The sequence below is a fragment of the Phascolarctos cinereus genome, unplaced genomic scaffold, assembly GCF_003287225.1.
Source record: "Phascolarctos cinereus isolate Bilbo 61053 unplaced genomic scaffold, phaCin_HiC Scaffold_2;HRSCAF=192, whole genome shotgun sequence".
NCBI lineage: Eukaryota > Metazoa > Chordata > Mammalia > Diprotodontia > Phascolarctidae > Phascolarctos > Phascolarctos cinereus.
In genome coordinates this window covers 114,653,605-114,782,850 of record NW_027555625.1, presented here as the reverse complement: position 1 = coordinate 114,782,850, position 129,246 = coordinate 114,653,605, and the positions used below count along the sequence as shown (strand labels likewise).

At 41.1% G+C, this 129,246-nt stretch overlaps 1 protein-coding gene and 1 long non-coding RNA gene across 3 annotated transcripts; both read right to left on the bottom strand.

Moving 5' to 3' along the window:
- Positions 1 to 20,394: 20,394 nt before the first annotated feature.
- LOC110207683 (uncharacterized) lies at positions 20,395 to 55,102 on the bottom strand. The gene is made up of 3 exons (XR_013484571.1): positions 51,652 to 55,102; positions 22,602 to 22,858; positions 20,395 to 22,498 (listed from the first exon to the last, which is right to left on the bottom strand). It is a non-coding gene; the product is annotated as an uncharacterized LOC110207683 (long non-coding RNA).
- Positions 55,103 to 55,614: 512 nt separating this feature from the next.
- On the bottom strand, positions 55,615 to 120,325 carry SLC1A4 (solute carrier family 1 member 4). 2 transcript variants are annotated; one of them, XM_020985437.2, is made up of 8 exons: positions 120,056 to 120,325; positions 75,777 to 75,819; positions 73,714 to 73,776; positions 69,026 to 69,201; positions 65,357 to 65,590; positions 62,779 to 62,973; positions 59,752 to 59,886; positions 55,615 to 56,066 (listed from the first exon to the last, which is right to left on the bottom strand). In XM_020985437.2, the coding sequence occupies exons 4-8, from the start codon at positions 69,163 to 69,165 to the stop codon at positions 55,832 to 55,834; spliced, it is 939 nt and encodes a 312-aa protein (XP_020841096.1). In that variant the 5' UTR covers positions 69,166 to 69,201; positions 73,714 to 73,776; positions 75,777 to 75,819; positions 120,056 to 120,325; the 3' UTR covers positions 55,615 to 55,831. The 2 variants fall into 2 exon arrangements, with proteins under 2 accessions (XP_020841096.1, XP_020841094.1); XM_020985435.2 differs by lacking the exon at positions 120,056 to 120,325 and adding an exon at positions 92,693 to 93,495.
- Positions 120,326 to 129,246: the final 8,921 nt, after the last annotated feature.

Sequence of the window (129,246 nt, the reverse complement as noted above, 5' to 3'; positions counted from 1 at the left end):
GGGGAGCGGTGAATGGGGAAGGAGAAGGGGTAAGAAAGGAGGAAGAGAGGGAAGGCGGAAGAGAGAGGAAACGACCTAAAATGAGATTAAAGACTGCAATTCTCACCATTTCAGTTATTCAGTTATCCATCTATCCATCCATCCATCAATCTTTACCAAGCCCCCTAGGATGAAGCGCAGGCCCTGGAGTCAGAACAGACCTGAATTCAAATCCAGATTCAGACACTTCTGTCTGTTGCCCAGACTGAGTCATTTAACCTCTGGCTGCCTCAGTTTCCTCATCTGCAAAATGGGGTAATGATAATGATTAGTACCCTCTTCCCAGGGTCGTTGTGGAGAACTAATGATACAATATTTGTAAAGTGCTTTGCAAATCTTAAAGCACTACTTAAATGCTATTATTTTTCTTGGTACTTTGAGGTGTGACCCAAATTCATTAAAAAAAAAAAAGGTCTTTGGTCTTTGTGCAGTTTTAGGGTCTTTGTGCAGTTTTAAGCTATCAGCTACAAAAACTATAAGCTGTAAGCTATAAAAGGTCTTTGTGCAGTTTTAAGTTGCTAAATCTTTTTTTGAGGGGTAGGGCAGAATTTTAAAAAATTGTTGTTAAAGACACCTTTACAAAAGTTCTATATAATGCCTCATCTCAATGTGGAGATGGGCCTTGGTTCTTAAAGACTACTCAAGTGAAACTTAAGACTTTTTTTTGGTAAGGCAATGGGGTTAAGTGACTTGCCCAGGGTCACACAGTATTAGTGTCAAGTGTCTGAGGTCTATTTTGAACTCAGATCCTCCTAATTCTAAGGCCTAAGCTCTATCCACTGTGCCACCTAGCTTCCCTGAAACACAAGAATTTTTAAAAAGAAAAATTTATTTCCAATTCCAAAATTTCTCCCTCTCTTCACCCTCCCCTTCCTACAGAGGTTTCAAGAAATAGGATACCCACACACATATGAAGTCATGCAAAACATTTCCACGTTAGCATGGGGGGGGGGAAGCAAGAAAAATAGAGTAAAAAAAATGCTTTAATCTGCACTCAGAGTCCATTAGTTCTCACTTTGGAGGTGGATACCATTTTTTATCATGATTTCTTTGGAATTGTCATGGATCATTGTCTTGATCAGAATAGCTAAGTATTTCAAAGTTGATAGTCCTTGGGGGCAGCTAGGTGGCACAGTGGATAGAGCACTGGCCCTGAATTCAGGAGTACCTGGCTATGTGATCATGGGCAAGTCACTTAACCCCATTGCCTAGCAAAAAAAAAAGTTGATCGTCCTTACAATATCACAGTTGCTGTATACAATGTTCTCCCGCTTCTGCTCGCTTCACTGGCAAAGTGATTTTTTTTTTAAACCTAGGTGGATCCATATCACTCCTCTACTAAATAAACTGCAGTGACTACCTAGCTCCACCAAGGTATATCCTTTGTTTCACACTCAAATACCTCCAAAAGCTAGCTCCTTCCTACCTTCCCAGTCTTATTGCACCTTCATCTCCCCCACATACTCTGATCCAGTGACACTGATCTCCATGTTGTTCCAGGAACACTCATCTCTCAGTTCCAGTCCTTTTTTGTCCCTTTGGAATATTCTCCCTTCTGATGTCCACCTCTTGTCTTCCTTCATTTGTTGTTCACTCATTTCAGCTGTGTCCAGTGACCCCAGTTGGGTTTTTCTTAGCAAAGATACTGGAGTGGTTTGGCTTCCTTCAAGTCCCTACTAAAATCCTATGTTCTTGGAAGCCTCTCCCAATTCCTCTGTATTTCCAGTGGGTGGCCTCTGTTGATTATTTCCTTTTTATTCCAATGTAGTTTGTTTACTTGTTCTCTCCCCCATTAGATTATGAGCTCCTCCAGAGGAGAGACAGTCTTTTGCTTTTCTTTGTATCCCCAACATTTAGCACAGTGACTGGCACGTAATAGGTACTTTTAAAAATGAATATTGGCTGACACATTCCAGGAGTAAACTACCTGAGTGTGCAGTAATCCTCCTCTTAGACGTTTTATTGTTGCCGTGCTTGTAACATTCAGATATTCTATTTGGCCAATGGGAAATCCACAGCCAGCTTTTCATCATGTCTTCTGCTTGATTGACCAGGGCCTCACATCACATTCCTGATGTTTATATAGTGTTTTATACATTTTATCTCATTTCAACATCACAACAATTCTGTGAGGTCAGTACTATGGGCTAATTACTATTCCCATGATAATCATTTAGATTATCATACATGATAATGCCATGCCTATGGTCACACAGTTAATTAGCGTCAGAGGAAGGATTTGAACCCAGGTTTCCTAACCTCTAAATTTAACACTAGCTATAGGCATTACTGCCTTTTATTCTAACAGAGTTGTAATAAAAATATTCAACAAGGATAAATTGAATTGTTAACAAATGGGTAATACCCAAAATGTTTGAAATACCAAGTGGGTGTTGCCATAGCATCCGAGAAAACTATGAGACCTCAGCTCCACTACAGCCCCATGAAGCCTTCTGCCCAGCAATCACTGCTCTGTGTAATGCCTGGCCTTAAATTCTTTTTTTGTGAGGCAATGGGGGTTAAGTGACTTGCCCAGGGTCACACAGCTAGTAAGTGTCAAGTGTCTGAGGCTGCATTTGAATTCAGAGTCTCTCGACTCCAAGGCCAGAGCTCTATCCACTGCGCCACCTAGTGGCCCTCCCAGCTTTAGCTTCTGACTAGTCTGAAGCTGACGGGGGCATCAGAAATAGGTAAACTGTAGTCCACACTTGCTATGCAGGAACCCTCAATCAAGGACCACTAGAGAAAGATACCATCTGCCAGGATGTGAGAGCTCACACCTTGTAATGCTATTCTTTTACACTTTTAAAAACATTTTAATTGTAACTAGTTTTAATTAGTATATATTTTCATTTTATTGTTCTCTTTGTTTACATAGTTGTAGCCATTGTATTATTGTTTTCTTGGTTCTGCTTACTTTATTCTGATGGAGTGGGGAAAGTGTTGCTAGAGAGACCAGCCAGCAGGGTATTACTACTAGTCTAGAAGCAACATAAGGAGAGACTTCACCAGGATGGTAGCAGTATTACAGGAGAGAATGGGGTACATACAAGAGCTGTTATGAAGATAGTATGGGTAGGACTTGATAAATGATTGAATAGGGGGTGAGAGATGTAGAAGTCAAGGATTAGCACCTAAGTTGCCAGTCCAGGTGACCAGAATGACGGGAGTACTCTTGACAATAATAGGGAAGTTAGGAAGAGAAGAGACTTTGGGAAGAAAGATGAGTTCAGTTTTTAAGATTATCCAGTTCTAGATGTCCAAGAGGCAGTTGGAAATGCCAGGACTGAAGGTTGAGAGATAGGTTAAGACTGTATAAATAGACCTGAAAATCATTTACATAGAAATAACAATTGAATCCTTGACAGTTGATGAGATCACTAAGTGAAATAATATAGAAGGAGAGGGTTGGGGACCATGACAGAACCCTGGGGGACACCTATGGTTGGTGGGTGTGATCTGGATGAAGGTGTAGCAAAGGAGACTGAAAAGGAACAATCTGACAGTGAGGGGGAGAACCAGGAGAGAGCAGTGCCATGGAAACCTAGATGAAAGAGAGTATCAAGGGGCAGAGGGGAATCAAGGATGTCACAAAGAGATCAAGAAGGATAAGGACTGAGGTACCACCTCACACCTGTCAGATTGGCCAACATGGCAGAAAAGGAAAATGACAAATGTGGGAGGGGGAGTGGGGATATGGGTACACTAATGCACTATTAGTGGAGCTGAAACATTCTGGAGAGCAATTTGGAACATTGTCCAAAAAACTATAAAACTGCATACCCTTTGACCCAGCAATACTACCACAATTGTTTCTGTTTTGGCCAGAAACCCTGAGGGTCTTCTCCTCCGAGATCTATTTTTTTTTTAAAGAAGCCATTCTTTACCTCATTACTAAGCCTTAATCACTGAATGGGCATTGCCTCACTCAAACTGATAGACTTGTTGGGGCAGCTAGGTGGCACAGTGGCTAAAGCACAAGGCCTGGAGTCAAGAAGACCTGAGTTCAAATCTGGCCTCAGATACTTGATGTTTACTAGACGGGTGACCCTGGGCAAGTCACTTAACCCCTATTGCTTCACCAAAAAACCAAAAATAAAAAAAAACCTGAGACCTGTTAAAGACCTTAGCTTGAAAAGGCCAAGGTCCCCCACTGCATCCTGGGCCATCTCCAGTTGTCCTGATCCATATCTGTCCACTAGACCCAGGTGGCTCTGGAGGAGAAAGTAAGGCTTGGTGACTTTGCACAGCCCTCCCTCACTTAAATCCAATTCACTTGCATGTCATGGCATCACCTTCCTAATGTCATGGTCTTCTTTCAGAATGAATGACAAACAGCAACCATTGTTGCTATACCTATATCCCAAAAAGATCAAAGAAAAAAGGGAAAGGACCCATATGAATAAAAATATTTATAGCAGCTCTTTATGTATGGTGGCAAAGAATTGGAAACTGAGGGTTTTCCAGTACCTTCGAAGAGTTTGGGAGAAATCTGCATCAGAGTTCAAAGTTTTTTCAATATCATAGTCCTTGGAGGGTAGTAACTAGGTAACCAGAATGGATTGAGGCACTTAAGTGGGGTGGTGGTGGTAGTGGGGTGTTTGATGACCATTCAGAACTCATACCATATTGTATGTCCAAGATTTAAATGAATAAAGCATTTATTAAGCACTTTCTGTGTGCAAAGCACTGCATTAAGTGCTGGAGATACAAAAAGATGAGTAAGACAGTCCCTGCCCTCAACAAGCTCAGATGGGCGTGATAACACATAGGGAAGGTTGCAGCTGTCAATCAAATGGAAAAGTCCCATGATTCCCAAGGATGCAGCAGCAAAGCAAATGCCTCTTTTTAAATGTCATTCCCACTGATAAAGTGATATCAGTTTCTGACATTGAATCATTTGATGATGCCAAGGACTTTGGTGGCAAGAATTTTCCTTTCTGGGTCTCTAGTAGCTGTGGCTATAGAACCCATAGGAGCAAGTGTCAGGGGATGCTTCCTACAACGATGGTTGAGGTTACTGGGCTGTAAGCGTAGCTATCCCCAACAGTCCTGGGCTGCCTCCATCAGAGGGGAAAACATGTCAAGGTGGTGATTGTGATTTGACTTACTTCCCTCATGCTGCCTCTCCCTCAGGGTGCCTTGCTGCTTTAACTTGCCTGACCCGTATGTGGTCATTGGTTGGCATTCAGTGGAAATGGCTGATCCCTTCTCTTCAGGAGTTCCCTGGATGATGGCTGCGAGGGTTGGGACGGAAGCAGGTCTGATGGTCTAGGAGGTCGAATGAGGGGACATTCCCCCCAGAAGCCCCACCCAGCCACCCAGAGCTCCTAGACCTATCTGCCTATTAGTGGCGTTTGCTCAGCAGTTACTTCTGGTGGTGATAAGGAAGGTGGGTCCCCTCTCTACAATGGTTTCTCCCTTCAAGGAAGATGGCAGCAGGGTTGGGCTGGAAGTAGGTCTGGTAGTTTTACAGGTACTTCTGTTTCTAGCACTATCGGAATCAGGGTCCTGGGGTGTCTACCTCGGGGTCCTAAGGAAAGTGGTCATCAAGGTGGTGGTGGTGATTTGACTTGCTTGGCTCACGCTGCCTCTTGTCTCTCCTTCAAGATGCCCAGCTAGACTGGCTTGCCTGACCTATATGTGGCCATTGGTTGGCAATTGGTGGGGATGGCTGGCCCCTTCTCTTCAGGAGTTCCCTGGATGATGGCTGCGAGGGTTGGGACGGAAGCAGGTCTGATGGTCTAGGAGGTCGAATGAGGGGACATTCCCCCCAGAAGCCCCACCCAGCCACCCAGAGCTCCTAGACCTATCTGCCTATTAGTGGCGTTTGCTCAGCAGTTACTTCTGGTGGTGATAAGGAAGGTGGGTCCCCTCTCTACAATGGTTTCTCCCTTCAAGGAAGATGGCAGCAGGGTTGGGCTGGAAGTAGGTCTGGTAGTTTTACAGGTACTTCTGTTTCTAGTACTATCGGAATCAGGGTCCTGGGGTGTCTACCTCGGGGTCCTAAGGAAAGTGGTCATCAAGGTGGTGATGGTGATTTGACTTGCTTGGCTCACGCTGCCTCTTGTCTCTCCTTCAAGATGCCCAGCTAGACTGGCTTGCCTGACCTATACGTGGCCATTGGTTGGCGATTGGTGGGGATGGCTGGCCCCTTCTCCACAAGAATTTCTTTCTTGGATGATGAAGTGAAAAGGGTGCTGGATGTGAAAGCAGAGGACCTAGGTTCAAATTCTGCCTCTACTCCTATGACTTTGATTAAGTTACTTAACCTATATGAGTCTCAGTTTCTTCATCCAAAGAATGAGGAGGTTAGATTCAATGAACTCTCCTAGGGTAACTGTCCCTTCTAAATCGATTCTCCCAGGACCCTTTAGTTTCAGGAATCTTCTTTCAATACCTCCATTCTCAGCCTCTCTTTTGCCAGGTAATATGTGGGGCATGCAAGAATGCATCATAGAAAATGCTGTCCATATCCAGAGAAAGAACTGTGGAGTCTGAATACAGATTGAAGCATACTATTTTTCTCTTTTTTTTTCTTTCTCGTGATTTTTCCCATTTGTTTTGATTCTTCTTTCCCAACATGACTAATGTGGAAATATGTTTAATATGATTGTACATGTATAGCCTATATCAGATTGCATGCTGTCTTGGGGAGGGGGAAGGGGAAGGAGGGGGAAAAATTTGGAACTCAAAATCTCGTAAAAGTGAATACTGAATGCTAAAAATAAACAATTTTTAAAAAAAAAAATAATGCATCATAGACACCCCCTCAGCAAACTAAACATTGAAATGGGGATGAGGAGACTCTATTTATAGGATCAAAGGAAGTGCAACTGGATCTCATAGGTTCCCAAAGTGGGCGATATCGCCCCCTGGGAGTGGTAGGATGATCCAGAGGGGCAGTACTAGCCTCCGGTGCAATTGGGGGGCATTGAATAAAAATAAGGGGGTGGTGGAAGCATAAGGAAAGAGGAGAAGAAAATTTTGAAAAATCGTTCATACATATTTTGTCTGTTGTATAACAGAGTTAAAGTCATAGTAATTACAGTATCTTCCAAATAAACACACAAAATTCATGTTATAGCCAATCAGTGGTCAAGTCTGCCAACAGGTCTTAACAAGCAAGTGTTGGCAGGCTAGCCTGTCAAGCATTGTCTCACAGTCCAGCACACATTGGCAGGAATATGTGCATGTAGTTCTGTTTACTATATATGATTCTATACAGTTACGTGACACAATATTGCATCATCAATGTTTCAATTCAGGAAAAAACCTATAAATTTACAATAAATTATTAAATTTAAGATATGTCATTTTATATTTTTTGAACTGATGCAAATTGAAAAAAAAAAACCAACCTGTTAACAGGTTAAAGAATTTCCAGGGGGGGCACTGAATAATTTTTTTTTTGGAAAGGGGGTGGTAGGCCAAATAAGTTTGAGGACCTCTGATCTAGTCCATCAGCCTCATTTTACAGATGAGGAAATTGAGACTTAGAGAGGTTAAGCAACTCAGTTATTGTTACTCTATGGGCAATAAGTACCAAAAGTAAGATCTTTACCTACTTCAAGTGTTCTTTCCACTATATATCACTACCTCTTATTTTCTTTCTTTCTTTTTTTCTTTTTTTTCTTTTTCTTTTTTGTTTTTTGGTAAGGCAATCAGAGTTAAGTGACTTGCCCAGGACTTGCTAGTAGGTGTCAAGTGTCTGAGGCTGGATTCTAACTCAGGTCCTCCTGACTCCAAGGCTAGAGCTCTGTCCACTGCACCAGCTAGTTGCCCCGCTACCTCTTATTTTCAGCTCTCACTTTCAAACCAAAGACTTGGAATGGGGACACAGGGAAATAGGCAAAAAAAATTTTTATATCTGAGGAGGGGACTACCCAGAAAGGAATGCTTAGGAGTATAATGATGCATTTCCTTGGACTCTGCTTGTGAATGGACAGAAGGTAGGGACTGACCAGAGATCCTCCAAATCTCTAAGTATATCCAGTCCTAGGGCAATGGAGTCAGAAAGGGCGAACCCTAAGAGCAACACACACACATACAGATTCACATAAATACACACAGATAATACCCAGAGATACCCAGATAAACACTCATACCTAGCAAGGGATTGGACAAGGAGGCTGTGATACTGGTTCTGCTACTAACTAGCTAAGTGATCTTGGGCAAGTCACATCTACCTTTGGGCTCCTATCATGAGTCAGTAACCTCTAAGGACCCTTTCATCTCTGATGTTCTATGATTTTATGTGTTAGGCATGTAAGAACTGATTGACATCCCGGGACTCATAGTTTAGAGGGACAAGCATTCCATCTTAGCTCTAACAATGTCTTGGAACTGTCCCTATCTTTCAGACAGAAGGCAGACTGGAGTTACGCCCAGGAGTTCTTAAAGGTACACACAGCCTTGGATTCATGAACTGAGAGGAAGAAATGGGGAGCAGGAGAAGCAGCAGCAGAGTTGCGGATATGGTGCCTGAGTCAGAAAGAATCAATGGCATAGGACTTGGGTGGGGAACCTGCAGCCTTGAGGCCACATTGGCCTCACCCACCCCTGGCACAGGAGCACTAGGCAAAAGGCAAGCCAATAGGAGAAAGTAAAAAGAGGGCTGAGTTGCAGCAAAGAAGGAAAACTCAATGTTCCTCAATGGAAAAGATTGTTAGGTGCCTATAGACATTTTAAAAAGAAGATTAATGGTGAAGCTACGGATTGTATCCATCTCTTCAAGGAGGAAAGGAAGAGTCCTTCCCTCCCCACCCCACCCCTAAAAAAAAGTCATCCCTTTCCCAACTTCCTCCCTGGGCTTGTCCAATAATAGACAGTGTAATATACTTTGCTCACATTATACATACACACACACACACACACACACACATAATATATGTATGTATGTATGTATACCTAAGCATTTCCTGTATCCTAATTTTTACCTCAAACATAAAGAGGCTGGCGACTATTAGAGATAAAGATAAAATGTTCATTAGGAGAGAAGACCAAATCTCTGTGTAAACGTTAGAAATTTTCCTAACTGGGGTTTCTAAGCTATTGTGGTTGTAATAAACTTTTTATCAGGTATAAGTGTCATGGGGTCTAGAATATTCCTAGAGTGTCTCTTCCCCAGATTCTAGGAGAGTCGTCATGAGGTGTAATGTAAATGCTTTAGAGAATTGTTGGAGTGTGTGTAGACAGTCTAACTGGTTCCAGGTTGCAGAACTAGAGATGCCTTCAAAAGGCTTTCGTCTCTGACATGCTTTCCAGCTGCTTTCTTTTTAACTGATGACATTTGGTAAGAGATAAGGCTATAATCAGAGAAGCTTTGGGCCTTCTTCCCTGACACATAGCCCCATGAAACATATCTTGGTCCTTTGCTTCTGTATCTGTTCTTTTTCATTTTAGGTGAAGGGATTAGACACTCCAGCTTTGTAAATTTAAAAAAAAAATCAGAATGGTAAGTTTTACAGTGTCCCATTTTTCCCTATTCATGTTCTGCAGCTCATCTCGCATCAATACGCCAAGGACAAGTCAGAAGTGACATTCCAAACCCTGCCCATTCATAGCTGAGATGAGGAATCATCCAGCAGCAGTATCAAATTTCAGATGTGAACTTGGTGACTAATGCTAAGTAAGAATTGAGCTAAGCCTGAGCCCATTATCCCCAAAGGATAAGGTGGGATAAGGGAAAGTATTCCCCTGAGGTGTTTGGAGGAAATGTTTTTAGTTTTGTTCTTTGAAGTAAATATCCCTTTGTAAAAATAGATTGATGTTAAGAGGTTAAATGGAACTAGAGTGTTGTCGCTATTAGCTAGGTGTCTGGGGTCAGGGTGGAGGGTAAGATTTACAACCAATAGGGGCTCAAGCTAATGGCAGTAGGGAAAAGATTTTCCCAAATCTCTCAGAGTACCCCTAGGATCCTGAGAGAAAGATGTAGCCAGCTTGGCTTGCTACGTAAACTCCATAAAAAGGAGAAAGTGACCACCTGGACCTTCCTGTGGGCCATTATACTAGCCCTAGATGAAAAACAGTTGTATCTGATTGTGTCTGATTAAATCTCTTGAGATAAAGAAGGTAGGAAGGAGAGGAGAGTGACCTGAAAAAAAGACAACACTCTTTTTAAAAAAAAAATTATTTAATTAAATTCTATTTTTCTTTTTTTTCTTTTTAACATTTGTCTTTTTTTTTAGAGTTCCAAATACTTCCTCCTTCCCACCCTTTCCCCACCCATTGAGAAATAACATGGCATCAGTTTACACGCAAAACAATATTTTCATAATTAGCCATGTTGAAAAAAAGGAAGAAAAATAAAGTGAAAAAAGTATACTTCAATTTGCACTCAGAATTCATCAGTTCTCTCTCTGGAGGTGGATAGCATTTTTCATGGGTCCTTTGGAATTGTCTTGGATCATTGTTTTGATCAGAGTAGCTAAGTCTTTCATAGTTCACTGTCTTTACAATATTGCTGTTACTGTGTACAATATTCTCCTGGTTCTACTTACTTTGTTTTGCATCAGTTCATGAAAGCTGAAGATCACATTCTAAACTAGCTCCCAAAGGGGAGAGAGGAACTCCTGGGAAAGATTCTACCATGCCACTCTCTAGCAGGAAGGAGGGAGCAGAAAGGCTTGAATACTGGCAAGCCAAATCTACCCTCCACGACAACCTCCATGGTTGCTACATACTGTTGTATGTTAGTGGATGTTTCATGGTACTAATGCAATGATATTGATCCTGGGGTGGGGAGAGATCAAGCGATGGTATAAAATGATGCTGTACTTGCCAAGGGATCACTCTCCACACTGCACCCCCCAAAAACAAAGCCCAGCATCCAGAGCTCTTGGATATTCTGAAGGACTCACAGATCCTGGAGTGACTTAGTTGTAGGCTGGACTGTGTAAAGGAGGTAACAGTAGCTTACAAATTCATTATTTTGAGTTTAGCCTTTTTTTTTTTAATGCAAGCTGACAAATGATGCCCCTGCCTTTGTAGATCCAGATGAGAGCAATATTTGCCTCTAGACCTGAATCTTCTTTTCCTCTGGGAGGCATGGCTCTGGATAGTGGTCTGATAGACAACAAGAAGCCAACAGGTCAAGAAAATATTTCAGTGACTGCACTGTGTATTGCTACCTGATGCTGTGAGGCCTTCCCAGAAGTCCTGCCTGGAAAAGGGAGTTCTTAGAAATTAGGTGGTTTAAAAAAAAAAAGCTGAGACCCTTCATAGAGGAAGAAGGCATCCTGAGCCATGCCAGTATCTTGACCTTTGTCTTGTCACTGGACTTCAGTGACTTAGGAGGAAAGATCAAGGCTGATGATTTTGCACAGCTCTACCTTACTCAAATACAATTCATATGCAAGTCAAGACATCATGCTCATGATATCATTGGTTCTCTTTAAGAAGGAAAGATGACTTACTGTTGAGGGCCAGAGCTGAAGAGTCTAATATGGGATAAGGAATTTAGGCTAGAGCTTGACTCTTTGCTTTTCCTACCCATAAGGGCTTAATTATTCAGAATATTTGGTTCACCAGTTTCCAGTGCCTGGAAGGTGTTAGAATACTCTCCCTTGAACCTTGATGGCAAGCAGGTGTGAACAATTAAGGATGTACATAAGGGCTGGGATTAGTCTCGTAAGAATCATGGGAATGCCTCGGAGATGATTGTTAGCTTTCACTCTATGACCGGGACCCTCAGCATAATAAATGGCTCAATCTTTCACTGACCCACCTGGCCCACATCTCTTCATTGCACACTCCTCCGTTTGATGCAACGCTTAGTTGCGGGCGACAACTTACAACATCACTAATGTGAAAATATGGTTAATAGGAATATATATGTATAGCCTATATTAGATTGCATGCTGTCTTGGGGAGGGAGGTGGGGAGGGAGCGGGAGAAAAATTTAAAACTCAAAAACTTATGGAAATGATTGTTGATAATTCAAAATAAATTAATCAAAATGTGTAAAAAAAAGAAAAAAATTCAGTTTCATTTTATTTTCAGTTCTGAATTCTTTGTCACCCATCTTTCCCTCCCCCCACTAAGAAACGAGGGGAAAACATGAACGTATATAGTGAAGTAAAACAAATTCCCCCTTAAAAATATACCTCCATCCACACTCTGAGTTGATCACCTCTATTTTTGAGGTGGATTGCATATTTCATTAGGAATCCTCTGGAATTGTGGTTAGTCATTGCACTGATCAGATTCCTAAGTCTTTCAGAATTGTTTGTCTTTGCAATATTGTTTTTGTTGTATAAATTGTTCTGACTCTGTTCAGTTTACTCATGCAGGTCTTCCCAGGTTTCTCTGAAACCATCTCCCCCTTCACCATTTCTTATAGCACAATAGTATTCCCTCATGTTAATTTACAAACATAACCTGTTCCTACTCTATCTCATTCTTACAGAGACCCACCACCAGAGCATTTTAATTATACACAGTGCCTCCTCATGTTTGGGCCAGAGCCAAGTCAGCCTGTTGATCTCTATAATATGCCTTGGGATCTCAGACAACAGAGAAAATGTAGAGATTCACAGCCAGCACATCACTTGTCTGAAGGATTTTATTGAGGGAGGTTCATTGCCTAGCAGTGGTATCACTGCAGGGGAACATGGAAAGGGGGAAAAAAATGAAATTCACTGTCAGAAACACTGGGCAAAATCCTGCTATGTAAATTTGGTGTCCAAGAAAAACCTTAAGTGAACAATGGAGAACAACTCCAAATAAACTGAATGGCAGCTTGGGTGATGGGCCAGTTAATGAAGTAGCCCTGGAGAATGATTAGGGAACTATGGAGATGATATGCCACAACCACTACTTCACATAGGGAAGTTAGTCATGCTTTCTGGCCAAAAAAAAAAAAAAAGGACAGAAGTGATAGAAAAATCGGAAGACGCTCTCCTAGAAGGACCATCTACTCATTGTCAATGAACAGATAGCAACAGATGAAGAATCTAGGTCTAGATCTGGAAGAAGATGAAGATGCATGTTGGTGCCCTCTAGGAGATTTGGCCTATTGAGACTGTCCTGGGCTGAGTAAGCTCCATTGAGACAGTGCAGGAGGGCTGAATTCAGGGGTTGCCCCTTTCCTGCCTAATAATCTATACGGCTACCTATAGGACTTGACTCACTATGAACTAGGGGCAGTACCAGACATCCCGCAACATCTATCAATCCAGGAATGGAGCTACAATCCAGGACTGATCTGAGATTGCCAAAGGTATAGAACAGATATCTAAAATCAATCAATCAACAAGCGTTTATTAAGTGCCTACTGTGTGCCAGGCACTGGGAAGAGAAAAACAAGCAAGCAAACAAACAAACAACCAACACAAAAAACAGCCCCTACTCTCATAGGGTTTACAGACTATCTAGTTAGTGGTCAGGCATAGGATGCTTCCAAGATGATGATCAAGGAAATTATGAATGTAGCCAGCAAGTACCCACTGAATGTAACTGTAGTGAGACTCTGGACTCACTCTCCTACATCTCTCTTCTTAGAGTTCTAGGGGACCCCTGAAGGATTGGAGGTGTTTTTCTCTAATTTTATTGGCTTGAGCCCCCATTCTGGTGTCTTCTCCCAATAGAAATCTCCAGTGATTAGCACCCCATTAGCATTTAACCAATTTACATCAATTAGCTCTTTCAAAGGGATATTTGCTGAGAAGACTTAGGGGGGAGAGAAATGGAAACATCCCCCTGACCTAAAGGCACACTCTCCACTATACTGTCTTAGTCCATGGAGAAAGTGGGCTTAAACGTAAAAGTGATTTCTAAAAAGCATTTGTCCCACCAACTTCATTTGCAAATGTCACAGAACTGACTCATCTTTGCTACTGCTGGTTTGTTGTTTAGTGGTGTCTGACTCTTTGCGACCCTATCTGGGGTTTTCTTGGCAAAGATACTAGTGTGGTTTGCCGTTTCCTTCTCAAGCTCTTTACAGATGAGGAAACTGAGGGAAACAAGGTGAAGTAACTTGCTCAAAGTCACAGAGCTAGTAAGTGTCTGAGGTCAGATTTGAACTCAGAGATTCTAAGCCCAGTGCTTAATCCATTGTGCCACCTAGCTGCCCCTAGCTGCTACTGCTGGGCTTGGGTCAAGCAGGTCTCTTCCGGGTTTCAGCTACCACCTAACCAGCGTTCTACCTCCTGCAGATCCTGGCATGGACTCCAATTCCCAGACTTCTGGTGGTCATTATACTTCTCTTTCAAAATTCACAAGATCATAGCCATCTCCAATACTCCCTTACATATAAGTTAGAAGAATAGACCCAACAGCAATGTAAGCAACAGCCAGGCTCTGCACCCTCACAGTAGCAGTTCCAGGGAAGAGATAAAGGCCCAAGGCCCCCTTCCCACTGAAGGCTTATGATAGCTCTTGCCTCCTCACGCAGACACAGCCAGGGAGGAAAGAGAAGGAGGCTCATTTGGGCCAGGTTGTGCCTTTTCCAGTAGGGTTTTTTGTTTGTTTTTTAGTGAGGCAATCAGGGTTAAGTGACTTGCCCAGGGTCACACAGCTAATAAGTGTCAAGTGTCTGTGGCCAGATTTGAACTCAGGTCCTCTTGACTCCAAGGCTGGAGCTCTATCCACTGTGCCTGCTAGCTGCCCCCAGGTTGTGCCTTTTGAATGAACCCCATTCCCAACTCAATAGCTAATCAGAAGTCCATTTTTTCTTTAACTACATTAGAGCTCTGAGCATTCTGTGATGCTCATATGAGGATGACATAGCCATGCATTCTTATAAGGGTGGGGTTTGACCAGTCTCTGTTGCATGTGTAATGATACTTTGCATGTAATGCTAACATGTGCCACTACGAGCTATATATTTGCATGTGCTATGTTTGATTTTCTGTATCCAACTCTGTGATGTGATGTTGCATATATTCTTAGGTGACTTGCATGTGACCTATGTATCTGAGGTGATTTGCATGCGACTTTACTATGTGTAAACTAATGGATGTCGATTATAATACTCAGTATTATTTACTAGAAACTTATTACCAGGAGGAAGATGTAGCAGAGGCTGAATGAGAGGAAGCATCCACTGTGTACTACATAGCGGGCACATGCCTGTCTGATCAGAAACTACATTTCCCACAAACACTGAGCCTAATAAAGCATGTTTGTAGGTAGGTTGAAACATCTATATCTTCTATGTTTATGTAGATACATATTTTTTATTCTGAACTTAACAACTGCTAAAGTGAACATTTCTATACATTTAGTAGAACATAAGAGGATTGCATATACTCTATGGATGTCTCTTATCTAGAGCTTGTTTTTCTTTTTTGTGTCTAATGTATTCAACATGCAATTTTTAAAGCTATCCTGTTTATGATTCCTTCTGTTCTCCTTTGTGCATTAAAAATACTTCGATGACTCTCCTTTCTTTTCATTTCATTTCTCTTTCTTCTTCTTCCTCCTCCTCTTCCTCCCCCTCCTTCTCCTCCTTCTTCTTCTTCTTCTTCCTCTTCCTCCTCCTTCTTTTTTTGGTCAGCTCTATCCCTAGATTCCTCCTCCCTCTCAGTTCTCTTGATCCCCAATTAAGTAAAAAAAAAAAAAGATAAAATCCTCGTAGGCAAAGGAGGCAAAGGAGGAGGGAAAATGCCAAGTCACTTTGCTGGCTGAGTTACAAGGAGAATGTGGGTGAGTAGAGCTGGGGAAGCTGCCATGATCTACCCACGTAGAGGCTACAGAGAACCACTATAGTTGGGAACAAAGTCCAGGAGCTCTGGACCTGTGTAGTGACAAAATACTGCCAATGCTGGGTGGGAGCAAGTGGGAAGAGTGGATTGACTTGATCATCACACAAGCAGAAGAAACTTTATTTAGAAGTACTCTAGATCTATGCCGACTTTGTCCTCCTTTCCTCATTTAGAAACAGGAACTGTGGAAGGATAGAGGATTCTTCCCCAGATTATGCAGCATTTTCTTTGAGGTATAGCTGTTGAGAATACTTCTATTTCTTTGTATTTCCATTTCCATTTCAATCAAATGTTCTTTTTTTTCTGTGCTATTGAGTTCTCTTAGCATAATAGTCATTGAATAGCTAGATCTTGATGACTAGCCATAAGTTGGGCTGCAGAAGCTGGGTGGGGGCTTGAGCCAGGCAAATGCTTTTTGAGAAGCACCTCCTCCTAGGAGGGATGCTCTGACAGCAGATTCACACACAATACATGCCAGGGTGTTGTTTGTTTGTTTGTTTTGCTAGGAGCAAGTATCCTGACCTCTCTGAGCTTTAGTTTCCCTGCCTGTAAAATCAGGATAAGCATTGTATAGTGTCTGCCTTATAGAGCTATTGCCAGTGAGATAATGAGATTTATGTAAAAGACTTTGTAAATTTTAAAGCATGATATAGCAGCCCGTCTTAAACCGTGGACTGCGACCCCATGAGGTCACAAAAGTTTGGCAACAGTAAAAGGTTTCTGAATGTGCAATAACCAAAAATTAATTAAAAACCAAACGTGTAATGAATCCGAGGTGTTTTTGGCAGCGCTTGTTGCATTTCACAACTTCACTGAAGCCTTGGTTCTGAACACAAAGCATGTGCACTTTGCACTGCGCATGCCCTCAGGCCACGTAAAGCCAACCAACATTGCCGAAATTCAGAATATCCTCCATATTTGGAATATTCCATATAATAGGGATAACATATTTTGTATTATACATAGGGATATGTGTTACATTGTATCATAGGGACATATTATACACAGAGATATATTATGTAATAGGGACATGTTATATATTAGGGTATACTATGTATTATATAACAGAGATCCATATCATATATCATAGGGATGTATGGGTGGTCAGGGAGTACTAGTAGCTCTGGTGTGAGGGCTGCCAAGCCCTTTTCAGGGCTGCTCATCCACATTTGGGGTCCACCTGCCACTCAACTCTCACCTGTGGCTCCAAGAAGCTGTAGCTTGTGTAGTGGCCACACCCCAGTAAAACCCTCTCAGCAGATGGGCTAACCCAGGTTGAGGTTAACCGATAGGTCCCCATTGGTGAGTTAGGGGAGTGCCAACCCCAAGCATGTGAAGACTTACAAGGTGAAATAGGCTAATGTGAACAATTTGTTTCAACAGGCCTGTTGAGGGCCAGCTCTGAGGAGTCAGAGGATTCAGGCCAACCCAGGTATTCCCTGTAGATTGTCCTCTATCCAATGGCTATGTGAACTCAGGATGTTGGCTCACCGCTCCTCTGTTCTGTCTCTTGAGAATAGGAGGTCCTTGGAGATTACAAGGAAGCAAGGAAACGGTTTGTTACTTTGGGTGATGTTCCCATGAGAACTATGCTTGCTGTTGCCCTTTGAGATTACAATGTTGCTGTAGTAAAAAGTATATAAACCCTTTCCCTTGGATTAATAATCAGAGTTTGTTTTTTACATCTCCCACCTGGCCCGCATGATTCTTTCTTTTTTCACACTCAGTTGGCATTAGACTATGGCTGTGGACTCAAGTGGCACCCGAAAAGGGACCTGAAAGAGGGGCTTCCCCTGGCAGAGTGGCCCTGGACAAGGTGGGCTGTTTGGCTAACAGCCCTAGAAAAGGAGCTCCGGTCGTCAAGAAAGGATGGCTAACAAGGTAGGGTGATAATTTTCCACATATAGTTTCATTCACCAGGTTTAGTGGGGATTAGAGACACAGATCGGCATGTGTGTTTTACTTTCACTTTGAATTGAAGTGCCTTGTGATATTCAGTTCACAGTGAAGGTGAAATTACCTGGGCTGAATAAATGTATAGGAAAATATAACTAGTTAAGATGGGACAGAGTTCATCGACTGAAAAGAGAGATAGGGAATATTATTTGAAAGTGTTAAAATCATTAGTAAGAGACAGGGGATTGTTGATCACTTCTGAACAGTTGGTTGAATTCTTAGATTCAGTCGAACAACGCTGTCCTTGGTTCCCTAAGGAAGGGACAAAGATGTAGAAAAATGGATCAAATTCAGTTTAAAAATGGAGAGCAACACCTTCAAGCTTTTTTTCCTCTCATTTGGTTAAAGTGTGTTCTCCCTGGAAAAAACTTATTCTCCAAAACCTTAAGGAAAATTTTGCCCAGTTTCCATAACATCTGGAAGACCATAAAAAGAAAATAAAAATAAAAATAAATATTATTTGATTTGTGCAAGGAATTTCTAACAAACCCCTCTGAGCTTTTGGACTTTCCCAGTCATTATCATGTTATCTGTTCTGTGTGTGTCCGTGTGGTATGAGTGAGCATGTGTGTGTGTAATCTGAAACCTTTTGCAGTCAAGTAGCTGGAATGTGGCTTTCTTTCTCTCTCTCTCTTCCCGCCTTGACAACAGCAGCCTCAGAGGAGCGCGTGGTTGGAAAGATAAGAAAAGCAAAGTTGTTGGAAAATTTTCTCTTCCTCTCTTCCGCATTCAGCTTTGGCCGGGTTGTAGCGCCCAACTTGGCTGGGGCTGGGATGCGGGAGAGAGTACGAGAAAAAGGAAAGGAGGGTGAATTTTCTCCCCTCAAATCAAAAAGAAAAGTTTTTATGTATCAGAACACAAACAAAGGTAATTTGGGGGCTGCATTGAGGGTGGCAGCTTGTTGGGATGGCTGGGTTCAGTGGCTACCAAGGAAATGAAATGTAATGTTCAGAATTTATTACACTGTTTGGCACTAAGGTAAATTGGGAAAATTTAAGGATCTGAAATTTGTTACCTCAGTTTATCTCACATGATTGGAAGGTACCTAACACAGTGCCTGGTAGAGGGCAAACACTGTAAATGTTAACTACTGTTATTAGTTCCTTAATTAGATGTGACCAGTATGCAATGTCAATGGTGAAGAGATGCCTGATTTTCTGTGTAAGGAAATCTGGAAATACATTCAACAGAGTTGGAGTCACCAGACTGATAATGTGTTTGTTTCAAGTTTTAAAAATCTAGTATTGTTTCAAATTGGTAAACTTTTGTATTGTTATGTCAAGCAGTTTTTCATAATTTGGATGTTATTACAATATGAACCTAAAGAAACTAAAGGACAGTGGGGAAATTGTGTAAAATCAGTTATATTACTTTGTCAGCCCTGCTAACCCTGTCTTATAATGTTTTATAACTGCCATTTAGAAAACTAGGTATTTCCACCTTTACCCGTAATTAAAGAAGGGGTTATAGCTAAAACAATTTGACTATCACTTATGAAAGTTATAAGATTGTTAATTAAGTTATTTGAAGTTACTGTTTTAATGTTAAAAACTAGAATTTTTAATTACTTATGAGTGAAAAGGAGGGGCACAAGGCAATTCTCTTTACTCTGTAAACTTGCCAAGGTCCCTAGAAACCATCTATGTGGGCAAGGTCATCTGCCCTGAGAAAAGAACTTGTTTGCATTATAGAGTTCCTAAACAATTAATTTGGCTTACTGAGAAGTTACAACTTTATGTACAATAGATAGAAATGATTTCAAATAATTGGCTTTTACACCAGAACAAGTTTAAATTTGAGAAAAAAGGATGTTAAGTGAAATCTCTTATATATGTGAGTCCTACTAAATCTTTAGTACTTATTACAACTCCATGAGAATAAAATTGACTGTATCTGGCATTAAGTCATGATTAGTGAAACTTGCTGTTTGCAGTAAAAGACTCTTAGGACTATAACTAATTTTGTTTTGAGTTTGAATTTGGGTATAGTTGTCTCCATTAAATCATCATTTGGCGTTTCCCTGTTGTGTTCCTTTAAGAAGGAATGTTTCCCACCATGTGCCAAAATTTTGTTCATAACACTATCAAACCTGTTAGGCAGAGATATTCCCAGACAAAAATAATTCATTATATGAATAATATATTTTGCAGTTGTTCTACTACTAGTGAACTCTCCTTATTAATGCCTGAGCTTTAACAAGCCCTTCAGTCTCATAGATTTGTAATTCCCCCTGAAAAGGTACAAAAGAAATCATCCTGTTGGCATGTTGTTTCATAGTCTGCAATTAGACCCCCAAAATATTACAAATCAGGCAAGATTCCTTAAAAACTCTTAATAATTTTCAAAAAAATTCTTAAAGATATTAATTATCTTTAGCCTGCCTAGTAGATCACCACTAATCAATTATTTAATCTTTTTACCACCCTCAGCACCTCACCAAGAATATTTACACCTCAAACAAAAGATGAATTTAAACTAGTAGAATAAAAGATAGTTGAAACCCAATTAATTCCCCTTAATTTGTGGGGGTGCGATATTTTATATCAAATGGGAGCTGTTATTTTCTTCTCCCCCCCCCCATCCATAAAGCTGATAAAATACAATAGAAATCTGATAAACCTGTTTGGGTGGAACAGTGGCTTTTGACAAAGGAGAAGCTTTTTGCGTTAACACAATTAGTCGAACAACAACTTTTACAAGGCTGCCACTTAACTTTTTATTAAGCTTTTATTGAGCCTTTTATTAACTATATTCTGCCAATACAACAACCTTAATTGTAGAGAGGATAACATTTTGTGACTATTTTGGAAAAAATGGAACTCCTGCAGTATTAGAAACATAGTATAAAAAATAGTATAATTTTTTTTGAAAAGACTGTTCCAAATGTATCACTTTTATTAACCCTCCTTCTTTTGCCATTAATCCCAGAGGCTTTTCTCCCAAACATATTTGACAAATGGATGTAACTTATATGCTTTCTTTTGAAAAGCTTTCTTATATTCATGTTATAATCGATACTTTTCTTCTTTCATTTTTGCCACTTTACAAACAAGTAGAACAATTAAACATGTAATCAATCATATTTTACAAGCCTTCAAAGTTAAGGGTGTACTTAAACAAATTAAAACAGATAATGCTCCTGCTTACATTACCAAAACATTTTCTTCCTTTTATGCTTTTTATAACATTTCTCTGATTGCAGGCACTTTATATAATTAAAAACAAAGATATTAAAACTATTGTTAAAAAAAAAAGGGGGGCATCTGGGCTATTACCCCTCATTGACAATTGGCTATTAATTTTAAAAATATTAACAAAGATGGGTACACTCCAGCTGAAAAACATCTTAAGAAAAATAAACATCCAGAGGCCTGGATCCATTACTAACGAGGGGACGAGGGCATGCTTGTGTTTTTTCAGAAAACTTTGGTAAACCTGTCTGGATACCGGAGAAAAATGTCAAAGCATGTACCACAACTCACAACTCCAATGCAAAGTATGAGGATTTGGGGAAAGCACAGAAGGAGCTGATCTACAGATGAGTCACCTTCCCATATGGGGTCAAGTGAAAGCTCCCTCTCATCGAGTGATGAAAGACTCTTGAACTTGTAATTGTAGCAATAGTAGCTTTACTTTCTGCTCAAGTGTGTAATGTGGAGAGTGCTTGCCATTGGACTTGTTTTCCTTTTCCACCCTGGTTGCAATCCCTCACATATATGGGCAAATTGGGAACTATATATACTAATAACACCGGTGTATTCAGAAGCCAAGAATATCCCTTTCTCCAGGACAGAGCCAATGTTACAAGTACCCTCAGATCTCTAGCATCCAGGACACCTATGTTTTTCAGAATTTAGCAGCAATATTGAACCCTGTCTTTTTCTTGTTACGTCATTTTTTAAAAATACCAGTTTGTCTAATGGATATGTAAATTTTACTCAATCTAATACTACTTTTGAATAGAATGTTACTTGTGTCAATTGTACTCTCAAACAATGTATTGATAATAATGAATATATTGTACTTTTGGTAGAACAATCATCATTTGCTATTTTCCCTACTAATGTCTCACATGAATAGTTCAAGAACTTTGGTTAACATGCTCCTCAAACTATTACTTCCTCCTTAAGTCAATCAAAACAATTTATTGGTTTCCTTGTTACTGGTTTAATCATTGTTGCTTCTCTTATTGTATCTACTACTGTTTCATCTATTGTGCTACAATCTGAAATTTAAACCTCACACTTTGTAAATGACTTAGCAAAAAAAACCATAAGCTTAGCACTTAAAACACAAGAAGCTATTGGTAGAGATATATTATATAAAGTCAATTTATTAGAGCGATCAGTATTGTGTTTAGGAGATGAATTAGAAACCTTGAAAGCAAGGTTGCTATTGCAATGTGATTATAGATATTGATATATTTACGTTACCCTGCTACCCTATAATGTTTCAGATCCTAATATTTCATGGGTTAAGATGTGTGCTTGCCTACCGGGGGCCTGGCACTATTCTAATATTACCCTCAATATTAATACTCTTCATGATATTACTTCCAACATTGAAAATAGTCCCCGTTTTGGGATTTACCCCAATAAAGTAGCTAATATTATCCTGTTGCTCCAACTTAATTTAACAAACAAAAAAAGGGGGAAATATTGAGGGCCAGTCTGTGGAGTCAGAAGATTCAGGCCAGCCCAGGTTTTCCCTGTAGATTGTCCTCTATCCAATGGCTATGTGAACTCAGGATGTTGGCTCACCACTCCTCTGTTCTGTCTCTTGAGAACAGGATGACCCTGGAGATTACAAGGAAGCGAGGAAACGGTTTGTTACTTTGGGTGATATTCCCATGAGAAATATACTTGTTGTTACTTTGGGTGAAGATAGATAAACCCTTACCCTCAGATTAATAAATGGAGTTTGTTCTTCACATCTCCCCCCTGGCCCATGTGATTCTTTCTCTCCTCACACTCAATCGGCATTAGATTAGACCATGGCCACGGACGTAGGCGCCCACGGCTTGGGCTATTGGCAGAAGCAGGCACTGTGGAGTGCTTAGAGATTGGTCAGATATTGAAGATTCTAAGGTCATCCACTGCATCCTGGGCCATCACCAGTTGTCTTAACTTTTGTCTTGTCACTGGACTTTCATGACTCTGGAAGAGAGAGTGAGCTGATAACTTTGTTTAACTCTGCCTCGTTTAAATCCAATTTATGCCTGAGTCAAAAGACATCACCCATATCATTTTGCTATTATACTATTTCATTGTTTTACTGTTCAACTATTTTATTATTTTACTATATTACTATTTTACCTACTATTTACCTGTGGCAACAGGCAAATGATGAAACAGCAGGTGTGGAAACACCGAGAGATGTAGTCACCACCCTGTACAAGGGAGGCTTAAGCCATAGGATTGTCTTCTCACTGGACTGAAGCAGTAATAGGATTTGGCAGCCTCCTGGGTGTCTCTGGAGCCTTTTTGAAGGACCTCACTGCTTACCTCCTGGCATGAGGAATGGGCTAAAAATGGTGCCCTAAATGTTGTCTGTTTCACCTAACCTTGGCCTATCCTACCCTGCAGTTGAAGGTACGCACACAAATATACAAAAACTTTTGCAAAGATGATTCTACTCACCTCTGGTTCATGAAATGTATACATACTTATAGACAACACAAAATCCAGTAGACATGAAAGATGAATAGCTCTTGCTGCAAGAGAACTCTGCAAGTATCACATTCAAATGGCAACCCTGAGTGAAGCAAGGCTGGCAAATGAAGGCCGACTTACTGAAGTCAAAGCTGGATACTTTTTTCTGGAGTGGCTGCAGTGAAGAGGTGCTCCATGAAGCTGGTGTAGGTTTTGCAACCAAATCTAATCTAGTCAACAAGCTTGAATGCTTCCCCAAAGGAATAAATGACAGGCTCGTGGCTATGTAATTGCCCCTTGAAGAAAAGTGCCATGCCACCATCATCAGTGCATATGCTCCCACCATGATGAACTCTGTTTATGTCAAAGAAAAATTTTATAAAGACTCTCATTATCCATGTGCCAAAAGTGGACAAGCATATAATTACGGGTGACTTTAATGCAAGAGTAGGCACAGACTATCAGATGTGTCAGGGGAGTCCTTGGGAGGAATGGAATCAGAAATATCAACAGTCACTTACTACTGAAGACTTATGCATCTTATGACTTTCTCATCATCAACAATGTCTACTGTTTACCAAAATGCAATAAAACTTCTTGGATGCATCCTCGTAGCAAACATTGGCACTCAACAGACTGTCATTGTAAGGAAAAGAGACAGACAGGATGTGAGTGTAATGATTGAGATATGTGGTGCAGAGTGCTGTACTGATCATAGACTTATCCTCTCCAAGCTCAGCATTCTCATTCAACAAAAGCAGTGACCCCAAGGCAAGATGACTATCAGGAGACTCAACATCAACAGGTTAGAGTCTTTCTCTGTGGGTGAACAATTTCTTTCTGACTTGGAGGGAAAGCTGAGTCATCACACGATTGGCAACAGTGGAGCAGAAAAAGAGTGGGCAGTTTTCAGAGATTTTTGTGTAGAGCACTGCATTTACTCATCTTGGCCAGAACACTTGCAAACATCAGGATTAATTTGATGAAAATGATGGGGAAATTCAGAAGCTTTTAAATGAAAATTCAGAACTCTGTAGGGTTTACCAGCAAGATAATTCAACCCTTTCTAAGAAGGCAGTGTTTAACTCCATCAGAAGCAAAGTGCAAGCAAAGCTTAGAGAGATGCAGGATTCTTGGCTCTGTAAGAGGGCAGATGAGATTCAGTTTTATGCTGATAGTAACAATCCAAGTGCTTCTATGATGTCCTGAAGGCTATTTACAGACTGAAGACCTTTGGTGCATCTCAACTATGCTAGTGAGATGGGCTGAACACTTCCATAGTGTTCTCAACAGACTGTCATCAACCAATGCTGAAGCCATTGACCATATACCTCAGGTTGAAGTAGATCCATACTCTTTTGCATATCAGCGTCAGAGGCAGCATTGAGTGCACAGTCATCCAGGAATAAAAGTCAGGCATCCCTCCACTTTAGTCTTGGCTTGTGGCCTTTTCAAGTTAAGTAATTCACTGCCATTGTGGTAGTTATTCTTTTTTTCTAAATTTTCTTTATACTATTTTAATTTTTCCAATTACAGGTAAAGATAGTTTTCAGCATTCATTTTTTTAATAAGATTTTGAGTTCCAAATTTATCTCCCTCTCTCCCCTCACTCCTCTCCAAGATGGCAAGAAAACTGACATGTACAATCATGTTAAACATATTTCCACATTAGTCATGTTGTGAAAGAAGAATCAGAACAAAAGGGAAAAATCACAAGAAAGAAAAAAAATGAAACAAAGTGAAAATAGTATGCTTCGATCTTCATTCAGACTCCATAGTTCTTTCTCTGGATGTGGATAGCATTTTCCATCATGAGTCTTTCGGAATTGTCTTGGATCATTGTATTGCTGAGAAGAGCTAAGTCATTCATAGTTGATGATCATACAATGTTGCTGTTACTGTGTACAACAATCTCCTGGTTATGCTCACTTCACTCAACATCAGTTCATGTAAATCTTTCTAGTTTTTTTCTGAAATCTGCCTGCTCTTCATTTCTTATAGCACAATAGTATCCCATTTACCTTCATATACCACAGCTTGTTCAGCCATTCCCCAATGATGGACATTCCCTCAATTTCCAATTCTTTGCCACCACAGAAGAGCTGCTTTAAATGTTTTTGTACAAGTAGGTGCTTTTTTCCTTTTTTATGATCTCTTTGGGATACAGACTTAGTAGTAGTATTGCTGGATCAAAGAGTATGTACAGTTTTATAGCCCTTTGAGCATAGCTCCAAGCTGCTGTCCAAAATGAGTTCACAACTCCACCAACAATGTATTAGTGTCCTAATTTTTCTACATCTTCTCCAACATTTATAATTTTCCTTTTCTGTTATACTAGCCAATCTCATAGGTGTGAGGTAGTACCTCAGAATAAAACATTTTCTTAGATCAGATTAATCCACTTACTTGGATCCATTTAACCCACTTGATTAGATTTTTTTTTTCATCATTACATCAAAGTCAATTTATACCCACCCCCTTTATGTATACCCCTTTAACGTGGTGCAATAACATACAGTTCTCAAGGGTTATAAGTGTCATCTTTCCTTGTAGGAATGTAAACAGTTTGCCCTTATTAATAACATGTTGTTTCTTTCTGTCCCATTTACCTTTTCATGTCTCTCTTGAGTCTTGTATTTGAAGATCAAATTTTCTGTTGAGCTCTAGTCTTTTTATCAGGAAGGTTTGGAAGTCCTCTATTTCGGTGAATATCCATCCATCTCCTCCCCTGAAAGATCATGCTCATTTTCCCTGGGTGTGGTAGTTGTTCTTGATGCCATCTTAATTCTCATTGAAGGTGTCTGACAACATCACTGAAAACATGATGCTAAAAAGCATGGGAGCAAGCACACAGCCCTGCTTCACTCCGTTGGTGATGGGAAAGTGTTGAAATGGAATCAGCAGCAGGAGCTTTGCCATACAAGAGGAGCTTAATGGCGTTCAGAACCTCTTTTTCCGTTGAAAGTTTGGTTAGAGAAGGTCAATGTAGAGTGTGTCTGATTATGGTAGATCAGACCAATACAAGCTCACAAAGCTCTACCATAGATTGGGCACAAATAGTCCATATGAACGTTTGGAATGGAAATATCGCTAAATTTTCACATTTCTTTTGAGCTACTTCAATTCTGCATCTTCAATTCTGGGTGTGTGGCATAAACCAAGGTAAGCCATTGACCCATTTATTGACAGCTATATGTGTCACAGGGGCAGCTAGGTTGTGTACTGGATAGCTGGCTGGACCTGGAGTCAGGAAGACCTGGGTTCAAATCTGGCCTCAGTCACTTACTAGCTGTGTGACCCTGGGCAAAGCATTTAACCCTGTTTGCCTCAGTTTCCTCATCTGCAAAATGGGCTGGAGAAGGAAATGGCAAGCCATTCCAGTATCTTTGTCAAGAAAACCCCAAAAGGCATCATAAAAAGTCAGACATGACTGAAAACGACTAAATAACAACAACAAGAAATGATGAACGTAAAGAATTTAGAGGAATGTGGAAAGATTTGTATGAACTAATGCAGAGGGAAGTAAGCAGGACCAAGATGACATTAAATACAATGACTACAATAAGGTAAATCTTGGTCCTGGAGAGCATGTAATAAAAGGCACATCCCTCCTTTTGGCAGAAAAGTGGGGACCTACAGGCACTGAATGATGAATACATGGGTACTATATTGGTTGGTTTTACTTAATTTTCTTTTGTTACAAGGGAGGGCTCAATAGTGAGAAGTGGCATTTATCAAGACATGCTTGTGATAAAACCTTTTAAGAGAAAAGGATGATGTCTTTTGAAAATGTAAATTTTATTACTTTAGAAATGAAAGCACAGGCTTTTACTGCTAAGGAGTATTTTTAGTTGGCATATATTTCTTCTCTACAGTGAATAAAACTGCTAATGAGATGAGCTACAATTAATTCGACAAACTGTTTCTTGCTCAAATTGGCAATTTTGCTGGCTGCTTGAGTTCACTTTTTTCCTGAGGAAGAAATATATGCTTGAACTCTTACATCATGGGCAGTAACTCAAATGATTCTATTTTTCCTGTATTTGGATAGAAAATACATTTCCTGGAAACAGGTAGCTCAGTCACCATTTGTCCAGCATGATGAGTTCTCTTACTCTGCCCTTCAAGGAAAAAGGAAATCTGGGACAGGTTATACAAGGAATTTCTATTTCAGTCCATTAGAAGTACAGCTTTAGTTTTCCTCAAGCCAAAACAACATTGTGACTTTGGGGAGCATTAATAATAGTTGTCATGTAAATGAAAGATTATTACAGCAAAGAGGGCAACCGGCTGTGTTCTCTCCCCACTGTGGACCCAATAAAAGGAAATGGCTTTAAATTATGACAGAAGAGGAACTTAAGTGGATTTAGCTGAAATTTAATCATGAGGTGAGAGTGTAATGACTGAGGGTTAACTCCAGGGGACAGTAGCAGACCGAAGTCCTTTGCTAGGTAAATGAGTGAATAAATGAATGAATAAATGAATGAATGAACGAATGAAGCATTTATTAAGTGCTTACTATGTCCAAACCCCTGGAAGTTCTGGGAATGCAAAAAGAAAAGTAAGGCAGCCCCTGCTTTCAAGAAGCTCACTTTCTAATGGGGTAGGTTACACATATGGAAGATTTCAGGTTCAAGTTAGATGGAAGGTCCCATGGTCCTCAGGGTGCGGCAACAAAGCAGATGATAATGACTCTTCTTTAATGTCATTTTCATTGACCAAACCATATCAGTTTTTGATTTTGAACCAGTGCCAAAGACTGAAGTGACAAGAGTTTTATTTTCTGGTTACCAATATCTATAGAACCTGCAGGGGCAGGTGCCAGGTTGCTTCTTCATAAGGGTTGCTTCCCAGGATGATGGCTGTGGGCACTGGGCTAGAAGCATTGATATTTCCAAGATTCTCCAGTTCAGGGTCCTGGACTACTCCACTCGGGTCCTGCTGGTCAAAATGGTGGTGGTTTGACTTGTCTGGCACATGCAGAGGAGATGCCCTGCTCCTTCAGCTAGACTGGCTTGCCTGCCCTGTGGGTGACAGTTAGTTGGTAGACAAAGTGTAGGAAAAAAAAAGACTCAACGAGGCAGAGGAGAATTTAGTCCTGAACCAGGAGATTGGAGGGTGAAAGAAAGTGACTGAGGAGAAAGGAAGAAGGACCATTGAACACTTGGAACTGAGTTATAGAGATGAAGCTCTTCTTGCAGAGTGGGAGGTTGGATCCACAGAGATCTACTCATGCACAGTTGCTTATCCACCAAAGAATGATGATGTAGGTCCCACAGGAGCCATCGAGTGAGAGATTATTGAGCAAAGGTCAGAAAAAGAGCTGAATAATGGTCGTTGGTGACTTCTTGCTGAGACACACAAATATTGGTGAGATTAGTATGTATTCAGGCCCTGATGGAGAACCTCCCCAGACTTATCCAACTTAATGGTTATTACTCACTTCTGGTAAGGCACAGGGGCACAAATAATACTGCTGGAAGGAATAGGAAAGCATTGCCAAGAATTTTGACATCTTAAACAAAAAACTGAAGGCCTGGGGAACACAGGTGGTTTTTGGTTTTTGGTGTGTTTTTTTTTTTTAGAACTTCTGCTTGTTGAAAGCAAGGACTTCAGAAGAAAAAGGCAGATCTGGTAAGTGAACTGCAGGTTAAGAAGGGAACATCTGGATTTTTGAACCACATTCTAAAATATAGGAATGATGAGCTCTTGGACAACAATGGAGTTACTCAGCAAGAGAGCTGGTAACAATATATTTTCCTCTAGTCTTTTGAATCTAATTGAAAGGGCTTTAAACTGAAAAAGAAGGGGAAAGTAACAAATTGTCTAGGTGTTTCTACTAACCTAGATACTATAGATAGTAGTTTTAATATAAGAAGAAAAACAGGATCATAGATTTAGAGCTGGAAGGGACCGTAGAGGCCATCAAGTCCAACCTGCTCATTTTTCAGATGGGGAAGCTGAGGCACAGGGAGGTTAAGTGATTCGACTAGGGTCACACAACTAGTAAATGCCTGAGGTATGATTTGAACCTAAGTGTTTCTGATCCCAAGTCCAGTACTCTATGTAGTATTCCATGTTCCCTCTCCTAGCCGCAGATATGCCCAGAAATTCACAGGACACAATATCCAAAAAGGAACTGGCATTAAAGCCTGAGTCCTACAATCTTTAGACAAATGTACACAGCATCGATGTCAAAGCGAGATAAACTAGAGATCCTAATGCAGAAGTAAATTTGACCTCATAGGTGTCATTGAAACTTGGTAAAATGGTAACCATGACTACTATCTGGAAGAGTAAACTTCACCCAGGGCAGCTGGAAATCAGGAAGACTCATCTTTCTGAGTTCAAATCTGGCCTCAGACCCTTGGCAAGTCACTTAACCCTGTTTGCCTCAGTTCTTCATCTGTAAAATGAGCTGGAGAAGGAAATGGCAAACCCCTCCAGTTCTTTGTCAAGCAAATCCCAAAGGAAGAGTCAGACACAACTGAAAAACAATCAAAAAAACAGCAACAACATACTTCATCCAAAGGAAACAGAGCCAGCAAGGGGGAACCCCAAGCAAGAACCTAAGCTCAAGAACCTCAGGATTTGGAAAGTATCTCAGATATCACCTATTCTTGTTTATATCTGAACAAGAATCCCCTCTATAGCATATCAGACCAGAGAGCCTCACAATTTTAATCAGAAGACCAAAGTAAGGGGCAGCTTGCTATATTCCAAGGCAATGCAGTCCAACTCTAAATAACTAAAATTATCAGGAAGCTTTTCTTTATATCAAACTGTGTTGGGCCAGGATATCGATACAGACCCCAGGGCAGGTTGAGTTAATACCCCACCCTCAGGGCTGTCATGGAGCCAGCACACTGGGAACACTGGGAAACAGACCTAAGTCACAGTCTGCATTAACTTTGCCCCTAGTTGTGAAAACCAGCCGTGGGCCCTTTGGCCAGGCAATATATCAAGGGTAACTCTATGCTTTGAGCAGGAAGCTCCTAAGACCCCACAGAACCTCCACTGGGCTTCTACCAGGGGGTCAAAAAGTATGTTTTTAGTAAATTTATTGCTTATCTAAGCCCTCAGGCTCTGAGTAGTCCATTGCTTTGGATGTGGAACCTCTCTGGAAACAAAATCTGAATAAGCCTCTTTGCAGCTTCTACCTGTTCCTCTTAGATCTGCCTTTGGGAGCCAGGCAGAAGAGGGATAATCCCCCTTTCTTGTAACAGTCCCCTTTGAGTCTCTTCTGGGCTATATCTCCAATTCTTTCAGCCAGCATCCTCAGGGCATGACTTGGTGGGCCTTCATCATCCAGGTTGCTCTCATCTGGATGCTGTCCAGCTTAGCAGAGTTTATAAAATGTGGTGCCTAGAGCTGAAAGTAACTGTCTGGGTGATCTGACCAGAGCAGAGAAGAGTCCATCGTGACCATTAGCTATTTTTGTTATTTGTCCTTTGTTCTTGAAGAGGATCATGATATCAGGGAGGTGATGCCATCACATGTGAGTGAAAAGGATTTAACTGAGAGAGGGCTGTGCAAAGCCACCAGTCTCACTTTCTCCTCTGGAGCCATCTGGGTCCAGTGGCAAGATATAGATCAGGACAACTGGAGATGACCCTGGATGCAGTGGGAGACCTTTGTCTTTTTAAGCTAAGGTCTTTAACAGGTCTCAGTTTGACTAAGGCAATGTCCATTCAGTGATTAAGGCTAGGTAAGAAATTTGGTGGAGAACGACCTCTTTTACCTAGTTTAAAAAAAATCAATCTGGGAGGGGAAGACCTTCAGAATTTCTGGCCAAAATGGAAACAATTTTTATTTACATTCACTCTGAGTCAATAGGGCCCAAACCATGACCTATTGTTGGCCAATCAGTGAGAGCCAGAGTGATTTGGGTTTAAGGCATGGTTCATGCCTTAAATGACCACTAGCACCTTCATCCTGGATACTATGCCTCTTTTAACGCAGCTTAGGACTGCATTAACTTTGTTTTGGTGAAATGGACTCACCTGTTGTCACTGCCACTAGCATATAAAATGCCTTGTGGGTAGAGATTGCTTCTTTTATTGTATTTGTTCTTTTTTTTAGGCAATTGGGGTTAAGTGACTTGCCCAGGGTCACACAGCTAGTAAGTGTCAAGTGTTTGGTCTGAGGTGGGATTTGAACTCAGGTCCTCCTGACTTCAGGGCTGGTGCTCTATCCACTGGGCCACCTAGCTGCCCCTTTTATTGTATTTGTAACTTTAGTGCCTATCACAATGACTGGCAAATAGTAGGTGCTTAATCAGTTCTCGTCAATTGATTGTTTGACATTACACCATTGACTCATGTTGAACTTTAAGTCATTGAAACCGTCACCAACTGTCATGTGAAGAAGTCCAGGAACCAAATCCTACCTTCTGCAAGAAGCCTTACCTGGTCTTTTCTCTCTCCTCAGCTAATTTCTTCCTTCTGAGATCACCTTCTATCTATTCAGCATGTATTAAGTTATTTATATTTTCACTCTCAATAAACTATAAGTTCTTCTAGGAAAGGGATAGAGTTTTTACCTCTCTTTGTACACCCAGCACAATGCCTGGCACACAGTATAAACTTAATAAATACTTATTGATTGACAAGCAACCAATAGGGTGTTTTTTTTTAAACTCTATTGGAGAAAATAGGAAGACCAAAGGAGTAATAGAACCATTTCTCAGGTGGATGGGATAATGTATAATAACAACCCAAAAGCAGGAGAAGACAGAACTACTTAACTCATTTTATATCTGTTCTCCTCATTACGAAGAAGAATATTTGGACTTGAAAGGAAAAGACAATATTGACCAATAGGGAGGTGAAACTAACCATAAGAAGAGAGCTAATAATAATTTTTTCCAAAAGCACCTAGCTGCCTTTGCCGAGCTCCAGAAGTTCCTACCCTGGGATGAACTGACTGCTGGGATTGCTGAATCTGTCACGGATCATCGAAAGATGGTTGAAAATGACAGAGGTGCTACATGCAGTAGATTAAAGAAAAGCCAGCCCCATCCTGCCTTTCCAAAGAGAGAAGATGGTAGAGTGTGCAAGCAATTGGGTAGCAAGCTTGACTTTGGCTCCTAACAATAACAAACACTTTTGTTACTTTCTAGAAGAAGAACCAGTGATCATGAAGAACCATCGTGGTCCCATCAAGCGTAGGTCATGCCTCCAAACAGGAGCTGCCTTGATTGGTTCCTTCACATTTTAGAGGATGAAATGATCATTAAGACAAGTTGAGAACCCATAAGTAGCATTTGTTTTGACACAGCAAGAGTTTTGGCTGCTGTCTTGGACACTCAAAATATCTCATTACTAGTATATCATGCTTTAGTGCAAGACTTGTGATCTATTTCCTTCTTTTTTCATCTATTTCCTCTTTCTGTCCATATGGTCCGTAGTACATTCTGCTGACAAGATTGCTTCTGCCTCTGTCTCTTTTGATCTTCATACATATGGTCCCCACCCTGCAACCCCTTCTGTCTCCTGGATTTCCTCAAAAATGAGCATAGCCTCTTAACATTTTTTAATTAATTTTTTTAAAGCATAAAGGTTTTTATTTTTTTTTTAGTTCCAAATTCTCCCCCTGACACACCCAATGAGAAAGCAAGAAAAATAAAACCTATTACAAATATGTAGAGTCATGCAAAACAATTTCTGTAATGGCTACCATAACTTCTTAATTACTCTGTGTCCACTTTGACCCATTCTGTTCTTTCTGAATACAACATACCCTTTAAAAGCTGTTCTCCAAGGGGCAGCTAGGTGGCACAGTGGATACAGCACGGGCCCTGAAGTCAGGAGGACCTGAGTTCAAATCTAGCCTCAGACCAAACACTTGACACTTACTAGCTGTGGGCAAGCCATTTAACCCCAATTGCCTTCAAAAAAAAAAAAGCTGTTTTCCAAACCTGAGTCTTATCTCCCCAAATCTTGGAGATATTGGGAAGTCAAATGTGCTTCCTCACACTAGGATTTCTGGTTCACCTTCTTGCCATTCAAATGTTAAAGTTTGTGTATTAGTATCTAAGGCCATGAGTTTTATGTTTTTTAAAATGTGTTTGGTTCAGTTTTATCAAAATGTATGGCATATTTAAGGTTTTATTTATTATTTTGGATGTTTATTTAGACTAGATTTATTTTTTAAAATAAATGTTTATTAATGTCTACACTGTCATAGTTGTCCCAAGCATCCTTCCCTGTTCCCCTCCCAGAGAACCATCACAAATGGCATTTTTTGAGAGGAAAATAATCAGGATAACTGATCAATGCCTTGAAAATGTCTGAAAACTTATGTAATGGGTAATACCTGTGGACCTTCTACCTCCACAAAGGGTGGGTTGGAAATATCTTCCCATTTCTATTTAAAGTCCTACTTGAAATTTGTAATTTTGTTACATTCACTTTTGATTTTTTTGGGTGTGTGTGTGTGAAGTTCTTTCCATTTGTGTTGTAGTTATTATGTTTAGACTAGATTTAGAATTAGGAGAGACGGTATGTTAAATCCCACCTCATTTACTAGCTGTGTGACAAGATGTAGATTGCCTAACTAATGTTCTTTGAGCATTAGTTTCCTCATCTGTAACACTGGAGTAAGAATAGCATGGATTCTAACCATACAGAGACATTATGAGGATGGAATGAAATAATATATATTAGTGGCGCGTAAGTGGTACCTAGCGGCTACAGCTCTGAGCCTGGAGTTAGGAAGACCTGAGTTCAAATCTGTCTCCAGACTCATACTAACAATTCATGTATATATGACTGTTAATTGTTTACATATTTTAGATATTAAATATAATTTGATACAGAGATTTTTTTTTCCATTTGACAATTTCCCTTCTTATTCTAGGGTGTTCATTTTGTTTGTACAGAAGCTTTTCAGTTTCATGCTATCAAAATAATCTAACTTATTTTCTGTAATTGCCTCTATTCCTTGGTTTAGTTAAGAATATATCTCCTACCCATAGTTGTGAGCAGTAAATGATCTGCTTCTATTAGAAGTTTTTTACAGTAAGTTTTTTTTTAATCTTAAGGTCACGTTTCTATATAGAAGATATTTTGGAATACGGTATAATGAATGTATTAGTCTAAGTCTAATTTCTGCCAGATTGCTTTCCAGTGTTCCCAGCAGTTTTTATTAGATGTGGACTACTTTCCTAAGTCATTTATGTTTTCCAGTTTATCAAACACTGGGTTATGGAGTTTCGTTGCTCCTGATTCTCCCTTGGCTAATTCCATCAATTTACTTCTCTCTTTTTTTTTTTTTTTGTTGTTTTGTGTGTCTGTGGTGAGGCAACTGGGGACTTGCCCAGAGTCACACAGCTAAGTGAGTGTTATGTGTCTGAGGCCAGATTTGAACTCAGGTCCTCCTGACTCCAGGGCCAGTGCTCTATTCGCTGTGCCACCTAGCTGCCCCTTACCTCTCTATTTTTTAACCAAACCCAGGTAATTTTGATGACTGCTGCTTTATAATACAGTTTGAGGTCTGGAAGCCTAGTAGCTGATTAAGCCTTGTTCACTTGATTCCTTCAGAACCTAGCATTGTGCGTGGGATTTATAGAAGGCTCTTCATGAATGTATATTAAATGAACTATATGTTGAGTGATTGAATGAATTTTTCTGCCAGCCCTGAAACTCAACTCAGCTCTATGATTTAAATTCTCCTGGTGCATTTACATAGGAGGTTGCTTTCGTTGAAGCTTATAGAAATTTGTTTCATTCATATGTAATGAACTACAAAGAATATTCTTTTTTTCTCATTATTTTACAATTATATGTCACATGTATATAATGTTTTGAATTTTTCAAAGTGTTCTACATGCATTACCTCATTAGAGCTATAGGAAAACTCAGAAATAGGTGTATGTGATTTCTTCTTCTGAACTCTTGCACTACTTTCTGGCCCAGATCATGCTGTATTGATCTTATATTGCCTCTGATTCTAGTCCTTTGCTTGTTCTGTTTTTTTTTCCTCTAGCTTGGTTCTGTAAGGGGGAAGGATACCAGTTGAGACAGCCAGAAAGGCTCAGTGTATATGTATATCTAGCACACTGGAGAAGGAAATGGCAAACCACTCCAGGATCTTGGCCAAAAAAGTCCCTTGGACGGTATGGTCCACAGGATCACAAAGAGTTGGACATGACTGAACAACAAACATATAGCACAAGGACTTGAAGTCAGGAAGGTCTGGATTCAAGTCCCACTTCATAATTTACCAACTGTGTGACTCTGGGAAGAGTACTTAACCTTTCTGAGTTTCAGTTTCCTGATTTGTAAAATGGGGAAAATAATAGCACCTACCTCATGGTTGTCCTGAGAATAAAATGACATAAGGTATGTAAATCACTTTGCAGACCTCAAAGTGCCATATAAATGTGGCCTACTGTTATCAAATAATGAGTGGAAAAAAAAGAATATAACTCCCTCACTTTATACTCACACCAGTTATATCTTTGATTTGTGACTTCTAGGTAGTGACTTCTATATGGAGGGCATTCAAGAAGTGGTAATAGAATGGATGGATGGATGGATGGATGGATGAATAAATAAATATAATATCAGAGCTGTTACTGAAAATGCTGCTCTGATCAAGAGATTCCAAACATTTTAGCTCTGAAGATTAATAGTCCATTCTAACTCCATTCCTTGAACTGGATATAGACAAATTCTGACACCATCCTGGCTTAGCTAGTTGCTGCTGTTATAATCTTGGCCTCAAGTTCATCATTTCTTTTTGGCTAGGCAGTGGTATTAAGTGACTTGCCCAGGGTCACACAGAAAGTTGTGTCAAGTATCTGAGGCCTCATTTGAACTCAGGTCCTCCTGACTTCAAGGCTGGAGCTCTATCCACTGTGCCACCTAGCTGCCCCAAGTTCCTCATTTCTACAATGTGAGTATGTGGGTAGATCAAGGATTCTTAATCTGAGGTTGAGACCTTGTTACATACATACATACACACATATTATATACAGTATTTCAATATGATTTGCTTCTTTTCTGATCCTATGTATTTTATTTTATGCATTTAAGAACATTGCTCTGAGAAGGGGTCCATAGGCTTTGCCAAACTTCCCAAGGGGTCCATGATATAAAAAAGATTAGGAACTCTTGGTCAATAATCTCTAAAATTCCTTCCAGTTTTAAATCCTGTGGTTTTCTGATAAAAAGGAAAAGAATAGAAACGAGCACGGACAGATAATACTTCTCCCACATGGCCACGAGGTGGCGTCTTTGCCCCATCAATTGCTTTGCTGATCTCAGATTAAAACAGCTCCTTTTGGCAGGCTATAACGAGCTGCTGGTCCTCTGGCTAGCAAAGTGTTTCTCATCTGAGACTCGTGAAATTAGCAGCCAAACAAATGCTGTAGGATTCCCAGCCAGGGCTGCAATAAGGCTAGGGCTGGCCTGGAGGATTGCATGAATTATTCCTGCTCACACGTTGGTGAAAAGCCTGTTATGGAAGGAAGGCTGTCATTTTTTAATACGAGAGGATAATCTATTAGAAGATAAAAAGAGGCATCTCAGAGAGTGACTACACACACTCAGCAGAAGTAAAGTCAAACTATATTACTTTGTTTTACTTGAGTTTTTTGCTTTTTAATTTTTAAACATTCCTGTCATTTTTCAAAATACCCTCCTCCCCATCATTCCTTTCCTTAACAAAGAATTATAATTATGCAGAAGAAACTAACACTGACCGGGTCTGCTGACTTCTGTTTCGTTATGCGTCTGTTGCCCATGACCTCTCTGTCAAAAGCATGTTTCATCATCAGTACTCTGGCATCATGGCCTTGATCTGAATTCTGATGCCTGTCACTGTTCCTTCCTTGACTTAATTGTAGTCATTTTAAATATTATTCTCTTTTTTTTTTTTCTGATGAGGCAATCGGGGTTAAGCGACTTGCCCAGGGTCACACAGCTAGTCAATATCACGTGTCTGAGGCTAGATTTGAACTCAAGTTCTTCTGACTTCAGGGCAGGTGCTCTATCCACTAAGCCACCTAACTGCCCCCATTTTAAATATTATTCTCAAACAACAACAAAAGTAACAAGCAAAATATAGTCACTATCTAGCTGTTTCTTCCCTCTGCAGCAGTTTGAACAAGTCTTCATAAGTTTTTCTCTGAATTTCTCATTAATTGTCACAGCGTCTTAAGCCATAAGGCAGAGGTATCAAACTCCCTCCCTTATCACCCTAGGGGTGATAAGCATGGTTAAAACTCCTAATACTGCCTGAATCAGATTGAAATATCACTGGGAAATGTTTAGCCAAATAAAAATACAATACGACATAGATAACATTAATCTGTTGTTTTCAGGTTGATATGCTGCAAGGATCCATTTCTATTTGAGTTTGACTCCACTGCCAGAAGGGACCTTCAGTCATCTACTCCAATCCCTCATTTTATAGATGAGGAAATTGAGCCCTGGCGTTGTCTAAGGTCACACTCATAGCATGTGTCTATTTCTTCATAATATTCCATTCCATTAGTATACCATAACTTTTTTAGCTATTCCCTAATCAATGGACTTCTATTTTGTTTTCAATTTTTTTTTTTGGGCTAGGCAATGGGGTTAAGTGACTTACGCAGGGTCACACAGCTAGTAAGTGTTATGTGTCTGAGGCCAGATTTGAACTCAGGTCCTCCTGAATCCAGAGCTGGTGCTCTATCCACTGTGCCACCTAGCTGCCTTTTGTTTTTAATTTTTTGCTACCACAAAATAAACTGCTATAAGCATTTGGATATATACAGAACCTTTACCTTTGTCTTTGACCTACTTGGGATGTGTGCCTTGTAGAAGAACTGATGGGTCAAAAGGTAAGGAAGACAAATTATTCATCTTTGTTTCTCTCATAGCATAGGTGCCTGACCACAGCATAGTAGAAAGAGCATTCGCTCTGGAGTTGGAAGACTTAGGTTCAAATCCTGCCTCTGATAGTTACTGCCTATATGACTGATGGCAAATCATTTATCCTGCTTGTGCCTCGGTTTCCTCATCTGTAAAATGAGGGGGTTAGACGAGATTGCCTCTGAGGCCACTTCTAGCTCTAGATCTCTGATCTAGCACAGGGCCCTACAAATTCAATTCCACAAACATTTATTAAGTACTTACTATGTGCGAGGAATCAGGGATATATGCATGCAAATATAGTAGACAGCCAATAAATGTTTGTTGAATGAATGAATACAAATATATCTTTATGCCAAAGACTCCTTTAAGGTCCTTCAAGTGGAATCAGTCAAGACAGACAGAGCAGGCCCTTTGCAATGAGTGGAAGTTGCAGAAGCAGATCGAGGTTTGATATCATGAAATTTTTCCCAAAATTAGAACTGCCCAATAGTGGGAATGGTTGCCTGGGAAGCAAGTGGGTTTCTCCTCTCTGGAGGTCTGCAAGCAAAGGGAAGATGAACACTTCCTGCACACAAGAAGGGAGTCTTACTCAGGTACAGATTGGAGAAGGTGGTCTTTGATATCTCTTACAACTCTGGCATTTTGTGAGTTTGAGGGAAAGAGAAGGAAAAGAGAAAAGAGGATGAATAATGGTGAGGTGTTCCGGGAGGAGGACGGGGCCATCGAATGCTCTCAGAAGATCATGGGTTTAGAGCCGGGACATACATTGAAGGTCATCAAGTCTAATCCTCTTATTTTACAGAGGCAAAAAGTGGAGGCCATAGAGGCTAAATGACTTGACTGAGGTCACAGGTTCAAACCCAGGCCCTTTTGATTCCAAATCCAGTGCTCTCTTTGCTATACCATGTTGTTCTCCCCCAATTTTTTCCCAGGGTCTTCTTTGCTTTTAGAATGAAAATACTGGGAGAAAGAGGGGTCAGTTGTTCAAGTAAATTTGGGAATTGAGTAACAGGGAGAGATCTATGAGATGTTTCACCTCTGCTGGTATTAAGGAATGCACGTAAATAATTATAGCTGCCTTTGACACTGTTGTCGCCCTCTCTTCCTTGATATTCTTTTCTCTCTCAGTTTTTGAGACACCACTCTGTTCTGGTTCTCCTTCTACCTATCTGTCCACTCCTTCTCTGTCTCCTGTGCTGGAACCACATCTAGATCACGTCCTCTTGCCACAGGTGTCCCACAGGGCTCTGTCCCGGTCCTCTTCTCTTCTCCCTGTATACTTCCTTTGGTGATCTCATCAGCTCCCATGGGTTTGATTACTATCTCTGTGCTGATGATTCTCAAATTAGCCTGTCCTGGCTTAACCTGTCTGCTGGGCTCCAGTCTTATATCTGCACATGCCATTCAAACATGTGGAACTGGATGTCCAGTAGACATCTTAAACTCAGTATATCCAGAACTGAACTCATTATCTTCCCCTAAAGCAGGGGCGGGGAACCTGTGGTTTTGAGGGCACACGTGGCCCTCTAGGTCCTCAAGTGGGACCCTTTGGCTGAATCTAGCTGTCAGAAAACAGATCCTCCACTCATGCCCTAAACCTTCCCTGATTCTTACCTTCCCTATTACTGTAGAAGACAACATCATCCTCCCAGTTCTTTAGGCTCACAATCTAGGTGTCATCCTGGACGCCTCACTATCTGTTACCCCTATATCCAAGTTGTTGCCAAGGCCTGTTGATTTCACCTTTACATCTCTTGAATATGTCCCCTTCTCTCCTCTGATACTGCTACCACTCTAGTGTAGGCCTTTATCACCTCATGCCTAGAGTATTGCAATAGCCTGCCTGCCATGAGTCTCTCCCCATTCCAGTCCATCCTCTATTTAGTAACCAAAGTGATTTTCCTAAAGTGCACCATGTCATTCCCTACTCAATAAACTGTAGTGATTCTCTATTACCTACAGGGTCAGGTACAAAATCCTGTTTAGTATTCAAAGCCCTTTATAACCTAGCCCCCTCCCACCTTTCCAGTTGTCATATACCTCACTCCCCACCACACCCTCTTTGATCCCATGACACTAGCCTTCTGGCAGTTCCACAAACAAGACTCCATCTCTCAGCTCTGGGCTGGAATGTTCTCCCTTCTCCACTTTGCTAACCTCCCTGACTTCCTTTAAGTCCCAACTAAAATCCACTTTCTACAGGAAGTCCTTCTCAACCCTTTTTTGCAAAAAAAAAAAAATTATTTAGCATTTTATTTTTCCCTAATTACATGTAAAAACAATTTTCAACATTTGTTTTAAAAATTTTGAGATTCCCAACCTCTCTCAGTTCTAGTGCCTTTTCTCTTTTAACCATTTCCTATTTATCCTGTTTGTACACTTGTCTGGGTGTCACCTCCCCCATTAGACTGTGAGCCTCTTGGGGGGACCATCTTTTGCCTCTTTTTGTATCCCCAGTATTTGCTTAGCATATAGTAAGCACTTAATAAATGCTTACTGACTGACTGATAGACTGCTTTAAAGTTTACAAAGTGCTGCAGGAAATTCTTCTCCCACTCAGCTCATTCTTTTCGTGTAAGAGGAACCCTTGTCTCCCACGTACATTATTTTAGATAAGATAAAGTAACAGTTTTCTCTCTTGTAGGGCATGCAATGAGAGAGGCATGATTACCCCCTCAAGAGCTGTTTCTTCCTCTTTCTAAAGAATTTATGGATTCCCGGGCAAAACCAAAGACTGGAGACCTTTGGATTATTGATGCAAGTTCTGGTAGACAGGCAGGTTGAGTGATAAAAACGACCTTCTGTCAGTCTGTAATTATCTATATTGAAACCAGGGGAATTCCTTTATAGCCACGTCTAGAACAATGCAACACAGTTGGACAGGCAGAAAGGAGATAAAAGCAAATTTCTTTGCCAAATCTGGAGTTTTGTGTCTAGTTCTCGGCACCAGATTTTAGGAAAGATATTGACAAGCTGGAACAAAGTTGTTTTTTTTTTTAAATTTCAATTCTTTCCTTGAAATATATTTCTAATGGAGGTATTACCAGGAAGATGACACCAATTTATGTTGACAGCCTCTCATCTACTAGCGAGTTTTATTCTTTTTGTTTATTTTTGTCAGTTTAATAGTCAGGATGTGGGCCCTCATAATTAGTTTTAGATCGACTTTCCTTAAGGAAAACAAGGCTGAACATTTTTCAAGTGGCAGCCAGATGTCATAGCGGAGAGTGTTGGACTTGGATTCATAGAAATCCTGAGTTCGAACGCTCCCTCAGCAACTAATTAGTTGTGTGAACCTGGGTAGCCACTTAATGGCTCCCAGTTTCACTTTTTTCATCTGTAAAATGAGGATATTAATAGCACCTACTTCATGGGGTTGTTGTGAGGCTCAAGAGAGATAACATATGGCAAGGGCTTTGTATACCTTAAAATGCTATATAAATGCTGGCTATTATTATTAAGTTATTGAGTTCAAATCTGGCCTCAGGCACTTACTAGCTGTGTGACCTTGGGCAAATCATTTAACCCAATTTGTCTCATTTTCTTCATCTATAAAATGAGCTGGAGAAGGAAATGCCAAACCACTTCACTATCTTTACCAAGAAAACCCCAAATGGGGTCTCAAAAAGTTGGACATGACTGAAATGACTAAACAACAATAATAACAATAATAACAAATTGTTATTAAGTGTTAATTTATCATTTGCATCTCCTTTGTGAATTATCAATTCCATATTCCATGATGTCATCTCTATTGGAGATGAGGCTTTGCCCTTATAAATACTTACAATTTTCCTGAAAATTCTGGAAGCCAGGCTTTTTTATATGATATATTCAATGAAACTATTTCTGCCCCTCTCCCTCAGAACCATTCTATTGTCTTTCTATTTATGTTAGCACCCCTGCCAGGAGCTGCACTGTCACTGGTACTTCCTCTCGAAGGAAGGCTACTGTCTTGCATTCACTAGTGGTTCCATCTCCAAACTCCAAAGAACTATAGCTAGTGAGTGCCAATAACAATGCTCATCTTTCAGAGTCAGCAAGTGGACAAAATTCACTCAGGACAAAGACATCTTCTAAGAAGGCAAAATAAAATAAAAAAGCTACACAACATTCCTAGAGTGGACATTTCAGCAAATATAGAGCTTCAGTGGGGAGGGCCGGCACAAACATAGAATATACTGGGAGTGAGATGAGAAAGTAGGGAACAGATGTGGCTGAAGCAGCTTATGCCCCAGATATTGTAGAGCCCTCATGTCCTTTCTCCCCAGGTGGTGTTTCCACACTGCCTCCCTTTTCTTAAGCAAAGTACCTCTGATGGATGGATGGGCTGCTCATCTGGATCACTGTTCTCTAGTTGCCAAGGCTGGTTTTCTATTGAATCCATAATTTACCCTCTTTTTTACTAGTAGAGGTCATATTCCTTGAAGCTGCTCTGCCCATGACTTTTTGTGTCTATTTATAGAGGGTGCCCTATTTTTATTTATTTATTTTTTTGCTTTTTTTTTGGTGAGGGCATGGGGTTAAGTGACTTGCCTAGGGTCACATGGCTAGTAAGTGTCTGAGGCTGGATTTGAACTCAGGTTCATCCTGACTCCAAGGCCAGAGCTCTATTCACTGTGCCACCTAGCTGCCCCATGGGTACCCTGTTTTTTTTTTTTTAAAAGACTACTTGGGGTGTGGCCTACCCTTGGTTATCCAGTAATAATAATAGCTACCATTTATATAGCAAGATGAATGTGTTATTGTGGGGGTTCTTTTCTAGTTTGGTTTGGATTAGATGACAGCTGAGGTCCCTTCCAACTTGAAAATCTTGCGATTCTGTGATGTACAGAAGAAAATCGGCTCCAACTTCAACAAATTAGGTGTAATTCTTACACTGATATATTTGAAAAAGCAACCTAAGGTAAGAAATCTATCACTTAAAGAATGTCCCTAAGCTAAAGTGTCTTTCCCCATGAAATGGGATAAGTGATCAATAGCTGCATCTGAAATCCTGAGGATAAGAGAATTGCTGTGGAGAGAGCCTTCTGAAGGCAACTTGACCACATAAGAGTAATTTACTTTGAATATATTTTGCCACATACCCTAGAAATGTGCCTCAATTTGTCTTCTCGTTATTTGAAACCTTGGTTTCCCCTACCTGTCTGTACAGATACACAGCTCCAGTCAGTGGGTTAGGTGAGTACTTCTTCCTGAGGTTTAAGGACCCAGACTTAGGCTACCTGGGGCTTTTCAGGTTCCACAGTAACCAAGTCAGGAGGAAGGAACCTTGAACCCAAGGGACTAAAGCCACATTGGCAGATATACCTCCACAAACAAGCCCCCCCACCCCCGTTCTCAAAAGGGACTCTTAAAAAAAAGGGACTCTAAGCTCACATTGACCTGGATTTATCCGGGGGGGAGGGCCTGGCCCCAAAGAAAGGGGCCAGGTGTCTTTTCTTTGGCTCTGCCTCCACTCTGGAGCAAAAAATTCTTGATGAAATCTCTAAAACAAAACTTAGGTGTGCCTACCATCTGGGATTTCCCATAAAGTAGGGATCCTTTCTAGAAAAGGTACAATATGGATATCAGATATACAAAAGCAGATTATTTCCTCCACCACAGAAAATGCTCAAGCTACAAAAGGATGCAAAGGCATTCATGGACAAATACAGACAGCCAACATTCAGGTAGCTCATTATATTCATCACATTTCCCTGGAAGACAAAAGCCTTTCATAGGACTGTGGCTAGTGGAATAGATATTTCACTTTTGCCTCACCTAGAATCTACCCCAGCCTAACAGCTTATGAGGTCCAGAAGTCTTGGCCAGGTAAGATGTGGAGTTCTGGGCTAGGCCTGACTCAGACTAGTCTGGCGGTTTATGTTTAGTATTAGAGTATGGTTTATAGAATGACTAGAGTCTCCTCTTGACTCTCAGTGGCCATTTACCTTAGAGACAACCTCCCCCACGCCCAAATCATAGAGCCCAATCTATGACTATATTATTCTAGCAAAGAGAATGTGCTTCAGCAAGGAGCAAGAACACACGTCCAGTTCCATGTAGTTATCCTTTCTGATAGCATATATCCTGTAACTTCATCAAGTTGATTGAGGGGACACAACTTGACCTCTGCTATACAGAGAGACTCTCCCATATGCTCATGACCTCCCTGAGAAAAATAAGTCACCAAAACCAATTCATAACCACAGCACTGAGGTATGTGTTACTCCTGGGCTTTGCCATTTTAGTACTGTAGTTGAATGGAGTGAGCCATTAATAAAAATATCTCATGGAGAGCTCTTTTCTTGTGAAGCCACATTTCCCAAGAGCTTTCAGAGGAGAAGAGGTATAATGGAGATAGAGTCCTGAGTAGCTCCCTGTCCTTGAAAGTTTGCAGCTAGATCTTTGCATCCTATATTTTTGTGAAAATGTTTCTAGGGGAATGGCTAGTACTGTGCTCAATGCTGAGTTTCATGAAAGATGAATTCTGACTGGCAGGATGGACTGTGGATGCCACTCTTGATATCAACCACATTACCTCCTGGTATTTTTTAGTTCCCCTATGAAAGAGGATTTAAATCCAATTCGACAAAAATATATTCCAAATGTGAGACAGTGTAGTGAGACCATATTTACTGGGCATATCATAGGATCATTGGAAGAGAGGGGAGGGCTCTTAGAGGTCATCTAAGTGGTGTCAAACTCAAGTAGAAACGGGGGCCTCCAAGCTGTACGTAAGGATCCTTGTGGGCCCCATATTGATTTGGAAAACCACACGTTTATATATTTCTTTTTTTTTTTTATTAATACATCAATACATTAAAACTAGATAGGAACTACATTTTGGTCTGGTTTAGGCTGTATTTTGGAGCGTTGTGGACTACATAACCTCTGACCTAATTCAATCCTTTTAGAGGCAGCTAGGTGGCACAGTGGAAGCCTGGAGTCAGGAAAACCTGAGTTTGAAACTGTCCTCAGACCCTGACTAGCTAGATGACCCTAGGCAGGTCACTTAACCTCTGTCTGCCTCAGTTTCCTCAACTGTAAAAGGGATAATACCACCACCTACTTCATATAGCTGTTGTAAAGATATTTGTAAAGTGCTTAACATAGTGCCTGGCACACAGTGGGTACTATATAAATTCCCTTCCCCTTTCATTTTAAGATGAGGAAAGGAAAGGTTAAATTACTTGCTCAGGGCACCCAGATTGTAAGGGCAGAGCTGGGAGATGAGCCTAGTTATTGCTAACTCTGGAGAAAGCTGGTGGCTCAGTGGATAGAGCACTGGGCTGGAGTCAGGAAGACCTGAGTTCAAATTCAGACTCAGATACTTCCTCAGATACTCAGATACCCTGGGTAAGTCACTTAACCTCTGATTGCCTGACAAAATGGATTCACTGGAGAAGGAAATGGCAAACCACTCCAGGATCTTTGCCAAGGAAACCCTAAATGGAGTCATGAAGGGTTGTATATGACTGAACAACATAACTTCTAACTCCAAGATGTTAAACTAATACCATGGGTGCTTCAAATTTGGGTCAAGTTAGTTGCCTAATACTCATCTCCAGGGCCAGGAGATGTAATAGCTGTCACTGCCTTGCTCTATTTAAACTTCCCATGTGGTTTTGAAATACAATGAGTGCCAGGAAATGGCGGAGGGGTGTGTGTGTAGGAACTGTGGTTAATTGAATTTTCTGGTTAATTCATAAACCAGAGATCCTATGATGTTTCAAACTTTTTTTGAAAAATCTAAAATGAAATTGTCAAGCTAAATATGAATCATTCTTTGACAATTGGAAATTCAGGGGCAACTGATATACAACAAGATTCTTCAACCAGATCATCTTCCCTCTGGCCATTCAAATCCACCTCTTTCCCACTGGGACCTTAGATTTTGCTCCCAGAACTACCCTGGGCTCTGATAGGTGAGTTTTCACCTTATTGTGCCTGGAGCCAGGCCTCTGCCTTATTTCCCTTCCATCAGCTCCAAACCATATCACCCCAGGCATAGTCCCTCCTCCCAACTCTCCTCCAGCCCCCCTTTATGTATTGAATTATCTTGTCTTCCCCCATTTGAATGTAAACCCCATTGAGGTAGCTTGCTTTAATATGTATCCCTGGGACTTAGCAGAGTGCCTGGCACATGCCATATGCTATCTTAATAAATGTTTATTGAATTGAGCTCCCTTGGGGCACTCGGGAGGAGGTCATCCTTCCAAATATGTTTTTGTCTTATAAGACTATATATACCTGCATAAGAGGTAGAAAATTGGGCAGAATCTATATTGATCTGAGGATATTCCCTGGAAAATTAGATAGTGAGTAAAAAAAAATTCTGGATAAGAATTCATTTTATTGTAATTTTTCATTTTCCTAAAAAAAATTGACAGATAATTTCTAACTGTGAAAGCTAATTATTGCTCTTAGGGTACATTGTTGCTAGGTTCAGTCTACACGTGATATGGAAAAATTCCAGTGGAAGGTTCTGATTACCTGAGTTCTAATTAATTGAATTTTATAGCATTGCAACCTTTAACCAATATGGACAAGTTGCAGTCTGTGTTGATGGAAAGAATTCCCACATTAACTAAATCAGATTTTTCACATACTAATGCAGGTTGACTTTCGGATCCAGAAAACAGTGCAAATTCAATTTGGAGACAAGCCAACCTAAGACATCCAGGCCCAGTTTGTCTATTTCACTCAATCAGAAATCTGTATGGCCTAGTCCCAAACTCTACCATGCTTAGCATGTCCATGATTTGGAAATCAAAAGGACTACAGGCATAGTGTGGGTTGTTTTTGTTCTTTTACTTAGGACTATGTAACACAGAAAATTGAAGGTAGCAAGGAACAGTGGAATACGGAGTTGGTTTTTAAGTCAGGAAGACTTGGGGTTCAGGCCTTGTGTGTACCATATACTTTCCTTCTTCCTCTGTGGCCTCCTTCTTCCATTAGCCAGTTCCTCCTGGAACTTCCATTTTGAGGAAGGGTCCAGACCAGCCATGCTTCGCTCTCTACATTTTGCTACCATGTTTCAGCTGCCTTCTCCCCCTACTCTGGTGCTCCTTTTCTCCCGTTGGTTCCTCTCAGAATATCCATTTTGAGGAAGGGCACAGATCAGCCATCCTTCATTCTCTGCACTTGGCCACCATGGCCACTATCCATGGACTCTTCCCCTTGATATGTCTTCCCCCATTAGAACGTGAGCTCATTAAGGTAAGAGACTGCCTTTCTTTTTGTTTGTATTTAGTGATTAGTGATAAGTGCTTGTGATTTGACTGGACTATGTGAGTTTGGGCAAATCATTTAACTTTTCTGTAACTTTGGCTGACTTTTAGAATCTAAGTTGAAGAGAAGGTACTCAGCTGCTTTGGTAGATGAAATTTCCTCTATCAAAGAAATAGATCTGGTAAAAAACAAAACAAAATAAAACAAAACCCAAACAACTCCAAACCAAAACAGTGACAGTCTTCATGCTCCCCATCTTTGCCTTGACTGTATCTGTGACCCAAAGTCAGCCTGGGGAGCAGCTTTCTTTCAAAGTCATTTGAATAGTTTCTCAGGGTCAGCTCTGCCTCCATAGTTATTTCTGATTCTCTTTGTGGACCGGAGCTGAAGAATACTGTACTGTCTTGGGGGGGAAGGGGCGCTAAGAGGCAAAAACTGAAGCCAAGGGAGATAACTCTTGTATCTAGGTGGATTGTTGGCTTTTAGCTTATTCTGGAGCTAGCAGTAGGCGGGGTGTGGGGTGTGGGGGTGGAAACAATAGGGCCCAAGGATACAGGAAGGCATGGACTGAGGCCTGTGTGAACAACAATTCTGTTATAAAGCCTGATTCCCCCTAAGCAGCTGTCAAAATATTATCAGGGCTACAGTTTGGAATCGCCACCCTCCCATATTGTGAAGGCACAGACTGGCTGAGCAGACCAGATTGTTCAGATGTGCCTTCCTCTTTCAGGCTCCCTAAGTGAAAAAGGACACAAACACTGGCAAGTGGAGAGGCATTAATGACTTTGATAGGATGTAAACTGATTCAGGACTGTTTGGGAAACTTTTGGGCCACACTGTAATTAATTTGTATGCTGATTATTTAAGTTGGCTGACTCTGACATTTTAAAGTCACTAGGCCAGGAGCATAGCAGGGATAACTTTCTTTCTGCACTGTGATTTTGGAATTCTATGATGGAGGCTAAACTTCAAAATTGGGATCAAATCCAGTGTGTGTGTGTGTGTGTGTGTGTGTGTGTGTGTGTGTGTGTGTGTGTGTGTGTGTGTGTGTGTGTGTGTGTGTGTGTGTGTTTTAACCACAATTTTAACAGGCTCTGGAGGCCCAGGAGACCATAAAAGATAGCACTTTTTACACAATCAGTAATTTCTTTAGAGTCAGTCACCAATTCAATTTAATGCAGTTCAGTTCAACACATTTGTCAAGTGCCCACTCGATGCTAGGCACTGTGTGGAAAGACAAAAATAAAAAATGCATCTACACTTGCTCTACCCTCAAGCAGCTTACACTCTACAGGGGTTGGGGGGGCGGTCTAAAACATGTATAGTGATAAAGTAATTTCAAAAGGCAGAAAATGCTCAATGCCTAGGTGGGAAGCAAGAACAGTCTACCAGTAAGGCACTTGAGCTGGCGTTTGAAGAAAGCTAAGGATTGTAGGGGACCAACATTTATGTAGGGCTTTAAGGTTTTCATCCTCATTGTCCTTGTTATAGATGAGGACACTGAGGAGGTGCTGGGAGATTAATTGATTCAGACAAGAAGCATCCAATCAGGAAGGGTAGAAGGTAGGATTTGAATCTAGGTGCCTCCTGACTACAAATCCAGTGTTCTTTCCATCAAGTGCCCATAGGTGGGGGGTGGGGGGCACTAGCTGGCCTAAGGCATGAGTGGAGAAAGGAAAGGAAAAAGAAATTGACCGGAGGACAAAGGGATAAAGGGAGAGAGACTGCAAGAAAATGTAAATGAACAAGCATACACCAAAGAAACTGTCTTACTGGGTTCAACTCTGCTCACTCCATTCGGTGTTTTGTTGCCAGGAGCAGCCCCAAGGGAATTGGCAATAGGAAGGTATGGCTGTCTTCTCTGGTATCAGTTTTAAAAAGCAAGTGTATTTATCCCAACCTCTTGGTGGCCCTTTATGGGTTCTGTCACACCAAATCTATGCAAACCTTTTGGGAATCCATATGCATTTCCACCAGTACAACCTCTTGGTGCCAAGGGATTCCATGAGTTTATTACGCACTATCAAATAATTCTTTCCATAATTTGAGTTTACCTAGCTCAATTTGAAAGGGTGCCACTTTATCAAATTGCTCAAGAATTTGAAGAACAAGTTCACTTGGTCTCCATTATTTACAAGAAAAAATAAAAGGTATGGCAGATGGGGCAGGCTACCACTATGATGAAGTTGGAAATTCCAATGCGGAATGACATTAAGGAAATGACAGGTATCACACCCCAGCTGGTGGGCTCCCCGGTAGTCAGTGGAGTGGTGTCTTCACCACCCATTAGTGGGGCTTCCTAGAGCTCCCTTAATGCTTTGTGAGCCTGGCAAGATGGCAGGTATCTTCTCAGACCCGATGGATGTTAGGTATGTGCTGCCTCCATCTGGAAATTTTGAATATGCTTTCACAGGGCAGGAAACTGCACTCAACATGTACCTTTGAGCTACTGCTTGTTCTATCTTTTCAATTAATTATGTGTTACCAAAATCTGGGGGTATGAGTAGTCACTGCCCCAGACTGTATGGCCCGTAATGACTGGGAACACAGTAAGACTCTCTCAGGTACCACGAGCCAAGCTGCTTCAATGGGTTGCTTCTCCACCATCTGACAGATTAATTAGTCCCTTCCCTATTAAAGACAGCACATAACCTATTAAACATGCGTTCCAAATTAGCTATCTGTTATAATTTATTTTTGGTATTACTAGTGTTGTTTTAAACATTTGTCATGCATCAATGAAGACAGCCCTTGCTCTAGAGGTTTTACAACCTAATTAGGAGAATTACTCATGACAGCCAGCTGGACTTGTTTATGTTTTTGGAAGTTTCCTGGGCATTCCCTTTGCAAAACTTTTATTTAAAGGTGAGCTCTCTATACTGGCTAGGAGCAGGATGAAGTCCCAGAAATGCTTCAGATACCAACTGTCCTCTCCCTTGCACACTTCATATGTTTTTCTGCCATGCTTAGTATCCACCTCTCTGCCTTTTAGGCTACCTTTATCTGCGGCCTTTGCTGAACTAACTTACATAAGGGCAGAGGTTACCATAGATTTTTGGATTTAGTAATTTGCAACCAGTGAACCACAGCCTTGGACCGGGCCCAACAATCAGCCAATAGATAAAACAAGCCGTTGAGATACTTCCCCTCTGCCATTTTCTACTATGCACTGGCTGAGTTACCAAAAGGGTAAAGATCCTATGTTATAGGAGTGGGTATCTGTTTAACAGAGGGTGAAATGGACCATCTTTTCACAGCTGGCTTAAATCAGTCCAAGTTAGAAGCCCCCTGACCATAGTAATACTGACTCTGAGCATTTCAAAATAGGTCAGCCTGGGGTTACGTTGACTCAGGCAGAGAGAGGACTTTCACCAGGTGCTCGAAAAGCATTTGCAAGTAGAAAGGAGATAGCAAGGAAACACTTTTCATAAATACAGAGAGAATAACATCCTGGTTCTAGTTTCTATCTTATACCAAAACCTCTTGCAAAAACAGGAATGGAAAAGGAAATTAAAATTGTTATTCCTTTTCCTAACATCTCAGGAGACTTGATTGGCTGAATTTATTCAATGAAATATTTTTTGCCTTCCTGGGCATACACCCCCTCACCCCCCATGGTCAAATGAATTTAAGGATGCCAAATCGGAAACCAGTAGCACCAGCATCCTTTGCATTTGTTCCAGAAGAAGCCAGTGAGGAGAGCTTGGTTCTCTTAGTTGAGTCATTCCCATGAGCCTGAAATCCTTTCAAGCTTTCTACTACCGAAAACCTCAACTTTGAAATAAATATTCACCACCATTACATAAGATAAGAGTAAAGTCACTCCTCAAAATATCACAAGCTGACAGGCCACTTTTGTCTCCTAAGAACATGGGTTTCTCTCCCTTCAATTCCATGTTTTGACTGAAAACAGGGCCCACTCCAGTGTCTAGTGAAGAGACCAAAAGCTGGAGCAAGTGAGATTACACGTTAGCTTAGATCCGCTCCCTTCATAGCTACACCATTTGAAATCCAGTCCTCCAATCTTCCAGGGTAAATTTGCAGACTGACTTTATTATCGAAAGGTTATTTTTATCACTGTATAGGTTCTTCAGTTGTACTGCAATTTTGTGCATAGAACAATGAAAGGAATGTGTATGCCCGCCAGTTGGGGGTTGGTCATTTTTTCCCATCCCAAATCTTTAGCTCTAATTGGAGTTATGAGATGACTCAACTTACCAGTCTATACAGAAAGCTGACCTGGAGATCCATGCTAGTGCCAATGGCAATCCAAAATTGTTTGTTTCCTAATTTTTTAAAGGAAGGAAATTCAAGATTCAGTAGTGGCAAGTTAATTATTACATCTTAACTTGGTTATGTTACAATAGCTTTGTTGTTCAGTCACACCTGACACTTCATGACCATATGTGGAGTTTTTTTGGCAAAGATACTGGAGTGGTTTGCCATTTCCTTCCCCAGCTCATTTTACAGATGAGGAACTGAGGCAAAGAGGGGTAAGTGACTTGCTTAGGGTCACATAGCTACTAGGTGTCTAAGGCCAGATTTAAACTTGGGAAGGGGAGTCTTCCTGACTCCAGGCCTGGTGCTGTATCCACTGTACCATCTAGCTGCCTGTCACAATAGCTACCCTTTCCTTAACTTTGCTTATACTGCTCCAGGTTCTCATATGGTATTCTGGCAGAGTACTGACTAATATGCTCTTCTATGGAGGATTTTTTTGGAGGTCCAAACTCAAGTCATTGGTGTGGACAATTTCCAACATGTAAAGTCCCTCCACTGCTGCAACTGACTACACTCTTTGGGAGTTGTCTGTGGCCAGTACTGAGAGGTTATGTGACCTCCTCCTGGTTACTTAGCTAATGTGTGTCAGAGACAAGACTTGAAGCTTACATTTCACCCCAAATACTACATTATCCTCCTAATTGCCATTAGGGAGCATTAAAAATCCCACTGTAGGCTCCCCAAAGGCACCCAAGAAGATATCAATGGATATTGCTTTTGGTGATAACACCATTAAATCTCATCTTCAAACACGGTCTGTTAGGATGAGTGGAATAGAGAAGGATAAAGAGGCAGCAGAAACCAGTAGAAATCATGTATTTGTAGGCTAAGACTGTGCTCTGTTTTAAGGCAAGTGACACACATACACACACACATACACAAAAGAGCCATTAGAGAGGACCACCATTTACAACAAATATCAGAAAAGGACAAGTAGGAAGACCTTGTCATGGGCACCAAGAAAGCAATGTCTTAATCCCAGCTGTGCATCTTCTACCAAAAAACCTCCTGACAGGCTTGAGCCAGACAAAAGCACAAAGAAGTTGTCCATTCCCATTCCCTTCAGTGTCTCAGAGAGGGCTGATTAACTGAGTAGATTAACTTCCCTTCTCTTCCCCCCAAGCTTCTAGGGACAGGCACTGTCATATTATATGATTAGGTTTTATTTTCCCAGCTCTGCTTTTTCCTTCTTACAACATAATTGCCTTTGGCTGAATGAGTGAATGGAAGGGGAAATTGGGGACCAAATCAGGGCATCTGGCCATTCATTTCTGTAGCAGTTTAGATCAAAGTCCAAGTGAGGATGAGCTTAATAGATAGAAACTATTTTTCAATGGTTAACTAAAACAAAGAGCAAACCATCAGTGTGCACATAACATACTTTTTTGGGGCAGGAAGAATGGGGAACAGGAAGGGAAGATTTAATCGTTTCAAAACCACTAGAGTCTCTTCCCTTTTGAGTCTAGGACACTAGCAATGAGCCCATGCCTAAGAAAGAGAAAAGCATTGCTTGCACTTTGCTTGCTTTTTCCCATTTAAGGCACTGGCCTTGGCTGTCACAGAGCTTCAGGGGAGCATTGTGTAGCTAAGCTGGCTTCAAGTGAGCTAGACAAGAGGACTTTTCTCTGGAGTATGGTGGAACCAAGAGTTGCTTGTCATCTCTACTCCCTGGTTCCTTCCTTGCCTTCTGCCTGGACATAGGCCCAGAGTACACACACATACAAAAACAGAGCATATGTGGAGGAGGGAGGGAGGGAGGGATTCTCCCTGTCCTATCGTCCTCCCCTCTACTCCTTTCAATCAATCAATCAATCAATCGATAAACAATAAGCACCTACTATGTGCCAGGCACTGTTCTAAGCACTGGAGATACAGTGCATCTTTGTGAGGGCTTGCCCTTCCCCCGTGGCTGTAGGGTAAGCGGGAAGGACAGGGAGAAAAGCAGGGCTGGATTTGGACCAGTTTGAGTTGGGAAATGGGGCCTACCTTAAATGCAACTGAACACACGCTGTGATAATTACTGTCCTTAACTGTGAGCTTCAGCAAAGCCAGGTATTGCAAAACTGCCCTTTCATTCACCCCAGTGAAGCGAAACCAAGGGGGTAGGGGAGAACGACAATGAATTAACGAGATGACACCTTGCATTACTAAGAAAATGCAGCAACAGATTCGATTGAACTCATTATAAAAAGCATAAAACAAAATTTCATGAAACACAATGGAGATCTGTGTTTACACACATACACACAAACATGGAACAAAGCTCTGCTTATAAAAATCAGTCTGAATGACTAGGATTGATGCCTGTTTGGACAAAGTTATCACTTGGCCATTAAACATAACTACCTCCCGGATATTTCCTTTCAAAGAGCTCAGTGGTCTTTTCTTAGATGAACTCAGCTGGCCTCACCAAATCCCTGTGAGGTAGGTAAAAGACAGGTATTATCATCCCTACTGTACAGATTGGGTCATACAAAGATGAAGTACCAAAGTCAGAAGTAGATCTGCGGTCTCCTCCCTCTTGAGTCTACTTCTTTCTAATAGGAATACCTTGCCTTCTTTGCTCAATGCACCAAAACCCCTCGCAAAGTTTGATTCAGGTGGAGCTAATACATCACTGGAGGAATTCAGGGCATGTTGTTCAGTTTCTGATTATTTTTCCCATCATTTCCTTTTAAAGTACATTAGGTTCCACTCAAAACAGCCAACCCAGATCAAAGCAAGGGGACCTGGGACTACCCGTACCCTTTCTTGGTCTCTGTCATGCCTGGCAATGTGTCGCCCTAAGGAAAGCAGTAGCAGAATGAAAATACTTGGATGAAATACATAATTTTCTCTCTTTCTCTCTCTCACAGACCCCCCCCCCCAAATGAGACAGCTGACATTACACCATGGATACAGAACCACAGAGAGCGTAATCTGGTGACCTTCTGTCAGACCAGAATTAATTAACCAGACATACAGTGGTGGTATTGCCAAAATTCTAGCTTGCCAACCTCTGGGGAAGCGATCAGCTTTGATAGGTGTTGAGGGTGGATTAAGCTAGTTGGGACTCTGGGCTGGGAGTCTACCTCTGTCTCCCTAGAAGACTAGAGACCCCATGTCACTGACTGGTGTGTGATGCTGAAGCTCAGTTAGTAGGCTCTCATTTGGCACAGCATGCCCATGGATACAGAAGCGACATGCACTCATCTTATGGCACAACCTCTCCAAACAACACTGGCATGTTCTTGGTCTACTGAGTCTATTTGCTGGGGAGGTTGGAAGGGGAGGTGAGTGAGTGTGTGAGTGAGTGTGAGAGAGTGTGTGAGAGAGTGTGAGAGAGAGTGTGTGAGAGAGAGAGGGGGGGAGGGGGAGGGAGAGGGAGAGGGAGAGGGAGAGGGAGAGGGAGAGGGAGAGGGAGAGGGAGAGGGAGAGGGAGAGGAGAGGGAGAGGGAGAGGAGAGGAGAGGGAGAGGGAGAGGGAGAGGGAGAGGGAGAGGAGAGGGAGAGGGAGAGGGAGAGGGAGAGGGAGAGGAGAGGAGAGGAGAGGGAGAGGGAGAGGGAGAGGAGAGGGAGAGGAGAGGGAGAGGGAGAGGGAGAGGAGAGGGAGAGGAGAGAGAAGAAGGCCAATTTTTTTTTGTTTGTTTTCTTCCACTCATTAGGCAATGTTAGGGAGTCCCTAGGGACACTAACCAATACCCTGCCTCCCCACCTCCATACACCTTCCAGGTTTGTGGCAGGGCAGCCCCTCTCATATAGCTAACTAGTTTCAGTGGAAAATATATTTGTTCTTTTCTAAGCTTTAATCGACATGTGCTGGTGGTAGGTCTTGGGGATGATGTTTGGAAATGGATATTCACATGTATGCACACACAAGAGCAAACACACACACATACACAGAGCGGCATCTGTACATGAATAGCGAGAAACATGGAAGTGTTTGTTGCGGTTCGAGATAAATGGGTCCCACTGGGGAGCCCAAGGGCACACACTAAGTAACACAAGTCGCCTAAGGTGTCATCCCAAAGCATCCCTTGGGAGGCACAAAGGTCCAAGAGGTGCTTGGTCCAGATGCAACAGGGCCAATACACTGACCCACCACCTCTGGTGGGCCCAGCATGAGGCTTCACCATTGCTCACAGGACTGACTCCTTGGATTCTAGCTCAGGGACACTGGCCGGAGTGGGGGCTGGGTTTCGGTGGGTCACCAGAGGGGAGGTCTCATCCTCAGACTTGCAGTTGGGGACCGCCTCTACTTTCACCTCGCTGAGTTCATGGTCCACCATCTTTGTTGCCTTCTCATTCAGGTAATGGAGGATACCGGCACCCAGGGCATCCCCCTCTACATTCACCACAGTGGTGGTACGGTCCCTGTGAATGGCCAAAAAGGAAACAAGTAGCTATTATGACAAAAGCCATGCTCACATTTATCCTGAATGTACAATAAACAGTGGAGCATTCCCTGTCCCGGTATTATAACTATTAGTTACAGTACATATAATAAAACACAAAATATAACATAACATCACAAAATCATTGTTATATTAATGTAATATGTTAATATTATATCGATTATATTTTATTATATAATAAAATAAAATATTACATACATGTATACATACACATATACATATATACACATATATGTACACACACACATGCACATATATATGCCCAGTGCTTTGGAGTCGGAGGCTCTGGGTTCAAACCCTACCTCTGCCACTTACTCTCCACGTTACCTTAGGGTGGGGTCACAATTTGAGTCCCAGTTTCTCATCTTTAAAATGAGGAAGTTAGATAGTTTTAAAGTCCCTTCCATCTCTAAAGCTATAATGCCATGATTATGAAGAAGCTGTGTTTTTGGACAGCATAAACTAAGAGTATGATGTCTCCTGATTCCAATATATCCGAATACTGAATCTGTTATTAGTAACTGGCCCTCAAGTAGTTCTTGTCTGTTAAAACTGGCTTCTCATAGACAGAGCCCCTCCTAACTGGACCCCTCTGACAGAGGCAAGGATTATCTTCACCCTATTTTATAGACAAGGAAAACTGAGAGATCAACGTTTCTAAAGTTTTTGTAGAAACAGAAGAGAAGTGTCTCTGCTGCAGAAAGAAAGACAAGAAGAGGGGTCACAGAGTTAAGGATGTAGGGAAGGAAGAAACCTTAGAGGCTGCTAAGTCCAGTGCCTTCGTTTTATAGATAAGGGAAAGGCTTGAAAAATTCAAGGGATGTACCCCAGGTCCCACCAGGACTGCAGTGTCTGAGGCAGGATTAGAACTCAGGCCTGAGTCTACATCTAATCTAGCCCTCTATTCCCATGCCTCCTACATGGTAATCGATACTGTCCCTTCCTGGGGAGTGCATGTGACATTTCTTCTTTGCTGTTGCCTTTACTCAGGGCCTCATCTCACCAATTTTACAGCAAATTGTTTCCTAACCAGCTACTTCAGAAACAGCCATTTCTTTAGTACAGGAGGAAGGAGAAACCCTTTAAAGAAGAGAAAAGAAAGCAAACCAGTCAGGGACAAACCTTCCTAAGAAGGGGAGGAAATGGTAACTGCAGGCATTGGCTTCATGGGTCTACTTCAGCTGTAGGTAAATCGTGCCAAGTAAAGAGACTGGATTCTTTTTAAAATATGAAGCAAAGAGCCTAGTGCCTAGAAAAAAATTAGCATTTAGAAAAGTCAGTTCTACTCACTAAACCTGAGAGGCAGTTTTTGGATGCCAAACTCAAAGTACACTCTCCCAGCATCATGAGATGTAAAATGGATAATTTTGATTATATGAAATTAAAAAGGTTTTGGAGAAACAGAATCAATGCAACCAAGATTGTACGGAAAGCAGAAAGCTGGCAAACCATTTTTTAAATTACATTCTCCCTACTCAGCTCCACCTACTGACTGCCCTGGCTTCCTTTAAGTAGGGACTACAATCCCATCTTTTATAGGAAGCCTTTCCCAAACTAGTTGAATTCCAGTGCTTTCTCTCTGTAAATTATTTCCTAGTTATCCTGTATATAGCTTGTTTTGTATATATTTGTTTGAATATGATCTCCCCACATCGGATCTTACGCTCCTTGAGAGCAGAAACTGTCTTTAGCCACTTTTGCGCTTAATAGAGCCTGGCACATAGTAGGCACTTGATAAATGTTTACTGACTGATCCAAGTACTAGTCAGGATTTCAGAACTTAGGTTGCGGGGGAGTACGGGGAGAGGGAGAGGCTGACCCGTCATCTCTGTGCCTCAACTTACTTGTCTGCAAAATGGACAAAACCATATTTGTTACACAGTCTTTGACTACATGTGACTCAAGCAACTTGACACCTAGAACTTGATTTAAGAGTCTATGTTGGGGCAGCTAGGTGGTGCAGTGGATAGAGCTCCAGCCTTGGAATCAGGAGGACCTGAGTTCAAATCTGCCCTTAGACACTTGACACTTACTAGCTGTGTGACCTTGGGCAAGTCACCCAATTGCCTCACCAAAAAAAAAAAAAAGAGAATCTTTGTTACAGGCTTGAAGACAAGGAATAAATATTGAGCTTATTGAAATATTAAGTGACAGGCAGCATGGATGAGAGTTTTGAATCCTCCACCTATGTAACCACGAGCAAACAATGAAAACTTTCTGAGCTCTAGTTTTCCCATCTGTCAAATTTGGGTAGTAACCCCTATACTTCCTACCACACCTGAGGGTGAAGTGAGATCCTAACTCTAACTGGAACCCTAATCCCAACCCTAAACCTAACTCTAACCCAAACCCTAACTCTATCCTGAACCTTACCTCCAACCCAAACCTGAACCCCAATCCTAACCTGAATTCTAACCCTAACCCTATAGTGCTTTATAAACCTTAAGGCTTTATGTGTATAAATATCATTTATTAGTAAGTCCTCCCACCTTCCATGCTGCTGAGGTTAGCAGACCTAAATTACTGTTTGGGCTCATCCACCATGCTGCTTCCTTCCCCTTTCGGAATCTCTCTCCTATTTGTGGATCAGTGGCTTGCAGAGGAAGGATCCAGCTGGAGAAAGATTCTGGCCTTAGTAGCATCACCTTTTTTCCTAGTGGTTGGTACTACTCAGCAGCCAGGACTTTTCCTAAGCCTTTGTTCCCTGGGATTGCCTCTAGCCCTGGTTGACTGGAAGACTGGGCCGTTAGCCTTCCCCACAAAACTCTGGCACTAGAAGGAACCCTAAAGATCCCTTTGTCCAGCCCCCGTGGCTTTTCAGATGAGGAAACTCAGACCCTAAGAGGTTAGATAATTTGCGTAAGGTCCCACAGGCAATAAGGTGGCCAAAGCAGGATTCCTGACCAAGCCATTCCACCCCACAGTTTCTCTTGGCTCCAGGGTCATGAGGCCACATTTAGAGTTTGAGCAGCTGCTTTCTGGGGTGTTTCAAGTCCGTGGTGAATGACCCTTTGAGAATTATCATTTGGGTTTAGGAGAGGGCGCCTGGTATAGTGGATACAGAATGTGGAATCAGGAAGCTCGGATTCAAATTCTACCCATAACATTTCTTAGCTGTGTGAGTCCTTTCTGTCATTTTAAAAGGCAGATAATGATATTTGTAATAATGACCTCACAGGATTGTTGAGAGGCTCTAACATGTGCAAATTACTTTGTGAGCTTAAAAGGACTATAAAAATATTAATGGTTAGGATTATTTGTCTTGCCTCATTTATTTGACTTTCCTGATGCAGAAATTTTATCTCTCAGCTAGGCTGTAAACTCCTACAAGGAAGCAGCCCTGACTTACCTTTCTCTGCACCCCTCTCTGTGCCTAGGACAGGGCTTGATCCAGAGCAGATGTTCCATAAAAGAAGGTATCAGAGAAATGAACATGGGGACACAGATAGATCTGGAGGAGGCCTCAGATGACATATAAGTCAATACCCTCATTTTACAGCTGAAGAAACAGGCTCAGGGGCATGAAGTGAATTTTTTAAGGTTACCCAGGTATTAAGTGGCAAAGGTGGGATCTGAGCCCTGGTCCCGTGACTCACACCAGGGCTGCCTCCCATCTGCGCACAGCCCAGAGGGTGGGTACCTACACGATCCAGTCCACTGCGAGGATCAGGGAGAGATCATGGGTGGGTAGCCCAATGGCTTCCAGGATGATGGCGATGGTGAGCACGCCTCCCGCTGGCACTCCCGCTGCTCCAACGCTGGCGGCCGTGGCAGTCACCCTGTGAGAGGGCAAGGCATAGGTGGTCACTGCTACTACATACAACATGCTACTAGGCAGACTGTGCAGAAAGTGGAGTGGGTACATAAGAACTTTTCTATACACACTGACAATGAGGCTGATGCACGCAATGCCAGAGCTAGCTCAGTGTCTGGGAGGCTCTGAGGAACGTGTGGGAGAGAAGAGGTATTAGACTGATTACCAAGCTGAAGGTCTACAGAGCCGCTGTGCTGACCTTAGTGTTGTATGCCTGTGAAACCTGGACAGTCTACCAGCGCTGTGCCAGGAAACTGAATCACTTCCCTTCGAATTGTCTTAGGAAGATTCTGAAGATCCCCTGGCAGGATAAGATACCTGACACTGAGGTCCTTTGTTTGAATTAAACTGCCTCGCATTCAAACTCTACTGCTGAGAACGCAACTCCCATGGGCCGGCCACGTTGTTCAAATGCCAAACGTACCCTTGCCAAAGAGACTATTTTGTGGAGAACTCACACAGGGCAAGCGCTCACATGATGGTCAGAAGAATCGATACAAGGACCCTCTCAAGGTCTCTCTGAAGAACTCTGGAATTGACTGTGTGGCATGGGAGACACTGGCACAGGACCGCCCAGCATGTGTGCCCACATCAGAGAATGTGCTGTGCTCTATGAGCAAAGCAGAACTGAGACAGCTCAAAGGACATGCAAGATGCACACATTTAGAGAATCCACCCCAAGTGTTCACATGGACTGTTTGTGCCCGACCTGCAGTAGAACACTGCAAGCTCGTATTGGCCCGATCGGCCCTAGTCGGACACACTGTAACTTGACTCTAGCACAGTGAGGTCATTCTGGTCCACTTTGAGAACAAAGGACAACCACCAACCAATCTATCACAACAGCTCTGATTATTACTTAAACATTATTATTATTATTATTTAATTATTACTTGAAGGATCCATGATTTGGTCAGGGTGGGAACTCCACTCCACTCACACTGATCACACCACTCCCTACACCTTAACAAGTGTATGAGACTGGGGGATGTGCCTCACTGTGGCCCACCTGGTGATGGGCCACCTCAATGGCACAGTGCTTCAGAGTCAATTAGACGTGAGTTCAAATCCTGTCTTAGACATTTAATGCCTCTGTGACCCTGGCCAAGTCACTTAACTTCTGTTTGCCTCCATTTCCTCATCTGTAAATTACGGATAACAATACCATCTACCTCATAGGATCATTGTGAGGATCAAATGTAATAACAATAACATACATAAAAAAGTGTCTTGCAAACCTTAAAGTGTTGGCTATTATTATTATCACACGAGCATCTCCGAACTTAGTCTTTCCCTTGGACAAGAGGCTCATAGCGTGTTGCCAGACCCGTGTTTGACGCCTTTCCCGCTTGGTAGGACCTGCCAAAGCTTGTGCCCGGCTGGCATGGCCTTCGAGAAGCCACGTAATTATTAGCCATATATTGACTGCCTGGCTCCCATGCCTCATCACGGTGTGGAGTGGAGTGAGGCTGGGTTCTCAAAGGCTTTCTGAGCAGGTGGAAAGCTGGCAGGTTTTACCTTTCCTGGAAAGGCTTCAGGGACCTGGAAACTGACCAAGTCAGCTTCAAATTAATCTGGCTAAGTACAGAGAGGCTAGTCCCCGGGAGTCTGGCCACTTGGGGAGGAATTCCTTGGCCACGGCAGCCTCTGAAACAAAGGATACAATATGGCTGTAGGCAGCAGACGGTGCTCTAGAATCACACCATTGTGAGCCTGCTTGTTAACATTAACCGCTGGTACCCTAACTAATAACAGTAATAATTACTAACATGTATATAGCACCTACTATGTGCCAGGCACTGTGCTAATAAGTGCTTTATTTGATCCTCTCATTATTATCCCCATTTTACAGTTGAGACCACTGAGGCAGACAGCTTAAGTGATTTACCCAGGGTCACAAAATTATTAAGTATCTGAGGTTGGATTTGAACTTGGGTCTTCCTGACTCTAGACCCATTGCACCACCTAGCTGCCCTAAGTATGTTCTGCTCTAAGTGTGAGACCTTTTTCCATTAACCAACTCACTGATTATTCACAGAATGTCAGACAGGGCATGAAAAATCCCTCCTCTTTCTCATCTCCAAATCAGAGACCTTAAAGATGAAAAAGCCTTGCAGGGATCCCCTGATCCAATCTCCTGTGTCATGGGATTATTGTGTGAAGTTTGCTGTGTTAATAACATAAATATGGAGTTGCTTATGCACTGCGGCCTTAACAGTCAACATATTCAAGTGAGACAGCTGGCAGCTAGGACTGACTCCCCTCCCAGGTTCCCAGAAGCAGCAGGGGGTCCCAATTCGCAGATGAGGCAACCCTCAACGCCTTTTCTTGGAGATTCTGACACCTGTACCCCTTCTCCTCCTAGCAAGCGGCCACATTGGTTGACCCCCTTCTCCTGCGTGGTGCATTTCCTCTTCTCCTACTAACTCGCTAACCACACTCTTGTTTCTGTCATATGCCCTGCTCTATGCTGAATAAAAATAAATATGGTTGCAGCTGCTGAACCAGAGTCCACATTCTTGGAGACACACGACCTCGGCAGGGGAATGAATGAGGAGTTTCTCTCAGGGGACGGCATACTCTGCCCTCCCCTGTGAGCTACTGTTTAACCTTAACCTCCATTTGTTACACCCTTGTTTTCAGAGAGTCGATTTTTTATTATTATTATTATTATTATTATTATTCCTATGTTTCAACTGAGCCTCAGAAAGACAATGTCAGCCTTCTGGGTCGACATGTGGATTGGAAAAAGTCTTTTTTGCCCATGAATCCTTTTGTATTTGAAATGTTTTTGAAAAATGTTTACCAGAAAAATCCCTAAAATTCTGACCCAGCTTCAGAGAAGATAGTAACTTACAGAATAGTGAAGATCTGTCCTGCATTCAGGTCCACATTGTTAAGCTGGGCGATGAACACAGTCGCCACACACTGGAAAATGGCTGCCCCATCCATGTTCACAGTGGCCCCAATGGGAAGGATGAACCTACTGATACTTTTATCTACACCATTATTTTCTTCAATGCACTTGATCATGGATGGGAGGGTTGCTGAGCTGGAAATGAACAAAAGAAAGAAAGATGGTCAAGTCCAATTCAGAATCTCTTTGTAGGTCTTAAAATGATTCCTAGCATAACAGATTTACTTTTTACCTCTTTTTAAAAAAATTTTATCAATGCTTTTGAAAAGTTTCAGAGAAAGCTGGGAAGAATCTTACATAAAATGATGCCATAAGATGAGAAGAACCAGGAGAGCACCTTATACAATAACAAGATTATAAAGGCAAACAACTCTGAAACACTTAAGAACTCTAATTAAGACAATGATCAACCACAATTCTGGATGACTGATGATGAAGCATGCTAACAGAGAAGGGATGGATTCACAGTGTGATGAATGAAACACATATTTACTGGACATGGCCAGAGGGGGAAACGGTTTTGCATGACCATACATATTTATTACAAGGGTTTCTTTTTTCAATGAGGAGTTGGGGGGGAGGAGGAAGAAGATGGATTTTTAAGTAAAAACAATAAAATGTAATTTAGGAAAAAAGCTAACAAATCCCACTTCCACCTTTAATATTAACTAGGCAATCCTTTGGTACTATTTAACACCATTATTGTGGATAGGCAGTAAATATCCTACTAGAATCATTTTGTCTTATTTCCTAAATTTATAACTCAGAGAATTAAGAGTTGGATGGGAGCTCAATGGTCATCTCCTCTAACCTATACCTGAACAAGAATCCTTTCTATAATATCCCTGGCAAGTGGCTCTCTAATACTATCTTGTTTCTTGGGAAGGGAGCTCCCACTTCCTAGAACAGTCCATTCTACTTCTGAACACCTCCAATTGTTAGAAAGACTTTCTTTACATGGAGGTCACCAACATTGGCCTCGCTGATGTTCCTTGCATTAGACAACATCTTCCAGCTCTGGACATTTTCCTTGGCTCTCTCCCATGCCTGGAACTCTTTCCCTTCTCATCTCTGCTTCCTGGCTTCCTTTAACTCTCAGTTAAGGTGCCACCTTTTACATGAGGCCATTTCCAAGCCTCCTTAACGCTACAGCCTTCTCTCTGTCAACCACCTCCAAATTATCTTGTATCGATCTTAGACTACACAGTTGTTTGCATGTTGTGCCACATTAAACTGCAAGCTAGTTGAAAGCAGAGCCCATCCTTTTGCCTTTCTTTGTATCTGCAGAGTACACGAGTACATCATGAGTATTTACTAAATGCTTGATGACTTGATGTGAGGCGAAACACAGTGGCTTCCCATGTCTGAGTTCTCCCCTCTGAGGCCAAAAGCACACCTCCCGAGCGCCTCTTGGTGAGTGCAAGTCTGACCACCCCAGACACTTACTCAGAATGTTTCCTTACTGAGTTAATCAGCTTACTTTACACAGGCCAAGTTTTCATTGGCTTGCAGAGAAGGCCTGCTGCTGTTTTGGGCAACATAAACAGGCTATTCCAGATTACTTCTGTCTGCTCCTGCTAGACGTGAATGGTCAGAAGAGAATTTGACGCTGTGTGTCTGGAATGCATTTGCCTCTCTCCATCTACACCTCCTAGAGCTCCCAATTTCTTTCCCAAGCAAGCCCACATGCTACCTTCTGCAAAAGGAAATCAATAAGCACTTTTTAAGCCCCCAATATGTGCTGGGTACCGTGCTAAGTGCTGGGGTTATAAAGAAAGCCAAAAGTCACTCTCTGCCTTTAAGAAGCTTGCAATCTAACAGGAGAGACAACAGGAATACAACTATGAACATATGAGATGGATATACAGGATTAACTGGGGATAATCAATAAAGAGAAGGTACTAGCATTACGGGGACTGGGATTGGCTTCTTGTAGAAAGCGGGTCTTAGCCAGGACATAAAGGAAACAGAGGAAGCCAAGAGGTGGAGATAGGGACAGAGAAAATTCCAGGCATGGGGGACAACCAATGAAATTGCATGGAGGCCTTTCCTGAATCCTGTCCTACCTTACCTTATGTCTAGTCATTAGAGTTTCTCTCTGTTTCTCAATTAGTTTGTACTACTTTATATATATTTTGTATTTCTTTGTGTACATGTGTATACGTCATATCCCAGGAGTAGATAGAGCACAAACCCTGTGAAAGCTGAGGCTGTTTTAGTTTTTGTCTTTGTATCTTTGAGCAATTTTGGCCAATCTTTGGCATAGGGGGCTTAACAGGTATTTAATGAATTGAATGGACAAATTCAAAAATATAACCCAAAGCAACTAGTGAAGTGATGTAGTCAACAACTAAAAGTGAGAAGAACAATCTAACCACTTTATGGCCCTAGAATCTGCTTAGGTAACTGTCTGTTCTTCTTCACAGACATGGATGTTTGAGGGAACTGGGTGGGGATGTAGAACCGTATTCAGTCTTTAGTTTGCATTAGTTAACAATGGCACCTGGAGACTACTCACCTGGAACAGGTTGCAAAGGCTGTTGCAAATGGCGTGAGGAGTCCAAGAAGAAATCGGTATGGGTTTTTCCGTGTGAAAACAAAATAAATGAGTGGCAGAACAATCCCTCCATGGATGATGTGGCCCAGAATTGACGCAAAGATATACTTTCCCAGGCTGGTCACCAAGATGACAATGTCTTTCATTTCTACAATCTTACTTCCAACAAGGAACATGATACCTACAGGAACATACCTATAGGACAAATATAAAAGACTCTTTGGAAAAGGTATTTGACCTTTCAGACTAAAAGTATCTATGTAGGTAATGTCTTTCTGCTTTAGGAGTCAGAGGGCTTTCATCTTGCTTATTTTCTCCCTATCTCTGCAATGTTCATGTTAAAAATAGGATAGGACTGGTGGTATTTCCCCTATTTTAGAGTCCAGGAAACTGAGGAAGAGTTTGATTTACTTACTGGCCCAAGGTCATGATTAACTGGTAGTAGACCCATGACTAGATTTTTAGCTTTTCCTCTAGACTATGTCACTTTTGTCTTTCTAAAGAATGGAGCTCAATACAATTACCTTCTCCTAGTGGGATGAAAGTATGACGCCAGACTCCGGGGTTTCTGAGCTCAAATTCTGCTTGTGCTGCTGTTTGCTTTGTGACCTCTGTTAAGTTATTTAAACTAAACAGTCAGTAAAGAACAATATCGATAATGAGGTAAGGCAGGGTCAGAGGTATTTTTTCCTATTTTACAGACAGAAAACTGAAGAAGAGTTTTATTCATCGATTGACTCAAGGTCATGATTAAATGGCAGCCTACCCATGACTAGAATCTTGGCTTCTTCCTTAGGCTATATGACCTTTCTTGTCCTAAAGAATGAAACTCAATAAAATATCTTTTCAAAGTGGGATGAAGGGTGAGATCAGACCCTGGGAGCTAACAGGTAGCTTCTGCCTGTTTTGTAACCTTGCTTATGTTTATCTTCTGTTGTCTTTTTCCCCTAATGATAAACACAAAGGATTAACAACTACCTAATGGAATTGCTAAGATGCAAAACCGACACAAATCTACATCTTTTGGGAAGGTTTTCTGATTCTTTTCTGACAATAAGAAACCGATTTTGTGTGAAAGGTCTGCCGATTTTGGTGTGCACATCTATTTAAAATAATGCCATGCATATTCCTAGGGCAGATTATTATAGGGAGAGTTATATTAAGGAAAGTCAGTTAATCATCTGGATTAGAAAGAGTATAGTTTCAATTGATTTATTCATTATAAGAAATGAACAGGGAACTTTGGTTTTTATGTAACTGGGGGGAGAGAAGATAGGTTGAATGGAAAGAGGAATTAATAGTAAAACTGATTAAGATCTTTCCCAGAACTGGTCAAGGCACCTGGTGTTCAGGATATTTTAAATTGCAGCTTTATGTAAGGTCTGTTTTTTGAGTAAAAAATATCAAGCTGGGCCCGGAGGGCCTGGGGACATGCCTAACTGAGCATCACCAGCTCATCCACTTGAAAGAATGAATGACTGTGTAACTGTTGGTTATAGATAAAAGGGGCTTAATAAGACAGTGTTGCCTTCTTGACAAGGGAGGACAATAAGCCAATAACCTCAAACTACTAACATGTGATGTGAAAAGCCCACGAGCTTTTTCCTTTCCAAAAGTGTCAGATGTTTCCCCAAACACCACCAGTGATACAAAGCTTAAATGTTTACATGGGTAAAATCAAAACCAACACAGGATGTTTCAAGTTGGGAAAGATAATCATGGGATGCTGTGGGCTCTCCTTGCCTTCCCACCCGTTCTTAGAATTTCTACCAGCTTCTAAGCATCTTTCCTCCTTCAGCTATAAAATAGTAACTAAAACATTTCCTTTCCAGGAATCTCCCTGAGAAGGGGAAGGGCTGGGAATCTTGTGAGGGTTAACAAAGAAGAAAGTGCTTTGTGGATGAAAGGTATGTAGGAGGATAAGTCCCGGATGTTATGACTGATGACGGATGGAAGTTAACACATAAAGAAATTGGGTTCTGCTAGGCAAACTGCCCCGGTCACTGGGGCCAAAAATCAGAGCATGGTGTATTGGGGTTTTTTTTTTTTAAGGGTCAAGCTCTTGATGACTTTAATAAAAATTAATAGTTATTTTTGGAGAACCAGCTTGAGTCGATTCAAAGTAGCATATTTAATTTATTATATGCTTTTAAAAAAAGTAAATTGTATGTAATACAGAGTATAAGTTTCACATATTATCCTCTTTTTTTGTCCTATTGAAAAGTTTCCATTTTTTGGAGTTTGTTAAATTCAGAATTTTAGAAAAAAAAGAAATGGAGAGTCAAGTCAAAGTCAAATGGGAAAACCCTTATTTCCCAACCTTTCCAAGCAGGAAATGATTTTTAATTATTTTTAGTGAATAAAAAAAGAACCAAGACCCTTTAGTATAGAAAAACTATGATAGGATATAATCAAAATCTTTAAAATTATGAACAGTATAAATAAGGTACGCACTGATTATGGTTGGTTCCCTTAATTCCTAGAGACCAGAACAAGGGTCCTTGAAACAGGTAGTTTTAGAACAAAACTTTTTTATAAATTACAAACTTAAAAAACTCACTGCTAACAAGAGATAGTACAGATTGAAAATATGAACAGATTCAAGATAGGTTTAGCTATATTTATTTATGAAAAAGCTATACCTATTATCAGTAGTGGGGCTATTGATATGATAAATGGGAAGTGAGGAAGCAATCTGGTTTTTGCACATGGGGTACACTTGAGGTTGAAGTCAGGGGGGTCCAGCAATAGGATCACAGGGTCACAGATCTATAGCTGAAAGGGCCTTTTTTTAAAATTAATTTATTTTTAGTTTTCACCATTTACTTCCATAAGCTTTTGAGTTTTAAATTTTCTCCCCTTCCCTCCCCACCTCCCTCCCCAAGATGGCATGCAATCCGACATAGGCTCTACATATACATTCCTATTAAATATATTTTCACATCAGTCATGTTGTAAAGAGTCAGAACCAATAGAAGGAACCACAAGAAAGAAGAAACAAAACAAAACAGAAGAAAAAAGAAAGAAGAGCAAACAGTATACTTCAATCTGCATTCAAACTTCATAGTTCTTTGAAAGGAACTTTGAAAGTCATCTGGTCTAACCCCTTCATCTGACAGAGGAGGAAACTGAGGTCCAATGAGGTTGTCATTTGCCTCAGGTCACACTGACACAGGTTGTAAAGAGTCAGAACCAATAGAAGGAACCACAAGAAAGAAGAAACAAAACAAAACAGAAGAAAAAAGAAAGAAGAACAAACAGTATACTTCAATCTGCATTCAAACTTCATAGTTCTTTGAAAGGAACTTTGAAAGTCATCTGGTCTAACCCCTTCATCTGACAGAGGAGGAAACTGAGGTCCAATGAGGTTGTCATTTGCCTCAGGTCACACTGACACAGGCAATATGCTTCACAGATCATTTGAATCCAGATCTTCTTATTTTAGAGAGGGTGCTCCTCTTCCCATACCACACTGCCTCTGTGCCCTCTTATGAAATATGCTTTGGTACCCTGGTCATAGGTGCAACCTATGGTTAAGCGGCCTGATTGTCTGATCCAGTGTCTAATTCTACATTCTTATTTAGGGGAAGAGCAGGATGCACTTGGGGGATATGAGGAAGGTGCACTTACCACATAATCCAAGACACTAGCACCATTGTTGCCTCATTGAAGGCATTAAAGAAACGGATTAGTTCTTCTCCTTCTGTGCCTAGTTTCTTCAAGGCCACTCCCAAGACCAGGGCAAAGAGGACCAAGCCCAAAATATTCATCCCTTCGATCTCTGTGCCATAGGGGACCTGAAAGGACTGAGGAGATACAGTGGTCAGGCCTCACCCTTGTGTGAGAAAACCGGAGATATTTCAATCTGCCCTGTGGAGTTTTCAGGCCAGACTGAAACACTGCAATGGGGAAGAAAAAAAGAGCCGGTTTTATTTCATCTTCCTCTTTAAAGGGACCTTCGAAAGGAAGAGGGAGGAAGCTCAGGAGACTGAAAAAGAAAACTGAGAGGGCTGAATGGGAAGTAATGAAATAGGAGCTGTGGCGGGGACCGGTCACATGAAATGCCATCACAGAAAAATGAAAGAGAGAGACAGAGAGAGAGATTACAAGAGTGCAGAAGAACAGAAACGGGAGAGGAGGCTTATGACAGGCGAATTAAATAAGGTGGCTGCAGGCATGAAAAGGGCAGAGACAGAGAATGGAGACAGAACCACTCTTCAGAGAAGCATCTTAAGAAAACTGAGTTGTATAACGTTTTGGTAACCTCGGTGAATGAACAGTGCAGATAAAGTAGGGGGAGGAGGAAGAACAGCAGAACGAAGTAAGGAAAGAAAGAAGGAAATAAGCATTCAATTAAACCCCTACTATGTGCCAGGCACTGTGCTAATCTTTTTTTTTTTTTTACAAATATTACCTATTTGGATCCTCACAACAACCTGTGACATTGGTGCCATTGTTGTTGAGTTATTTTCAGTCCTGTCTGACTCTTCGTGACCCCATTTGGGGTTTCCTTGGCAAAGATACTAATGTTTTGCCATTTCCTTCTCCAGCTCATTTTACAGATGAGGAAACTGAGGCAAACAGGGTTAAGTGACTTGCCCAGGGTTACACAACTAGTAAGTGTCTTAAGGCCGAATTTGAACTCAGGTCTTCCTGATTCCAGATGTGGCGCTCTATCCCACTGCAGTACCTAGTTGCTTTATGGTTTAGCAGCCCCCATTTCTATCTGAGTTCGGTACTGCTGCGCTAGGCAACTCTGAGACTCCAAGTTGCTCAGATATCACTGACCAGCAATGGTAGAGGAAGTTTCTCAGTGGGAACTCCCCATCCCAGCAAAACCACAGTTCTAGTCCCAACACTGTCCCAGTATTATTACCGAATCACCCTATAAATCCATTTTCTCCTAGCACTGTTTTCAGAGGGAGAGTTGCCATATGAGAGGAATTCTTTGTATTGTTCTTTTTCTCATATATCTGTGTTTCTCTTGCCACTGGACTTCAATGACTCTGGAAGACAGAGTGAAGCTGATGGCTTTGTGTAGCTCTGCCTCACTTAAATCTAACTGATATGCACGTCAAGACATCACCCTGTGATGTTACTGGTCCTCTTGGAAAGTGAAGGACAAACAATAATGCGTCTTTCTTAGTATCCCAAGTCTTTATCATTAGAAGAGTGAATCAGAAAGAAATTCAGAACCTTGTTGGACAGAACATTGGTGTATGGTTCTACAGCCAGATTCCACTTGAGCAAAAATTGACTGGTTTGATTGATTCTTGTCTGTTAATTGACATCATAACTCTGGGTGAGAAAGAATAGATTAACACAAAATCTAATTACCAAATATCATTAATACCAAATCTAACACAGGAAATTGGAGCTCCAGCTCATAGAATTACAGAATTTTTTGTTAGAAAGGAAATTAAATGTCATCTAGTTCAATCCCTACCTCCGGAAGTAATTTACACAAGGTCATATACCTAATGAGTGATGAAGCTAAAATCAGGAGCCTTCAGTGCTTCTTCTGCTGGAGCTTTCTTTAGCCAGATTCCTGATGTGAGATAATCAGGGGAAGAAACCTAACAAGCTTTGTGATTAAAGTCACATACAGGAGGAGCAAGAGCCACAGTTATGATCTCAGGATTAATGTGCCATCTCCCCATTTGAATGGAAGCTCGAGCAGAGATTGGCTTGTTTTTCTACTCGAATTTCCATAACTTTGTACATAGGAGTGCTTACTCAATACTTTTTCATTCATTCATTCAATATTCAATTCAACAAGCATTTATTAAGCACCTACTATGTACAAGGAACTGTGCTAAGTGCTGGAAGAGACAGAAAAAAATAAAACAATGCCTGACCTCAAAAAGCTTTATATTCCAACGGGGAAGGGAGATTCAACCAGTACTAAGTAAATGCAAGGTAGATAAAAATACTTGTTTAATTGAATGTTAGCAGAATTCCCTAGAAGGTGAACAAAAAGCATGGTTGTCAATTTTCCTGTTCATCTATTTTTACATTGGGTTCAGGTCTTCAGTGGGTTTCATGAGGGGTTAACACAAAGCATAGTACCCACTGGTACCCAGAAGAAGGAAAAAAAGCTTTCGAATTATATTAATTATCTGTATTCATCTAATGGCAGTATATTGTGTTGTGTTCTATAGTAACCAATTTCCCTCTTTTGCTTTATAAGCAGATTTCAAGGAATGAAATTTAAAATGGAGGTTTTCTTTTAATTTGCGTTGTTTCCATACCAAGAGTCCCTAAACCAGTGAACATCAGCCCTGGCTTGCTGACACCCCTAGAGTTTCTCCAGCTCCTTTGGGTGTCCTGAAATTCTGGGAAAAAAAAGAATGAATTTAACTTCCATTTGAAAAAAAAATGTAAGTGCCATTTGGTATTTGAAGAGAGGGCAGAGATGACACTAATCCAGTAGGGCTGGGATGTCACAATAGACCCTCATAGAATTATAAAAATTATCTAGTTTAATCCTATCATTTTACAGGTCAATCAGAACTTATTAAGTTTCAGGCACCAAGGCAGCTCAATGATGTAGGGGACAGAGTGCAAGAGTTAGGAAATCCTGAGTTCAAATTCTGCCTCAGTGTCCTCATCTGTAAAATGAGGGAATTGGGTTTGACCATTTCTGAGTTTGTGGAAATACGAAGGGTGCTTTTTGGATGGAGGAAAACATATAGACTAAATTAGGCCTGTGAACTGAAGCAGTCACTTAGTAAGTAAGTAATCCCCAGATGGTCTGATGATAGCAGCTGCCTATGATGCTTGATTTCGATTCTATTCCACGGCCAAACTTTTGCTTTGGAAGAATCTGATGTAGTTTTTGCTAGTGAAGAAACTGCTTTTCTCCTAGGAGGTCAAGGGTGATCAGTTAGTGCTAATTAGACAGTAGGTGTAGTCTTCTGCCCAGTGCATTGATTAAAAAGTCACTGTGGGCCTTGACTGGGAGATTGAATGGTATAGTGGAAGGAGCCCTGCACCTAGAATCAGAAGACCTTGCGTCAATTTCCAGCTCTCCTACTTACTGCCTTGGTCACCCTAAATACTCACTTGGCTTCTCTGGGCCTCGGTTCTGTCCTCTGGGAGATGAAAAGGTTCGACTAGATCATCCCCAGGTTTTCTTCCAGCTCCATCTGATTGACTACAAAAAGTTGTGAAAAATCTTGACATCAAATGGCAGAATCTTTGGGTCAGAAGGGCTCTGAGAGGCCACCTGGTCTCATCTCCCACTCACTGCAAGAATTCCCTGTACAACATCCCTGACACACAGCTATTCAGCCTCTGCCTTGAAAGGGCTCAGCCTCACAAGCCTATTCCCTTGGTAGACCAGGAATGAAATGCCTAGTACCTAAATTTAATACTTAAAAATGATATACTTAATGCTTTTTAAATTTTAATACTTAAAAATTTCATACTTAAAATACTTAAGACTTTAAAAATGTTAATACTTAGGATACTTAAATTTAATACTTAAAAAACAACAAACCATAACATAAGGATCCCTGTGGGCCACATATTGACTTAGTTTTAAAATGTAGTATTATCTATGTTTTACTGTATTTTTATTTCTTGTTAAATATTTCCTAATTCCATTTTAATCTAGTTAAGACCCTGGCCAAGTCACTTAACCTCTTTCCCCTCAGTTCCACCATCGGCCTAATGGGAATAATATTAGCAACTACCTCACAGGGTCATAGTGAGGAGCAAATAAAATAAGTAAATTTCTTTGCAAACTTGAAAGTGTTACACAAATTGTTGTTGTTGTTGTTTTGTTAAACTCCCTGAATAGTCTTAGATCCACAAGGATTCATCAAGCTTAATCTGTAGAACATGGGAGCAAATTTTGGAAACCCATATAATGAACTCGGAAAGCAAAGCAGAAATAACTTTCTAAATGCAAGAGTTATTTGTGTGGTTTGATGAATTTAAAAAATTCATTTACCTTGGGATTCCACAATGCTTTCATATTGGCTGAACTTAAAAATACATGACTTTGGACAATGGAGTCAAAAGAACAAGTATAACTGTGTTTCTGAATAATCTTTTACTTTGTCTTAAGAATGAAAATGTGCTTGTTCGGCAAATTCTTCTTCCCGCCCCTCCCTGCCCAGTTCCCTAACCAGACTCTAGTCCTCTATTCAAACATCCCTGACCAAACAACAGCTCGATGTTACAACCTTTCAGCCAAATACAACCTTTGAAAATCCAACTGTTAAACAATGCAGGGGAAAAGTGGCAAGCAGAAACTTCTGCAAAATGACAAATATTTTTCAGAAGGAGTAAGTGACCACAGCTGTCATTACCTTTTCTAAAGTGATATTTCCAAAGGTCGTATTATGGATGACTCTCTTGTAGTCAGTTGCATACTGTAAGCAAGAGAAAAAACAAGCCTCAGTTCACGTGGTTACAGAATTTACATGAGTGTCTGTCTATAACAGCTCAATAATTGTCTCGCAGCCATCCCGGTTATCATCCAAGCTGAGTCATAAGGGAGGACTTCTGACTCAGATGTTCTAACCCAAATCTTGCTTTTGAAAATGAGACAAAAGTTGCAAACGGAATAAGACGGAGGCTTAGATGTCACTTCTCCAAGTAGTCCCCGGGGTGTGCCGTGGGGCAGGGAGCAAAACATAGGATCAAAAACTTCTTATATTTGTGAAACAAACAGGTTCAAGAAGGAGGCTTTTGCAAAATTTTATTCCATTCAGTTGCACGTTATATCACCATTAAAATATATTAGTAGGATTTAGCTATGATTAATTCTATTAATAATTAATTCTATAGCATAACAAAGTTCACTTATTAATCTGCCATGGCTTAAACCAGAGACAGGATGACTCCTGACTGCATTTTCAACATTCATTTCAGATCTGACTTAAGTGCAGGGATTTTATATTATTTTTATGTGGTGACTTAATATTTGTCTTTGCTTCCTACACTGGGTAGGTAGATTAGTAGCAGTATATTCCTTCTGACTCTTTATTGACAAGTTTATCTGAAATGTTGTTGTTCAATCATTTTCAGTCCTGCCTGACTCTTCGTGACCCCATTTGGGGTTTCCTTGGCAAAGATACTGGAGTGGTTTGCCATTTCCTTCTCTGGCTCATTTTACAGATGAGGAAACTGAGGCAAACAAGGTTAAGTGACTTGCCCGGGGTCACACAGGAAGAGTCTGAAGACAGATTAGAACTTGGGAAGATGAGTCTTCCTGACTCCAGGCCTGGCACTCTATCCACTGTGCCACCTTCCTGCCCTATCTGAAATATAATCATTCCCTAATTTTTGTCCTATCTGTGGCTTGGGAATATATCTGCCTCTTAGAATCTCACTGTAATAATACTTACTGGAGAGCAGAATATAGAGTAAGCTAGAGTCTATCTTGGGCGCCATCCAAGAGGATTTGGATACTGAAATAGCAAAAGCATCTTGGGGACAGCTTTAGGGCCAGCTGCTGGTATACACTACTTATTAACATAAATTTTCGCTTCCTGGGTTTTTAACAGACTCTGAAATATTCTGTTAGATTTTGCGATCAACATAAAAGAAAAGAAACTTGCCTTCTCCTCCCATGAGAGACACATAAAGGTTCCACAAACCTTCCATTTTTCCATCTAGCATGCTTCATTTTAAGCCACACACGGGCTCGGCATCACACCTTTTACGTCTTGGTTTTATAAACAAACAGTCTTTAATATTAGAAGAACTGGGCAAGTCAATTGATAACATTTTAAAAATTATTTTCCTGTAATGTACTATAATTTCTCCTATCCATGAAATATATTTTAAATATAATTATAAGCATATATTAAATGCAAATAGTTACAAGCATACAATTATAAATTATAAAAAATTATAAGCCTGTATAATTTTACTTTAAAATAAACATTTTTGCTGTTTCTTTTTTTTTGGCTTTGGGGAAAAAAAAAGAAATGTACTGTGTCAATCAATGGACTGTCTGAGTTTGGTCCTCTGAGGTATTCTTCAAGTCTGGTCCTTCTTTAATTTGAAAATGATTGTCACACTTTTATAGGTCCATCTATATTGATGATCTAATACAGGCCATAATTTTCAATTTTGTCTAAGGAAAAAGATGAACAAACCCTCCTCTGAAAAATCATGGGAATACTTGGGGACACATAGAGAAGCATTTACCACTTTATGCATGTTTTAGATTGAGTAGCTTGGATCTTTAGAAACAAAACAACCACCAAAACAATTTAGCCCAGTGCTATCAATCCAACCCTTGTTGAGGCCCATCTTAAGTTAATAACACAGCAAAATTTTGCACAGCTTCCTTCAAGGTATCAAGTTCTTTGTTTTTTTAAGTTTTTAACAATTTGTATTTCATTTAAAAAAGCATTCTTACCGTGCGGAAAGCAGCTACCACGAGGTTAGATGGAAACAGGTTTCTGTTGGGGGAAAAAAAAAGCATACTGGGTTGATGAATAGTCTACAGAATTCTAAAGAAGTAGAAATATATCTGGTAGCAGAGACTCTCCTAGGTTAGCTCATGGCTCAGTGCACAGAGCGTCAGGCCTGGAGTCAGGAAGACTCATCTTCCTGAGTTCAAATCTAGCCTCAGACACTTAATAGCAATGTGATCCTGGGCAAGTTACTTAACCCTGTTTGCCTCAGTTTCCTCATCTGTAAAATGAGCTGGAGAAGGAAATAGCAAACCACTCCAGTATTTCTGCTAAGAAAACGCCAAATGGGGTCACGACGAGTTATACACAACTGAACTGAATGAACAACAGAGACTTTCCTAAAAATGCATCTTCAACAAACACTGAAATCAGTCTTTATGAAGCACCCATCATTATGTAAATACATTTGTATTAAATACAAATATAGTTATTATGTAGAACAAATATATATTTATACTAATAAATATATCATTATGTTATGTAATAACGATTGTGTTATTAGTATTATTATTATCTAGATGGAATGAACCTCAAAGGAGAAGAGGTTGCTGATTGATGGCGGAGGGAGAAGGGACTGCACATGGCAGAGGGGACCAAGAAATTTGCCTGTTTTTGCTCTTGGCTCAGTGCTTCTTAAGTATGAGGGAAGGTCATCCAACACTGGAGGGGGTGGTCCCCAATGTCACCTGGACAGAGCCAGGTTTCTAGGACTGCAAGGAACAAAAGAGTAGAGAGCTAAATATCAAAGGCAATGAATTAACAATGGAACAAGGCTTCCAGAAGGCACAAAGGGAAAGCAGGACAAAGCATGATAAGGGCGGGCTTAGAAATAATGGATGAAGCAGATGGAGATTAGGTGGCAGAGGGAGGAGCTTCCACGTAGGCAGCTTTCATTTAGCGAGCAAGGGTACATAAGGTTAACACACGATCATGCCTTTCTTCTGTGAGCGACCATTCTGGACAAAGTTTGTACTTGGATGTTGATTTGACTTGCTCACCCTAGAGAGGGGTCAGGGCTCTGAGACAATCCAGGTGACTGGCTGTCACCAGACCTAATGTTGGGAATATGAGGACTGTCCCTCATTGGCTGTGGAGGGCTGAGGCCAGGTTGATTCAAGCATGTTTCCTTATCAGGTCCCAGTACATGTTGACTTAATTTTGGTGAGGAGAGGTTCTAGACCTAGGCCAAGGGACAAGGTGGGCTGGTGGTGTGAGGCTGGCCTTGTTGGCTGGAGGGTGAGATATAGGACATGGCAACGCTGGACTTGCCACTAGGCTGGAGAGCGGTGGATGAGGGAGCCTGTAGTCTCCAGCTTCCCCTATCTGGATCATCAGAGTAGTCATGGTACAGGGGAGGTCCTGGCTACCTCTTGGTGGAATGCTCTGGGTTGGTGGGGCTGCCTTGTGGAAATCACGTCCTAATTATCTCTTGATGGAATGTCTTGGCTTGGTAAGGTAAGGGTAGGCACTTTGTGGTGGAATGTCCTGGGCTAGTGGGAGGAGAGAGGAGCTATCTCGTGGCATAATGTTCTATGATGGTAGGACAGGGGTAGGCACCCCATGGTGGAATGTTCTACACTGGTGAAGGCTGAGCAGCGGCTCCCACATAGTGGAATGTCTTGGGCTGGTGATCAGGGCACCTCATGGTGGAATTCGGCAGGCTTACTAGAAGGATGGGCATCTCATGGAGGTTGTTAGGACCTGGTTAACTCTTGATGTAATATCCTGGGCTAATGGGGGGTGGGAAGGGGAGAAGGTGAGGAAGATCTCAGGGCAGGATGTTCTAGGCTTTTGTGTGTATGTGGGCAAGTAGGCAGAAGCAGCACCACATGGAGGTTATCAGGTCTTGGCTGACTCTTGGTGGAATGTCCTGGGCTGGTGCAAGAAACCATGTCATGACAGACTGCTCCAGGCTGGTGAAGCTGACTCTCATTATGTCCTGGCTCCCTCTTTATGGAATGCTCCAGCCTGGTGGGGCCAGCTGGAGAAAACTTTCCTTTTCCTGACAGAAGCGCCCAGAGAATTCTGAACCACTATCAGGATGATAATGGGTCCCTGATAGGATTCAAGATTAGATAATCCTCCCCCTTCATTTCTCTCCCTCCCCTCCCCCACAACAGGTTCACTCTGTCCCCGAGTACTACACTGGGCGATCTGCATGATTCTCTCCTGCTCCTTCTTTGCAACGCACCCACTTACTTGAAGTAATATTTAATACGAGATTCTACCACTAAAGGACTCCAGAGAGTCTCCTATAGTTGGCTGGGCCAAAGCTTGACCACTAGTTCTCATGTTAGTCTGTGGTTTGGCTCATTGCCTAGACTGGGCCTTAAACGGACAGGGCAGCTTCAAAGGCAGTTCATGCCCAATGTCGTTCTACTCTGTTCACTTGGGGACAGCCCCAACACAGGTGTGTAGACAACAGAGCCGAGTTCCTTTGCAGAGCAGCAGATAAGCGCTGGCCGAAGTTACTCAGGGTCAGATAAAGAAGGAGAATTAACAGGATCTCCGGGAGCACACAAGAATGGGGTTCAAAGGCTGGCAGGGTCAGCTCTCCCAGGACAGTCACAGTGCAAACAAGAAAAGACAAGGAGAGTCGAAGCACAAACAGAAACAGAAGTGGGCAGAGTCCAAAGCCTGTCAGGACAAAGAGCTGAGGCTTGACAGGGCGACTTTGTGTTAGGCCAGGACGGACAGGGAGTTTTTTTGACAACTCAGTCTGTACCATAAAGAAACATCTGGGTACACCAGCCTCGCCATTCGGGGCTGACCACATCTGAAAGACATCCCAGGATCTGATAAAACACCATCTCAGCCCCTTTACCCCAAGCACCCTCCGGGTTGTGAAGCAGACACGTAAGCCTAGAGAGGACCGAACCCTAGTGGGTATGTGCACCTCCAGAGGCTGCCTTCAGGTATCTAAACAGCTGTCGTGGAAGGGGGGTTAGTCTTGTTCAGTCTGGCCCCAGAGGGCAGAACAGGAACGAGGAATGGGTGGAAGGTACTTATGGAAAAAACTTCCCAATGAATTACAGCTATCTAACAATGATCTAAGACAATTCCAAATGACTCAGGATGAACTATGGAGCCTGAAAGCAAATCAAAGCACACTATTTTCTCTTTTTGTGTGTGTGTTTTTTTGTTTTTTCTTTCCCGTGGTTTTTCCCTTTTGGTCTGATTCTTTTTTCACAACATGACTAATGTGGAAATATGTTTAATAGGATTGTACATGTGTAGCTTATATCAGATTGCATGCTGTCTTGGGGAGGGGGGAGGGGAGGGAGGAGAAAAAATGTAGAACTCAAAATATTATAAAAGTAAATGCTGAAAACTAAAAACCAACTAATTAACTAACTTAAAAAACAAATAAAACAAATTACAGCTATCTCATTACAAATTACAGTTGACTTCACTATAGGTCCATTAAGCCCTTCTTGACCCCCTCAAGCTGGGTGTCCTCCCTCTCAAAACTACTTCGTATTCATTTGGCGTATATCTCACACACACACACACACACACACACACACACACACACACACACACACACTCGAGCATGTGTCTCTTCTCTTAGAATGTAAGCTTCTGGAGGGCACAGACGTTACCTTGTGCTTCTGCATCCACAGTGCTTAGTGCAGTTCCCAGCCTATTTACTAATAAAAACTTGCTGACTAGAATGGCAGAATGGTTTGTATTTAAGTGTGGACTGGACCGGACATGGAGCCTCTAAAGTCCTTTCTGACTCTGGGTGTCTTCAGTGAGAATCCCCAGAGGACAGGGACTCATCTCTAGCCCTACAGCCTCTGTCTGTTCCCCCAAAGGAAGGGTGGAACTTGAGCTCTGATCCATCAATATTCTTTTTTTTTTTAATTTATTTATTTTTAGTTTTCAACATTCACTTCCATAAGATTTTGAGCTTTAAATTTTCTCCCCCCGCCACTTCCCCCATGGTGTACAATCTGATATAGGCTCTACATATACACTCACGTTAAGCATATTTTCCCATTAGTCATGATGTAAAGAACAATTAGAACTAATGGGAGGAATCATGAGAATGAAGCAATAAAACAAAACAACAAAGGAAAAGGAGAGCAAATAGTATGCTTCCATCTGCATTCAGACTCCATATTTCTTTCTCTGAGTGTGGACAGAAATTTCCATCTTGTGGATAGCAAATTTGGAGTTGTCTTAGATTCTTGCGTTGCTGTGAAGAGCCAAGTCTATCAAAGTCAGTTATCCCATAATGTGGCAGTTACTGTGTACAATGTTCTCCTGGTTCTGCTCATTTCACTCTGCATCAGTTCATGTAAGTCTTCCCAAGTTTTTTTGAAGTCTGCCTGCTCATCATTTCTTATAGCACAACAGTACTCCATTACATTCATATACCACAACCGGTTCACCCATTCCCTAATTGATGGGCATCCCCTCAATTTCCAATTCTTTGCCACCACAAAAAGAGCTGCTATAAACATTTTTGTACACATGGGTCTTTTTCCCGTTTTCATGATCTCTTTGGGATACAGAGGGGATCGAAGTTGTATTGCTGGGTCAAGGGGTTCATCAATATTCTTTAAACACAACTAAAACACCTTTACTAGGTCTTCCAAAAAAAAAGTCTCAGTACAGTTTTAAGCTTTAATAGCTATTATTATTTGGTTATGGGAAGCATTATAATTTATTAGAGAAATGTGAAGCCATCCTATATTCTGCTAATTGACATCTTTTAGCTAGGGGTTTTTAACCTGGGGCCTATTAAATTGTTTCAAAAATATTTTAATAATTATTTCAATATAATTTTTTCCTTTCTTTTGTAATCCTATGTATTTTATTTTATACATTTAAAAACATGATTCTGATGAGGGGTCAGCCTGAGACTTTACCGGACTGCCCACAAAAAAGGTTAAGAACCTTGTTCTAGATCAAACGTTAAGTACATTAAATCATTCTAAGGAATCACAAACAGCCAGGGAGTGGCAACCACTGACAGCAAAGAACAGCAAACAGAAGAAGAGGGGAAAAGGGCAAATATTCATCCAATTAAGTTTATTCCAAATAAGTCAGTATTTGCTTTGATTCGTAGGCAACTTACTTCATCTCCCAGGAGTCATCTGCTCATCTATAAAATGTGAAATTTAGACTGAATGACCTCTTAGGTCTCTGAGTAGGTCTGACACCCTGCGAATAGATAAGCTGACCATGGGGAACCACTCTTGCCTGCAGAAATTAACTGATGATGGGTGTACTTGGTAACACAGACTTAGTATAGAAGACCACTGCTGTTTCTTTAGAATTTACGTTTCAATGATCAGAGTTTATCTCTCTTTGTGCCACCCATGATGTGGGACTATAAAATAAGACTAATTGTTGTATGCAGCTTAGAGAATCTTCATTATTTTATGGTCCTCTCTAAAGCACAGGCACGATCATGTCACATACACACACACCCCCTCCCCCCCTCCCAATAATTTCTAGTTGTTTCTGATTATCTCTAGGAGCAAATACAAAATGCTCTGTTTGACATTCAAAACCCTTCATAGCCTAGCCTCCTCCTAGCTCTCTAGTCTTCTTCTGTCTTACTTCCCAACACATATTTTCGATCCAATGACACTGGCCTCCTGGCTGTTCCATGAACAAGACACTCCATCGCTCAGCTCTGGGCATTCTCTCCGGATGGCCCCCATACATGCCTGGAATGTTCTTCCTCCTCTGCTCCCAACTGCTGACCTCCCTGGCTTCCTCTAAGTCCCAACTAAAATCCTACCTTCTATAAGAAGCCTTCTCCAATCCCTCTTAATTCCAGTGCCTTAATGTTGTTAATTATCTCCTATTTTTACTGTGTATAGCTTGTTTTGTATATATGTGTTTGTATATTGTCTCCACCATTAGATTGTAAGCTCCTTGAGGGCAGTGACTATCTTTTGCCTTTTTCTGTGTCTCTGCCTTTTAGCGCTACATCTGGCAGGTGCCGTCTACAGTGTTCTGATCTATATCTTGCCATTGAACCCAGATGACTCCATCAGAGAAAGTGAGGCTGGTGACTTAGTACAGCCCTCCCTCACTTAACTCTAATTCACTTGCAAGTTATGCATCACCTTCCTGATGTCATGGTCCTCTTTCAGAACAAAGGACAAACAACAGCTCTATCTGGCACGTGTTGTTCAGTCATTTCAGTTGTGTACAACTCTTTGTGACCCCATGTGGGGTTTCCTTGGCTGGAATGGTTTGCCATTTCCTCTCCCACCTCATTTTACAGATAAGGAAACTGAGGTGAACAGGGTTAAGCGACTTGCCCAGGGTCACATAGCTAATAAGTGTCTTAGGGCAGATTTGAACTCAAGATTATGAGTCTTCCTGGCTTCAGGCCTGGCACTCTATCTACTGCACTACTAGCTTGTTCTTATCTGGCATATAGTAGGCACTTAATAAATGTTTGATTGATTTTGTGTGTTGATACATGAAGAATGCCAATGAGAAAAAAGAGAAGTAGTTAAATGCAGAACAAAACCTTCTGGTTTCAGCTTGGGCCACCTGGACTTCTGGATGTTCTCAAATAAGTCTAGTGGCTCTGCTACCTGGGAGACTCGTTCTTGGGAGTCGAGTTAATCCACCAACCAGACAATTAAGAAACACATAGTAAATGCCTACTCCAAGGTATGTCATCACCGGAGCTCCCACTAAAGTATATGCAATACCACTCTGTACTTCTATAGGCACCACATAACCTTGAGCCCATAGGTTTTGGTAGATCCATCCTGGGAACCTTCTTTTAACTCCCTTTCTGCACCAATCTCTTTTCTTTGGCTCAAGGACCCTATTTACCCCAATTCTGTCCCCTTGCTGCCTCAATTACTTCTGCAGCTACTCTATCCCAAAATCCCAGAATTTAGAGCTGGAAAAGACTTCAGAGATCATCTGTACTGCTGTAACATTACCTTTACCTTTGCCCCCGGCTATTCCTTCCTATCTCCCCCCTCCCATCCCCCCATCCCCATGAAAACTTCCAATCTTACAACCTCCTCAGCTTGGTGTAGAAAGTCTGATTTATCTAATTCATACTTAGGATATGAATGAATGCCTGAAAGCTCCTCAATCTTACTCTGAGGATGCTTATTTCTCAAACCAAATCAGTTTCTAATTGTTGAGATTTCTGGCAGAGTCAGAGAAACTGGAGGTGAGTTGTGGAGAGCAGAGGGCCTTTCATCAAAAACATCAGAGCTTATTCCTCTCTATATACCCCTGTATATAAGGCTGACTCTGGGAGCAAAGAGATGAAATGAGAGTTTGTGGGTCCCTCCCCTTCCTCACCCCACTCACTTTCCTACTGGAAGGAGGTGCTGGTTACACCTACATGGTTCAGTGGCTGGTGAAATGGACTTGGAGGAAAACCCAAGTACAGATGCTGGCTGTGTGATCCAGGGCAAATTGATTTACCTGTCAGGCTCAACTTCCTCATCTGTAAAACAGGGACAATAGCACCTAACTCATAGGATTGTTCGAGAATCAAATGAGATAACATACGTAAAGCAAATTTTGCAAATCTTAAAATGCTATACACATGCTAGTTGTTATTATTATTACCTTGATCTCTCACCTGCTTCCTTTCTGAAACAGGAAGTCCTATATCTTCGATGAAGGAGGGCTATGCCCACCGTAGAAGATAACAGGCTGCCCTGCCTAATTCATGTCAAAGCAATTACCAAGCACCTACTAAGTGCCAGACAGTTTGCTAAGTGTTAGTCTTAAGCCAAATGTGACCTAAGACCCGGCAGGAGCCAGAACACAGTAGATAACAAAGACTTGGGATCTGTCACCTACCTAAGGGATCCTAGAACACCCAGGCCTTGGGGTCCCCATGCTGGAGAAGGGTCCTCTTCAGTTATGGACAAGTCTTCATTAAAGGACTCAAAATAGCTCCCTCCCTGACCCAGATCTCCCCCCAGCTGACCCTAGAAATAACTGGTTCGCCTGTGTGAAAGGGATACCAACTAGAGTCATTTATATGAATTGCTGACCATTGATGCTCGATTACCAAGTAGCATCACACGAAGTGATAAGCAGCACGGCACTGTGGGTAAAGAGTACTGCTGTGGAGTCAGAAATCCCGCCTGGCTCTGAGATATTCTAGCTGTGTGACCACGGGACTTAATCTTTCACTGCCCTGGGCAATTTTCTCAGCCTAAATGACAGGCAAATTGGGGATCTGTATGGGTAGAAGGAAATCTAGATACTGACAAATTCACAGGTCCAGAACAAAAATAATGATAACACTCAGCCTGAAATGAGTGTTTAAAGAAACCTTATCTAGATCATCCAGTATATGACTTTGGGTAAGTCTAACCTCTCTGAGCCTCAGTTTCCTGATCTATAAAATGGGGGTAGGGGGAATTAAATCAGAAGATCTTTGAAGTCCCTTTAGGCATGGAAGAATAGACCTCTTCTTCGCTGCTGGCCCTCACCCTCAAAAACAAAACAAAACAAAAAAAACCAGGAACAGCAGATAAAATCACTGAGCACACGTCCAATAGCCCATTATGACAAAACCAGAGCTACCTAGAATTAGATGAAACTCAGCAAAGCCAGAAGTAGCCCCTAGAGGCCCAGAGAAGAGATTTAAGGGAGGAAAAAAAAAAGAAGCAAAAATGGTGCCGTGATGTTTAACTTTTTAAAAAACAGTTTGGGCCACACTTCGTTCAAACTGCCCACAGAGCAGTTTCAAGGCTTCCGAAACTTTCAGCTTTTATGTCCGGTGGCTGTTTGGTGTTTTAAGCCGTCTCATTGTCTGGGGCCTGCTGTACTTCAGCTAACCATTTCCTTGTTACATAGGACAGGAATGTACAACTATTTAACTTTTCCTAAGGTATATTTTTATGTTCCAAGGCTGTTTTCCTTTGCCAAAAAAAAAATCTTTTTTTAATGTTCAAAAGATCTTTACTAAATTAACTGAAAATTTCAAAGGTGACCTGGGACAGGATATGGTGCTGTATGAAATACATGTAAATACTTATTATCCTTAGTGCCCATTGTTAGAAAAAAAAAATGTGCCAGTTCTCTGCACATCTTGGAATGGAAGAAGGGCTAGGAGAAGTCTTAGTCTGGGGAATGTTCCTGGCTATGGGGGAGGCAACCGAGTGTTTATATCATTCTTTTTCTCTACTACCTCGATGACCACTGTGATGTGATGCCTTCCACTATGGGATCCTTTCCTCCGCAGCAAAGGGTCTGCAAGAATATCATACCATGATTTAAGAATTCAGTTTAAGCTCCAAATCACAGACCAGGAAGAAGGCAGCCCTACCAAGGCAACAACCTACCTCCTGGAAGTGGAACGTTTGGATGAGAACCTCCTAGCTTGGCCATTCTGCTCTCCTTGCCATTCTACACACCCAACACTCCCAGCTCTCATCTCTTTGCCCCAGTCCTGGATGTCTCCCAGGCCTAGAATACTCTCCTCTCTCACCTCTGCCTCTTAGGATACATGGATTCCTCAAAGACTCGATTCAGGTGCCATTTTTTATATGAAACCTATTCTGATGCCTCCCCAAATTCCTTAGGCATTTGTTTTGTACATATGTCTATACTTATATGTGTATGTCTTTCCTATTAAATGTAGGGGCTGCTCCATTTCTGTTTTGTGTCCCTACCTCTTAACAGAGTGCCTGGTGCATAGTAGGCACTTAATACATGTTTACTGACTGACAGACAGATGAGCCATAAACCTACTTATGCAATTTCCTTATAGTAATCCTTTGAGGGAGATGGTACATGTATTATTCCCATTTTATAGATGAAACAACTGAGGCCTAGAAATATTAAAGGACTTGCTCAAAATAATCAGCACATTATAGAGTTAGCACAGGAACCTGGGGTCTTCTGATTCTAAATCCAGCACTCTTTATTTTTTGTCCAGTTATTTATTCTGTAGTTCACTGACTGCTCTTTCAATTAAATCATAATAATATTATTTCTTTCCTAGGAAACGACTGGCTCTCACTCCCCTGAAATCTTCAGGATATTTTCCCTAGTGGGAGATTTACACTGTAGAACAGTCAATGACAATAATAACAAGCTATATTCTTAAGTTTCTTTAAGGACAAGAAACCCTATACCACCTTAAGTCTCAATCAGCCATTCTGAGACTTAATAATTATGCCCGATTCTACCTCCAGTAATAAAAGACAAAAATACAGAAAGGTCAATATTTAGAAAAGAAAAACTTCCCAAGTCACTTTTTCCAGGTGCCATCTTTGTGATCTACATTTTGCTTAGGAAGTCTCAGTTACATTCTTTAAGCTCTCATTCCCCTCCTTACACACAGCTTGTGAATGAACGGAGGGCCTGGGAATCGATGACACTTCCTGTTATGATTCAGCAGTGTTGCCCTCAGTGTTTATAAACTTCTGAGAGATGAAGAGGAAAAAGTCAGGGAATAAGTGTCATAACAAGACTAGAAGCCAATACTGACACACTACAAGACTGCACTGTTTACTCAGAAGGAGGAGAACTCTCCTTCCATCCCTACCAGACACTCTTATAAAGAGTGGGCTCTGCACGGTAATAAAGAATCTTTCCTATGTCTTACATAATTGCACATGTAGAACCTATATCTGATTGCTTATTGTCTCAAGGAAGGGAGAGGGGAGGGAGGGATAGAATTTGGAACTCGAAACTTTAAATAAAAATGTTAAAAAATTGAAAAAAAAGAACGTTTCCTTGTTTCCAAGTTGACACAATGAACACAGGTCAGACAGACAAAGTTCAGAAGCAGGAATGATCCCACATCTACCAGAATCACTCAGCATCTCAGCATTGGAAAGGGCCTTAAAGATCTTGGACCAATCCCCCCCATTTTCCGAATGAGTAAAAGTTAAGCCCAGAAAAATACTGTCTACTTGACCAGGTTTATCCACCTTGGTGCCTGTAAACTTTTAAGGTAGAGGAAAAAGCCTGGATGTCAAAGGAAGAGATTGTGAAGATCTCTTCACTTTATCATTTTTAAACAATTTGTTCAAACTTCATTCTTGTTTTCCAAGCAAACTATTCCTGCTCCACCCCCATGGTTAATGACTCACTCATGGGCCGATCAGTTTCAGCTGCTGTTTGCTAGTCTTCCTCCCCACCTCAAACCCATTCCATTCCCTGGACCAGAGCTCCTTGTCTTTTTCAATTTCATTTCCTCTCATTTTTAATCCTACTTAAACAATCAAAACAAAATATTCCTATGATGGTGTCCCATTTATAATTTCTGAGGATTCAATCCAAGTAACTAAAGCTTACCTGTGTACGTAACAAAACAATTTCAAAAAAAAAATTAACTATTTTTTTGGCTGAAAATCTCTCAAAAACAGGTTATCTTTCCCTGCCTGCCTTAAACTGGGCATTCAGAATGTGATTTATCCTTTTCTTGATGACTCAGGGTCATCATTGTGGAACATTAATTCTTGGCCTATGCTATGCATAACTATGACAATGCCCCTTGGTAGCTATTTGCCTAATATACCAGATGATCCCAAAAATATGCTAAACAGTTCAAGATCTTTGAGTCCTTGTGTCTGATCATTTCTTTTCCCCAATTCTTCCCTTGCTGTTTGTTAGCTATAACTTGCTGTTACTTTTCCACGGCCACCTTTAAGTCCTTGGGTGTCCAAACCCTATCCCACAGGGCTCTGCACTGGAAAGTCACATAACTTGTTAGAATTATGTAGACCCCTAAATAGGGTCTGAACGAAACTGGGTAACTTTCCTGCAAGGAAAAATACATATGCTTTTGTGTATGAGATTTACTATCATTTACTGTGGCTGCTGTATAAAACGGGATAAATGATACTTGCATTGCCTTCTTCATAAACTATAAAGGGCTATGTAAGTGCATACAATTATTCTCATCATTACCATCTGCAGGTGAGTTCTAAGATATGTGGCTGACAGGTAAGTGAGGTTTTGGTTGTATGTACTGTATCTAAAAAAAGTAGCTGAGTATCTTTGTTCTACCCAACCTCCTGTCTCATCTGACTACAGTTTGGCAAGGAAGCCCATGATTCCTAAATTGTCAGAGGATATGTCTAAAATCACATAAAAACTAGTCATGCATTACAACATTTTTTTAATGAATATTTACTCGTAGAATATTGAGTTTTAGGAAAACATTTCCACGTGGCTCACAACTCAACGCTTTTTCTTTTTTTCTTGTCAACTACTTTGCTTTGGTCTGACAGCAGTATTTGAATTGTGATCCTAAGTAAACAGAGGAGGCAGCATCTTGGATAAAGAGCTGGCCTCAAAGCCTGGAACACCTGGGTTTGAGTCTAAGCAGGGGTGGGGAATCTATGGCCTCGAGGCCACATGTGGCCCTCTAGGTCCTCAAGTGCAGCCCTATGATGGAATCCAAACTTCCCGGAACAAATCCCCTTCATAAAAGGATTTGTTCTGTAAAACTTGGACTCAGTCAAAAGGCCACACCCAAGGACCTGTGGCCTCAAGGCCGCAGGTTCCCCACCCCTGGAAGCTTTATCACATAGTGGTTCTGGGGACCTGGGCAAGTCACTTACTTATCTTTTCAGTGTTCCAAACAAATCTCTAAGATTATAAATCAAAGAGAAGGGGCTGACTCACACCGGAAGGGTTTCCTCTTCCAGGAGTCCCTTGTATCAATGAAACCACACGTCTAACCCCTGTAACGATTAAATATAATATCTGCACAAATATACCTCAGACAGAGACAGATATGTCAATTTGCTCCATCAATATAAAACACACATACATCTTAGACTGTAGCAACAGATAAGACAATAAAAAATCTCAGGTAGATTGAATCAACAAATAAACAATAAAAAAGCTCAGGTAGATTGGAGAAAAAGACAATTAAAAAGCTCAAAACCAAGTGGAGATGATTTTCCCCCTTCCCATACTCTTCCAACCAAAGCTGCTTACTTGCCAGTTCCACACCAGACCACGCCAAACGTTATTCCCTCAATATATGTTAGAATAAGTATTCCCTTATGCTACTCAACCTCCCACCTCCAGGTCTTTGTATAGGCTGTCTCATATGCCTAGGATGTTCTCCCCTCCTCCCCTTCCATCTTTATTTACCCTCACGACTTTGACCTCTGTGACTATATGACCAACCAGGGCAGCATAGTTTAGTAGAGGGACCACCAAACTAAGAGTGAGAAACCTGGTCTTTAGTCTTGGCTGGGCAACCACAGCCAAACCCCTTAATCTCTCTAGCTCCATTTGTTCAACAATAAAATGGGATGCCTCCACCTGCCCTACCTGCATCACAGGAAGGCTGTGAGATGAAAGGTCACACATGTGAAAGTGGTTTTGAAAAAGAAAGGTGTTAATTAACTCAACGAACCTGAGGAAAGGAAATTGATGCTGCAGACTCCACGGGCTCCTCTCTCACGTGGTTCTAAAGTATTTATGCTCAATCCTAAATTGTTTTTGCTGTCCAATGGTTTCAGCTGTGTCCAATTCTTGGCATAACCCCATTTGGGTTTTTTTTGGGGGGGGAAAATACTGGAGTGGTTTGCCATTTCCTTCTTCAGCTCATTTTATAGATGAGGGAACTCAGGCAAATAGAGTTAAGTGACTTGCCCAGGATCACACAGACAGTAAGCGTCTGAGGCTGGATTTGAACTCAGGAAGACAAACCTGACTCCAAGCCCAGGGTGGGTTCTATCCACTTCGCTACCTAGCTCCCCAAATCCTAAATCACTTCCTCCCTATAAACTTTTTCTTTTTTAAAGCAAAGCCATGAAAACAGAAAATAAACACTGTGGTTCAGTGGAAAGAGTCAAAAGATTTGGGGTCAAATTGCACCTCTAATGTGTAGGTCCCTAGGTCCGCTCGTCTGTAAAACACGGAGTCAGACTAGAACGGCTTCTGAGGTCTCTTTTAGCTCTGGAATGATGAGTCCCTGTGAATCCCTTGCAAAAGTCAGGATCATTTTACAACATGCACATTCTGGGCAAGAATTCCTAGGCCCACTGATAGCTAGATTTGAACAAACCCATTATTTTAAAGCTGCACCTGCATAGAAACTGGCTAAAGTGAACTGGGGCTTAAAAACCTAACATTTAAAGCCATTGAACCACAATCGAGTGAGATCAAGGTATAAAAATAAGCCCTTTACCCCACAGCTGATGTTGCTGCAACATAGAGGGTTTTGACACCCCTTCCTAGCCTCTGCTGTAACAGTGAGACACCCCTAATTTTGTAGTAAGCTCAACCTGGGAAGTCACTAGACCTCCACTTTGATTACCTGGCATATTGAAGAGGAAGGAAATCTACTGTCACTCTCATTACCTGAGATCAATGATAGCCAACAGTTCCAGAACTTAATATAGATCTGCCTGTTACCTATCCAAGCACTATATGAATATGAATTATTACTGCATGTCATCTATAAATCCCTATTTGTTTCACTCCACACCTAAGAGTTTCAGAGGTTTCTCAATTCCTAAAATCTGGTCGATGTGTTGAGATGAGTGAAGACAGCTACCTCTGCTTTCCACTCAAGGCCTGCATAACCTTTTATTTGTGGGTGTTTCAAATCCAGTAGCCAGGGTGGCTAGGTGGATAGAGCACTGAGCTTAGAATCAGGAAGTTCAAATCCAGCCTCAAACACTTACTAGCTGTGTGACCCTGGGCAAGTCACTTAACCCTGTGTCTCAGTTTCCTCACCTGTAAAATGAGAAGGAAATGGCCTATCACTCCAGTATCTTTGCCAAGAAAACCTCAAAAGGGGTCACAAAGAGTGAGACATGAATGAACATCATTCTCTCAAACCCACAGTGACTAGTTTCCCAACCAGGACAAAATGTCCCAGGGGCAAGAGAAACCTAAATAATACTCTCAGATAAACCTTTTGAGACACTTTCATTTGGGGCCTTGGGAAAGGGATATCTCTTTATGGTGATGGGCAGAAGGGACACAACACTCACTCCCCCCCCCATTTTTAGATGGGGGGGAGCTTATCCAGGATAAAGGAGGAAAGAGAAATCACCCTAGTTCAGGGCCCTATAGCCCCCTTATTAACAGCCTCTGAATTGCCCTTCCTGCCTCCACTTTCTCCCTCTCTAATCTATACCCTACACAGCGGTCAAAGTGATAAGTCTTAAAACACAGATTTGATCATGTAACCCCCAACTCCACTGAAAAACCTTCAATGACTCCTAGTGCCTCTAGAATAACATCCTTAGCCTGGAACTGAACCCTCCATAACTGGCTGCTGTCTACCTTTCATCATTTCTTTGTAGTTTTTTTGTTGTTGTTTTTCCAGGCAATTGGGGTTAAGTGACTTGCCCAGGGTCACACAGCTAGTAAGTGTCAAATGTTTGGTCTGAGGTCGGTTCTGAACTCAGGGTCTCCTGACTTCAGGGCTGGTGCTCTATCCACTGGACCACCTAGCTGCCCCCATCATTTCTTATTACTTCCCCTCATGTACCTTCTCTGTTCCAATCAAACTGAGCCATCCACAGTGCCTGGTACACACATTTCCTGACTTTTCTGTGTCTTTACACAAGTGAGTGAGTGTCTTCCCCACCCTAGAAAAACCTCTCATCTTCTAGAATCACTAGCTTTCTTTCAAAGGACAGCTCAGGGGCCTCCTTCTACGTGAAGTTTTGCTTCATCTTCCCAGGGGTAGAGAACCTGTAGCCTTGAGGCCACATGTGGCCTTCTAGGTCCTCGGGTTCGGCCTTTGGACTGAGTCCAAGTTCTACAGAACAAATCCTTTTATTAAGGGGATTTGTTCTGTGAAGTTTGGATTCGGTCAAAGGGCCGCACTACAGGGCTACATGAGGCCCTAGGCCACAGGTTCCCCAACCCTGTATCTTGCCTCGCCCCTCCTATGGGCTCCCCTCCAATAAGTTATTAGTACTCTCTCCTGATTGAAAGCAATTACTTAGGCACCTAGTAGGTGCTCAACAAATACTTTTTGTTGACTCTGCTGGCTTCCTAATTTAACTAATTATTTTTGCCTACTAGATGCTATATACTCAGTTGTTTTTATACTCCCAAAGGACTGCACAAGGCTGTCACACTACCTTCAAAGTTTCAGTATCTTGGGATACTTACGGTCCCTTCAACCTACTTACATATTCTTTCTCTCCGACCCCCAAGAATCAGGTGGGAAAACACATACTCATTTCATTTTCTAGATGAAGAAATGGAGGTACCAGATTATTCAACCTCAGTGTACAAACAAGGTCCTTCACTGCCTCTAGCCTTAATTGTTGGGGAGTAAACTTCTATGACTCCAATCATAAGGCCATTCCAAAACGAGGCAAAGAACCTGAGTCTTTACAAGGTGGCTGTGCAAATTCTGCAGAACGTATCTGCAAACTGTTTCAGTTCCTAGGAAGGCAAAAAGGTATTACAATCAAGAGAAGGTCCCAAGTCCTCCGTCCTCTTACATCTTGGCTCAGGAAAGCATGCATTTCATCTTAGCTAAAGCAATCCTCACCCTCCTGTTTCATCAGTATAACTGGGAAGCTTTGTCAGCCTCTTCAGGGAAAGGACAGAGCAGTTAGAACTGGATTTGAGAAGATTTATGGGAGGATATCGAAATTTCACTTTTCTGTTGGTTGATAAAGGCCCTGCCAGGTGTAGATTTACAAAAGATAGTTTAACATTATGTATAGATTGGTGACTTTTAATTTGCATCTTTGAAAAGTCACTGTAGCCAACTGAAGAATTAGGATGAGGAGGGGAGGTAAAGTGGAGGCAAGGTGGGGGAGATGTGAAACTTTCTAATAATGGTAATTTAAACTCAGCTGCCTGTAGGCTCGGGGTCTTCCAATGGGGGGGGGGGGAAGCGGGTGTCTGTAATGGGAAGAAAGGCCAAAAGAAGTCTGATTACCTGACCAGGTCAAGAAACGAATCTACAGTTTCCTTGGTGACAGGCGGTGTTTCTGAGCTCTCCAACCCCAGGTCGCTAGACAGGAGGGCCCCGGCGCCGGCTCCCGGACGGATGATGAAAGCCAGGGCGACCGCCAGCGCCGAGGCGCCCAACGTGGTCAGCAGGAAATAGGCGACAGCAATGCCCCCCAGGCGGCCCAGGGAGCTGGCGTCCAGGCTGGCCGCGCCCGACACCAGGCTGCAGACCACGAGAGGCAGGATGACCATGCGCAGCATGCGGAGCAGCATCTCCCCGGGGAAGGCCAGGTAGGTGGCCTGCGCCGGGCTCAGCGCCAGTCCCCGCAACGCCGCGCCCAGCCCGGCGCCCGCCAGCACCCCGGACACGGTCAGCAGCACCAGCGCGTTGCGCCGCAGGAAGCCCCCGCAACGCCGCGCCCGCCCTGGCGCGCCGCCCTCGGCCGCCCCCGGCACCGGGGCCGGTTCCTTGCCCTCAATGTATCTGTTGGTCTCGTTGCTCTTCTCCATGTTCTCCGGGTGACTTTACCGGGCCGATCCCGGACCGCGGCTGGGAAAGAGGACCGTAGATGCTTCCCCAAAGGACTGGGTTAGAAGGGTTCGGCGAAGCGGGGAGCCCACGCAGCTTCGCCCTCTTCCTTCTTAGCGGGCGCGCCGGGGCAGGAACGTGCGGGGCAGACCGGGCAAGGCTGGGCCGGCGAGGAGGCCCCGGGCACGGGCTGGAGCACTGGAAGAGTGGCGTGCACCGCACCGGGCTTCCCAAAGCGGCCGCCGAGGGCTGAGGATGATGCAACTAGCAGAGCAGCCAGCCCCCTTCACACCCCTCTGGCCTGGACGCCCCGCCCTGCCGGCGCGGCCTCGACCAATCAGAGCCCGAGAAGCGCCCCCTCCCTCCCTCTCTTCCTCCTTTCTTGGCTCGGGAGCCAGACATCCTCCCGCCGGGCTCTACTGGGAGCTGGGGCGGGGTCTGGCGGTGGGCGCTGTCTGAGCCCGCGTGGGGGCGGGCCCCCCCTGGCCAATCGCCGGGTAGCAGCCTCTTTTCTCCTAGCTGGAGGCTGGGATGGAATTGAGCACTGTTGCTTTGGAGGGGGGGAGGAGGTTCTGCACCTGTTCGAGCCTCTGCATTTGGGGTCAGGGTCTTGGGACAGATAATGTTCGGAAGAGACCACCTCTGCACGCCTCTCCGAGAGTACTTGGAGGCTGCCCAGTCTGCAAAAAACCGGAGCTAGTGAATATACTGGGCGCGACGCTGAGCCCCCGAGTTTCCTTCTTTAAAGTGAGATTAAGAGGTTGGGGCGAGGCGGGGAGTTTCCCATAGAGGTGTCTCTTAAGTCAGCTCCGCCAGTGCCCCATCTCTGCTGGGCAAGCCTGCATTCCTCTTCGGAATGGGGCCCTGGTGAGGACAGTGGGTCCGGTGTCTGCTAAGAGGGAGATAACTAAATATCTGTCCTAGGAAAAGACGGATTGTCAGTGACTTCTGCGCTTTAACTTTAGCCTTGGGGGACAAAAGCCAACACGCATGAACTAAGGATAATTACAAAGCACACACTAAGTAGGAAAAAAACAACAAAAACACAAACTGCTGTACGAAATCGGTTCGCAGTGGTGAGGGCAGGCGGGCGAGGTTTAAGCAGGGAATTAAGACTGAAGCTCCACTGAGCAGATGGGTCATTAAGCATCCCCCAGACTAACAGGCTTTGTCCGGTTGAATGGAAGCGGAAGAGGCCAACCCCCTTTATACAATTATTATCGCTGCAGAACTGCAAGCAGTTCATATGTTCTGGTCTTTCCTCTTTTCTCTAGTTAGATTTCTTTGTTTACGTATTTGAAATTGTATGACCTCAGAATATGCTTGAATATTCACAAGTGCCAATGATTCCCTGACAAATGGCTTTGGATGATTTTAAACACCCTCCAAAAGCCCAGCAATCCGGGGCACAAAGTAGGAACTGCAAAGGCTGTCTGAGCAATGTTTTCTTTCAGTCGGACCTTGGAAAAATATTGCAACGTGGCACTTCACTGTCACATTTATAAAACTGCTCAAATTTTCTATTTGTGGTTTCAAAAAGGAATTTTAAATTGCTTTCCTAAAGCAAATAGGCACTTAATAATAATTGTTTACATGGAAATAGCCTGGATTGATGAGGGGAAAGTTAGGTTGCCATGGACCATGCCAGATGACAATTGGCTTGAAGGAACGAGGACAGTTTAGTCTGGACATGATTTCCTTCAAACCCGGAGAGGTTGGCACGTGGAGAAGTTCTGTTTGGCCCAGAGGGCAGAAGTTGAGGGGAAGTTGCAAAGGGACATCTTTTGATCTGATGTAATGAAAAGCTTCCTCTAACAATTACAGTTATCCAGAAGTAAAATGAAGCTGCCTCTGGGGGTAAAGGTTTCCCTTCACTGAAGAAGACGTCTTCTAGCAATGGCTGGTTTTCCTTTTGTCAGGTAGGTAATACACATTTTTAATTATGAGCTGAACCAGATGTCCAATGAAGTCCCTTCCAACTCTGAAATTCTTATTTCAGGTATTGGATGGGTATTTCCTATACACAAAAGAGATGCTAAAAGTCTTACAACATGCATTGACAAGCCTTAAACAATCAGCAATTTATAAGTTATTGTTACTATCAGCTAGGAGGGAGTCATAAATTCTATTGGGCAGGGTGGCTGAATAGGCATTGTTACATTTCACCTTGGTTCTGCCCTCTAATTCTCGAAGAGGATGTCCTGCTAATCCTGCCAGTCCAGGGTAGGGCTTGGACTCATCCCCTGCCAGTAGTCATTTTCTCCTTTGAAGAAATTCCCCTTGCCACCAGTCAGCTCCAGCCAATACACTCAGTTCCTTTCTTCTCTGAAATCTGAGATAAATAAAATATCACACAAAAGATAAATACCATACCATGTGGAATAGTGCTTGACTGTTCCACTAATGAACACTTTGACCTTAGACAAATCACTTAACCTTTCTGAGTTTCTTCCTCTGTAAAATAAAGGGTAGATCTATATTACTTCTGGCTCTAACATTCCATTACTTCATAACCATATATATGTACAAAAGATAGTACTGATTATGTTGAGCCAGGGAAGACTACAAAGTATCCTCAGTGTAATTGTAGTAATACAAAAAAAAAGTTAGTCTACCCATCTGTAGGAAAACAAAATAGAAGACATCTATGTTTTCCCAGATTGTGACATGAAGCTAGATGACAGCCTGTCAAATTAGTCCATCAATATATACAATTTGGACAAATGTGGTGGATGGAAAAGAAATTGGGCCCCATGTTGAGCAGCTAGGTGGTGCAGTGGATAGAGTGCTGGGCCTGGAGTCAGGAAGACTTCCCTTCCCAAGTTCAAATCTGGCCTCAGACACAGTAGCTGTGTGACTCTGGGCAAGTCATTTAACCCTGCTTACCTCAGTTTCTTCATCTGTAAAAATGAGCTGGAGAAAGAAATGGCAAACCACTCCAGTTTCCTTGTAAGAAACACGGTCCCAAATGAATTCATGAAGAGTTAGAAATGACTAAACAAAAACTACCCTGATTTTGGCCCCACCCAGATCCCCTACCATCATGATGTCACAGAGCTAAGAATGATGGAATCCCAGGATCTCAGAGTCAAAACTACGAATAAATATAAATGAGAGGCTGTAAGCAGGTGGTAGCACATTACTGATAATATACATATAAAAATGGAATAAAGTTAATGCAGAATACATATGACTGCAGGAGACAGACAAAAGATGGGCAGCATGCACACTATATTGGTACCCCAGAGATAATGAAAAGAACCAAGAGGAGGCCTCCAGTGCATTGATGAGCTCATGGACGACTTTTGGTAAGAGCTGGACAGAAGATAAAGCTTAGAACTGGTTATGAAGCGCTCCAAAGGGTGCAGTGGAAGTAGTGATTTTGATGAACTCATACCATTCCAAGTAATCACATAAAAATGCCCACATGAAGAACTTTAATGACATATCTAAATGTTACAGTCTTGAACTCTTATTTTATCAACTACTGCTTGAAGTAAGCAACTGAATGGGGCTTAAGAATCTCTGTGCCATTTAGAGACGTGGGTAATGGTGTTTGTTTTAACAGAATTTGACCTGTTTGCATACTTCAGTGTATGGTGTTGGAGGGTAAGAACAGTGGTTATGTGAAACACACTGTATTTTCTCATAGGACGTGAAGCCGCAGGATTTCTGATTTTAACTTAGACCAATCTTGAAAGTAGTGCTCATATTTCCTTAGGCTCACAAAAGATTATCACATTGCTCAATCAATCCACAAATATTTGCTGTGGGCCTAACTCATAAAGAACATGGTATTTTTATTTTTATTTATTTATTTTTTCAGTTAGCAAACATTTATTTTTCTCTCTGTCCCACCGAGGGCCCCCACCTCCTCCCATTCTTTGGTTGGAGGGGTGGGGAGAGGAACAAAACTCTTGTAATAAATATACCTCTTCAAGCAAAACAAATGCTCACTTTGGCCATATCCAGAAATGCATGTCTCTGTGTGCATATAAAATCTGTCACTTCTCTTTCAGGAGGTGGGTAGCGTTTTTCATCACTTGTCCTCTGAAGTCATAGTGGATTATTTTGTTGGTTGATAAGTCATTCTAAGCTGAATTTTATGCTTTGAAAGAATGAGTGAGTGGGGGCAGCTAGGTGGTGCAGTGGATGGAGCCTTGAAGTCAGAGGACCTGAGTCCAAATCTGGAATCAGACCAAACACTTGACACTTACTAGCCGTGTGACCCTGGGCAAGTCCCTTAACCCCAATTGCCTAAAAATAAAAAAAAATGAATGAGTCAATGAATGAATGAAAGTGAATCAAAAGCACTTATTAAGCACTTACTATGTGAAAAACTAATGCAAAATACAAAAATCAAGACTGCCCCTGTTCTTATGGAGTAAATTTATGAAGAACAGGAATAGTCTTGATTTTTGTATATAACTTTTTTGTACACAGTTGTTTGCATATTGTCTTCTTCATTAGACTGTGAGTTTCTTGAAAGCAAGGACTATTTTCTGTCTTTCTTTGTATCCTCAGAGTTTCTTACTTGCCCAGTACATTGGCACTTAATGTTTTTTAACTTGACTTTTCATTAATTGATTGGTTTAATCAAGATATATGTGCTTTTAGTGATTAATTGGGACTAGGGTCTACCCTTACATGTAAATTAAAGTCTTTATTTATTATAGTTTATTTTTTTAAAATTCAATTTTATTTAATTTTCAGTTCTGATTTCTTTCATTTCTATCTTTCTTTCCCCTTCTCCATCCCATTGAGAAGGCAAGAAAAACACAACTTGTTACAAATCTGTATAGTCAAGTAAAACAAATTCCCACAGTAGCTATATCCAAACAAACAAAAAAAAAGAAGAAAGAAAAGAAAATATACTTCAATGTGCACTGAGTCCATCAGTTCTCCATCTGAAGGTAACTAGCAATCACCTTTGGAATTATGGTTGGTTATTGTGTTGATCAGAGTTGTCTTTCAAAGTTATTTATCTTTACAATATTGTGGTTATTGTATAAATTGTTTTCTTAGTTCTGCTTATTTTACTTTGCATCAGTTTATACAAGTTTTCCTAGGTTTTTCTGAAATCATCCCCCACATCATTTCTTATAGCACAATAGTATTCTATCATATTTACATATCATAATTTGTTCAGCCATTCCCCAGTGGATGGGTACCCCCTCAGTTTTCAATTCTTTGCCACCACAAAAAGAGCTGGCATAAATATTTTTGTATATATAGGTCCTTTTCCCCTTTCTTTGATCTCTAGGGTACAGACCTACTAGTAGTTTTGCTGGTCAAAGGATATGCACAGTCTAGTAGTTCTTTGGGCATAGTTCCAAATTACTTTTCAGAATGGTTGGACCAGTTTACAGCTCAATCAACAGTGAATTAAAGTACCTGTTTTTCCATAGCCCTTCCAGAATTCGTAATTTTCCCCTTTTCTCTGCTTTACCAATTGAGTTTGAGGTAGTACCTCAGAGTTTTTTAAATTTGCATTTCTCTGTTAATGATTTAAAGTATTTTTTCTTATGGCTGTTGATAGCTTTGCTTTCTTCCTCCGCAAACTGCTTGAGTCATACTCTTTAACCATTTATTTATTGGAGAATGAGTCATAAATTTGACTTAATTCCCTTTGTAGCTTAGAAATGAGACCTTATCAGAGAAACTTGCTGCAAATACTTTTTTCCTTACTTTCTTGCTTCTCTTTTAACTTTAGCTGCATTGGTTTTGTTTGTGCAAAATCTTTTTAATTTTGTATAATCAAAATTGTCTATTCACCTCTTGTGAATCTCTCTCTCTCTTGTTTGGTCATGGACTATTCCTCTATACATAGTTCTAATAGGTAATTTCTTCCATGCTCCTCTAATTTGCTTATAATGTCACCCTTTATTTCTAAAACACTCATTTGGAACTTATGTTGGTGTAAGGTGCAAGACACTGGCCTATATCTAGTTTCTGCTAGACTTTTTGGTGTTATTGCTAGTTGTTTTTCAGTCATGTCCAACTCTTCATGACCCCATTTGGGGTTTTCTTGGCAAAGATACTGCAGTAGTTTGCCATTTCCTTCTCCAGCTCATTTTACAGAGGAGAAAACTGAGGCAAACAGGGTGAAGTGACTTGCCCGGGGTAACACAGCTAGTAAGTAAGTGTCTGAGGCCAAATTTGAACTCAGCAAGTAAAGTCTTTCTGACTCCAGGCCCAGCACTCTATCCACTGCGCCATCTAGCTAGTTGCCAGGATACTTTCTGGTTTTCCCAAGTTTTTAGTCAATGTAGTTTAAAGCCTTATATTCCTAGATGAGTGAGTTCACAGAGCCATTTGAGCAGTAATTCATAGAGTTATAGCTGAAAGAGACAGAATTTAAAGGTCATTTAATCCAACCTCCTCATTCTGGAGTTGAGGAAACTGTCCACAGAGAAGTTGAAAGACTTTTCTCAAGGTTATAAAGGTAGTCTGTGGCAGTGTCAGGATTTGAACCCAGATCTTCTAACTCTAAATCTAGGATCTTTCCCACTACACCAGTACACTTTTCCCAGGACCCAGGAATTCTAGGCTATAGTTATGTCACAATGTTTGTGACTTATTTCCTACCTTAAGGTTTGGCTTTATTTTTTTTTTTAAACACTTGACTCTTTTAAGATTTATTGACAGTAGTTTTTGTGAAATAGTGACAACTTTAACTGGAGGCAGTTACCTTGGAGAAATGCAAATTTTCATCTCTTCAGGAGAATATGGCTGCTGCTTTTTTTTCCTCCTTGCTGAAAGACATATCTAGGAAGTTCCTCTAGCAATAATTAACTTTCTGTTCGATTCCATGTCTTAAAAGCTGCTTGCATTTTTGTTTTTATTTTTTCAGTTCTGAAATTCTAAACAACAAATTAAAATGAGCATTTCTGAATTTAAAGTACAACAGAAAAAGATCGTACACAGAACTATCTATTGCATAGAACTTGCTTTTCCTTTTAAGTATATAATAAATTTGACATGTAACTTTCAAAGCTATGCTATTTGTCTGTTACTTGTTGGCCTTCCTTACGTTCTTTTCTGTATATTTAAAAAATACTTCAATGCTCCTCTTTTTTTTCCTCTTTCTTTTGGGGGGTGGTGGTGGTAGTGGAGGTTACCTCTTTCTTTCTCTTACCTTCTCCCAAAATTTGAAGAAACAAAAAGAAAGAAAAACAAAACCCTGTTAAAAAGTATGAATGGGGGAGGGCAGCTAGGTGGTGCAGTGGATAGAGCTCCAGCCTTCGAGTCAAGAGGATCTGAGTTCAAATCCGCCCTCAGACACTTGACATTTATTAGCTCTGTGACCCTGGGCAAGTCACTTAACCCCTATGGCCTCACCAAACGCAAAAGCAAAACAAAAAACCAATAGTGTGAGTAGGAGAGAGGATTCTGGGAAGATGGCAGAGTAGGTCAGAAAATTCCAAGCTCTCCGGATTTCCCCCACAAACAAGACAAAATAGCACCTCAGGGTGAACACCAAGTAGTAAAAATAAACAAGATTGGGGGTAGAACAGTGGTCCTTTTGGAACAATGGGAGAACGGAAGAAAAGTCCTAGGGCTGAGGTTTGGTCTCTGTGAAGTATAAACACCTCCATGCTAGTTCCACTGAAACAACATGCAGTGAGCCCTGGGGAGAGTTGGGTTGGGAAGGAGCTTTGGCCCCAGCCACAGGAATTTTCACCTCCCAGACAGTGTGAGGAGTTGGGCATCTGAGCAGAGGAAGATTGAGGGAAACTCTGCTGATATGACAATATAGCTTTGCTGCTGAGATGTGACCCTGGATGAAAAGGAACCAGCATGTGTCAGGGCAGAAGCAGTGGGACAGGGTCCCTACTGGCTGTGGACTCTTGTGGAGGGCGAAGTTCTTGGTTCCAGTTCCAGGCCAGAGGGGAGAACTGAAGGAGAGCTTAAGGCCAGAGGCACCATCTCCCATTCCCCAGGATTAGATGTGATTAGAACAAGTTGCTGTAATTTTTTTTTTCTAATGAGCACACAAGGGAGAAAGAACCCAACCATAGACAGTTACTATGGAAATAGAGAAGACTGGGGTTTGTCTTCAAAGGAGAATATTGAAGCAAAAAAAGCCTCTCCTACCCCAAAGAATAACCTCAAATGGTCACCTGCCAAAAAAGAATTCATAGAAGAACTTTAAAAAGACTTTAAAAATCAAATGAGATTGACGAAAAACTTTAAAAAAAAACCAATCCAAGAAAAACAAGATTATGGAAAAAAAGTTAACCAACTGAAGGAGATCCAGAATCTTTTTTTTTTTTTTAATGAGGCAGTTGGGGTTAAGTGACTTGCCCAGAGTCACACAGCTGGGAAGTATTACATGTTTGAGGCCGATTTTAAACTCAGGTCCTCCTGACTCCAGGGCTAGTACTCTATCTACTATGCCACCTAACTGCCCCTATCCAGAATCTTAAGGACGAAAATGACTCCTTGAAAATTAGACTTGGGCAAGGGGAAGCTAGCAAAGTTATAAGAGACCAAGAAATAATAAAACAAAATATAAAGAAAGAAAAAATAGAAAAGAATGTGAAACATCTCATACAAAAAACAACTGATCTGGAGAACAGATCAAGAAAAGAAAACATAAGAATAATCAGACTACCTGAAAGCTAAGATAGAAAAAAGTTTTGATACAATAATATAAGAAATAATTAAAGAAAATTCTCCTGAAGTGTTAGAACAAGAGAGGAAAGTAGAAATAGAAAAAAATCCATTGATCCCCACCTGGAAGAGAACCTATGAGGAAAACCTACAGGAATATCATAGCTAAATTCTGTAACCCCCAGCTCAAGCAGAAAATATTATGAGAAACAAGAAAAAAACAATTCAAATATGGTGGAGCCACAATTAAAATCACACAAGACCCAGCAGTGGCTACACTAAAAGGCCACAGGTTTTGGAACACCATATATTGAAGAACAAAAGAACTGAGGTTGTGGCTGAAAATACCATACCCAGCAAAGTTAAGCATAATCCTGAACCAAAAAAAAAAAAATGGATATTCAATGAATTACCAGACTTTCAGGATTTTAGTGCAAAAAGACCTGAACTTAATAGAAATTTTGACATACAAAATCCAAGAGAAATATAAGGTACACATCAAAGACTAATTACAAGGGACTTGATAAGGGCAGGCTGTTAACTTTTTATATGAGGAAATATAATTGTAATTAGCAATTGGGTAGTTTGAAAGAAAGATTGGGGTAGAGCTGAGTATGATGTGATTCTAAAAAGTAATACAGTATAGGAAAAGGTAAAAAGAGTAAATGTTTTATACAAATGAGATGTGAAAGGAAAAACTGACACAGAAGAATTAGATGGGGGAGGAGGGCTGGTAGTTCTGGAAACCTGCTCTTATCAGGAATGGGTTAAAGAGGGAACAATACATATATATCTAGAAGGATATAAAAGTCTTCTAAATTCAGAAAAAGATAAAAGGCTAAAGGGGTAGGGAGGGGGGAGGGATTTTTAGAGGGAACCCTACTCATAGCAGATCTGGATTAAAGAGAGAACAATGTATACTTTTAGAAGGGAATAAAAGTCTTCTAAATTTATAAAGAAATAAGTGGATGATAAGGGTTGGATATAGAAGGGTGTCTAGATTAATGGGAATGGGATAAAGAGGGAACAACACATATATTTGGAAGGCTATAAAAGTCTTCTAAATTCAGATATAAACAAGAGGGTAAGTGGAAGGGGTTGGGGCCAGAGGATAAAGAAGGGATCTTTGAAGGCGGTAGGTTAAGCAATAGGAAAGCAAGATAGCAGGTAGAACTAAACTAGAGGAGTCAGGAGGGATAGGAAATAAAAGATATACACAAACAAAATAGCGATCAAGAGTAGAATTTATTAGGGAAAAAAAAGCAAGGGTAGTAATCATGACCTCAGACAACGTTACAACTAAAATAAACTTAATCAAAAGAAAAATAGGGAAACGACATTATATGTCAGCCATATTAATCAATATTGTTTTACAGTATTTAAAATAACTAGACAGTATAAGGTTGGAATATTGCTGTAGTTTAGGACATGATGTATTGGTGGATTTAGAAAAATATGGAAAGACTTAGACTTATGAAGGAAGAGGTTATCCAACTTTAGAGAAACAGTACAAATATAGTCTGGTCTTACATAGATGCATATGAATGTATATGTCTATATATGTGTATGATTACAAATCTCTATGTTCATGTATATCTATATATGTTTGTGTGTATATGTGTATATATATTATATGTATGTGTGTGTATTCGTGTTTAATTGTAGCCTTCTGGGGGGGGAGGAAAAGGGAAAAAAAGAACAGTAAAAAGTGCACAGCAGAGAACAAAAGAAAACCTACAAGGAAGTAAAGAAAAAATAGATAGCTCTGTGTAGTATTTATTATATAGGCTTTCTTGAAATGGAAATGTATTGCTTTATATTTTGAATCCTCTCTTATGTTTTGCTGTGCACACAACAATTTTTTTTCTTATTTTGTATTTAAGTTTTAGTATTTAAGTTTGTTTCTTTTTTATTTTCTTATTTGGTATCTGTTTAAAATAAAAAAAAAATTTACAAAAGAAATGTATGAATAGTCAAGCAAAACAAATTCTCATATTGAGTAAACCTAAAAGTGCATGTCTTATTCTAAAGTTGCTTGTAGTTGGGAAGGAAAATGGTTATTTGGGGTCAGTTCATACTAAATATGTTTATCAAAGGACACATCTGAAGACAAACTCATAGCCTCACTCAAACGAAGAAAAGCAACATTGTTCTATCTAGAATTTCATCAAAGGAAAAAATATTTAAAACGAAATATAGGTCACAGTGCATATTTACTCCCACGGGGTTCCCTAAGTCTCTGGAGCCTGGACTTAATTGTTTACTCTTATCACCTCTATCAGCGTAATTTAGTACTCTAGTATTAAATTTTCACCTAGTGTGAGGCTGTGTGCCATTAGTATTTATTCTTTGGATTTATACTGAGATTTCCCCTCAGGGCCAAGAGGCTTCAACAACTGTTTTAGGAGGGATATTCAGATACTCAAAGCTCAGGATTTGGAATTACATTAGCAGAGGAAACACCCTTCACCAGTCTATAGCTGTAAAATAAATCCTAGGAAGTTGTATGTAATTTTAGAGTGGCCTGAGGCAAGTAGATTAAACAATTTACAGTGAATCTCGCATCAGTTTGTGTCCAGTTAGGATTTGAACCCAGATCTCTTCAATCCTGGTGCTATCCATTATGCAACCCAGCCTCTTAGGAAAATTTATGTAGTGATTAATCTAAGAAAGGAATGTTCTCTATCCTAAGAATGTTCTAAGCCAGCATTTCGTAGACTAATCTGCCCACAGAATATTGGTGGTGGTGGTGAGTTTTGAAATATATAGGCACAAGTCACAAATCTTGGCCCAGAGTCCAAGGGTATCAACTACCCTAAGGATTTGGCAGCTAGGTGGTGTAGTGGATTGAGTGTTGGACCTGGAGTCTGGAAGACCTATCTTCTTGAGTTCAAATCTGACCTCAGACATGTAGTAGCTGTGTGACCCTGGGCTAATCACTTAACCCTATTTGCCTCAGTTCCTCCTCAGTAAAATGAGCTGGAGAAGGAAATAGCAAACCTCTCCAATATCTTTGCCAAGAAAACCCCAAAAGGGGTCACAAAGAGATTGAAATGACTGAATAATAACAAAAGAATAAATAAAGTTGGGGAAACGTAGGATCTACATATAGAGGTTCCCAAACTTATTTAGCCTATTTCCCCTTTAAAAAAAAATTACTCAACATGTCCCTGGAAATCTACTTTTTTTTTAACCCTTTAACTTTTTTGGGGGAAATTTGCATCATTTCAAAAAAATATAAATTTTTTTTAAAAAATGATATCTTAAATTTAATAATTTATTGTAAATTTGTGTTTTTTTCTGCACTGAAATTTTGAGGATGCAATATGGCCTCATGTGACCATATAGTATCATATTGCAAACAAGTCATTACATACACATGTGACACCCTCACCTGCCAACACTTACTTGTTAAGACCTGTCAGCAAACTTGATCACTGATCCGTTATAAGTTGCATTTTGTGTGTTTATTTGGAAAATAATGTAATCACTACAATTTTAACTCTGTTACACAACAGATGAAACATGTACGAATTGTTTTTCAAAATTTATTCTCTTCTTTTCTTATGCTTCCACCACCCCCTTATTTTTATTCAATGCACCCCAATTGCCCCTGAGGCTTGGATCATTTCAGCACCCCCAGGGGGTAATATTGCCCACTTTGGGAATTTATGAATAGAAGAAATTAAACCAATTTTCAAAATTTAAAAATTGCCGCAAGTAATAAGTGTTTTTGATAATCTGACATTTGATATTTCAGATGCAAATACATATAATAGCTCATCTAAGTGGATAGTGCACAGTAGATAGGGAGTAAGGGTATGTGTCACCAAGATCTGAATTAGAATCCTGCCTCAGGCACTTACTAGCTGAGTAACTCTGTTGGTACCATGATCTCTCTCATTGAACTCAGTGGCCTCTAAGGTCCCTTCCTGCTCTAAATCTATGATACCATAACTTCAATATGGTAACTATAAATATAATGGATATAGTGTTGGACTTGGGAGTCCTAGAGACCTTTCCTTTAAATCACCCTTTGAAGCAGGTAGTGCAAATATTATCCCCATTGTACAAGAGAGGAAACTGAGGTTCAGGATTGTTAAGTAACTGGCATGTCCATAATAATATAGGTTTTTGACTTAGACCTCCAACACAGGTCTGCTTTTTCCAAATCTTGTGCTCTTTCTACATTGCTACTGAAAAATATTGTTGGCAGTGACACTTACTTATGGAACCCTTAGCCAGTCACATTATCTGCAACACTCTAATTAATATTTCCATAATCCAGTGGCTCAATGAGTTCATGGCAGTGTATAACAAATCACCATGCAGCACATGGTTCTAAAATACCAAGCACTGACCACAACATACACACGTGACAATGGGATATTTGACATAAAGATCCAGAGGAGCACTCCTTACATAGGAAGGCATTTTCCTCTTAGGAGGATGGAGTAATGAAAGATTTATATTTCGGGTTTTTTTTTTTTAATGCTACTTCTCATTACTATAGCTTGAAGCTGGTGAGCGAAGGATCAGGAAATCTGCATCCCACTCCTGGTTGTTTTAGATTGAGGCAGTCTGTCAGTCAATAGTTCTTACTATGTGCCTAGTGTTGTGGCTGTTGCTGTTGGGTTATGTTGGACTCTTTGTGACTCCACTTGGGGTTTTTTCTTCAAAGACACTAGAGTGGCTTGCCATTTCCTTCTCCAGCTCATTTTACAGATGAGGAAACTGAGGCACACAGGGTTAAGCGACTTGCCCAGAGCCACACAGTTAGTGTTTGAGACCACATTTGAACTCAGGTCTTCCTGACACTAGGCCCTGTGCTCAATCTATTGTGTCACTTACCTACCCTGCTGAAGAAAGATAAAAACAGTCTCTGCCCTCAAGGAGATTATATTCTTATAGGAGGAGGCAACCAACCTACCGCTAATTGACCACTTCAGAACTGTTACAGTAAGCATGAAAAAGAAAACTTTTCAATGTGAATTGTATTAATTACATGGAAAACAACCTCATGTCCTCTTGGCCAATTCGTCACAGATTGTACATGCAAATGAAGATACAGTCAGTCAGTTAGCATTTATTAAACATCAACTATGTGCCAGTTACTGTAATAAGTGCATGTTTGTACGTATAATGTACACATCTGTCAGTTTTGTTTAGTAACACGTTATTTAGGAATTAAGTTTATGAAAAGCAAATTTCTGCAGCCTCTTGTTTACGATGCTGGTGATTCGTATTCTTACTTCTGCTCTGGTTGGTTACCCTTTTGTAGGGACTTCCTGGGCCTAACTTTACTGTCTTAATTTTTACTGATGCCCTGTGTTTTTGGTATGTCACTTCCTGATGTTGCCATACCCAAAGAACTCTCTCTTAAAACAAAGAAAAATAATTAAACAAAACCAATCTATGCAGCAACTGAATCTGAAAAAAAGAGGGTATATTTCATCCTGCGGTTCAGACTGAGATGGAGGCTTCCCAGGACCCTGAGCCCAAGAGCCCTGAGAACAGCAAATGGTCCTGCTTCCAGCCTAACCCTTGTCGACATTATTCAGGAATTCAACCTTGGAGGAGATGCAAACTGGCAACTGTTTCTGCCCCTGCCTCCTCAGCAGCCATAGCAGCTGAAGACTCAGGAAAGAAAACTGTCACCACCAAAGTTCCTGGCACTGTCAAATGCCTCAACGTCAGAGGCAAACACAATTCTATTATTGGGAATAATTGACACATTAAAGAAGAGGCATTACCATCTGCTTTGCCGCTGTACCCTAGAGACCAGAGGGGCCTCTCCAGCTGCCATGCCTCTGAAACCACCTAAATATGTCATTTCCTGCAATTGGAATGAGAGCTCTGGACAGTAAGCTTTTTTTAAAAAATTATTATTTATTTTGTTTTTGCATCTATAGATCTTCGCATGGTGCTTTACATATAGTAAGCGCTTATAATAAATACTTTATTCATAGATTTGCTCTTTGGAACTAAGATCTGCCATTGTTTTGCATCTGAGCCCAGGTGCAATTTTAGTCTTTAGACGGGTCTTTTTCATTATAAAAGTTACTTTGACCATGGGAGAAAATTCCCTAAATGTCATACATATGGGCAGATGACTTTAGGTGTAGCCAGGCCCTATCTGAGATGAAAATTGAGTAGTTACATGTTTTTTAGTACTTTTACCCTACGCACACCCGTCCTCCCCTTCCTCTTCTTCCAGGGCCTCCTTCCCCCACGTGGGTACCCAGTGTATTCTTTATGTCCTGATACTCCTTGCCTAGAAAAGCTATCTCATAAACCCATATACACAATTGTGTTATAAACTAAATACACTATCTTTCTCAGAGATATTTATTTACATTGTAATAGAGGACCTGCAGGAAAGTTAAACCAAAGGAATGAATAACTAGTGGTGGAATTTCTGACACCTTTGAGGGACACTTTTCTTTTGGTCCAGGGAGATCTCCCATGTGCCTGCCATATCTCTTTCTATACACAAAGCTGATCTTAGTGGTAGGGGTATTGCTATAACTGGGTAAATAGCTGATGTCTAAAGCAGGCATAGACAATACAAAGAACAAAACTTCAGGTACCATCGAAACTATAGAGCTTTGTTTTTGTTGGTGTTGAGTCATTTCCGTCACATCTGACTCTTCATGACCCTATTTGGGTTTTTTTTTGGCAAAGATACTGGGGTGGTTTGCTATTTCCTTCTCCGGCTCATTTTACAGATGAGGAAACTGAGGCAAACAAGGTTTAGTGACTTGCCCGGGGTCACACAGCTAGTGAGTGTCTGAGACCAGATTTGAACTGTTCATGTCTTCAGGCCCTGAACTCTACCCACTGCACCACCTAACTGACCAAACTAAAGGGTACTGATGTAATCCTTCCTAGGATCTAGGACGTAAACGAGACTGAAGGTGAACCTCTGTGAATAATTTTGACTGTCAAATCCACTGTACCAATTTTGTATATTCTCTGTCTCTGTATGCACATACATGTGCATACATACATATCTCTATGGGGAAAAACATTAAAAATACACAGTATGGTTAGGAATGTTTTTGACCTTTAATTGTCACTTCAGTATTGGAATTAAAGCAAGTGCATATAGGTGGCTAATTCAAGGCACACAAGAATTTCTCTAAAGGTCCTCTTATCATTGGGAAAAAACGCTAGAGAAAGAGAAAAGGGCCCCTCGGAACTCGGGGGATCTTAAGGCGCACTTACATGTGTGAAAAGAAGATGAGGAAGTCATCTCCTTGGCTTAGACTCAGTCTTGCACTTTCTGCCTTAGTGCACCCCGAATAAGGTGAATTCTCTGAGCCCTCAGAAGCAAAGAAAGGAAGGTCCCTTCTCTTGCCATAAAAGGACCCTACATTGGCCAGAGTCTGCTTGTGATTGGCTGTCACTCGCTGATTTCTCCATAGTGTTACTTGTGTGACCTACTCCATTCTGACTTTCCCCAGCTTTGGACTGAAGCTTTGACCTCTGCATTAATATCCATGCCTAGTTCTCTGGATTTGTTTATCTCTTAACTCTTTGACATGACCCTGACAAGACGTCCATTTACCTTTTCAGATCAGGGCTTTGATCACGGCCTTCTCTACCGGGTGCATCTTCTTCCACAGACTCTTAATTGTCTTTAATTACCAACAACAAACCTGTTTGTTTTTGTGGAGGGAAAAGGTAAGATTCTAACATAAACAACTGATGTGTATATAGGCTTTTGTGGTAAACTCTTTGGAAGCAGGGATCTGTGTTTTACCCATCTCTGCTTCTCTCACCCCTTAGTACTACGCCTGGTAGGTATTGCAGTATGGTATAATTGGAGGGGCTCTGGATTTGGAGTGAGAAGACTTCGGTCCAAATCCTGGCTCTGTTATTCTGCCACTTTGCGTAATCTTGGGTCAATCACTTATGCCCACTGGGCTTCAATTTTCTTGTCTATAAAATGGAAGGGTGGGACTGGAACCTAGTCCAGAGTCCACAATTACTCTCGAGATGATTTGATGAGTTCTAAGGTCCATTTCAACTCCAAATACTCTGATCCCATAAATGTTTATTGAACTGAACTTAATTGTCTGCAAATACAGTGGGCATTCTTCATGGCAGCCACGTCTGATGGAGTCATGAACACTTTGAAAATTGTACTTGTTAGTTATCACTAGAGCCTTCTGGTGCCCTTGTAAGGGCTGGACTCTTGGGTCCACTTCAATCTCTTTATTCTCAGGCTTTTAGCATAGAACAGATGTTCTTAACCTTTTTTCGTGTCACGGAACCAATTTGGCAGTCATAGGTGGGAACCTATGGACTCTTTCTCAGAATAATATCTTCATCTAAATAAAATCAAATACATATGATTCCAAAGGAAACCAATTGTATTTAAATAAAGATGTAATTTTATTATGATCCAAGTTCATAGATCGCAGACCCTTTGCGGGTCCATGAACCCCAGGTTGAGAATTCCTGGATTAGAAGGACTATTTTGAGGGTATCTACATCTACAACTTGCTAGACTTTCTTATTGTCTTCTTTTCCCTCTACATAGGATAATGATAATATACTTTAAGATTTGCAAACACATTACAAATGTTATATCATTTACTTCCCATAAAACTTTGGCATGTAGGTGCTATCATTATCCCCACATTATAGATGAGGAAACTGAGACAGACTGCAGTTAAGTGAATAGCTAGTGTCAGAACCAGAATTTGAGCTGTATGATATATAACAGAGATAAAATTATTGTTTTCATTCACCATAGTGAAATTTCAGACCATAAATGACCATTTGAAAAATGCTTTAAATTATTAAGAGTAAAACAAGAAAAGTGCATATTAAAACAATTGAAGGAAAAAAAAACCAGAGAGGTGGAGGGATTTGTGGTCACAATGAGGACAATGAATAGGATTTAAGGTTGCAAAGCAGAAGGAAAGATGGAATGGAGCAGATTTTGATCAGATATGGCAAGAATTTCAGAGTTCTTGAACATGGAAGTAGTACATCTGTAGGTAATGGCAAAATCAAGAGTATCAGCATCTTTGTGTATAGTTAAGGTGGGATGGAGGAGGAGGAAGAGTTGTTTGTCCTTCGTTTCAAAGAGGATCAATGACATCACACTTGTGAATTGGATTTAAGTGAGGCAGAATTGCTATAAGATTATTAGCCTCATTCTCTCTTCCAGAGTCATTGAAGTCCAGTGACAGGACTAAAATCAGGATGACTAGAGATGGCCTGGAATGCAGTGGATGGCCTTGGTGTCTTTGATTTCTAAACGAGCTCTAAGCAATCCATACCACCTACCTAAGCTGCCTTCATGGCTATTGGAACAAATTGTTCTCATACACCCATTCTACCTTGGGAAAGCCTTCACATGCTTGGGGGTAGACACCCTCCTAAATTACTGATGGGTTTGAGCCCTATTACCTCTGTTACCCTCAACCTGGTTTAGCCCATCTGCTGAGTCAGTTTACCAGGGTGTGGCCACTGCACATAGTACAGCTTCTTGAAGCCACAGGTGAGAGTTGGGTGAAAGGTGGACTCAAAAGGTGGATAAGTAGCCCTGAAAAAGAGCTCAGCAAGCCCTCACACCAGAGATGGTAGTCCTCCTCAAACACTCCATACATGGAAATAAGCAGGTTGAGGAACTGTGAGTTTAGGGTGTTTGAGGGAGTATCTATCTATCTATCTATCTATCTATCTATCTATCTATCTATCTATCTATCTATCTGTCTGTCTGTCTGTCTGTCTGTCTGTCTGTCTATCTATCTATCTATCTATCTATCTATCTATCTAAAAGTCTCCTAGAATGAAGGTAGGAGATTAATAGACAGCAGCTACCAGAATTTTAATTGGGTGGCCCCTTAACCAGGGAGCTGGGAATGAGTAAAAGTGCAACCAATGCTGGAAAGGGTGATCAGGAGAGTGCTAGGTTTCAGTGAGAGCCAGAAGATAAAAGGAATGGAAAAGGGAAAAAATAAGATGAAATCAAGGGATCAAGCATTCCAGAAAGCACAGTGGAAGGGGTAGGTAGCTTTTAGAATGGGGTATTGAGGGAGGTTGGGTTGAATGGGATGTACTCTTTCTTGCTACTTTCCATCTTGGCTAGTCTTCAATACCATAATTTATTCCTCTTATGTACTTAAAAAATTATGGGATTTCACTGGTCTGGGAACTCCCTCCATAAATGCAGGTGTGTAATACCTCTATACCATGATGCCTAGTTTTATAAGTCATTTAGGCCAAAAAAATCCATTGCTTGACAGCCTGTCTTCTGGAGATAAGCTTTCTAGACTGTATTGGTTCTTGCATAATAGTTAACAACAAGCATTTGTTAAAGGCTTACTATGTACCAGCAAAGTGTTAGAAATACAAAGAAAGGCAAAAACATAAATCTTACATTGTAATAGGGGGATGACTACATACATAAAACTAAACATACAAGATACAGATAGATAGATAGATAGATAGATAGATAGATAGATAGATAGATAGATAGATAGATGGATAGATAGATAGATAGATAGGTAGATAGATAGACAGATAGATAGATAGATAATCAATCGATAAACATTTGCTGAAAGCCACTGTATTAAACACCGGAGATATAAAAAGAGGCAAAAGACAGCCCTTGCCCTCAAGGACCTTACAAGCTAACGAAGGAGACAAGGTGCAAACAAATATATACAAAGTGAGCTATATACAGGATAAATAAGAAATAATTAAAAGAGGGAAAGTTTGCAAGAGCAAACCCAAAATCTGAAGTAGTTTTAGAAAGAAATTTATTAGGTAATTTGATAGAAGAGAATGAACTATAAAGGAGGTATGGCTCCCTCTAGTCCAGGTTCTGGAAGGTTTACATTATACAGGATTTAGACAAGGCTGTCCCCACAAGGTTAAGCAAAGTTGCAGAGAGGGCAATTTGAAAGCAAGGTAGATTGAAATAGGCACAAGTAAGTGGGGAGCCCAAAATGTCTTGTAGCCATTTCTAGCATTCCTAAAGAGTTGCTGGGGTCAGGCGGCATTCTGGATGTGAACAACCTTTAATCATATGAGGTTGGATTTAAACAGTATAACATTTTTTCCCAAGCAATATAATAAAATCATTTTCTCTGCAGTACTAGAATTAAGAGCAGCTAGGCGGCGCAGTGAATACAGTGTCAAACCTGGAGTCAGGAAAACTCTTTGTGAGTTCAAATCCAGCCTCAGATACTTCCCAGATGTGTGAACCTGGGCAAGTCACTTAACCCTGTTTCCCTCAGTTTCCTCACCTATGAAGTCAGTTGGAGAAGGAAATGGCAAACCATTCCAGTATCTTTGCCAAGAAAACCCCAAATGAGGTCACAAAGAATTGGACACAACTGAAAAAGACTGAAAATAACTGAACTGGAATTAAGAGAGATTGGGGAAGGCTTATTATAGAAGGTAGGATTTTAATTGGGACTTAAAGAAAGCCAAGGGTCACTGGTTGGAGTGGAGGAAGGAAAGGATTCCAGATATGGGGAATGGCCAGAGAAAATGGAAGAAGCTGAGCCATGGAGTGTCTTGTTTGTGAGACAGCCAGGAGGTGTGAAAAATAACTCATTTGGACTCAGGAGGGATGAAGCCCAATTTATTACGCAGTTGCAACCGCAGATGTCCTATGGACTAGGACACATTGTACCAAAACAGGAGTTCACTATTTATCTCTAATCCTGGCAGCAAAGTCCCTCCTCTGTTTCCTCATTGGCTGAATACTCCAGAGCGTACAACTTTCCTGTATGCCTATTACACATCTACTCCTTGACATGTCATCCTCCTTCTTCATACATCCCATGTTCAGAAAATGGTGTCTTAGCCCCTCCTGGAGGTGGAGAAGCTAATATTTTATAAGCCTATTAAGCATGTGCACCCTAAGCAAAGCTTAACCTTTTTCCTACTTACTAACTTCTATCAGCAAAACAAGATAAGACCAGCTTTATCCTATTTTACCTAGTTACTATTAGCAGTTGTTTCAATTTTATGGAATCTTTTGTTCTGATTAACTAACTTCTATCAGCAAAACTTGAGACCTATTGTATCCTGTTTTACTTAGTTACTTTTCTAGCTGTTTGCTTCAAATTTATGGGAACAAACATTTTTGTTATATCTCTCAAATTCTCCCTTTCTCTCTCAATATGGGTTTTGTTTCCATAATTTCTTATTTTCCTTTTTTAGCCCTTTTTCTCAAAATTTTCAAGAAGTTTTAAACACTCTTTCTCCTCCCATTCTCCTCTAGGACTGGGGTTTTTTTTTTTTTTTTTTTACTACCATAATTGAGACATCTTGCTTTGTCTTTTTTGGCAATGTAACAATTTGCATCCCTTCTACCACATGTGAAATAAGCCTTATCAGGCAAAGAATCAAGCAAGGTATAAATAGTCCTCCTAATCCTAACAGAATTATCATACCAAGTTGCTTCCACTATGACCCTGTCAGCCAATTAAACCAGTTTGAGCCAAGCCATCCTTTCCACTTTTGAACTGGCACACGTGCCACGTCACGAATTTTTATAGCCAGATTTTTAACTATTTACCCATTATCATCAATTTATAGATAGCAATTACTCATATTGAATTTTCCACAAGGCCCCCCCCCCCACTTCTGCTAGAAGATAATCTAATACTAATCTATGTTGATACACAGCTGCCTGTGTCTGGGTGGCTTGATCAGCAAGTAGTTCTAAAGCTTGTGCAGTCTGGTTAGTTATAATTTCTACCACAGCCTGGAGCCTAATTAACCTATTAAGGAGATATATGGGAGTTCTATATCCCCAACTCCTATCTTGGGCCCAACTTGCTGGCTCATAGGTTTGAATTATTCTTTCAGGTAGCCATTCATTCCTCCAACCATTGGCATCTCCTGATTAGTTAATGCTAGTATCTAAGGTTCTTTTCTGTCTTTGGAAATCATCATATAATGGGATTCCAAGGTCATGCCCCTTTGGTCCTTCTAAAAAGAAAAAGCCTGATCTTACCCTATATAACATACTCCTCTCCAATTAAATGGTAGGTGAGTGTAAGTAGTTAGTCCACAAATCCAATAATGCCCCTTTAGTGCACGTCTTTCTTCACTAAACAACATGGGTTGCCCTCACACTGTGGGGTAATACTGCTTATCTTCTGATCCTAAGCGTCCTCCTTCCATAAATGTTGAATTATACTGCCACATTTGCTGTTTCCCTTTCCATGTGCAATTAACGAGGCAACCACTTTCTCCTCTACAGTCCTCTCCCCAGGAGTAGGTCCACTCGTAGCCACTTTCTCCCAGGTTCTCTCCTGCTCCTGTTTGGTTCAGGCAATATTGTCCTTGAACACTTCTAGCCAAGGGCCAACTATGTTTTTCTGCTTTGTCCCAGAAACCAGTGCCATTCCTTACCTCTGACCGGTTACTTACTATTCAGGCCAGACTCAAACATACTGGGTACCGTGGCCACGATTCTGCTGTTTCAGGACCACCACAGACTCAATAACTGCTCAGGTTGAAAGTGTTAGCCATTATTTCAACTAGTTGTAAAAAGGCATTAGAAGCAATGGGAAGAGGCACAGGAAGGGCCATACCAATGAGGATTGGGACTGCTATCATTATGTACAACAAGGGAAGCATCTGCTGTGGTTCTGCTATAATTTTCTCAGGGAATGTAGCTGTTCTTCTAATTCCTAATACTACACACACAGGAGCCCTACACCTATCATCCTTAACCAGCTCCTTCAATAAAGGGATCCCTTCTCTAAGTTTCTTGCAAATGGCCCCAAGAATATTAGTACAAGTATAACAAACAATATTGTAAGCACAAGAATGATCAATCCAGGGTCTTTTGACATCCCCTTCCATCCCAGATAAGGGCAACTTTGAACAGTCCATTCCTGGGGTTCGTCTACTGGTCCTTTGACTCTGGTATAATGTGTCCATCCCTTTTTGGCTGTCCAGATTGCTGTTTCTGTGGTCAGCAACACTTGGTAGGGGCCTTCCCAGTCAGGCTGAAGTTTGGTCTCCTTCCAGGATTTGAGCAGTACCCAATCCCCTGGTTTGTACTTATGTACTGTGAATTTCAATGGTGGAGTCTGAGCCAAAAGTCCTTTCTTCCTCAAATCTGAAAATCTAGTGGATAGTGCCAGTGCATAGTTCCTCAAAAATCTATCTTTTGTCTCAAAAGTAGGGATGTCTCCCTGCCCTCCTGGATAAGATAACCCAAACAACATTTCATAAGGTGATACACCAAGATCTTTCCTGGGTGAAGTCCTAATTCTTGTTAAAGCTACTGGCAGGCATTTAGTCCAGGGCAATTTTGTTTCTAGCATTAATTTGGAAATGTGTTTTTTTAGGGTCTGATTGGATGTAAAATGACTATCATTGTCCAAATCTATATTTTCTACTAAACTATATTGTGGAATTACATGTTCCAAAATTATTTTAGATACTCCTGCTGCCGTAGCATTAGGCAAAGGATAAGCTTTGACCCATGCAGTTAAATGGTATTTTCTCAAAGCTAGATCACACATCGCTTGCACTCTCCAATGACTTCCTTGATGTAGAATTCATAAAATTTCTCTCTTGATTTGTTTATTAACCATTTCTCTCCCATCTGGTAATAACCAATTGCTTGATTTCAATCACCCCAAATTTAATCAAATCTTTCTTTTCTACGTCTGTAAACACAGGGATCACTTTTGTCTCATGGACTTGGGGCATTAACACATGCATTTTTGTAGGTTCCGTGGACAACGCAGCCTCCTTAGCCTGCTCTTCTGCTAATCTGTTCCCCTTTGCTTCAAATACTCCTCCTTTTTTTGTGCCCATTCACATGTACTATGGCAATTTCATTTGGTAATAAGAAGTTGGCCAGTACTTGCTTTACCAGCTCTTCATGTATTAATTCCTTGCCTTTGCTATTTATCATTCCTCTTTTCATGCCAAATTTTTCCAAATGTATGAACTACCCCATAAGCATACTTGGAGTCTGTATATATACTACCCTCCTTTCCTTCTAACAACTTTAGAGCTTGATTGAGTGCATATAATTCATAAGTTTGAGTTGACTAGCTATTAGGTAATCTATCAGATTCCTCTAAAGAGTTACTTTCACCATCGATGACAGCATACCCATTATGTCTTTTCCCCTCTATTACTCTGGAAGATCCATCAATGAAAAGATGATACCCCTCATGGAGAGGTATGTCTCTCAAATCTAGACATACACTTGTTTGATACTCTATGATGTCAAGACACAATTATGTTCCAAATTTTCATATGCTGTCTCTCCTTTTTGAAGGAAAGAGGCAGGATGGATACAAGATTCAGTCACTAATACTAAATCATCCTTTTCCACATATTGTAATTTCTTTTTTGACACTCTAAGACCTTCCTTCCTGAGGAAATTTAGTAAAGCATTTGTTGCTTCCACTACTTTATTTTTCCTTCCAATAGATAGATCATCTACATATTGCAGTAAAGTAGTTCCTTTTGACACTGGAAATTTTTCTAATAATTGCTCCAAAACCTGCCCAAATAAACAGGATTCTGTAAATCTTTGAGGTAGAACAGTCCACCTAAATTGGTGTTTTCTTCCTGTAAGGGGGCTCTCCCATTCAAAGGCAAATTAATATCTACTTTCTGGACCTAGGGGGCAGGTCCAGAAGGCATCCTTTAAGTCTACTACACTAAACCATCCATCCTGGTGTGGAATTTTTCCCATGATGGTACAAGGATTCGGGACCACTGGATGTCTTACTGAAATTGTTTTATTAACTGCCTGTAGGTCCTGGACTAAACGACAGGAGATATCAGGCTTATGGACTGGCAAAATAGGAGTGTTATATGGAGACATGGAAGGTTCCAATAACCCATCCTTTATTAATCCCTCAATAACTGGCTGTAGCCTCTTCCTCCCTGCCATGGGAATAGGGTATTACCTCACCCACACCACTTCACCTTCTTTCATCAGGGTCACAGTCAATGCAGGGATTTTCAAATCTCCTCTAACACAGACTACTGGATCTATTCGTCTCCTCTTCTGTTAGTAATACTATTTTCACTTGTATTTCTTGGTTATACACTTCCATTTTGAAGTTCAATTTCACTATTAAATCCCTCCCTAATAAATTACTCCCTGCCTTAGGAATAAATAGCAGGTACCCCAATTATTTTTTCTTTTAATTTTAATTTAATAGCTTCAAATATGGGTACCGAGAATTCCTCTCCCTTAACTCCTGAGACTATAAGTTTCTGAGTAGAAAATTTTACCCCTTCTGGTTTGAAATTCAGAGACGATCTAGTCGCCCTGGTGTCAACTAAAAAGACTACATCCTCCTCCCATGGTCCCACCTTTAAGTTTATCAAGGGTTCCGGGTGGGACCAACCATTGAGAAGCCCTTAACCTCCTCATTTCTCATGAAAAGTCATAAGAGGTGCTAATTTTCCTTCCTCCTTTAGTTCAGAACATTCCATCTTGAAGTGTCCAAATTTTCCACAATAGAAGCATCTGGCCAAATTGGAGGGGTTATAATTTGGCCTACCTCTGTCCCTCCCTCTTCTTTTTTCTCTTCCTGCCTTCATCTATTCTCCTTGTGGAGCCTTCCTCCCTTTCTGTCCCTTTCCTCTTCTATTTCCAGATCCTTCCCCATCCAACCTTCTCTTAACCACCTCATCCACAGCGGAAACCATGATTTTGGCTTTCTGTCTCTGCTTCTCATCTTCCCTCTTCACAAATACTTTCTGTGCCTCCTTAAGCAATTCGTCTAATGGTTTCTCACTCCATCCATCAATTTTCTGCATCTTTTTCTGGATGTCTGGCCAAGATCTGGTGACAAAATTGACCTTTAACAAACTTTCAGCCATCCCTGACTCAGAGTCCATACCTGAGTACTTTCTCATTTGATCCCTAAGTCTTTACAGGAATGCAGAGGGGGACTCATTTTTCTCCTGTTGAATCTTAAAAGGTTTGTTGGAATTTTGAGACTTAGGTACAGCTTCCTTATTACTTTAATTATCAATTCTCTCAAATCCTGTCTACCAGGTCACTGTTGTCCCAGTTAGGGTCAGTATTTGGAAATTTTTGTTCTGCAGCTAGAACTCCCGGGCAGGTGAATTATTCTTCTCCCATTCTCTCAGAGCTACCCTCCTAATCATCCCCCTTTCCTCCCCTGAGAACAATACATCCATAATTACCATCATTTCAGACCAGGTATAAAAACTGGGGCCTAAAAATTGGTCTAATTGATCTGCTAACCCAATTGGGTCCTCTATCAGAGATTTCATTTCTTTCTTAAAATTCCTAACTTCAGTACTTGTTGAAGGGGTGTTTTCATATTCAGTCTCCCCTTGCCCCACTGGGACCTCCCTTAAGGAGTATAATTTAGGTTTTCCTTTTTCTTTAGGAAGAAGGGGGTAATTCTGGAGATCCTTCTGACATTGTTCCAATTCTTTCCTTAATTTACTAAAGGTGGGAGCACTACATGCCCCCAAACTTCCTGGATCTTTCTTCTAGTTCTCAGCTTTCTTTCCCTTATCCCCTAGATCTATCAAATTCGTTATCTAGAACTCTGGGTGTAGAAGGAGCATAATGGGGCAGAAGGGCAAGAAGGGGGTCCCATTTTTGGAAATCTTCCTCCTTTTTGCATCCCAGTTTTCCTTTTTCCTTTGTCTCAAGTGGAAACAATTTAACAGAACTCTTTCCTTTCCATCAGGAGGCATAATCAAACTTCTCCTGACTGAAAGGATCTTTGGTATTCACAAAACATTTAATATTTGACATACCCAATCCTCATCTGCTCCATATTTTGGCTAAAACATTGCCAGTGGTAAAATACTCTGTCTAGGCCAAGGAGAAAAGCAATACTTTATCATTTTCTTCTTATCCTTCCCTCTTGTACAAGAATTATCATTCCAATGTTTCAACATCCTCCCTAAAGGACTATCTAGAGGGATGTTTCCCAGAGAATTCCCTTTCTCCTTGTCTGGCACCTTAGTTCCCTTATTTCCCATCCTACCTATCTTCCTGAGATATCTTGAGCATGAAAGACCCACCTCTTAATTAGAGGTTCAGATTTGCAAGTCTAGGCTTTCATCTGCAGAGCAAAGCCCCACATTCCTGTACTTCCAAAGTACACCTCACACTCTCAGTTTCAGACCCCTGTAGGGTAATTCCCCCACTGACAAGGTAATACTTAATAGTCCAAATTTTCTTACCTTGTCCCATCTAAGAGCTTACGTAGTGGTCATGGTCCTGTGTACCTGTTTTCCATTTTTCCATGCACCCTTTCTTTTCAATCAGTCTCACGTCCCTGCAGTCGGACAGAAGGGTGCTCACCTTCACAATGGGGTGCACCTCCCCACCTTTTGGTGATGATCGCCTCCACCTCATTGGTTAATATTCTGGATGATCCCCCAAGGAATTGTGAGAAATAACTCATTGGGACTCAGGAGGGATGAAGTTAAAAGCCCAATTTATTACACAGTTGCAACCTTGGGTGTCCTATGGACTAGGACACATTGTACCAAAACAGGAGTTCACTATTTATCTCTAATCCTCTGTTTCCTCATTGGCTGAGTGCTCCAGAGTGTACACATCTACTCCTTGACATGTCATTCCTCCTTCTTCACACATCCCATGTTCAGAAAATGGTGTCTTAGCCCCCTCCTGGAGGTGGAGAAGCTAATATTTATAAGCCTATTAAGCATGTGCACCCTAAGCAAAACTTAACCTTTGTCCTACTTACTAACTTCTATCGGCAAAACAAGACCAGCTTTATTTTTACCTAGTTACTTTTAGCAGTTGTTTCAATTTTATAGAATCTTTTGTTCTGATTAATTAACTTTTATCAGCAAAATGTGAGACCTACTGTACCCTGTTTGACTTAGTTACTTTTCTAGCTGTTTGCTCCAAATTTATGGAAACATTTTTGTTATGTCTCTCAGGAGGCCAGTGTCACTGGATTCAAGAGTATGTATTGGGGGGTAAGGTTTAAAAAAAACTGGAGAAGTAGAAGGTGGCTGGGCTACAAGGGCTTTGAATGCCAAGCAGCATTTTGTATTTGCGCCTGGACGCAATATGAAGGCACTGGAGTTTATTGAGTAAGGCAATGACGTGATTGGATCTATGCTTTAGGAAAACCACTTTAGTGACTGAATGGAGGATAGATTAGAGTGGGGATATATGTGTGTGTATACATACACATACGTACATACAAGTATGTATATGTATATATACACATATGTATATGTATATATTTATATATACACATATATATGTGTATATATTTATATATACACATATATATGTGTATATATTACAAATGCAAGATCATTTAAGAGGGAAGGCTCTAGCAATATGGAACACTGAGAGAGACCTCTTCAAGAAGCTAGGATTTGAACTGAGTCTTAATGGAAACCAGGATAGCTGGGAGGTGGAGGTAAGCATACTGGGCATGGGGGATGGACAGCTGGTAAAAAGGTGTGGAGTTAGGAGATGGAGTGTATGCAAGGAATACCAAGAAGGCCAATGTCACTGGATTGCACAGTATATTGAGGGGAGTAAAGCGTACAAAGACAGGAATAGTAAGAAGGGGCCAAGTTGCCAAAAAGAGGACTTTGTATTTGATCCTGGTGGGGGAGGGGATGGCAACATGGTGCATTGGAGTTCATTGAAGAGGGCCTCACATGGTCAGACCTGTGCTTTATAACAATCATTTTGGCAGCTGAGAGGAGGATAGAATGGCGGGAGGCCTGACCTGAGGTAGGAAGACCAATTAGAAGACTACTATGACATTCCATGTGTGAGGTGATGAGAGCCTGTCCTTGAGCGCTGATTGTGTGAGTGGAGAGAAGGGTATGTGTAAAAGAGGTGCCATGAAAAGAAAAATGGCAAGACTTGGTAATTGACTGGATTTGTGGAATAAGGCTGAGAGAAGACACCAACACTGTAGCGAGTAATAGGGCTTTTGACAGTAATAGGGAAACTTGGAAGAGAAGAGGGTTTTTGGAAGAAAGGCGCTATGTTCTGTTTTGTTCATATATTGAGTTTGAAATGCCTGTTTGTTATTGTGCTATATGATACTGATGGAATACTATTGTGCTATAAGAAATGATGAGCAGAATGCGCTCAGAAAAACCTGGAAGGACTTACACGAGCTGATGCAAAGTGAAATGTACTGTGTACAAAGTAATAGCAATATTGTAAGATGAGCAACTGTGAATGACTTAGCTATTCTCAGCAATACGATGACAGCTCTGAAGAACTTATGGTGAAAAATGCTATCCATCCCCAGAGAAAGAATGGATGGTGTTTAAATACAGATCAAGGCATACTTTATTTGCTTTCTTTATTTTTCTTGGGGGGGAGGGAGGAAGGGAGAGAATTTGGAACTCAAAATTTTAAAAGGGAATGTTAAAAATTGTTTTTATATGTTACTGGGGGGAAATAAAATAATAAATAATAAATAAATATATAAACAAACAAATAAAAAGAAATGCTGGCTTATTCAAGATTACAAAAGGCAGTTTGTGCTTGGGACGAGAGCTCAGTTTAGGGCCAGCTATAGAGATCTGAGAATCGTCTGTATAGAGATGATAATTGGACAGATGGGAACTAATAAGGTTACCAAGTGAAATAGTAGAGAGAGAGAAGAGAAGAGGGTCCACAACGGAGCCTTGGGGGACACTTGGGCTTTAGTGGGTGTGACCTGGATGAAAATCCAGCCAAGAAGACTGAGGAGGAGTGATGAGGTAAGTAGATAGGAGAACCTAAAGATGGCAGTGCCTCAGAAACCTAGGGAGAAGATATACAGGAGAAGAGAATTCTCAATAGTGTCAAAGGCTGCAGAAAAGTCAGAAAGAAGGAGGGTTGAGAAAAGGCCATTAGATTGGGCAATTGAAAAGTCATTGGTGACTTTGATCAAGGAAGAGTCAATTAAATGATGAAGTCAGAAGCCAGATTTCAGAGTTTAGGATCTAGTGAGAAAAGAGGAAGTGGAGGCAGCAAGTATAGACAGCTTTCTCAAGGAGTTTATCTGGGAAGGGTAGGAGAAATAGAAGACTGTGGGTAATATTATTGGCTTTAAGCTATCCCTTCCACACCTCAACTTTCCCCATCTCAGTTTTGATATATCATGGGTTGACAGGAAATTCAGTGGGAAGTTTTTGGGGAGTCTTGCAGAAGCCATAGATGACCCACAGAGGCTAACAGGTGATACAGAAAAAAGTTTAGAAACTCAGAAATGCATAAAATATATATATTGTATGGTGCAGTAGATAGAGCTCTGGCCTTGGAGTCATGAAGACCTGAGTTCAAATTTGGACTCAGACACTTGACACTTACCAGCTGTGTGACCCTGGGCAAGTCACTTAACCCCAATTGCCAAAGCAAAAACAAACAAACAAACAAAAAACCAACCCAAATTTTACAATAAGGTATTATAAATACCTCATAAAAGAAAAAGAAAAAATTCAGACTTCTTCTGTGGTATGAAGGAAAGGCCAAAAATTTTTTATGAGGATTTTTCAGATTGAGGGGGCACCATGCCCCTAACCCTCGAGATGTGAAAGGGATAACTGTACTAGAAACCTTTCCATTTTAATAGGACTTGCCAAACCTGGTATTCTACTGGTAGTCTTTGAGAAACTAAGGTTGGTTGCCTTCTTACAAGGTAAAGCACCAGTGTAGCATTTAAGTGGACACCCCTGAGCATGCACATAGGTAATGCCTCTTCAGTGCCCTCATGTAGACGTAAATAAATGGATATGGTCTCTTTCTTAATTTTAACAAATATATTACTTTCCTAATTAACTGCTATTAATTGCATACAGTCTATCTTAAATCCTGATATGTGTACCAATCATTCTTTTTCTGCTCTTAGCATATTGTGGAAGAAAACAGATTCCAAATGCATCATTAATTACAGGTAAATTTAGAATTCACGTATTTTTTTTTACTCTTATGTATTTTTAATTATCCACAGAGACCTGGACCGCTTAGCTAACGACTCTATAAAAAGGGTTAAACTTCCATTTGCCTCTTTCCATGTTAGCTAAATACGGCCTGGTAGAAAGTACATGAAAAAGAACATTTGCTTTTCCAAATAGACCAGGTTATTTAAACAAATAGCGCAGACAGGGTAATCATCCCAGGGTGATAAAACAGCCTTTTCTCTATCATCATTGACAAGCTGGCAAACAGCTGCACTTGTTTTTTAATTTAAAAAAATTATCATTCTGAACTGAACACACACCTAATAAAATGAGCATTTCCATCTTTTGCACTGTAGAACAAGAGCACTTTATACATGAAACTGTGTACCGCTATCAGGTTGAACTTAGTTGCACGTTTGACATCCCATTGAAGTATCTGCTGTAGATTAGCAAGCCCTCATTCTTCTTTCTTCTTCCCAGTGCCCCTTCCTATCCTACCATCAATGCATCCTCACCAAATGAAGTAACATGAAGATGCCCCTTGAATAGAAAGGTCAGCCACAGGTAAACAGGATGAGTCAATATTAGAAGGGAGTTTGGTCTGAGTGGGAGTGAAAGGCCAAGGGGAACACAGGGCATGGAAAGTTGATTTTCATACTTTTAAAGATTGGCCAATTGAACAACGTAAACTCCCTTCTCAGGGGGGCTGAGAAGAAGGAGGGAAGACCAGCAGAGGTAGAGGAATAATGGGAGAAGAGTTAATTTGGACAGTTGTGCTATATTTTGGAAGAATAGAATGTTGGATTTCGTTTATTTCAGTCAGACTGTTTCATAAAGATTTGTTGAATGCTCAGCACTGTTTGAGATTGGTGGAGGATAAAATAGGATGAAATATGGTCCCAAAGGATCTTACTACAAAAAATAATAAATGATAATAGCACCTAGCATTTGTACATCACTTTAAGGTTTGGTAACTCATTTGACCCTCACAATAACCCTGTGAAGTAGGTGCTATTTATTATCCCCATTTTACAGATAAGGAAACTGAGGCAGACAGATTAAGTGACTTGCCCTTGATTAGACCATGGTTATACAGCTAGGAAGTGTCTAAGGCAGGATTTGAATTCAGGTCTTCCTGACACCAGATCCTCTGCTCTATCTACTGTGCTACTGAGTCTCCTACTGAGCCTTCTGCCTCCGTGCAAGACACTTTGATGATATGATGAAGATACAGGACTGACCTTGAAGAAATTAGAGTTTAGTTAGGGAGACTTGTGATTTCATTAAGTGCTTCCAGTGAAGAAATTTCCTCTACTAATGCATGTTAGAAACAAACTCGTAGTCTTAGAAAGTTGCCTTGTGTTTTTTGTTGTTATTATTGTTGTTGTTGTCTTTATGTTTAGTTGTTCAGATGTGTCCAACTTTTCATGGACTATAACATATCAATACTGCCCATGGGGTTTTCTTGGCAAAGATATTGCAGTGATTTGCCATTTCCTTCTTCAGTGGATTAAGGCAAACAGAGATTAAATGACTTGCCCAGGGTCACACTGCTGGTAAGTTTCTGAGGCCAGATTTGAACTCAGGTCTTCCTGACTCCAGATAGGTTACTTATCCATCAAACCCATGTTCCCTTCAGTGAGGGAAATGAGGCCAACATGTCCAAGGTGTCCCAAAAGTATTAGTACAGGTTTTAGCCTGTAGGCTGTAGGCTAAGACAAACTCTCTCTCTCTCTCTCTCTCTCTCTCTCTCTCTCTCTCTCTCTCTCTCTCTCTCTCTCTCTCTCTCTCTCTTTCTCACACACACACACACACACACACGCACTCATGTACACACACATACATATACATATGCACATACACATGCATATGTATACATATGTATATGTATGTATAAATGTATCTGTGTATACATGTATGCTGAAAAAAATACCCAACATTGTAAAAATGATGTATTGGATAGAATGTAAGCTCCTTAAGAGCAGGGACAATTTCATTTTTGCCTCAGGATCCCCACCTCCTAGTACAGTATCTTACACATATCAACTGCATATTGAATGCTTGTTGAATTTGATTTGGAGCTGGAAGAAAACTTGGAGCTCATCTAGTCAAAACCCCTTTTCCTTTCCCCTGCTCCCCAACATATGCCATTTTCCATTCGAGGAAGAGGAAGCCTAGAGATGTGAGGCTGGTTACACAAGGAATAAAGCAGAGGCTCTAACTTAGGTCTTTTGACTATTACCTCCACTAGAGATTTTGCTCACATGGTACTGCTTCCACTATAAAAAGTGCTGAGGGAATAGTTCACAGTGAGCACCATAGGAATTCAGCCAAGAGAGGTTAGAGTGTTGAGGGAAGGCTTGATGGAGGAGGTGGGGTTTGAGCTGGAACTTGAAGGATAGGAAGAATTTAGACATTGAGAGAAGAAGAGGAGGCACTCTCAACGGGTAGAATGCTGGTGAATCAAGGTGCCAAGATAGAATGGCATAAGGTGTTTTGAAGGGTCGTATGCAGACCATCGTGACTAGACTACCTTGGAGTTAGGGAAATAGTGAGGTATAACTGAAAGGTATAATTGAAGGAGCAAGTGTGTTAAAAAAAAATCAAGTTCAACCAAGTCAACAAGCATTTATTAAGCACCTACTGTGTACCTGATACTGTGCTGAGCTCTGGGGTTACAAAGAAAGACAAAAACCAGTCCCTGCTCTCAAGGAGCTCACAGTCAGATGGGGGAGAAAACATGTAAACTACTATGTAGGAATATGAAGACCACCTGGGCATTTGTTACTCACTGATGAATGAGTTCAGGTGGGTTATCAACATCCCTTGAAATTTGGCCTTAGGGTGAAATCCTTTCTGGGTGTTAGGCAGCTTAGGTAAGGGGGCCAGTGGAGAGGGCTCACAGAAAGGCATTTCTCTCTTTACCCTGTAGGTAGGCCAGGTCAGGAGATGGAGCAGGATGGAATGGGGTCTCTCTCTCCCTTGCAGGTAGGAAGGATCCCCTTTGAGTGGGAAGAAGCCAGTCTAGGAGACAGGGCTCCCAATAGAACGGCATCTCTCTGCCGTAGAAGATAAATTGGAGATAATTTCAGAGGGAAGGCACTAGCAGAAAAGGCTTTTTGTAGAAGGTGAGATAAAGCTGAGACTTGAAGGAAGCCAGGGAAGCCAAGAGGGGAAATGAGGAGGGAGAGCATTCCAGGCATGGGGACAGAAAGTGAGAAGGCACGGAGCAAGGATACTGAGGGTCTTGTGTGAAGAATGGACAGGTCGACAGTGTTGCTTGGCCATAAGATATGTGGAGTCAAGTAAAGTGTAAGGAAACTGGAAAGGTAGAAAAGTCAAGGTTCTGAAGGGCTTTAAAAGAGGATTTGATATTTGATCATGGAGTAAGAGAGAGCCCCTGCAGTTTACTGAATGGAGGCAAGGCAGTTTTCTGTATGGTGAGAAATGCACTTTAGGAAGATCAGTGTGACAGCAGAGGAGGGTGGACTAGTGTAGGGGGAAGTGGAGCAGGGAGACCATCTTGTTAAATCACTAGACCAAGGTGATGATAGTGTCAGTGGTCATGGTTTAAAGCTAGCAGTTTCCTTAAATATCATCTAGAAGGACTTCCTCATTTTTCTTTTTTTCCTTACGTAAATAGTATTTTATTTTTTCCAATTACATGTAAAGATAAGTTTTTAACATTCATTTTTATAAGATTTTGAGTTCCAAATTTTTCTCCCTCACTCCTTCCTCTCCCCCCTCCCCAAGATGGCAAGCAATATGATACAGGTTATACATGTGCAATCATGTTAAACATGGTTTCATATTAGTCATGTTGTGAAAAAAGAAACAGAACAAAAGGAAGAAAGCCATGGGGAAAAAAAGCAAAATGAAAATAGTATTCTTTGATCTGCATTCAGAGTCCATCAGTTCTTTCTCTGGATGTGTGTAGCACTTTCCATCATGAGTCTTTTGGAATTGTCTTAAATCATTGCATTGCTGAGAAGAGCTGACTCTATCAGAGTTGGTCATCACACAATGTTGCTGTTACTGTGTACAATGTTCTTTTGGTTTTGCTCACTTCACTCAGCATCAGTTCATGTAAGTCTTTGCAGGTTTTTCTGAAATCTACCTGTTCATCATTTCATTTTTTAAAATTAATTAATTTATTTTTAGTTTTCAACATTCACTTTTATAAGATTTTGAGTTCTAATTTTTCTCCCTTCCTCCCCTCCCCCCTCCCCAAGACAGCATGCAATCTGATATAGGCTATACCTTTACAATCATATTAAACATATTTCCACATTAATCATGTCATGAAAGAAGAATCAGAACAAAAGGGAAAAACCATGAGAAAGAAAAAACAAAGAAAGAGAGAAAATAGTATGTTTTGATTACATGTTCTTTCTCTGGGTGTGGATAGCATCATGAGTCTTTTAGAATTGTCTTAGATTATTGCATTGCTGAGAAGAGCTAAGTCTAACAAAGTTGGCCATCACACAATGTTGCTGTTACTGTGTACAGTGTTTTGCTGGTTCTTCTTACTTCACTCAGTATCAATTCGTGCAAGTCTTTCTAGGTTTTTCTGAAATTTGTCTGCTCATCATTTCTTATGGAACAGTAGTATCCCATTACATTCATCATTCACCAATTGGTAGGCGAACCCTCAATTTCCAGTTCTTTGCCACCACAAAAAGAGCTGCTTATAAATATTTTTGTACATGTGGGTCCTTTTCCCTTTTTTATGATCCCTTTGGGATACAGACCTCTCTACTCAATTATTTCTTATAGCACAATGGTATTCCATTACATCCATATACCACAACTTGTTCGGTCATTCCTGAATTGATAGGCATTTCTCAATTTCCAATTCTTTGCCACCCCAAGAAGAGTTGCTATAAATGTTTTTGTACATGTAGGTCTTTTCTCCTTTTTATGATCTCTTTGGGATATAGATTTAGTAGTGATATTACTGGGTCAAAGGGTATATACAGTTTGATTGCTCTTTGGGCATAGTTCCAAATTGGTCTCCAAAATGGTTGGATCAGTTCACAACTCCATCAACAATGCATTAGCGACCCAATTTTCCCACATCTTCTACAACATTTATAATTTTCCTTTTCTGTCATATTAGCTAATCTGATTGGTGTGCAACCTCCTCATTTTTCAGATGGTAAAACTGAGATCCAAAGAGGTTAAGTCACACAGGTAATGAGTATGGTACCAGGCACATAATAAGTGCTTAATAAATGCTTGTTGACTGACTTGAGTTACAGAGTCAAGTTTTGTATTCACATTTTGTACTCCAGAGTTAGCATGCTTCTCATTATACCATGCTGCCTTCCAATGAGATATATAAGTATTTACAGCAAAGTTGCTGTTCAGTCATGTCTGACTGTTTGTAACCCAATGGACCATATTGTCCAAGGGGTTTTCTTGGCAAAGATGCTGGAGTGGTTTGCCATTTCCTTCTCCAGTGGCTTAAGGCA

Excerpts from the sequence above, each read along its gene's own strand:
- SLC1A4 (XM_020985435.2), bottom strand. The coding sequence starts at position 93,216 with ATGGAGAAGAGCAACGAGACCAACAGATACATTGAGGGCAAGGAACCG. Across the intron at positions 75,820-92,692 it reads TCGTTTCTTGACCTGGTCAG|AAACCTGTTTCCATCTAACC; the intron begins GTAATCAGACTT and ends TTCCCCCAACAG. Across the intron at positions 62,974-65,356 it reads GCCTTTGCAACCTGTTCCAG|CTCAGCAACCCTCCCATCCA; the intron begins GTGAGTAGTCTC and ends GTTCATTTCCAG.